Here is a 134225-nt window from a genome sequence, read left to right as displayed (position 1 = left end):
CAGGAGTTCATCCGGAGAAGCGGGCCCCCCGGGCAGCTTCTTGCTCGGGGGCTGCCTCTGGGTGTGGGGTCTCGAGACCTGCCTGGTTCTGGTCCTGACTCAGCCCAACAGCCTGTGTGGCTTGGCCTTCCCGGCCCTCGGGGCTCCGGTTGGCTTCCCCGAGAAGGGAGCCGGTGGACCAGCTGACCTCCAAGACCCTTGCAGCTGGGCGTTTGTAGGATGTAGACAATCAGCTCGTTCTTTGGTGAATGGGCCGGGGAGGCAGCTAGCGAGTATGAAGACATTTCGACTCGGCCGCTCTTGGGAAACCCCACATGGAATTTGGCCTGGAATCTAGAGGGACCCACAGACTGCCTGAGGTCTCCGGGCCTCCCTGCCCTCCTGGCCCTGCGTGCCTGAGCATACACGTGCACGCATGTACACGCTCCCCCCCCCCCCCCCCCCCATTGCCAGATTAAGTGTTGAACAGATGTTGTCCTTGTGCCGGACGGTCCTACCTCTAGACAAGAAAGCCCCCTGTCTGCTCAGGCTGGGGCCCCATTGCACCCCTACCACCACCCGACCTCACCCACCAAGAATGCTGGGGCCCTTGGGAGCCATGATGGATGTTGACATCAGGGCTTGGTGTTCTTGGCCTGACTGAGCTGGGACCACCCGCCTCCAGGTCCCTTGCCCTGTCCCCAACCGCAGGAAGGCACGCAGAAAGGCAGTTTGGTGTCATGAAAAAAAAATGCATACCCAAGGGGCAGGTGCCAGATGCCCTCGGGACCCTGCCCCATGAGCCTCACTTTCCCACTGGGGAGATGTGGGGCAGGGGGTGGGTGGAGTAGCCATTCTCAGATGTCTGTCCCTATGACATTTTAGCAAGATGGGTAGGGTTGCCAGGTTTGGCAAATAAAAATGCGGGACATCTAGTTACATTTGAATTTCAGAGAAGCGACAGATTTTGGCATAAGTATGTTCCAGATATTGCATAGGAATATTTAGTATATTCGTACTAAAGAAATTATTCAGTTTGTCCGAAACTCAAATTTCACTGGGCATCCTGTATTTTGTCTGGCAACCCTAGATCTGTGTCAGGTGGATGCCAGAGAGCCAGAGGGGAGCCATGCCAGCCTCCTGCCCTCCTCCTGCCCCTCCTCAGGGCACTGGTGCCTGCCTGGCCCCTTCACCTAGTCAGTCCTCACAGCCTCTCACGTCTACCCCTCCAAGTCTTCTGTCCCCTTCTCAGCCCTGCCATTCTCCGCCCCCCCCCCAACCCCACCAGGATGCCCTCCTCCCTTAAGCTCACCCATCTTTCTCTCCCCTAAAGGACACGACTCTGTAGGTCTCCAAGCCTGGGCAGAGTGGCAGGGGACCCAGCGAAACACCCTAGGCCAGGTGTGTTGGTGCGACAGGGCAAGGGCAGGGGCAGGAGGGAAGCCCAAGTGAGCAACAACCCCACTAAGGAGGCAGCAGTAGGGGTGCTGCTGGGAGAAGGTTCCAGCACTCCCTGGACTTGTTAGAGGGGCTAGCTGGGGCCAGAGCCAACTGCATGGGTGGGAGAGAAGAGGTGCCCCTGCCCAGGACCTTCTCCAAGTTCAGAATCACCAGGAACTGGAAATAGAGGGCATTTTCTGGGGCCAGACCCTAATTCCACCAGGATCAGGAGACTGGAAGGTTCTGTCCTTAGAGGCAAAAAAGGGCCAAGAGATAATGAGAAACAGAGACAGGGAAGGAGGGACAGAGTCCAGGAGAGTGAGTGAGAAACACAGGGAGACACAGGACCAAATCAGAGACAAAAGAAAGAAACATACACACACAGAGAAACAGACTCCAAAAGAGACAAGCGGTGATTAACAGAGGAGAACAGAGATGGGAAAACAAGCGGAAATGTAGACAAACCGCGTGGAGACAGTGATGGGCAGAAACAAACAGGAGGACAGAGAGAGAGAGAGAGAGAGAGAGAGAGAGGGATGGGGAGCCACAAGGAGAGGTTAAAGACAGAGATGGGAGCCAGAGATAAAGAGAAAGCGGTGAGAGAAAAAGAAAGGACAGTCCGAGGAGGAAGTCTGTCCGTCCCTACTAAGTTGGGGATAGTTTGCAGTGGCAAAGTCCGACTTGAGACCCAGCAGGAGACGCCTAAGCACCCGGGAACCGAGCTTCTCCGGGAGCCCTCCGCGTCTCCCCAGGCCGGGAGCAGCACCCACCCATCATCTCCCCTTCGCCCTCTCCCCAGGGGGCGGGCTCCATCTCTCCGACTCCTGCACGGTGTCCCCAAGTCTCATCCGCCTTTGGGTGTCTGGCTCTCACCCTGCGCCCAACGCCCATCGAGGCGTCCCCGCATGCCGCCCGCTAGCCAGCTCTCTCCCTCGGGGAGACCCGGCCCCAAGTCCCAGCCGCACGCTGTGGGGCTCCGTGGGAATCCCGCGTTGGGCGATGCTGCCACCTGCCGGCCGGAGCCGGGAAGCACAGGACGCCTAGAGGGCCGGGGCGCGGCCGCCGAGGGTCGGAATCCGGCGCTCTCAGCCGGGACAGCCTCCGCGGGGTCTTTCCAAGGAATCCGGATGGGCCTGCTTCGCCGCGCCTCTGCTCGCCTGGCTTCCGCTTGGCCCCAGCGGCTGCGGCTCTTAACCCTGGGCCTTAATTTCCCCCAAGTCAAATGGAGGAAGTGTGTCCCCACATCCTCCCAGGATTGCAGGGGACGCCGGGGGACGCGAGTGTACTAGCGCTGTGCTCCTGAAATCAACCAGGCCGCCTCTCCCTCCTTCTTGGCCAAAAATGAAGGTGACACATCCCCACCCCCCACCCCACCCCATACAATGCCCTCAATCCACTCCCGAGCCGCCTCCTCCCTCTCCCGCAACCACTGCCCCCCGCAAACCCAGGTGGAAAGGGAATTACAGCGGGCGGGTCGCTTCGCCGGCATCCTCCCCCGCCCCGCCGCCAACCCCCCCACCCCCCATCCCGGCCCCGGGCCAGGCGCAGCACTGTCCCTCTCAAGCCGGGGCTCACTTAGGGGTGGAGGAGCGGGGATTGGCAAGGAGTGGCTCTGCAGTCTAGCACTGACCCCACAATTTTTTTTTTTTTTTCCCAGTTAACCTCTTCTACCTCCTAAAACCCAACCCAGATTTCTTCCCCTCCCCCGCCCTGTCCCACGACCGGCCCTTCGCGGGTGCCTAAGCTCCGCCCCTGCCCGAGGCGGGGCCCCATAGGTGGAGAGACGTGGGAGAGGTCGTGGCCCCGCCTCTCCCCTCCTCCCCCTACACACACGGAAGCTCTGTGGCCCCCACGCCAGGATGTCCGACACCTGGGTCCCAGGCCTCGTACCCACCTTGCTGCTCAGCCTGCTGGCTGGCCCCCAACAGGTGAGCGCTTGGGAGGTAAGCTACAGAACTTCCAGGGCCCTGAACTTTGTGGGTCAGGGGCCTACCTCTGGAGCGCCGTCACCACCTTCCTTTGTCAGGATTCCCTGGTGACCGTACACAGTTAGCAACTTCCTTTCTCTTTTTGGCTGGGAGGTGGAGGTGGGGGCAGCGGAGGAAGGCCCTGAGAAAGCCTGGGTTCCTTCGCCTGTGGGGGGACCGTGTAGAGGGCCCTGGACCCCGCCCACCACCATCTGACACCTAGCGCCTGTCTGTGAGTGGGGACTTTGACCCTCATATTAGCCTGGGCTCATCCTTCCCGCTTCCTCCCGCTAGTCCGAAAGCGGGCACTAGCCGGGACTGAGGTCTGGACGCCAGGCCAGCCCGTCTCCCTAACTGTCTTGTTCCTCTAGTGCTGGGTGACCTTGGGAGAAGCTCTGGTCCTCTCTGGGACTGTGTCTCTGCCTGTGCCTTAGGGGAGAGAAGGCTCCTTCCACCCCTTCTAGGAGCCGCGGGTAGGATTCTAGTCTGTGCAGGACTTGAGCTGGTTGCCTGACCCAAGGCTGCGTTGACCTCTGGAATCAGTGATTCTGAGCCTGAGGCAGGGATTAAGCACCCTCTCCTTCCTCCCATTCCTCCGTTGAACTCTGAAAATGATGCAGGAAATCTGTCCATTCCTGGGATGGCAGATTATCGTGGCAACTGACATGGGTCTAAAACAGGGATTTCTCACTTCTGTTTACAAATGCCTGCGACAGGGGTGCCTGCGTGGCTCAGTCGTTGGGCGTCTGACTTCTGCTTGGGGCATGATCCAGCCCCGCCTCCTGGGTTCGAGCCCTGCGTAGGGCTATGTGCTGACAGCTCAGAGCCTGGAGCCGGCTTGGGATTCTGTGTCTCCCTCTTTCTGCCCTTCCCCTGCTGGTGCTCTATCTCTCTCAAAAATAAATAAACATTAAGAAAAAAAAAGAGAGAGAATGCCAGGACATCCCAGGCCCCCTCCCCAGAACAGGGCACGTTCACACAACTGTGCAGACTCTCCTGGCTCTGCCCCCGAAGCCTTCGAGCTCCTTCTCCACCTAGTCTAGGCAAGCCCTTTGTACCAACACTAAGCTGAGCATCCTCTTGATTTCTCCCAGCAGCCCCAGGGGGCAGGTGCTGATAATATCCACGCTGCACATGTACGGAAGCTGAGGTTCTTTACAACCACAGTGACGCTCGAAAAAAACTCAGATTGAGCCACCCCAGACAAGACCTGCCCCAGGTTAAAGGGGGGGGGGGCGGGGAGAGAATCTGGGAGATCTGCCCTCCCCAACAGCAACTCTTGATTGAACCTTTTTGTGTTCTGTCCTTCTTCGTTGGGAGCCAGAAAAGCCCCAGGAAAGTGGGGTCCGGAATCTGAGGGGGAAGAGGGTCCCACTGAGTGCCTGGACCCCCTTGGTCTGTCCCCAGCTCTGCAGTTGCCCCTGTGTGCTGTGAAGATCTCACCCTCTCTGGGCCAGACATTGCGGAGCGAGGGGGGTGGGGGAGTGGGGGTGGGGGAGTATTCATTCATGATTCCAGCTCCAGTACCCAGGGGGCAAGGTTTGGGGTGGGGGGAGGCTTCCGCCTGGCCTGCGGCTGAGCCCAGAAAAGGGGAATCAGCCCAACAGTCATTAGTTGTCACTGGTTTTCTTGGCTTTACTGTTGTTAGCAACTGAGATGTGATTGAATTATTTCGAGTAAAGGTACAAAGACACGGTAGTCTGACCAAAGTTGGCTTCTTATGCTCGTGTTGTGGCTGTTTGTCCCCAGAGGCTAGGGTAGAGTGACAGATAACCTCTCCTCCGCTAAGGAGTTCCCACCCCTGAATCCCCCCTCACCCCCGCCATCTCTCACCAACTCCCCCCCAAGTTGAGGAGCAGCAAGGAGGAAAGGAAACCAGGTCGTCTGAAAAGGCTCTTTTTCGTTCATTCTGCCAATATTGTGGCTGTTGGGTTTTTCAACAGTGATGACAGACAAAAATCCCTGCCCTCTTGGAGTTTACATTCTTCTGACCAGACAATGAACAAGCTAAAAGGAACTGTGTAGTATGTTGGATGTGGGTAAGGACTGTGAGAGAAAACTGAAGTTCGGTGAGGGGAAAGGAGTGCCTTGGGGGAGTGGACGTAATTTTTATTTATTTATTTTTTTATTTTTTTAATGTTTATTCATTTTTTTGAGAGAGAGAGAGAAAGAGAGAGAGAGACAGAGTGTAAGCAGGGAAGGGACAGAGAGAGAGGGAGACACAAAATCCGAAGCAGGCTCCAGGCTCCGAGCTGTCAGCACAGAGCCCGACGCGGGGCTCGAACTCACGAACCATGAGATCTGACCTGAGCCGAAGTCGGGCACTTAACCAACTGAGCCACCCAGGTGCCCCTAATTTTTAAGTAAGAGGGGCAGAAAGGGGGTGCTGGAGCTAGGATACCTGGGGGAAAGAATGCTCCAGGCAGGGCTTATACACATAATTGCTATTAATCCGGTTACATTCTGAAACTGGAGCCTGGATGGGTATAGTTCTGGTGCAGAAGAGAAACGGAGAGAGAGAAACCCGGCCCACAGAGGAGGATCTGGGTGGCTTCAAAGGCCGAGGAAACCACCCCCCTCCTCCTTCCCTCCACCCCCTGCCAGGCAGGGATCCGAAAGATGAATGCAGATCATGAAGGCACGAGGAAGGTGGTCTGCCTTTACACGCAAGTGTCAAACAGCCAGGCGTGTGCAGGGGACTCCCAGTGGTTGCGGATGTGTGGGCAAGGGGGCAAGGGGGCAGCAGCTGATCGCCGGGGGTCCTGGCACAGGGAGCCACTGAAGGGAGCGTCCAGGAAGGTTTTGGGCGATCGGATTTGCTGGAGACGAACCTGCCTGCAGTGTGGGGAGTGATTCGGGGAGGGGGGTGCTGCGGAGGAGAGCTGCTGGTGCCCTGGACCGCCGTGGTCACACGGAAAGGAGATGGAAAGGAGATAGATCGGAGGGGTGGCGGGAAGGCGCCAGCTGACAGACCTGGGCGTGAGTGGAGGTGTTGTGGGGGTGTGGCGAGGAGAGAAAGGAGGGCTGGGGCCGCAGGTGTCAGCTGGGGCTCCAGCCCTAGACCTGGAGTGAGGTGGAGAGCAGGAAGGGGTTGACCCGCTGCGAACCTGCGGCAGCCTCTGCACCTGGGCAGCGGGTGGGTAGAGATGAGCTCCCCAGTTCACGGCCCCTAACCTCTGCCTCTTTTCTTCCGCAGGCTGCAGCCAAATGTGGTCTCTTCTTGTAAGTCTGGGCTTTGGGCTGTAACTTCCTGTCTGAGGAAGAGACACCCCAAATCCTGCCCTGTCTGCCTTCATGGGGGGGGGGGGACAGAAAAGCATCTCATCCATCATCCTCACCCACTGCCCTTCTAGCCTGAACGCATTTCCCACTCCCCCCCACCCCCACCAATGCGTTTCCCATCCCACCCCCGCCCCGCCCTCCTTCTCCAGCCAAGCAGCTTCTGCCTGTGGGCGGGTCTAAAGCCTAATCCCCACCCCTCTCTCTGCTGTCTCTTCTCTGAGGGCTCCCCCCCCCACCCCATCACCCTGGGTGGGGCGGGCAAACCATCTGTGCCAACTTTAATATATAAATGCCAAAAAGCCTGAGCACAATGAGGAGGGGGTGGTCCCTGAGCAGATGAATGTTCCCATCAACTCAACCCTGGGTGTTCCGGGAACACCCTGTCCTTCCCACCTCGTAGTCCATGGGCACCGGCAAGGGCTCCTCGAGTTAGCTCAGGGACAGTCGCCCCTGCTCCCCTCCCCAGCCATCTCCTTAGAGTGCCCTGGCACCCACTGCCACATGCTCCCCCACCCCTGCTCAGTGAGGTTGACAGAACATTCATTACACCCACTTTATGGATGAGGAAAAGTGAGACCCAGAAAGGAGCGGAACTTGGCACAAGTAGTGAGATGAGCCTAGAAGCCAGACCCTGGGTCCCGGCGCCACATGTCCTCCCGCTGGGCCCCGCAGCTAGGGCGTGGCTTGGGCCCCAGGAAATGGGTGAGTTTTGGGGAGGCCGGGATCTTCCTGCCACCTTGGGACCAGCAGCGTCTCTTTGCTCCCCCAGCACCTGCCCCAGAGGATTCAAATGCTGTGGTGACAGCTGCTGCCAGGAGTATGAGCTCTTCTCCAGTCCCCTGAGGTGAGCCCAGGGCCAGCTCCTCGGGCGCAGTCCTCAGGGCAACTGGCCTTCCCGCCCACGGGGGTGGGGGGCTGGGGGGGGGGGTCCGGGACAGCCCAGACACTCAGGGAGATGTTGATGGTTCCTCGCCCTAGGATCTTCGTCATCACCTTCCTCATCATCCTCCCCCTCCTGTGCATCTGCTGTCTCGCTAAGCGGTTCTGTCGCAGCTGCAGAGAACAGGAGCAGGACCCCCCAGCGGATCACCAGGGGCCCCCGGAGCCGCCCTCCATCGCCCCCCCAGAGAGGGTCAGGACGTCCACCTCTGAGCCCCCACCCCCCTACAGCGAGGTAGGTGTCTCTGCCCCACTCCTTGCTCGGTTCCTCAGCTGGCCATACCTCCCTATTGTCCAGGTTACAGGGAGGCCCTCCTTACCCCAGGCCTCTGGACCTAGAGAGGGCCCTGCAGCCACCATTGGGTCCCCCCTCCCCCTGGCGAACACGCACGGCCGGCACTTGGCGGGTGCCGGCCACTGCCAGGCCCTGAGAAGACTCTGTGTTCCCTCTTTCCCCTGCAGATTATTCTGAAGCCCGTCCTGCCCCCCATGGAGCCGCCCCCTCCCTACAGTGCCAGGCCTGAAGAATATTCTGGGATGCCCAGGGGCATCGACAACCCAGCCTTCTGAGCCACCTCCTGCCTGGAGCTACGACATCATCGGCCACCTCCTCCCCAGTGCTTCCTGGATCAAGCCAGAGACTCTTGGGACCCCCGTGATGCCCCCATCCGTCCTGCCATGTCTCTTGCTGTTCTTGGTTTTAACTTATTGCTTTTCCCGCTCCACCACCAGCCGCCTCTGTTGTCCTGAGTGCCGGTCAGAAGTGTCAGCGGCCAGCCCCCCACCCCCATCCCAAGTGAGAGGCTGCCAGGAGGAACATGTCAATGCTTGGAGGTGCCTGACAATAGAATGGGCCACTCTGGGGAGCGGAGAGAACCCCATTTCTGGGGGGTATACAAATCCTGGCTGGGCAGCCAGCTCCGAGATATTATAGAGGGCACTCCTGTTTCGTGCGCGATTGGACTGCGTGGGCTCTGAGCCACCCCCGGGTCTACCTGAATAGGGAAGACCCCATTGCCCCCTACCCCCAAACGTGTACTCACTAAATCTGAGCTGATCGTCACTGAGAGTCTGCCTCTGGCTGTGTGGGGTGGTGACTGGGGAGTGAGCCCAGACACTGCGGGGGTTGGGGGGGGGGATGGTGGGGGGTGGTCCCCACACCCCCAAATCCCACCATTGATGTATTGATGATGAGCCAGGGCGGACAGAACATCTGTGAACCACCCTCTGGTGAAGGATCTTTGGAGATGCTCTGACCCAGCACCCAGGTCTCAGGGTGCTAAGGAGGACAGGAAGTTGGGGACCACGTGGGAGTAACTGTTCTTTTCTTCCCCATCCCGTCCTCCCAGTGCTCTCCTCAGGAGATGTGACACTCAGCTCCCTGCCTTTCTCGCCATGGGGGTGGGGAGGGGGCAAAGGAGAGGGGTGTGGGGCAGGGCCTCTGGAGATCTCCATCTGCCCCACCCTGGAATCTCCTGGAAAGAGGAGACTGAAAGGGTAGGTTCACCCTTCTCTTCCAGCCCGGTGTGGTTCCCAGATGCTCCCACTTGAGCTTGTCTGCAGGGTTAACCCCTAAGAGGAAAGAACCATTCACCACCTCGGCTCAAGAGAAGAGTCTTCGTGGGGCATTAGTCACCATGGGACCTCCGGCAAAGTGTGGAGCTGGGGGACTAGCATTGGGCAAGGCAGAGTGAGAGACACCTTCCATGCCAGTGTCTCGGGGCTCAGGCAGGGCATGGCTCCTCCACCGTGATCCTGCCTTTGCACTGCTCCCCTGCAGCCCATGAATGCTGGCCTTCCTCCCCAGACGTAGGGCACAGCGGCAAGACTGGCCGAAACTCCTGGGAGGATTGGAGGTAGCACCCTGCTGTAAGCCTCCTCCAGGGCTCTCGATAATACCCATCCTTTGGTGGGGGGGGGGGGGGGGTCACGACCCAGGCAGGTGGCAGGGCCAGAAGCAGGGACACAGCACAGCCAGCTCCAAAGACACTAGGGCTGGGGCTGGGGCCAGAGGTCCAAAGGGAGAACAGTAGTTAGGGCCGAGGAGCAGAGTCGGGTTGGCGGTTAGGAGAATGCGCGCGGCCATGAGATGTTTCCCTTCAGTTTCAGGGATTGGTTAGGGGAGCAGAAGGAAGAAGGAAGATCTGTCTGCCTGATGTAAATGAGGCTAGCCCCAGTTAGAGAAGTCTCAGAGCTGTTGCCCTCACTGGGTAAGCACCCACCCGGGTGGGAGGATGGTAAGCGATGAGATTTACAGACCTGGAGGAGGAGGTCACCTTCTGCTACGTTCTTTTCGTCAAAGATGACACGAGAGCCCTTAGATCCTCCCCCAGCAGCAGGAGAGCGGCCTGGAGGGTAGTAGGCCTCCTGAAGCCCAACCTTGCTGGGACCTGGTGGCAGAAACGGCCAGTTCTATGTCTCTGTTGTATTGTTGGTGGGAGGGAAAATAGTGTGACCCTGGAGGGCAATCTAGCAGCATCCTTTGATGGCACAGATAGTTACAAATCTCCTACTATGTGTCCGGCACCTGGTATCCATTAAAATTTTATTTTATTATTTTTTTTAATGTTTATTTGTTTCTGAGAGAGAGCACAAGACAGAGGGCAAGCAGGGGAGGGGCAGAGAGAGACAGGGAGACACAGAATCCGAAGCAGGCTCCGGGCTCTGAGCTGTCAGCACAGAACCTGACACAGGGCCTGAACCCAGGAACAGTGAGATCATGACTTGAGCCGGAGTCGGACGCTTAACCGACTGAACCACCCAGGTGCCTCCCCATTAGAATTTTAAATGCTCATGACCCAGCAAGTCTGCTTCTGAGAATGAGCCTTCAGAAAGGCTCCTACAGGGGCTCCTGGGTGGCTCAGTCAGTTAAGTGTCCAACTCTTGTTCTCAGCTCAGGTCTTGATCTCAGGGTCCTGAGTTCAAGCCCCACACTGGGCTCTGAGATGGGCATGAAGCCTACATAAAAAGGAAGGGAGGGAGGGAGGGAGGAAGGAAGGAAGGAAAGAAGGAACAAAAGAGGGAAGAAATGCTCATACAGAAGAGCTCAGAATGATGTGCATTGCAGGCATCGTAACGGGGGGTAAACAAAAACACCCTCAATATTCACTGACAGGAGCCAGTTAAATATACCAGATCCATCCATATTGTGAGTGCAATGCATCCTTTAGAGGGGATGAAGGAGATCTGAAGCACTGACCTGGCAGAATGTTCCTCATTTCATCATCAGAGAAAAGACAAGTTGCAGAAGAATAGTCAATGATCTCAATTTGTAAATATACACTCAATCGTGCATTTTGTATGTATATATGTGTGTATATATGTATGTGTGTGTGTGTGTGTATACATTTTTTTTCCTTTGCAAATGTACAGAAAAGATCCAGAAGGATACGAACCGTGCCACAGTCACTCCGTCATTCCCCACACTTAACAGTGGTTGGCACCGTGGGATGGAGGGACGGAGGGAGCCAATTATAAGGGAGCTCTCTTACTTTGTATGCTTTGTCACGGGTTGTATTTTTTACAATAAGCAAGCATTGCTCTCAGATTTAAAAAAAAAAAAACCCTCTAATGAAAATATAGGCAGCTTTAGAAGTTTATGAAGACTTGCCTTGTGGACTTTGATCGACAGCAATTCACATATTATCAGCTCTGCTATGAGGAAGAGGCTAGAAGAACAGACATTTGGCACACACATGACATGCTTGCAACCAGGGAATAGATCATCAGTGGACACGGGAAAGCCTGGACGCCTGCCAGACATTTGAGGGACATGTGACGCCCATATGTTAACCCTGTGCAGATCTGCGACTGGCAGGCGCTCGGTATGTGTCGGATGTCTGGCTGGTTGGTTGCGTGGGTGAGCAAATTTCACAGGGACAGAATTCATTCCTTGCACTTGGCTTAACAGCTCAAACCTAATGAATGAATATCGAAAGGTAGAATCACTGAGTGAATGAACAGACGAACGACTGAAATGACTGAGTGGGCATTGGAATGAGCGAACAAATGGGCAGATCTGCCACCGGACGTTTGTAAGGACACGTGTGGCATGGTTAATAAGAAGGCGCTCCTTGTGGCTGTGGGCTTCGGTCTGCAGGAGACGCCCCAGAGGCTGGAGAGTACAGGGAAAGCTGTGGGGCTGGGGCGGGAGGGAGGTGGGGGAGGGGGCGGGGCTGGGGAGGGGCGGGGCTGGGGAGGGGGCGGGGCTGGGGGCGGGGCATGGGGAGACACCAACAAGAATCTCGCCTCACTCTGGGGCTGGGAATCAGAACTTCGGCTTCCGACATTGTAGTTTCTGCAGGTCTCAGTTTCTCTGTTGGTACAGTGAAGAGCTTTACCCCTTCCAGCTCTGGCAGGATGTAGCTCTCAGGCCGCCATGTTGGGAGGGGTTAAGAAGGTAAGAGAATCCAGGGGTCCTCCTGGGACCGCGACCGCCTTGTCTCCACCCCACCTCAGCCACGCACTCCAGTCCTGTCATCCCTGATAACCTCAAGCCTCCTACTCTCTGAACCCCTGAACGCGACCTCCTCTGCTTCCAGGTCAGGCCCTGCATTAGCCCCATCGCAGCAATGCTCTGAGCTCACGGAGGCCCCCAAGCCACTGGCCTGAGCCCCTTGGAAGGGTCACCCGCCACGTCCCCACTGTCCTCCATGTCCAGCCCAGAGGCCTTGATCCAGCCCGATGGGCCCTGCCCTGCCTCCAACCCCTTAACCCCCTTTTCCATGCATCGCGCTCACCGGGCAAAACCCCAAACTCAGGTTGGGTCCAGATTTTGCTCAAGAACAAGCACACCTGTGCGGCTGGACCCGCTTTAGAATCAAAACTGCAGATCTCAGGCAGGTCCTCGACTCCTCCAACGCGCCTTAGAAGCTTCCCATCCTGGGGGCGCCTGGGTGGCTCGGTCAGTCAAGTGTCCGACTCTGGATTTCGGCTCAGGTCATGATCTCCTGGTTTGTGGGTGCGAGCCCCACCTCAGGCTCCGTGATGAGCGCGCAGAGCCTGCTTGAGATTCTCTCCCCCCCCCCCCTTTCTCTGCTTCTCTCCCTCAAAAATAAGTAAGTAAACAAACAAAAAAGCTTCCCTTCCTCATTCTTGAGATGACGTCATTATTGCTTCTGCTCTCTTTGAGTTTCCCACACTCCCAGCCTCAATTTCAGATGGTGGTGACACCACAGACTTCAGAGACAAAAATGGACACGGCGACAGGAGAACCACCTAACACAACCTCACCTCTGGTGACATCCCCTCATACCCTCTCAGGGGTGAGCTCCTGCAGTTATGAAACATCAGCCGTTTCTCCCTCATTAGCGGACCCTTGTCATTATCCCCTGGCCATAAGTATGCCTCATCGCCGACCTTCGAGAAGCCCTGCCCTGATACCCTCATCCCTCTGTGTCTGCTGTTCCATGCCCTTCCCCCACCTCCCCACCCCCTCCCCATCCGCATTCCATCCTGCTCCAGCCAGCCCTTTGTCCCCCTCGTGACAGGCAGTGGCTCTTGTCCATATATCACCAGTAACCTACATCTTTCCGAAGCCAAAAGTCAATTCTCTAGCCTCATTTTCTCAGTCTGTCGGTGGCATTTGACACACTTAGTCACTTCCTCCTTCTGGAAAAGCTTTCTTGTCTGGACTTCTTTGACTCCACTCTCCCGGGTTTTCCTCCTACTCAACCCGCAGCTCCTTCTCAGGCTCCTTTGCTCTCCTCTCCTCCTCCACCATCTCTGAATGATAGTTGACCTGAGGGACCCGAGTCGACTTTGACTCTGTCTTCATCTTCCTTCCCTCCCCCGTAGTGGCTCTCATCCGGGTCTGAGGCTTCAGAGACCATCTACTGTCTGATGGATCTCGAATCTTTGTCTCCGGCCAAGGCCTCTCCCTTGAACTGCAGACTTCTGTCCTTAACAACTATTTAACTACCTACACCTCCACTTAGACCCTGAACGAACACACCACAGCCCAAACTAGGGTCTCACTTCCCTCCACCCCGCCCCAAAGCCAAGTCCTTTCCCAGTTGTCCCATTCTATGTAGATGGCAGCCGGCCAGCTGATCAGGCCAAAAATAACCCAGGGATTGTGATTTCCCTCCGGGTCTTACCCTCTCATCCGGCCTCCAGATTAGATCAGACCATGATGCTACGTTTCACCATTTCACTGTTCAAGCCCTGGACCAAGACGCGGTCAAGTGTAGCCCGTGCCATCCCTAATGACATTCTACCCGGTTTCCTGCCTCTGTTCTTGTGTCCACCTTGGTGCTGCTGTTCATCCGACACGCTAAAGTCAGGGAGAGCTTCCTAAAGCACGAATAAGACACGCCATTGCCCCACTTGGAAGCCTCTGATGGTTGCCTATTGCGGTCACAATGAACGCCAACCCCCTGACTGCAGCCTGCGGGACTTACAGGGCGTGGGGCCTCCCATCCCCTCCAAAATCATCTCTTACCTCTCCCCTCCCTCCTCACTGCCTTCCAGCCACAGTGGCCTTCTCTCTGAGCCTTGACTGTCCCCCGTCAGCCTGGCTCAGGGCCTCTGATGGCCTTTCTGCTTGGAATCGTCCCCTCCCCTCAACTTCTGCCAGAGTCTTCACATGGCTGCCATGTTTTCATCATCCTGGTTCCAGCGCCGAGCTGTCGCCTTCTCCAAGAAGGCTTCCCTGACCACCCTACTCTATTACACGAACCTATTTTATTTTCTTGATAGCGCTCCCCAGTACTGGGAGTCATCTTCTTTATTTACGTGGTCATGTGTTTGCAGTCTCTTTCCCCCGCCTCTGGGCCCAACCTCCTCAGGGACAGTGATTTGCCAAGTTCGCTGTCCCATCCAAAGTCTAGAAAAATGCCTAGCACGTGGTAGGTGTCAGCCAGTCTTTGCGGACTGACTCGTCCTGTGGCCACCTTGAAAGCAAAGCCCCAGAGTTCCTGCAGGAGAAACACCCACGTAAGGGGCTCCTCGGCCATACTTTACTTCACCATATTCCTTCCCATAATCCCCGCGGAACTTCAAGATCCCATCGGCCTATGGACGTTTGAGGGAAATGCTGATGTAGTTCAGCCTCATCTTACTATAGGTGAGATGACCAAAATCCTGATAAGAGAAGTGACTCGTCCAAGGTCGCATAGCTGGGAGGGCCAAGCGCTGGATTTAAAACAGGATCCTCGAGATGATAGAGACGGAGAATGAATCAGCGGGTGCCTGTGGTCAGGGGTGACGTGGGGGGGGGGGCGGGGAACGGAGTGGGTGTAGCTATAAAAGGGTGGCAGAAGGGACATCTTTGCGGTGGTGGGACGGCTCCGTACCTCGACTGCAGCGGGAGTAACAGATCCACACGGCTGATAAAATGACAAACAACACACTCAGTGTCAGTTTCCCGAGTTTGATGCCGTGGATAAGATGGAACCACCGGGAGAAACCGGGCAAAGGGAACCTGGGACCTCTTCGTACTATCTCTGCCACTTCCCGTGACTCTGCAATGATTTCGGAATACAAAGCTTGTAAAAAAAAAAAAAAAATCCGTTTCCTGCCTCCACATGCAAGAGCTTTTTACGTAAAGATCATCAGGGCAAATTTCGGTTCAGTTTATGTGTCCAAAACAAAGCCCCGTTTATTGCTTTTTATAATTTGCGGTTCATTCAAACTGGTGATTTGGGTGTAGAGAGACTCGCGGACTCTCTCTTGCAGTGGCAAATGCCAAGTTCAGGGGATCTTCTCCCTCCTTCACACCTGACCATGACTGTCTTGTAGCCAAGTGTGTATGGTTCCTGCTCACACCGAGACACAGAGGCCAGAGGAAGAAGACCTCAACTTGAGGGAAGTTTCCTGGTCATCTGGGCGCACTTCCGTGGGACACGATTTATGTATCTTATAGATTTGTCCGTATACATCATCTGCTGACTTCTGAACTAAAACGTGATAGAAGTCAGTCTTATTCCTCCATCTCTCACGCCCTACCCGGCTTGCTTGTGCTGTTGGTTGTTTTTGTTGCGGTCTTTCTTCTCCCATTTCACTTCCAGTTTCCTCTATTGTGGCAAAAGATGCAGAACATGAAATTTCCCGTCGCCATTTTCACGTGTACAGGCCAGTGGTATCAGAGGCATTTGTGATGTGGTACGGCCATCGCCACAACCCTGTGGTGACCCCTTCCATCTCCGTAGCTTCTTTCATCCGATAGTAACTCTCCCTTCCCGGACCGCCCCGCCCCTGCCCCTGCCCCGTCCCTGGCAACCACCTCCCTGCCTTCTGCCTCCATGACTTTGACTACCCCCATATGACTAACGTTACCTCGTCTGAGTGGAATCATACCGTATTTGTCTGTTGGGTCTGGCTTGTTTCACTCAGCATAACACACTCGAGGTTCATCCGTGTTGTAGCATGTGTTGGAACCTCCGTCCTTTTTATGGCTGAACAATCCTCCATTGTATGCATATGCCACATTTTGCTTATCCATTCATGTGTTGATGGAACTTGGGTTGCTTCCACACTTTAGCTGTTGTGAATAATGCTGCTATGAAGGTGCGGTACACAGCGCTCTTCAAGAGCCTGCTTTCAATTCTTGTGGGTATCTGCCCACGGATCATCTGGTAATGCTGTGTTGCGTTTTTTGAAGAACCTCTAGATCGTGTTCCACCATTTTACATTCCCTCCCATGGGGCACAAGGCTTTTAATTTCTTTTATATATATTTTTTAATTTCTTTTTTATGTTTTATTTATTTTTGAGAGCAAGAGAGAGAGAGAGAGAGAGAGAGAGAGAGACCATGTGTGGGGGAGGGGCAGAGAGAGAGGGAGACACAGAATGTGAAGCAGGCTCCAGGCTCTGAGCCGTCAGCCCAGAGCCCGATGAGGGGCTCGAACCCACAAACTGTGAGATCATGACCGGAGCCGAAGTTGGACGCTCAACTGACTGAGCCACCCAGGCACCCCTCAAACCCAACTGGTTTAATAAAACCATTTGCCGTTAAAAGGAACCAAAGCATCACACTTAATTTTAGGATGGAACTATAAATGCAAAGTCAATTCTGTGTTTGTGACATCACCACCCCGTGCTTCAGTATAAAGAAAGCCCCAATGTAACAGTGGTTGTTTTTGTACTCTTAATCTGTTTTACCCATTCCCCCCACCCATCTCCACTCTGGCAACACCACTTTGTTCTCTTTCTATATAGGTTTTTGTCTGTCTCTTTTTTTCTTTGTTCATTTGTTTTGTTTCTTAAAGTCATCTACGAGTGAAATCATATGGCATTTGCCTTTCTCTCACTGACTCATTTCCCTTAGCATCATACCTTCTAGATCCATCCATGTGGTTGCAAATGGCAAGGTTTCATTCTTTTTATGGCTGAATAATATTCCACTGTATATATATACCACATCTTCTTTATCCATTCATCTATGGATGGACACTTGGGTTGCCTCCATAATTTGGCTATTGTAAATAGTCCTACAACAAACACAGGGGTACATATATCCTTTTGAATAGTGTTCTTGTATTTTTTGAGTAAATACCCAGTAGCAGAATTATTGGGTCATATGGTAATTTTATTTTTAATTTTTTTTTCGATTTGATCCCTTTTTTTAAAAAAATTTTTTTAACGTTTTTATTTATTTTTGAGACAGAGAGAGACAGAGCATGAATGGGGGAGGGGCAGAGAGAGAGGGAGACACAGAATCGGAGGCAGGCTCCAGGCTCTGAGCCATCAGACCAGAGCCCAACGCGGGGCTCGAACTCACGGACCGCGAGATCGTGACCTGAGCTGAAGTCGGACGCCTAACCGACCTAGCCACCCAGGCGCCCCTATTTTTAATTTTTTAAAGAGCTTCCATACTGTTTTCCACAGTGGCTGCACCAGTTTACATTCCCACCAACAGTGCATGAGGGTTCCTTTTTCTCCGCATCCTTTTTGTTTTTTCTTGTGTTTTTTTATTTTTATTTTATTTTATTTTTTAATTTTTTTTAACATTTATTTATTTTTGAGACAGAGAGAGACAGAGCATGAAGGGGAGGGTCAGAGAGAGAGAGAGGGTCAGAGAGAGAGGGAGACACAGAATCCGAAGCAGGCTCCAGGCTCTGAGCAGCCAGCACAGAGCCCGACGCGGGGCTCGAACTCACGAACCGCGAGATTGTGACCTGAACCGAAGTCGGACGTTTAACCGACTGAGCCACCCAGGCGCCCCTCTTGTGTTTTTTATTTCAGCCATTCTGACAGGTGTGAGGTGATATCTCATTGTGGTTTTGATTTGCATTTCCCTGATGGTTAGTGATGGTAAGCATCATTTTGTGTTTGTTAGCCATCTGTATGTCTTCTTCGGAGAAATGTCTATTCGTGTCCTCTGACCACTTTTTAATTGGATTTTTTGTGGGGTTTTTTTGGTGATGAGTTGTATAAGTTCTTTATACATTTTGGTTACTAATCCCTTACTGGCTATGTCATTTGCAAATATCTTCTTCCATTCAGTAGGTTGTCTTTTTGTTTTGTTGATTGCTTCCTTTGTTGTGCAGAAACTTTTATTTTTTTTAATTAAAAAAAAATTTTTTTAGTCTATTTTTGAGACAGAGAGAGACAGAGCATGAGCAGGGGAGGGGCAGAGAGTGAGGGAGACACAGAATCCTAAGCAGGCTCCAGGCTCTGAGCTGTCAGCCCAGAGCCTGATGAGGGGCTCGAACCCACAAACCGTGAGATCATGCCCTGAGCCGAAATTGGATGCCCAACCGACTGAGCCACCCAGGTACCCCCAGAAACTTTTAATTTTGATGTAATCCCAATAGTTTATTTTTGGTCTTGTTTCCCTTGCCTTAGGAAACGTATCCAGAAAAATGTTGCTCCAGCTGATGTCAGAGAAATTGCTGCCTGTGCTCTCTTCTAGGATATTTATGATGTCGGGTCTCACATTTAGGTCTTTAATCCATTTGGAGTTTATTTTTGTGTATGGTGTAAGAAAGTGGTCCACATTCTTTTGCATGTAGCTTGTCCAGTTTTCCCAGCACCATTTGTCAAAGAGACTGTCTTTTTCCCATTGCATATTCTTACCTCCTTTGTCAAAGATTAATCAACCATACAATCATGGGTTTATTTCTGGGCTTTCTATCCTGTTCCACTGATCTAGGTGTCTCTTTTTCTGCCAACATCATATTGTTTTGATTACTACAGCTTTCTAGTGTATCTTGAAATCTGGGATTGTGACACCACCAGTTTTACTCTTCTTTTTCAAGATTGCTTTGGCTATTTGGGGTCTTTTGTGGTTCCAAACAAATTTCAGGATGATTTGTTCTTGTTCTGTGAATCCCTGTGGGTTTTTAATGTATAGCTTTTATTATGTTGAGGTAGTTTCCTTCTAATCCTAGTTTGTTGAGGGTTTTTATCATGAAATACGGTTGAATTTTGTCAAATTCTTTTTCTGCATCAACAGAGATCATCATGTGTGTTTTTTCCCTTCATTCTGTCAGTGTGGTGTATTACATCAATTGATCTTTATATGTTGAAGCATCCTTGCATTCCAGGAATAAATCCCACTTGGTCACAGTGTGTAATCTTTTTCATATACTTCTCAATTAGGTTTGCTAGTATTTCGTTGAGGATTTTGGCATCAATGTCCAAAAAGGATGTTGGTCTGTAGTTTTCTTGTAGTGTCTCTGTCTGGCTTTGGTATGAGGGCAACGCTGGCTTCCTAGAATGACCTAGGAAGATAATGTCCCCGTCATGATTTTTGGAAATTTTTGAGAAGAATTGGTATTAGTTCTTCTCTAAGTATTGGGTAGAATTCACCAATGAAGCTCTCAGGTCCAGGGCTTTTTTTGGTCTGAAGATTTTTGATTACCGATTGTCTCCTTACCAGTCATTGATCTATTCAAATTTTCTACTTCTTCATGATTTCATCTTGGTGCGTTTTGTGTTACTAAGAGGGGCCCTCCTCTGTGTGCCTCTGAGATCAGAAGCAGCAAACAGCAGTCAGAGCACAGATCCCTGATATTTGTAAGTCAGGGTCCTTTTGGCCGACCTGGGTTCCCACATGTGGTGTGCAAGCTGCTCCAGGAACACATGCACAGCTGTCTGCCACCTGGCTGGGGGTGGGGGGTGGGCAAGTGCTACTGCGCTAAGAGCTGAAATCGACTGAAATTAACTGCAATTTACTGCCCAAGACTTCCCCTGGAACTTGCAAGCCTCTAACAGACTCCAGAGTTCCAAAATAGTTACATCAGACTGCCAGCAATCAGCTGTCTAGGTGAGGAGAGAGATTCTGGTTGCTTCCTGCACCATTATCTTCCCAGAATCCTCTCAGCTGGATTATTTTTTAATTGTGTCCATTTGGGAAAATCAGCTGTGTGAGCTGTGATTTGACCAATAATTTCTTCAAAACTTGCTTTAATTTCCTGCCAACGTTTTCTCAGAACAAAGGATGTTAAGACCTTTGATCAGAGACTCGAGAAGATAATTTTGTGTTTTGACACAGCCACAGCAGAACTTTCATGAACAATCAACCCCCCAAACGTGTTATTTTGCACATTTTCCCGTATGTCCAGTCCCCTAGATTTTCTTGGATCTGTCTCCACCTGCAACCCCCATCCCCATTCACGTAATCACCGTGGGACTGGGGAGCAGCCACTTTTTGCTAAGTGGCTATGCCTCTCTGGCCACAGCTGACTGGTTCAGGGCAGGCACAGATCCAGTCTGGGCCCGTCAGAGCCCTTCCACGATAATTCTGGATTAAGAAGTCAGCACAGTCTGTCTCATCTCCGGATGGTCAGGTCACAAAGCTGTTAGATAGAGCAGCTAAAGCCACTGGACCCATGTTAGCCACTACATGAAGAAGCCTGTAGTGAGAACAAAAGAGGCCAACATTAAAAAAAAAAAAAAAAAAAGAGGTGCCTGAGTGGCTCAGTTGGTTAAGCGTCCGACTTCGGCTCAGGTCGTGATCCCGCGGTTTGCGAGTTCGAGCCCCGCTTCGGGCTCTGTGCTGACAGCTCAGAGCCTGGACCCTGCCTCGGATTCTGTGTCTCCCTCTCTCTCTGCCCCTCCCCCGCTCATGCTCTCTCTCTCTCTCTCTCTCTCTCTCAAAAATAAATAAAACATTAAAAAAATTTTTTTAACAAAAAAAAATAATAAAGTGGGGACAGAAGACAGAGAGGAAGTCCTGACGACCATCAAATGCCTGGCCCCGTTTGTTCCTGAGGTCCTGCTGCCTTCCCACAGCCTGGCCACTCCACTCGTCTTTGGCAACCAACTGCCAATAGTTCCTCATTTTGCTCAAGCTAGTGTGAGTTGGTTTATTGTTATTTGCAACCCCAAGAGCCCAGAGTTACCTCCTGGACCCACTCCCTCACTTTACAGATGCAGAAATGGATTCCCAGAAAGGCTGTGACTTCCCTGAGGCTATGAGGTTACTGAGGGTCTAGGCTGGAACTGGACCTTGAGTTTCCAGACTGTAGCTCCCACGTGTTTCTGCACAGCTTCTGCCACTGCAGTGTGCCATGTGACATTTCTAAAGCCCATTGGAGATTTCCAAAACCCTCAGTTGGAAGGAAATGCATCTGTACCTCCTTCTATCCACGAAACAAAAGGGAAAGGATAAAAATAGGAGACCACCAAAACATAACTGGAGGCCTAGAACCTGGAGGGTCGGCACAGGAAATTGAGAGTGGGAAGAACAAAGCCGGGCGTGTTAGAGGGGGAAACTAAAAGGACATCACACTATTTGTGGCTGAGCTCTCACACAAGGAAGGCGGGATCAAAGGAGATCTTTCCCTCTTTGCAAAACTCTCATGCAGGATTCAGATGAAACCGAGCGGATAAATATCCTCCTCACCAAGGCTAAAAGAGAGATGACTGACAGACTCACTCAAGGGTCGACTGCCCGCGGGTCCCAAGCCTCCCGGCCTTCTGAGGTCTCCCTTATAAAATCAGGTGGCTTGAGGGGGGAGGCCCAGATGCTTCTCTCTGCATAGTTGCGCAGCCTGGCTGGCCCCCGTTTGGTCCTGTAGTTCGTGATCTCCTCCTGTTCCCCCACCCCACCTAAGACAGGCGTCCTTCCTGCCTCCCACCTCCCAAGCGCCACTGACCAGGTCGCACGTATGTGACTTTCCCTGAAGGTTTGGGTTAACAAGGGTGATGGGCCCCAGCGGGTCACATGATATATGCAGGAACAGAGTGGTCACTGCTAAATAGAGGGCCTAACAGCCTGGACTGGAAATGTGTGGCAAGACGATGTGTGTAGACAACCAAGAACTTCAGTTTGATCCCAGCGACCTTGCTAGAAGCAGCTTCTGCAGCACCGCGAGGCAATTATGCAAGGGTTTCAGGAAGAAGCGGCTGGGAGGACAGGTTGTTTGGCGATACCCCACCCCCTGCTCCTAAAGCTACATAGGACACGGCAGGTCTCTACCCAGGACGGGCAGAATCCCTTGGCCAACACTCCAGTAATCCGGGGCGACCCAAGAAGCCACAATCCCTGTCCCCTCTGAGCCTGGTACAAATAGTACTTCAGTGTGTTCCTGGGGCAGACGGCAAGTTTTGGGCAGGCCCGAACCCCACCTTCTGCAGAACCTGTCCAGCGGATTACATTTCAAGCACGTATGTGATGTGTATCAATCATCGCTGACCTCGAGACACCAGCCCTCCTACCTCAGGTATTCCTGGGGTTTCCCCGGGGCCCTGCCTGCAGCTGGGTTTCTCCTTTTCCCCTTGTGATCCCCAAAGAACCCCAAACTGCAGCCGGCAGCCCACTCCGGCATTTTAACTCTTAACTCTTTTAACGTTTATTTATTTTTGAGACAGAGAGAGAGCATGAACGGGGGAGGGGCAGAGAGAGAGGGAGACACAGAATCGGAAGCAGGCTCCAGGCTCTGGGCCATCAGCCCAGAGCCCGATGCGGGGCTTGAACTCATGGACCGTGAGATCGTGACCTGAGCTGAAGTCGGACGCTTAACCGACTGAGCCACCCAGGTGCCCCCATTTTAACTCTTTTTATCGAAGACTTTGCATTACTCCGAGGTCTTGCGTCCCGTGAACAAAAATGTTAGTCGAGGTGCCTTTCCCCATCCCAGGAGTAAAAGTGATTCTCTGTAAAAGTGATTCTGCCTGATCCTGGACCAACAGATACAATACACAGGCCCCAGCAAAGCACACGTCCCCCCATCTCCAAAACATTAACCTGGTCCACGTGTGTGGTTACAGCATTTCCCATACCCAAAAGTGGGACACATATTCTGATGCTGGCCTAGAAATCTGCACCATCAGAATACCCTAGAAAATCCAGGATGTACTGTCTTATCTATTTTGCCATGTATCTACCACTCACACCAGCAATGGAAACAGTATCAATTGTATGACTTAACCTTGGAAATATCGGGACCCCTCAGGGTAGCTTCTCAGTCTCGGACACAGGAGACAGCCTCGGGGAGCCTCTAGAATCCCGATAAGCCGTGGGAATCAGACGGGTTTAATTTCAAGGTGCTTGGCAGTCCCCCGGAACCCCTCAATGCCGGTGACCTTCTGCAGCCAGGTTCCTCGGAGCACCCAGAGCACCTGCCAGGCTGACCACGTTCCTCCTTGGGCTTCCCCCTCTTTTTTTAAGCCCCTACTTGAAGCCAGTTCCTCCAGGCCCTCTGCAGGAGAACCCACAAGGTTCACGGAGGACTCCAGCTCCATCTCCGTGGGGAACCCGTGACAATCCTGGCCACGAGGGGTAGGACACCCCCCCCACCCCCCCGCTGCCACTGGCTTTGGCCTCCTGGGGTGAGCAGTGCCCAGACAGCTCATGAGCAGATGGCATTGCGAGTGTGTTAAAATACCTATACTCAGAACTACTTTAAGATCAAGTTAGTTATTAGACTCACTACTAGATCTCTCTGTTTAGTGTTTTCATAAAGAAGCACGTGCATCATTGTATCACAATGTTTTCAAAATATTTGCATCATTACATTTGAACACAACTGTTTTTTTTTTTTTGTTCCAAAGTATTTTGCTTTATACATCTAAAGTGCATTTACGTATTTTTCTGGAAAGGGGCCCATAGACTTCAGATTGCCAAACAGACCGAGGGCAAAAACAAGATAGAAATTGGGGTGCCTGACTGGTTCAGTCGGAAGAGCGTGTGACTCTTGATCTCGGGGTCATGAGTTCGAGCCTCACATCGGGCATAGAGATTACTTAAATAAAAACTTTATTTCTAAAAAAATTTTTTTTAACGTTTACTTATTTTTTGAGAGAGAGAAAGACAGAGTATGAGTGGGGGAAGGGCAGAGACCCAGAATCTGAAGCAGGCTCCGGGCTCCAAGCCGCCAGCACAGAGCCCGATGCCGAGCTCGAACCCACAAAACCGTGAGATCACCACCCGAGCCGAAGTCCGACGCCCAACCAACTGAGCCACCCAGGCGTCCCACTTAATTAAAAACTTTAAAAAAATAAAACACAATAAAATAAAAATTGTCTGTCTGAACTCTGGGAAGAGGGTCCCGCCATAAGATACTTCGCAGGGGGGACATTCTATGTTTTTAAGAGAAAATAAGAGTTGTTTGTTTGGGAAGGGCATTTGTTTATGCAAGATAATGAAGAAGGCCCAGGAGGTCGGGGCAGTAGCATTATTATGGTCAACATGGTCAGCATATAAATAAATGAATAGGTCTAACACCTGAATCAATAATATAGTATGCTACCAGGTGATGCGTGCTGGGAAAACACAGGGCAGGGTAAGAGAGATCCGGGTTGGGGCGCAGAGCGGATGCAACTGTAAATCGAGAGGTCAGGGTAGGCGCCTTGAAGACTCATTTGGGGCAGAGACTTGAAGGAGGGGTTGACATGAGCCTTGATGTTATCAAGGAACCGTGTTCCAGGAGAAGGACAGCAGGTGCAAAGGCCTGGGGGTAGGAGTATGTTTGGTATGTTGGAGGATGTCAAGGAGGCCAGTGTGGCCAGAGTGGAGGAAATCATTAGGAAACAATAGGACTGAACCAGTTTCGCTCCCGTCTCCAGGAAGTTTGCTCTCTACCCTCCACCCCTGGCGTGGTGTGCCACACACCCACCTGCTCTGGGGCCTGCGCAACTATTGTGGAAACCACGGCCCATTGTGGTCCCGGCTCATTTGGCACACTCTGATGTGTTTAAGCTCAAGGGGTAAAGACAAAAAACCTTCTCTCTGCCAACAGGTGGGTATGGCCGCTGGACCAGAAAATAAAAGTCGTGTTTGTCACCGGAGGGAGACGGAAGGATGCAAGGGGGAGGTCCCAGCTCTGCCACTTAACAAGCTGAGGGGCAGCAGTCACCATGCTCGCTTCGTTGAATCTGTTGCCACGTATGTAAACTGAGGTAACAACCCCTGGGAATGCAAACAGCAGCCGCCGGGTCCCAGCCTGGCTGTAGCTGGCCACGCGGTCACCCCCTCCAATCCTGGCCCGGAAGGCCCCTGTGCTTCTCCTTTGACCTCACCTCCTTTGAAAGTCAACACCAACTTGAGGACCCGAGGGTCGGCTCTGGTGCAAGGTAAGATCTCTGCATGGCCTCTGTTCTATTTTTAATCCTGAAGTCTCCCACGTCATTTAATGCTTGAAGTCTTTTTAGGGGGAAAAGCCTAAATCCTAAATAAATAAAAATGTGAATTAGGTGGGGCGCCTGGGTGGCTCAGTCGGTTAAGCGTCCGACCTCGGCTCAGGTCATGATCTCCAGGTTCGTCGGGTCAAGTGCCGCATTGGGTGTCCGTGCTGACAGCTCAGAGCCTGGAGCCTGTTTCAGTTCTGTGTCTCCCTCTCTCTTTGCGCCTTCCCCTCTTGCACTCTCTGTCTCTCTCTGTGTGTCTGTAAAATAAATAAAACATTTTTTTAAATAATAAATAAATAAATATGTGAATCAGAACTGGCACAGTCTTGTAATCATTTGAAAGACGTTGGCCAGAGATCACCCTCTGGGACTCCTTGTCCTCTGCTGCCATCGTCTGGAAGGAGGTGGGACTGCAGGGACATGGAGGGACAGAGACCCACAGGGCAAGGTGTTGGGGGGGGGGGGGGGGGCGGCGGTGTGGGACCACAGGGACTGAGCCCCCTTCCAACTGACTAGGAGACACAGGCCTTCTCCGGAGAGGACAGCAGTGCACCTCACAGGAAGAGGCAGGAAGCGTGGCTTGAAAAACTGGTTTCTAGGTCCATTTCAGGGCCCCCAAGAGGGCCCAAGGTCAGAGGAGGGAGCTCCAACAAGGACAGGTGCACTCCTCTTTCCTTCTACAAAAGAGGAAACCAAAACCAAGGCAGCTGTGTAGTTTTCTCCATGCTGAACTACACCTTAGGGACAGAGTCAGCATTCGAGCCCGGAGCCCTGAGCTAAATCCGGGGTCGCTTTAGAGCCTGGCTCCTCGGAGCGTAGTCCTTGGACCAGCAGTCCCCGCGTCACATCAGAACTTGTGAGAATAATGCAGGACCTCAGGCCCCACTGGAAACTCACTGAATCCGGCTCAGCATTTTAACACGTCCCCCTGAACGACCGCTACGCGTGTCGCAGTGTGTCAGAGATTTCCCAGGAAGCTGCATTAACATATTCCTATTTCCCCAAGTTCTACACATTCACTGTAGAGAAATTCAGACAATACAGGAAAATTTCAGGCGGAAAGCAATAAACACTGTGGTGTATAAATATCCTTCTGAGTATTTTCCGTGCACGCACACACACGTTTTCATAAAAAGCAGATCGTATCCTCCATACTACCCTGTATCTTTTGCTTTTTACTTAAGATTCTTACGTATGATTTCTGTTCCGAAACAGTGGCTGCTCGAGAAATAGCTGCTAAATGAAAAAATTGCCTTAAACAATAGTCAGGGGTGTGTTTGTTATCTAGTGCTGCGTTCAAAATGACTCCCGAACTTAGCAGTTTAAACCAACAAATATTTATCATCTGACAGTGTTTCCAAGACTCAGGATCTGGTGGGTAACTGGGGCTCAGAGTCTCTCACAACATCGCCGTCAACGTGTTGACCAGGTACAGCCACCTGAAGGCTATGACGCCTGGTCTAAGCCAGCACGGCCACTTGCCTGACCTCATACGGTTGCCATTTTGTCCTTACAGGGTTCCCTGCATCTGCCCCGACACTGCTCTCAACCATCCATTCATTCACCAGCCAGGGTGAGCTTGAAAAAAGGCAAATCCAGCCTTGCTGCCCCCTGCTGAAAATCCACCCAGGGCTTCTCATGGCTCTTAGAATAGAGTATAAAAAATAAAACAGGGGCGCCTGGGTGGCGCAGTCGGTTAAGTGTCCGACTTCAGCCAGGTCACGATCTCGCGGTCCGTGAGTTCGAGCCCCGCGTCAGGCTCTGGGCTGATGGCTCGGAGCCTGGAGCCTGTTTCCGATTCTGTGTCTCCCTCTCTCTCTGCCCCTCCCCCGTTCATGCTCTGTCTCTCTCTGTCCCAAAAATAAAAAATAATAATAATAATAAAAAAATTAAAAAAAAAATAAAACAAAGGTCTACAGGGCCCCGGGGGTCTGGCCCCTGATGAAGGCCCCCTCTGTCCCCTCCTGGCTTTATCCCTTCCATGTGTATGGTCCAGCCCCTCCTGTGTGCCAAACTCCGTCCCATCTGGACTTCCTCCGACCGGGACTCCCTCCACACACCCCCACCACACACACATTTACAGAGGTGCGTGAGCACACACAAGACAACTTCACAACTGTGCTCCGGCCTTAGTTCTGTGTCCCGATGCCCAGCGAGCGGTAGGCGCTCAATAAATATTTGCTGAACACACTATCTTTGTGGCAAATGCTTTCCCCGGGTTGTGGTTTGCCTTTAATGCATTGTTTCCTTAACCTTCCGAAGTTTAACATTTGATGTAGTCAAATCGGTCCGTCTTTCTTTTGGGATTTCTCTGTTGCTTTGTGCACAGAACATTCCAGAGTTTTGTCAGAAGGGCAGATGCCTGAACAAGGGCCCACGTTTGAGGAATTCAGATTAGAAGGAACAGGAAGCTGACCCCCTTGATGGAAACTGACGGAGGGAGCTACGTCGGGTGGGACAGACCAAGTTCATGACCGCACCGGCGGGGTTAAGCATGTCCTGCGCACGGTGTTCTTGGCCCACCGTGTCTTTGTGGTGCTCACCAAGTCCCTCTCTAATGGGCTGGGAAAGTGTTAACACCCCAGGACATGTCCAGGGAAAGCGGATCACAGCCTAGCATTTGCTGGGCATTGACTTGTAAAGTAAGAATAGGAAGGACTGAGGAGTCATCCGTTAGGGACAGGCTCTGAGTGCGTGTGCACGTGTGTGTGCGCATGTGTTCACAGGCAGAAATGTGTCTAGGAGAGGTTTCAGACAGAGAACAGTATCTTTGAAGAGCCCAAGTTGGTTTGTGCTCAGATGGTCTTCATTAGGTCCCCAAAGCGACTGCAGTCACCTGCTGTCTCATCCAAAACCCGCCAATGGGACAGGGAGAGGGTGTTACTGGTCAAGAAGTACGGCCGTGTTCTTCAGGGCCTCGGTTTCCACAGAGGACAGGACCACCCAGCTCCGGCCCCACCCTGCTTCTCCACACCCCTGATGAAAATCATGGGCAAAACCATCAGTGCAACACCGCAATTGTCCGCGGGAAGCCCTTGTCCACAGGCATCCCCGGCTCCTGGCTGGCTGTCTCATCCTTGGCCGTGAGAAGGGGCTGCCTTCCGGTGTCCAGAAAAACACCTGTAAACCGCAGCCATCTGGGGACAAGGGGCAGCATTTAACCTAATGGGGTGGGAATGTCAATAAAGGTGCAGCTCAGGCCTGCCCAGCCCTCAGCCCCAGGCGACATGGGGAGGGGAGTCTCTGGCACTGCCTGCTGGGGACCGGTCAGAATAAAATGGTGACCTTATGACTCACAGTTGTTGGCAGAAGCCAGGGCTTGTACTAAAACCTTAGGGAAGTAGGTGTGACCCTTATCCCTACCTTACAGATAAGAACCGGAGGCTCAAAGAGGTTCTGTGATTTGTCCAAGGTCATTCAGGAAGATCAGGACCCAGGTTGCCTGGTTCTAGAGCCCATGAGGGGAACCCGGGTGCCCTGTGCTCTCCCAGAACCTTGTGGAGGGAAGGTCCCCATGGACTGGGGCTGGGCACACACGAGGGAGGACCAGGACCTCAGTGTCTGGCACCTGGAGTAGGAGCCTGATGCTGGGGGAGGGACTTCGATTCCAAAAGGGAAGAGCTTCTTGGGGACGTAGGGATGCTATTCAGACATTTCTTTGAAGACAAGTACCTCCTCGAGGCGCCTGGGTGACCCGGTCGGTTAAGTTTCGGCACAGGTCATGGTCGCAGAGTCCCTGGGCTCGAGCCCCACGTCGGACGCCACACTGACAGCTCAGAGCCTGGCGTCTGCTTCAGATTCTGTGTCTCCCTCTCTCTCTGCCCCTCCCTCGCTCGCGATCTGTCTCTCTCTCAGTAATAAATAAACATTAAAAATTGTTTTGAGAAAGAAAAGACAGTAGTCCTCTGCCCCGTCGCAGAGCTGGAAGATTATTTTAGTAGAAGCAGAACTGTGTGGGCCCCCAACGGCTGTCAGGGATCAGCTAAGCCAGGTATGGACAGAGCTGGGCAACACTGAAACGGCACTTGTTAGAACATCACGCTACCTGCAAGGAAGGCTGGTGGGGTTTGGGCTGCGCGACAGCTGGAGGCAGGAGGCCACCCCCCCCCAGGGGGACACAGGACAAAGCGCCAATCCGGGCTGTGAGAGGCACAAGGCTGCTGATGGAGAACAGAGAGGGGCTGCCTCCTCTTGGAGCGGGACCCCTGCTGCCTGCCTGGAGGAGGGGGGGCCCTGCAGTGGGGGCTGGCAGCAAGTGGGGAAAACAGAGGGGTGACGCAGCTTGAAGGGAGAGACCTGGGAGGGCGGCCAGCACCCCAGCCCCGCTCTCTGGTGATCCACCCCTCCCCATTCCAGAAAGCCTGTCGAAATGGCCCCTCACTGAGAAGCGCAGAAGAGTGCGACTCCAGAAAGAGTGTGTGCGTCTGTGTGTCTGTGTGTCTGTGTGTCTGTGTGTGTCTATAAACTTCCCCACTTCCAAGCTGGAAACGAGACTTACCCGGCAGAGAACGTCATCTTGGGGAAGGAGAAAGACCTCCCAGAAACAGGTGGAGTCGTTTCTTAGAGCTCCGCAGAGGACTTATTTGTCCAAGGCTCTGGTATCTTTCAAAGATAAATAATGGAATTATTGAAACTGAAAATGTATGCTTGCGCAACCTTTGAGAGGATCAGAGCGTGTGAGTCTGGGGTCTGCGTCAGCTAAAGCTTGTGCCTAGATAGCTGGCTTTAAGCGTGATAAAAACCGGGGCTTACGTCATTTGTTTCTGTCCGTTGAATGGTTTTCTTTGCAGAAAACAGCCATGTGCTGTGAGCGTTCATTGGAAGGGATTAGAGATATGCCCTTGTATTAATAGATTTGTTTTGTTTTCATTGATAGATTTCATTCTTTGAGAACAGTTTTAGGTTTCCAGAAATATTCAACGGCAAGTGTAGACTTCCCACATACCTCCCTTCCCCCCACACCCAGTTTCCCCTATCATTAATATCTCGCATTACTGTGGTATGTTTGTCATAGCTGAGCCGATACTGATGCATTATTATTAACTAAAGTCCACATTTACATTAGAGATCGCTCTGAGTATCGTACGTTCCGTGAGTTTTGGCAAACGCATAGTGACCTCAATCCACCATCACAGTGTCAAACAGAATAATTTTACTGCCCTAAAATTCCCCTGTGCTGCCCCTATTATCAATAGATTGCTTGAAGGAAGATTTTAGATTTAAGTGTCCCCCCCCCACTTTCTTCTAGAAAGTAGAGGTTATATTGTGTCCCTTCCCTCCTCATGTCCACCCCCTCTCCATTCCAGAAAGCTGGACCCAATGGTTGGTGCTGACAACCCCAGAAGAGGTGGCCAGGACATGCGAGTGCAGGGTGGCCATGCATGAGGCCCCTGAGGAATTGAGGGGACGGTCACACGATCGTCTCCCAACATTGTAGTGGGACGTACTTACCCACAGTCCCAGCTCAGAAGCGCCCGGACGGACTCCATTCCCTTCGTCCACCTGCCGGCGGTTGCTTCTGGTTGGTCTGGTCGCTCTGTCTCTCTCTGTCTCAAAAATAAATAAACGTTTAAAAAAAAATTTTTTTTTAATTTTTTTTAATGTTTTTATTTATTTTTGAGACAGAGCATGAGCAGGGGAGGAGCAGAGAGAGAGGGAGATACAGAATCCGAAGCCGGCTCCAGGCTCTGAGCCATCAGCACAGAGCCCGACGCGGGGCTCGAACCCACGGACTGTGAGATCGTGCCCTGAGCCGAAGTCAGACACCCAACCAACTGAGCCACCCAGGCGCCCCCGGTTGTCCTTTCTCCAGCCCCTTCAAGTCACAAATCGTTGTCACGTTAGTCACTAAACATCTAATTCTGCAAAATAGTGGAAATCATCCATCTTCCTTTTGAGGAGATTGCTCTCCAAGCTGGGGCCCAGACGTAGAGAGAGCTGTGACTGGACAAAGGCCGGCCACCAGTTTCTTCTGGCTTCCGGCAGGGACTTCCGGCCCAGTGGCTGGGAGCGCCGTCATTTCTCTCAGCGGCTGCCTCCCCAGCAGCCCGTCCCCACATCCAGTGACTGGCCACAGGCCCACTGGGAGACGTCACAGGTCACCTGGCCCCTCTGTGCACTCCTGCTCCTGCCCTTCCTTTATTCAGGCATCTTTCCCCATAAACTGCCCCGAGAAATGTCCTGCAGGCCAAACTCCCCCACAGCGTCTGCTTCCAGAGAAGCCAGCCTGAGAAGCCCTTCTAGCCTCTCCCTTTCTGCTGGCAGAAGTTTCGGACGGTCCAGGGCCAAGCAAAGTCAAGGAGCAAAGCTGCCGTCATGCTGATCCAGCCTCTGTGCTCTCCGGAACTGGGATGCATCTCAGGACAACCCCCTGGCTGGTACTTAGCATGGGTTTGCAGGGGTGAGGCTCTACCCTCTCCCCATCTAGAAGAATCTCCCGTATTTGCTGATGAGACAAAGCTCAGCTTACTGCTCACTGTGGTTGGTCGTCATAAGCAGGTCACCGCCTTGCAAAGCCCAGTAGTGTCTCACAGAAGGAAAGCTAAGGTCGGGAGGTACCGAGAATAGTAAGCTTGGGACAAATCAGGCCTGGGGGGTGCTAGATTAAGATTGGGTAAGAATCGTGATACAACAGTCCAGGATTGGTGGGGGTGGCCAGGCTAGGATTTTGAGCCACAGAATCTTAGGCCACAAAGGTTGATGCTTCCCATTGGAGAGCTGGTCAGTTTTTCTGGAAGCCCCTCTACCGAATCAACTATTTGCTTGGGCAAGACAATCCCAGGAGAGCAAAGAAACGCAAATGAAGGCAGTGGACAACCATGTCCTGTTAATGGGGATGATGAGGCATGCTTTCCCTTCTTGGCGTCCCTTCCCTCCAAGTGTGGAGGAGAGAGTTTTGGGTTACAATTAGCTCCCTCAACAAGCCAAATGCATCGCAAGCCCCAGCCCTGGGCCTCTGGCTCTACCACTAGCTTCTCTCTGCCAAGATGTGTTTGCCACTCTTGGACTGGACTGCAGTGACCCCTCACGAGCACTTTCATCCGACCCATGGGAAGCACTCACCCTTCCTTTCCCCCAGCAAACCCTAGAAGCATGGGCCCTGCAAGCCGCACCTCTTCTCAGGCCCAACCCTTATGTCCTCCATCCAGGAGTCAGGTGCCCTGGGCTCTGAATGCCAGCGGACACATACTGAGCATTCAAAGCGGTTGGCCTCTAAGCTTAGGGTAAGAGGCAGGGGGTGTGAGGAGAGGGGCACTCGTGGCATACCAAAGCTTTCTCAAACATGCCTTTCTCACCCAGCTTCCAACCCTTCCATATCTACCCTTAGGAATCACGCCGCCATGTTGGTATCTTGGCCGAACACCTAACTCTGAAGCGAAGTATCTATTAACTCCATGCTTCAACCAGAACTCTCTCTCAATATCCTTTTTTTTTTTTAATTTTTTTTTTAACGTTTATTTATTTTGGGGACAGAGAGAGACAGAGCATGAACGGGGGAGGGGCAGAGAGAGAGGGAGACACAGAACCGGAAGCAGGCTCCAGGCTCCGAGCTGTCAGCCCAGAGCCCGACGCGGGGCTCGAACTCACGGACCGTGAGATCGTGACCTGAGCTGAAGTCGGACGCTTAACCGACTGAGCCACCCAGGCGCCCCTCTCAATATCCTTTTAATGGCATCAGGACCTCATGCCTAAATGGCATTAAACTCACACCAACATCGTTACTCTGGGTGTTCTCGAAGGACTCTCAGCCCAACGACGATAACACCTGCTCTCAGCCCTCCGTCACCCAGATGCCCGCCTTCCGAGAACCCCTGGAAGCAGGATCCAGAGGTAGATTCATAACGTCTACAATTCTGGTGGTAATATCTACCATTTAGCAAGACATTATGCTAGTCTTTTTATAAGTGTCATTTCAAATAGTCCTCATAGCAACTCTGTGAGACAGGTGTTCTTATCATTCTCTTTTCACAGGAGAGGAAACAGGAAACCCTGAGAGGTTAAGTGACCTGCCCAAGATCACACAGCCAGTGATTGGGAGGTTAGGATAGGAAGCAGGCCCATGGGACTCTTGTGGACATGCTTCCTAGTATCTATTCCCCTCTTCTTCCAGCCCCAGTGCCTGTGTTCATTTTGGGACCCATCCCCCCTCCCCGGACAGCCCTCATGGTCCTGGTGGGCATCGCCACTGGCCATAGGGGAGGAGCACGAGACCAGCAAGGTGCACTCCCCAGAATTCAATCATTGGTCCAGGAGACAGATAGGTCAGAGGCCAGAGAATCGGCAACGCACAGGATGCAGCTATTTTCAGCGGGACTTGAACTTAACAATATCAGGTCTCACTGCTCCCGGCAGCCACCTGCCTGAGAATGTTGTCAGCACAGGAGACAGAAGCAGAGTGATGAGAAGAGGGGCGCTGGCCCCCACCAAGCTCCTGTGCCCCTGTGTTCAGCTCCCCCACACACACACTGGACAGACACAGCCCACACTCTCCTTCTCCGACTAAACCCAACTGAGCGAAGTTTTCTCCTCTCAGGCACAAATGAGGAATCTTGAGGACCTAACACAGAAGCCCAGGCAAGATCTGAGAAGCTCTCCGGCTACCTCTCTGGAACAAATAAAAGCCCAACAGAAGAGGAAGTCTAACATCCAAAATGCTACTGTGTTACCTCCGTGTTTCTCGATCTCGGCACTACTGACATTTTGGAACAGATAACTCTTTGGGGAGAAGGGGGCGCTGTCCTGTCATTGGAAGAAATTTATTTACCGTGTCCCTAGCACCTGACCACCCCCACTGCCAATCATGACCGCCATAAATGTCTCCAGACATTGCCAGCTGTCCCCTGGGGATGGAACTGCCCCCGGTTAAGAACCCCTGTGTTGGGGCGCCTGGGTGGCTCAGTCGGTTAAGTGTCGGACTCTTGAGGTCAGCTCAGGTCATGATCTTATGGTTCGAAAGTTTGAGCCTTGCATCGGGCTGCGTGCTGACAGCACAGAGCCTGCTTGGGATTCTCTCTCTCTCTCTCTCTCTCTCTGCCCCTTCCCCCCACTCTCTCGCTCTCAAAATAAATAAACTTTTTTTTTAATTTTTTTTAATGTTTATTTATTTTTGAGACAGAGGGAGACAGAGCATGAACGGGGGAGGGTCACAGAAAGGAAGACACAGAATCGGAAGCAGGCTCCAGGCTCTGAGACATCAGCCCAGAGCCTGACGCGGGGCTCGAACTCACGGACCTCGAGATCATGACCTGAGCCGAAGTCGGACGCTTAACCGACTGAGCCACCCAGGCGCCCCATAAATAAACTTTTTTAAAAAAATTATTAAAAAAAGAACCCCCGTGGTAACTGACCACAAAGAAGAAGAACCATCCTAGGTGCTCCAGCCTTAAGAGCAAGGGGAATGCACTGAGATTGGAAAGGCAGGCCACGGGGGGGGCAAGAGGGGAGTGAAGATGTCTATCCCAGAGATACTTGTGGGGGCCGGGAGCTGGCGGGCGATGTAGGGGTCCCCAGCTCATGGAGTGAAGAGAAATAAATGTGGTGAGTACATGCTGAGTCAGGCAGGGTGCGGATCCAACAGGGCAGCCGGGGGGGGACTTCGGTGATGGAATCGTGTACAAGGTACGGGCAGCATCCGGAGATACCAACAAGCGACAGCCAAGCATCATCAGATTGGCATCTGCCGGGAGCTGTCACCTCCCTGGTGCCTGAAGGAGCGACAGCAGGAAGAGGCCTCTGGACATGAGCGGTGGCCTGTTGCCGTGGGTAAAGGAATTCAGCCACTGCTCCCCCAGCCCATCAGACCAAATAAACATCCCGGCCTCATCCCCTGCCTACTGTCTCATCTCCTGATGACGCTTCCTGAAGCCCAAATTCAACTGGCAGCCGGAAGATAAGAGAACCCGATAGCTACAGCTCACAGAGTTTCGCTTCCCAGAGCACTGAGCAAGGTGGAAAGTGGGTCTGGGAGTAAGTGGCAGGTGCCCAGCACACACACAACATGGAGAACTTTGCAGGGTTAGAAGCAATGGGTTGGGGGGGGGGGGGGGGCACCTGGGTGGCCCAGTCATTTAAGCGTCTGACTTCAGCTCAGGTCGTGATCTCACGGTTCGTGAGTTCCAGCCCCGCATCGGGCTCTGTGCTGATGGCTCAGAGCCTGGAGCCTGCTTCAGATTCTGTGTCTCCCTCTCTCTCTGTCCCTCTCCTGCTCACACTCTGTCTCTCTGTCTCTAAAATCACAAAATACAAAATACAAAGCAGGAAGACTCTTTTTACAAGGACACCTACAAAGAAAAGATTCACTTGCGGGAGTATTTGCCTATGGCAGGAGAGGAGCTACAGAATGGCAAAGGGGAATGCGGATAACAGAGAATAAACTATCACAAACAAAAGAGGGGTCTTGCGTGGACTAGAGATAACAGAACCACATGAACTAGGCATGTGATTAACTCAAATTTCTGCACAGAACGCTGAAACGGTATGGGGCGCGGGGACATAAAAGCAAAGGAGGGAGGAAGGAGGACAGGAAGGAAGCAAGCTGATCCAGGAAGGGAGCAGGTGGGTGTGAGCAGCAGCTTCCCAAGGGCGCCCCCCTCCCTGGTCCACAGGGGCCCCAGCCCAGATGGGGAAACGGTTGTTTCAGGGGGCCTCTCGGCACCTTCTCCACGTTTCTCTGAAAATGGAAGACACGTCAAGAGATTGTACAAGGTCCTCATTTCCCAAAATGATTCCAGAATTTTAAGGCCACTAAGCTTGACACCTTTGATTTTGGAATGAATTCAAGTCCGAAGACCCAAATCGAGCCTCGACTTTGCAACCAGCCAGGCGTAAATCAGCCAACAGATGGTGGGTGTGCATTTAGAAATGAGCCTGGTGAGCCCTGGGAGCTAGAGAGGCTCCCAAGACGAGGCCTGCCAAGCTCAGCCTCTTCTGCAAGGGGCTGAGGGCCGTGTGGGTCCCACTCTTTCAGGCTGCTGGGAGTTGTGGCAGTGGGGGCGGGGGTGGGGGTGGCGTCTGTCTCTCAGGGCCTTCCCTAGCATCTCTTTTTGCCTGCTTCTCACCTCCAACCTTCCCAAGGAGAGAGGGTTTCAGTGGATAGCCCGGTCACCATCCAACATGGAGACTCTTGATTGGGAAGCTTCAATTGGCTCGGCCATTGTTAGCTCATCTGGGGCAAACTGGTTCTCTTGAAGCGCAGGGCTATTTTCTCTGCATGGCTGGGTGGCACCGAGGCTTTGCACCTGCCCAGAGACGCGTAATAGAGACCGTGAGTCTCAGTTTCGTAAGCGTCACTGCATTCGTTGTCCTGTGCCACATGCTGGGACACCACATAACTGATGTTGCCCAGGCTGCTCCTCTGGAGGTCCGGTTAGTACAGCTGACCCTTAAACAGCACCCATATGTACTGTGGGGGTTCACTTCCATGTGGATGCTTTTGTAGTCCAGCGCCGGAAATGTGTTTTATCTTCCGTCTGATTTTCTTAAGAGCACTTTCTTCTTTCTAGCTGGCTTTCCTGTTGAGAACACAGTATGCAACCCATATAACAATCAAAATACGTGCTAATCATCTGTTTATGCTATCGGTTAGGCTTGTGGTCAAGAGTAGGCTATTAGCAGCAGTTAAGTTTTGGGGGAGTCAAAAGTTATAGGCAGATTTTTGACTGTATGGGAGGGAGGTGGCACCCCTAACCCCCACATTGTTCAAGGGTCATCTGTACAAGGTAAATGGAAGCCCCTGGCTCCAGGGTTCGTCCCCACCAACATGGCCACGCGCCATCACCTCCTGCCTTTGGCGCCATCCTCGGCGAGGAAGGCTCACAGGTTCCTCCTGGTCCATGCTTGGGGGCAGAGTTTAGTGGCCAGGACCTTCTACTTTGATCCCCTCTAGACTGAACCAGACTGTTCCATCTAATGTTTCTTATTAGTAAAGCTTCAGGCATTATGGATTCCCACCCAGATACCGCCCTCTAAGCCCCCACGGGAAGAATAAGATCCAGACATCAGTGATGGTGACAGTTTTGCCCAACGATGTCCAGAATAACTTGGCCAGCAGTGACCTTCTGACTGGGTCTCTCAGGTGGGTTCAAGCATGGAAACAAAAGGCAGACCTTCCCCAGAGAGGCACGGGGCTCATGAGGCTTTCCAACCCTACCCACTGCGTCGTCCTCTTCAGGGCAAAGAAAAGGACCTCCGGAACCAGATCAAATAATAACAGTGCAAATGTCTCCTTTCGATATGGCCTTGCCCGCGGGTTTTCAACGGATGAGATTTACAAGGTTTAGAAAGGAGCCTTCTGTTCTTATTTTGTGAGTGTTAGAGGTCACTGCAGAGCCATCCGCTGTCCTTGAAAGCAATCTCTGTTGTTCCCCCATGCCAATCTTGCGTGCTCTGGCATGAATCAGCAATGTGGATTTTACTGACTATTTCATGGAGAAAACTGAGCAGGGTGGGGGTTTACAACACTCCCTGGATGGCAAACTCTTCAGATTCCTTGTCGCCCATGTCTTCTTCCCAGTATCTGGTCAGTGGGTCCTTGGGGCTCTTTTCTGACCCTCCCCATGCAGCCCCTGGCATTGTTCAGCACCCCCACCTCCTGCTTCCTGGGCCCTTGCTTGTTTGTTTGTTTATCTAATCTTTATTAAAGCTGGGTCTTCATGTTGATCAGTCTGACCAGGGGCGTGCCAGGGGCCCACCTTGCCCTTGGCCCTTTCTGAGGCTCTTGTCCCACAAGGAGAGAAACTTGGGACAGAGACAGCATCACCCAGCCTTCCTGATGCCTCCCTGGGAGTCCCGCCCTCCTCATCCTTCCACGCTCTCCACCCCCACCCTCCCAATTACCTCGCTGACACTTTTCCTGCCACTCCTGACTCTTCCCATGGACCTCCCCCTTCAGTGCTCTCCTTCCTTTTGTGGAATGGGTTGGCTCCTCTCTGGGCTTCTAACCGCATTCCTACCTACTTCCCTTTCCGTGACCTTGCTCAGGAAACTCCACTTACCAAGAACAGCGTTGAGACCCAGCCCTCAGGCCTTCAGAGGAGAAGCCTCTGATTGGCCAGTATTTGTCACGTGCCCACCTCTTGGCCCAATCACTGTCTCCAGGAAGATGTACGGCTAAGTTAGGGGCAGCCGGAGGCACGAGCCCACCCTGCTTGCAGGAGTGGGAGGGGCCCAGTGATTGACAGCACCCCCACGGTGCCGACAGGGCGTCAGGTGTATTTCCTCCAAAACAAAGGGGATGCTGTTAGCAGGGGAAGGTCGATGTGCACGCAAAACCAATAGTTATCCCGACTTGGGGATCCCCTTGGAAGTGGAAGTAGGCTATGGGAGAGGGGGAGGAGGGATTCCCCTTCTTACTTTGCAACAGAACATTTTGGTTACTTTAATCGCCCCATCACCCTCTCTGCTGGATTTCTACCACTTGCCATCAAAAGAATCTATACTTTCACAGCAGCATTGCAGGGGGGAAAAATACCAGTTTTCGCGCTTCTTTTGAATATCCGCTTGGCGAAAAAGTGCTTTTAAGAACTTTAAACTATTTTAAAGTTTGTTTTGAAATTCCGCAGCTTCCTTCTTGACACGCGTTTAAAGATGGGCTTCTGGTGGTTTATCCTCTCTTATCTCTTCCGCATAAAACTTTTGAATTACTTATGACTAAATACGGCTTAACTTGGTGGTTTCTCAGGAAGTAGACGGAGCGTGACAGCCTGTCAACGGGAAGATGGGCCACCTGAAGAATTCAGGTCCTCGCCTTCCTGACAAACATGTCTCGCCCCAGTTCCCACAAGAACACTTCTTGCTTCAGCTGATGACCTTGCTTCTTTAGTTTTATTTGAGCTTCAAGCACTTGTCGGAGCAAGCCTGTTTTTTTCATGGGTGGCTGCAGACCCTTTATGAAGAGGAACACTAAGCAAGACTTAATGACAGAAAGCACTGTCAAAATCCAAGACGTGAATATAATTAAAATCACATGGTGTTCCCTGTTGGCTGCCGCGGCACACATTAAGAAAGTCTTATCTTCAAGAGTACATTTAGGATGCCCTGTCATAGAAAATTAGTTTAAAATGATAGCTCAGAAAAAGAAATGTAAAAAGCTCTCCTGCCATTTATTATTAATGTGATTTATGTTAAGTCTCTCAGCGGAATGTGAAAATGTGCCAATAAATTCGTTCAAGAAATGGTGTGAAATTAAATATTAATGAAGGGCGCAAACAAGCGCCAATTATACCACAGTGTAAGTTTGTAAACATTTCCATAGGTAATTCACACCCCATGTTAAGGTAACCCAACAGTCAAAAAAACACAAAACAAAACAAAACAAACAAACAAAAAAAGAATCCTCATTAAATTTATACCGAAACCTTTGTGCATTTTCCAATTCACAAATTTAATCTTGGCCTCTGGTTTTGAAAACGGGAATAAAGCGTTGGCGCTCGCACGTGGATCCACCGATCGTGGACGGTCTTTAGGTCGCAAGGGACAGAAAGCCCAACTCACGTGGCCTCAGCGTAAAGGAGAATTTGCATGTTTAACTGAAAAGTACGAAGGAAATATGACTTCAGGCAAGGTTTCACGCAGCAGCTCAAGGATGTCGCCAAGAACCTGGCATCTTCCGGCCTCTCTCACGGGGAGGGTGGGGGGGGGGGGGGGGGGGGGGAAGGCCTGTGCTATCGAGAACCTTTCCTTTCCCTCCACTTCGGGATCAGGGCTCTCAAGCCCACAGCGGTCAGGTGGCTTGACTGTTGATGGCTCACCGCTTGAGGCATTGTTTCATATTAGTGAGCGCTCAGATATTCCCATCCAAATACTCCTCTGCCTCGCCCCAGGTTATGTGGCCTCCTGATCCTGGTACAATGGCAAGTCCTCTTGCCTAAATTTGAGACCGCTGAAGGGCCAACTTAGCCCCAGGGCTCCCTGCGGGACCGGCTAAGGCCTCTGCTACAACCAGTTGGCGGTTCACCTTGTTCCTCTGCTCACTCCTTCCTGGTTTGCCCTCTTATTGTTTCCTGAGACCGCTACGGTTTTTGAGACCACTCCCCAGCTGATTTCTGGCATGTAAATCTGTTTTCAGGGACACAGACCAGACCTGTGATAGTTGAAGCTAGGAAAGACTTTAGGAAGCAGACTTCTTTTTAAAAAATTTTTGTTTTGGGGCGCCTGGGTGGCTCAGTCGGTTAAGCGTCCGACTTTGGCTCAGGTCATGATCTCGCGGTCCGTGGGTTCGAGCCCCGCGTTGGGCTCTGTGCTGACAGCTCAGAGCCTGGAGCCTGTTTCAGATTCTGTGTCTCCCTCTTTCTCTGACCCTCCCTGTTCATGCTCTCTCTCTGTCTCAAAAATAAAGGTTAAAAAAAATTTTTTAATAAAAAAATTAAAAATTAAAAAAATTTTGTTTTAACATTTTATTTATTTTTGAGAGAGAGAGAGAGAGAGAGCGAGCACAAGTGGGGGAGGGGCGGAGAGCAAGGGAGACACAGAATCCGAAGCAGGCTCCAGGCTCTGAGCGGTCAGCACAGAGCCAGACAAAGGGCTCCAACTCACAAACCGGGAGATCATGACCCGAGCCTAAGTCGGACAGGAAGCAGACTTCTAAAACCAGTTTGGAGCTGGAAGGTCAGGAGCAGGAAGGCCCTGGCACTCTGGACCTGGTGCAACTGTTAAAACTTTCACTGGGGATGCCCTGGGTTGGGAAACCTTGGAAGGAAGGCACTGGTGGAGGCCAATCCCCAGGCATTTCAGAAGTTGGAGGGAAATAGGACTGCAAGGACTGTGGGGTCATATGGCTGGAGGCTATCAATGCTTAAAGAAAGGCAATGAAAGGCTGAGGACTTAATCATCAATTTAAGGCAAAGTGTAAAAGTCTCCTTGGCAGCAAGTAGAGAGAGAGACTCTTATCTTCTGCAGCTGGAGGGCAGAAAAAGCTAAGAATCGGGTCTGGGAATTCACTAGAAGAATAATGGCGCAGTCACAGGGGAGATAAGATGGCGGATGGTTACCCTTCTCACCCACCCCTTCAGGACTCGTCGCCTCCCTCAGCGATGCCTGGGCCAAGGAGCCAGTGCTGGCCCCGGGCCTTCACCACAGGGGGTGTCACTATAATTCTGGCCCCCCCCCCCACCAAGTACGCCATCCTGATCCACCAGGCCACACCCTACCACTACCCAGTGCCCCTCTGAAGTGATGGGAACATACCCGACACGCCCAGCCACCCCAGGACCCCCAGGGCCCAAGTTTGGACAGGCTACAGAAACTGTGAGCATCTCTGTCGACAAGGAGGAGGCCTCCTCTGTGGCCCCCAATAGCAGTGTGAAAACCGACCCCAGCGGAGAAAGAGAAGAATGGAGATCCAGAGAAGATCAAATTCTCAACCGAAGACAAGTCTGTCCTGCCAAGGTCATGCCCCAGTAGACAAGGATTAGGACTCAGAGACTTGGCATGGAAGCATCTGGGTCAATGCACTCAAACAGCTCGAGTCTCCGGGTTCCACTGAACCCCCTGCCCCTGAGGAAGTGCTCCACCCACCCTGTTAAGGGCTAAAGCCCCCCTCCCCCTCCCAGCTTATAGATGGTGCGGGGTCCCTGCCAGGCAGCATGGCATGCATGCCCTCGCCCGGCCCCCAGACAAAGAACACGAGTCAAGTCGCAACAAAACCCAGCCTGTGAAGGGGAGGAAGAAGCCCATACCGTACCCTGGAGGCGCTACCGGAATGTCCTGCCAACAAGTCCTGGCAGGAGTCCGGAGAGTGGATCTGAGGCTGGGCCCCAAGAACGAGGGCCCCGGGGGCAGAACATAAGGTCTGATTGGAGAAGATTTTTGTTTTAAGTGTATTTTTTTTATTTATTTATTTTGAGGGAGAGAGAGAGAGAGAGAGAGAGAGAGAAAGAAAATGCAAGTGGGGGAAGGGCAGAGAGAGAAAGGGAGAAAGAGAATCCCAAGCAGGCTCTGCTCTGTCAGCGCAGAGCCCCAATGTGGGGCTCGAACTTCACGAACCATGAGATCATGCCCTGAGCTGGAATCAAGAGTCAGACCCTTAACCGACTGAGCCATCCAGGGACTCCTGCTTAGAGAAGATTTAATAATATGGGAGCACGCTGCCGTGATACAGGATTCCGCCAGGATGGCTTGGGTGGGCCTGGACACAGCAGTGGCACAAAGTAAGTGAAGCAGAAAAGCCAGAACTGTGGTGGCAGGTGGTAGAAGGAAGGATCGAACGGCTTACAGGACAGGGCCTGCTAGGCCGGATTATCCTACAGAAGGCCTGAAGACCCCCCAGCTGGCTCTTCTCCAGAGACCCCACAGGACACGCTGACCTTCTGGAAGAAGTTCGTTGTTGACGGTTTCCTCCACTGGCCGGGGCTGCGGTTGGGAGATGCTGTTCCAGAGCAGACTCCCTGAGAGCAGCAGGGATGAGAAGAACCTATAATGACAGAGACTACGTGGTAGCACTTGACTGCTGCAAAGTGGGCACAATTCTCATGGGAGCAGCAAGGTCACAGAAGCAGCCGGAGGTCCGGACTCCCAGGGGGCCATGGAAATGGTTAAGAGCACATGATATTCCTCGAGGCAAGATACGCAGACAGACAGAAAGAGCATTGCTTGGGGCGGCTGGGTGGCTCGGTTGGTTGGGCCTCTGACTCTTGATTTCGGCTCAGGTCACGTTCCCAGGGTCACAGGAAAGAGCTCCGCGTTGGGCTCTGCGCTGGGCATGAAGCTTGAGATTCTCTCTCCCTCTCTCTGCCCCTCCCCCGCTTGCACGCGCGCTCTCTCTCTTTCTGTCTCTCTAAAAAACAAAAGAAAGAAAAAGAACATTGCTTATTTAAAAACGATCAGCCACCCCAATAAAAAGTCATGATCCCTTGCCAGCTCCCAGCCTAAGGTAAGACCTAGAACCTACTGCATAAAGAAGGCCTTACATCACCTGGCAAACGTATAGGGTGAGGTTTCCCCACGCTTTTCCATAGGAAGAAATTGGGTACTTGAGAATCATACATGGGAAAGGGGACTACACAGACATTTTGGAAACTGTTGGACCCAAAGTCCAAGTGGACATTATTGCCCAGGCACCCGAAATGTCATCGTGGCCCCTTCCCAAAGGGAGAGCATGAAGGTCAGGTAGTAAGCATAGTCCAAGTTCATGACCTGCTTTACAGTGGGTCCCCCAGGTCCACAGAACCACCTAGCAGTCATTTTTCTGGCCTCTCCATATATAATTGGGATAGACGGAGCTGATTTGGATCCTCATCCTATGGGGTAAGGGCCACGAGGATGAGGCAGGAGAAGGGGAAGCTTCTGGAACTGCCTCCCACCCCAGCCAACCAATAATCCTGTCTCTTCGGGGCAATGGCAGAGATGAGTGCTGTCCTTAAAGGACAACCTCGTCATTTCTCCCATTCAGTCCCTCAGTCTGACCCTCTGCCATCCACCGCCATGGGATCCGCACCTCCCGCCTTGGCCGCATCTATAGCCACCTTGGGATGGAGGGATTGGGCTCACAACCAGCTAGCTGGTGGGAGAAGAAAAAGACAACGTTTGGTTCACGGATCAGTTGGCTGGGCATGTGGGGGAAAGCCACAAAGGACTACAGCTGCCCTATAGTCTTCTCAGGGGCGGTCCTGGAACTGTAGGCAGGAGAAAACAGTCCCCCGTGGGCAGAGCTTCAGGTCCTACATCTGGTCATCTGCTTTGTGCACAAAGAGAAATGGCCTGAATTGGGGATGTGCGTGGATTTGCGGGGGAGTGGTAAATAGTTTGGCTGGTCAGTCAGGGACCTAGGAGTAGCATTCGAAGATTAGGAAAAAGGAGGTCTGGAGAAAGGCGTGTGGACAGACTCCTGGGAGGAGGCACAAGGTGTGAACATTTTCTATCACTCGTTAATGTGATCATTGAGCCCCGCATGGGGGCTGGGGTTGAAGCCAATCCCTCTCGGGCCAGAGAGAAGGGATAAAGGGCAGAGGGGGACAGAAACAGTAGATGCCTACTACCATGACAGATTTGTTTGGGGAACAAGTCGCCAAGAAACATGTGCCTAGATTCTTCTAGGACAGAGCGGAGAGATCATCGCGTCCAAGCTCTCACCAAAAAGGTAATTAACCAGCCTCCGCTTGAACACTTTCAGACAGCACGTTCGTTACCTCTCCCGGGAACCTGTTTCTCTTGAGGACGTTTGTGGTTTTGCCTTACGTGGCCAGTTGGGGTTTTCTCTTCCTGTCCGCCAAGGAGGTGCGCCCCCTCCCCCTCTGTAGGTCCCATGCCGAGCAAGGACCTACAAGAAAGTATTTGGGTAAAATGGAGAGAAGTGAAAGATACTTTGTTAGCAGAAAAACTCCACGAAGTCGCCTGCAAGAAGTGACCCATTTTAGCCAGAGAAAGAATTGTTTCACTGGTCAGTGTTTCACTCAGAGGGAACTAAAACCCTCTCCCTCAAACACAAACCACCTCTGCTTCCATGGAGAGAAAACCCAGAAAGAACCATTTGACTAAGGGCCTGGAATGTAGCACATGGGATAAAATGGCCCCAGGACCAGCTGTTTGGGGGGGGGGGGGGGGGGGGGGGGGGGGGAGGGGGCGGAGGAGAGAATAAGGACAAACCGGAGAGGGAGCTTTCAGATGTCTGCTGGTCTGAGCTCAACAAAAAATAGGGTGAAATTTTCTGTACCATTCTTGAGGCTCAGACTCAAGGATTGGTTGTCTAATGATAAGGGTTTACTTTTAAATTTGAAGGGTTATTCTTTCCTTTAGCTTAAACTGGTACTAATTCTTTCTCTCTCTCTCTCTTTTTTAAGTTTATTTTTTTATTTTGAGAGAGAGAGAGAGAGAGTGCAAGCGGGGAAGAGGCAGAGAGAGAGGAGAGAGCGAGAATCCCAAGCAGGTTCCTTACCGTCAGCGCGGGGCCGGATGCGGGGCTCGAACCCACAAACCGTGAGATGGTGACTTGAACCAAAATCAAGAGGACTGGCACTATTTCTGAGTATAACCAATGTCTCTTGATAGGGCCAGTTTAGGAGGAAGGCCAGCATGGCAGCTGCCTGCTGGGAGGAGAACCCTTGACCCTAATCAGGAAAGCGGTCCCAGCTAACTCAGGTTTCCACATGTGACTCTGTACCTTAGAGGCAGGATATAAATGACCCCCACTCTTGCCAGAGGGGGCAATGCCTGTGGTGCAAATTTTAAAATAGTGTTCATCGGCCCCCAAACAGTTTCTGTTGAGTATTTCCTCCGACGTGGAAATCACAAGGTGCAGCCATGGTCATGACAGGGGCCCTAACCCAGCCGGCTCTGAGGAACTTCCCTAAAGACCGCAGCTGCAGTCAGCTGAAATTATGAAACCAAATCACACCAGGGGAAGACTGCTTACCCAGAAGGCGAGATTTATTTTATTGTCTAATATTTAAACAGTTTAATATGCCTCCCAGTACATTGTCTGAATGGTTCAAAAGAGACCCTATAACAAATATATGCAGTAAGTCCCTCATTTTTTTATTAAAAAATTTTTTTTTAACCTTTTAGTTTATTTTTGAGAGACAGAGAGACAGAACATGAGTGGAGAAAGGGCAGAAGAAAGGGAGACACAGAATCCGAAGCAGGCTCTGGGCTCTGAGCCATCAGCACAGAGCCCGACGCGGGGCTCAAACTCACGAACCGAGAGATCATGACCTGAGCCGAAGTCGGTCGCCCAACCAACTGAGCCACCCAGGTGCCCCTATTAAAAAAATTTTTTTAACATATTTATTTATTTTTGAGAGAGAGAGACAAGCATGAGTGGAGGAAGGGCAGAGAGAAAGGGAGATACAGAATCCGAAGCAGGCTCCAGGCTCTGAGCTGTCAGCACAGAGCCCGACATGGGGTTCGAACCCAACAATTGTGAGATCATGACCTGCGCCGAAGTTGGACGCTCAACCAACTGAGCCACCCAGGCGCCCCAATAAGTCCCTCATTTTTAATGTAAAGGAATTTATATACAGGTTTTATTGACAGAGCACCTGTTTCTCCCCATCTAGAACTAATGTGTTTGGGGAATGTCGGTTTCAAGGGGCACCTAGGTCTCTCAGTCCCCCTGGCCCCTGGCCTCAATAGCCTGTGGGTCCAAGTGAGGACAGACACATCATCATTAATGCCCCAAACACAAAAGCTCTTTGCTCTGGCCTGCAGCACCCCAGATGGCCGGCCACCCCCTCCACAGCATGTCCGAATGAGGGACCTCTCTGTGCCCTAGGACAAGCCTCCCTGTCTGAGCCTCTTTCCCAGCCAGCCACTGCCCGCATGTCTCCTCGAAGACGGTTCCAGCTCCGTCTCTGCTCCGGGAGCTTTGCAGCGACCAAGGCCTCTCCTGATGCCTGCTAGTCTTTGCTGGGACACCCAGAGCCCTCCCGCTGGGAAGCTGCTGCCGCCTGCCCGTGGAGACCTGGAAGGGGAAGGGGAGAGGGAGGACGGCCCCTCCGCAGCTCCACACCGCATCCTGTCACCTGGGCTCCAGAGGGACAGGGGCGTGTGCAGTCTCCCCACATCCTTCAGCTTCTGGCCCCCCCGCACCTGTCACCGTGGAGGTTCTAAACCAGTTCTGCAGGCTGGGCCAGGAGGCATGGGCCATTCCATTCCTTCCCTTCTCCACTCTCACTTCCTCCCTCTCCTGGATCTCCTTCCACACGCTGTGCATGTGTGTGTGTGCACACGTGCACACATATGCATACGCACACAGACACACACACACGTGAATGTAAGCTCCATGAGCGCAGGTATTTTTTTTGCCCGTGTTCTTCACCATCGGGTCTTCAGTGCTCGGAACAGTGCTTAGCGCATAACGGATGCTCAAGAAACTCTGTAGATAGAACAAGAAAAAAAAGTGAATCCCTCCTGCCTCCTCCTCAGCACAAGAGCCCATGCCCCCATGTGTATCATTTCAGACAGAAGAGCCCACAGGGCCCCCAGTTCCTCCAATCCTGCAGCTCAGCGAGGCTCAGCGAGGATCCCCAGCCCTCAGGGTTATTGGCAGGCCCTGGCCTCAGCAGCCTGGGCTCCCGCTCCCCTCCCATCAGCTGTGGGACACCAGGCCTTTCCCAGCCTTCTGCCCCTACCATGGCTCTGCTTTCGCCACCCATCCCCTGCCCACTGTGTCACAGCCCATCCCCGGCCCCCGTCAGGGTGACCCTCCTCATCCCCAGGACTGGCCCAGGCGCTCCCGGGAGTTTGACGCGATAGTAGGAGACTGGGTTCTACCTTGTAAAGACCCTGCTGCAAGTGTGAGGGGAGAGGAGGCCAGCAGAAGAGAGACACTTTCTAAATAGTTCTTTTAATGTTTATTTTTGAGAGAGACACAGACAGAGTGCGAGCAGGGGAGGGGCAGAGAGAGAGGGAGACACAGAATCCGAAGCAGGCTCCAGGCTCTGAGCCGTCAGCCCAGAGCCTGACGCGGGGCTCGAACCCACAAACCGTGAGATCATGACCTGAGCCAGAGTCGGACGCTTAACCGACTGGGGCACCCGGTCATCACTTAGGGTTGAAGACCGCTGTCCGAGACACCAGCAGTCTGGTCACAATTAAGTCCTGCCAGATCCAGGCCAGATTCTTTTAAGTCAGAGTCCATCAGGGTCAGGCCTGTGTGAGTTTCCCCAGAGTTTCAGGGCCCCTGATCCATGAGTGTATGAACACCACACACACACACACACACACACACACAGGCGACACAGACCATTGAAATCCGTTCTGAGAAGCTTCTGAGTCTGTAAACCGAGGTCCAGTTCTGCACAAACGCACCGCATTGACATTTGGAAGCAGACCGCTCGCATTGTGCTCGGGGTCCGTGTGGTCAGTGACTCAAGGGTCCTCCCCAGGAGGGACAAGTGGGAACCTGCGGGTCAGCCAGGTAACTCCTGTCTCCCAGTGTTTGGCCCAGAATAAGAACGAGCCTTGGAGCAAGGGGAATTCGAATGTCCTCCACAATTGCTTCTAATTTGCAGACGGCGGTTTTTTTCCCCCAGGCCCAGCCAGCAAGGTTTCGGGAGGCTTCCAGCCTTCCACGCCACCCACCACAGCACCGCCCTCCCTGTCCCTAAAGTGCACCTCACTTGCGTTATCTCCTCTGCGGCACAAATACCCAGGAGGCTTGGTTCACGGGGAATGGCTTTAGCTGTACCAGCCTCTCCCTGAGAACATTTAAAATGTTAAAAGCTCAGAAGATGACTCCTTTAAGTGCTTTTGCAATCAGAAATCAAAGGGGAGGAGGAAACCTTTTGAAATCAGAACAGGCCTGGGGGCGCCTGGGTGGTTCAGTCTGTTAAGCTTCAGACAGCGGCTCAGGTCACGATCTCGAGGGTTGGTGAGTTTGAGCCCCGCATTCGGCTCTCTGCTGACAGCTTGGAGCCTGGAGCCTGCTTTAGATTCTGTCTCTCTCTCTCTCTGCCCCTCCCCTGCTTGCACCCTGCCTCTCTATCTCCCCAAAATAAATAAACACTGAAACATTTTTTTAACTAAATAAAAGATAATAATCAGAATAGGCCAGGAGTGGACCACATGCCCCCCAAAATGCATGAGCGCACACTGATGGGAGGGGATACGTGCACGGGGTTTGGGGTGCGAGGGAACATGTGGCCACTTCTGCTTGGGGAAGGAGGGCCCAGGAAGAGAAGGACAGAAGGAAGACTTTAAACGGCACTTAAGGGGCGCCTGGGTGGCTCTGTCGGTTGAGCGTCCGACTTCGGCTCAGGTCATGATCTCACGGTCCGTGAGTTCAAGCCCTGCCTCAGGCTCTGTGCTGACCGCTCAGAGCCTGGAGCCTGTTTCAGATTCTGTGTCTCCCTCTCTCTGACCCTCCCCCGTTCATGTTCTGTCTCTCTGTCTACAAAATAAATTTAAAAAAAAAGTTTTTAAACGGCACTTAAAGATGACGTGGCGTTCACCAGGTCACAGCCAGCCAGCTGTCCAGGGGCCAACCAGGCCTCTGTCCTCAGTGCCTGTGCTCATGAAAAAATCCCGTCACCGTCAGGGGGAAGGGATCCAAACCCCCGAAGCATCGAATGTTGAGTGAGAAAACATGGAGGTTTCTTGTTTTCAAATGTTCAAACAGATCTAAGAATTGTGAGGAAGTGAGTAAAACTTGGCCGGGAATTCCTGGCAGGAGGGTGGCGTGGACACTGCTCCCTGGATATCGCTCTCAGCCTTCCCTCCTCCCGTCCCGACAGAACACTCCCGAAATGGCCACCAGACAAAGGGGAAGATGTGCGTCGGCCCTGGGAACCAGCCATCCACGCGGAGGAAACCAGAACTTTCTGTCAGGGCCAAATAGAAGGCATCTTGAGAGAAGGCAGGCTGCTACCCCATTGGACAGAGGCCACGTGTCCAGGACAAAGTAGGGGACGCTGGCCACCCAGGAAGTGCCCTCACTCAGCAGGCAGGGTGGCCCGAGAGGTGGGGGGGAGAGGGTCACCCCTAAGCTTCCCTCCTACCTCTGCACGCCTGCAGCTTTCTGACCACCCTGAGTGTACTTTGCGTGCCTGGGCTGGTCGCACCTGGGCACAGCCACGGAGAAGCCCTGAGAAGCTACTGGTAGTTCTCCGAAGCAGAAAAGCCTCCTTTTCTGTTCCTTTTCTTCCTGTTGCCAGGAATTCCCCCAAACCTTTGATGAACTCATTTGCAATGGTTAATGGCTTCTTGAGAATTTAAAAATAATACCAGCCCATTTTTCTCCCCCTTTTCTGAGAATGCATCCATAGAGGTGGCACAAACTCAACCAGAAGTGGCCGCTTACCTCCTTTCTCTCACACCTCCTGGGCTGCACCATGTCCGACATGATCATTCCCCCTCTGTTCTGTCTATTTTCCTCAATTCCTGTGGCATGAACCTGGTGACCCTCTGAGAGAGATTCAGGCAGGAACTCTTACCAACCTCCCACTGAATGTGTCTCGGTTCCTTGACTTGAGTCATTGTTGGATAGGCCAAAAAAAAAAAAAAAAAAAAAGGTATCCCTTTCTTTCCCTCCCCTCATCGGAGACAAAGGTCACAGGAATTAGACAACTGAAGATCAAAACCCCAGGTTTATCACTGACGAAGGGGACTACAGAGTGTGGCTTTGGCTCCTTAGACACATATGCTCCCTAGTCATTGACACTTGACCTGGACGGACTTGGCAGGCAGCCCCTGACACTGCCCCCTGCAGGGCTAAGCCTGCTATTGCAGGCACAGAGCAGCCCAGGAAACACTGAGAAGGAGCTGAGCCGCAGTCACCAATCAGAGAAGACACTCCTCTGAAGAATGGGACAGACGCCTCCCCTTGTCACCACCCCTAATCTCACCCCCACGTGGAAAATGAAACTGGGGAATAAGTATTCTACCCTGACATCCATACCGGGCAGACTTCCCTCTGTGAGGATGAGGCAAATGAAAGCTCATAGGATCTGGGAAGTTTCTGCAACTCAAAAGATAAATATCCCCGGAAGTGTTCTGTAGAAGCTGCCTCCCTGGGGGGAAAATTTTTTACTGCAGCACAGGTTCAAAAATATATATATCTGAAAATGAGAAAAAATAATAAAAAATGAAAAAATATATCTGAATATCTGATTTGAATTTTCAATAAGATTCCAGGGCTGGGCACCTGGGTGGCTCAGTCAGTTAAGTGTCGGACTTCGGCTCAGGTCGTGATCTCCCAGTGGGTGAGTTCAAGCCCTGCATCGGGCTCTGTGCTGACGGCTCAGAGCCTAGAACCTGCTTCAGATTCTGTGTCTCCCTCTCTCTCTGCCCCTCCCCTGCTCGCACTCTTTCTCTCTCTCTCTCTCTTAAGAATAAATAAACATTAAAGAAATAAAAATAAAAAAAGATTACGGGGGCTCTGGAAAAGATCTAGAAACTAGAAAAGGTCATAATAACGAGGCAGAAATCTAAGAGCAGGAAGTAAAGCAGGGAGACAGAAACCACAATAGCTGGGTTAAAACCCGTGATGGAGGCTGTAAATAGATGAGACACTGAAGACAATACAATTAACATGGTCCAGGGTCAGACGACAAAGAGATGAAAAGGAAAGGGGCAAGCAGTCAGGCACAGGGGATACAACCTGGAATAATAGGAATTCTGGAGAGAAAAGAATGCGTACAACAAAAGTAGTGATCAAAGACCTGGCAGGAGAAAACGTTGCTGATATACAGAAAGAACTCAGTTGGAAGCTGAGCATATGTTCGGAGTCCCGAGCAAAGTTGATAAGAAGAAGAAGGCCACATTTAGACACACTATGGTGGCATTCTCAAAGTGAAAAATAAAAGTTAAAATTTCTAGAACACAGGCACACGCACACCGCCCTTGGAATGAAATTAAAGACAGATTTTACTTTTCTTCTGAGAATCCGTTGTTCTGGGGTATGTTGTGTGTGGGGGGGGGGGGGGGGGGGGCGGTTTAAAAAACACCACATGCAGGGATGCCCGGGTGGTTCAGTCAGTTAAGTGTCTGACTTCAGCTCAGATCATGGTCTCGTGGTCTGTGAGTTCGAGCCCCGTGTCAGGCTCTGTGCCGACAGCTCAGAGCCTGGATCCTGCGTCGGATGCTGTGTCTCCCTCTCTCTCTGCCCCTCCCCCACTCTCACTCTGTCTCTCTTTCTTTCTCAAAAATAAAACAAACATTAAAAAAAGCTTAAGAAACACCACATGCATGCATTTCTTTTATATTTTAAAAAATAAGCTTAGATGGGGGGAGGGGCAATAAATTAGGATCTTACAGACAAAAGGGGAGACGAAAAAATAAAAGCCTAAATTACAATGATCTCAAAGTTCTCACGTCATCCAGAGAAGTAAATGTCAATATCTTTTCTTACCTAAACTCATTGCTAGAAATAGTTTTTACTTTTGGGGGGGGCTGGGTAGCTCAGTCGATTAGATGTCCAACTTTGGCTCAGGTCATGACCTCGGGGTTTGTGAGCTCGAGCCCTGCCTGTGTAGGCCTCTGCGCTGACAGCTCAGAGCCTGGAGCCTGCTTCGGATTCTGTGTCTTCCTCTCTCTCTGCCCCTCCCCCACTCATGCTCCTCTCCCCCCCCCCTCTTTCAAAAAAAATATGAAAAAAGAAATACATTGTGCTTTGTAAACCATAGATAAGTATGGACAAAAGATACAAAAATTCTAAATCTACCTCTTACTTAGATCTTCAGACATTCATGATGCAAAAGTTACCTTCAGTGCACTTCAATATTTTCTATTCTTGTCTCTGTCCTTCTATGCTTTTTCAAATGCCATCGCAATGTATTAAGTTGAGTGCGTTGTGACCCGGGTTGGAAATCCACTGATGTAGAAAACCTAAAGGAAAAGCCATGCTGTCATTCATGAATGAAGGCCAACAGAAAGACCTTCTTAGGTGCGGAAGTTGTTTAAAAAATAATCCCTCCCGAGTACTTTCCTTGAATAAATCAAAAACTCCTCTTGAAAATGTCTGGTAGGAAACTACAGGAAAAAATCAGATGCAGGAACTTGTGAATGAGAAAAAAAATCCACCTGGAAGCCCTTGCTTCGAGGTCTAGGGAAAGGACAACTTTCATATGTTCTCAGAAGGATTCAGATACTGCAATCTTCTGGTAATGTCTTTTTCAAAAATTGAAATGTACACACTCATTTCACTCTTGCAAATCTATATACAAAAGTAAAGACAGCAGTATAGGAGGAAAGATGAATTAAGATGGTTCTTAGAGCAATGTGTGTAACGGCAAAGTAATTAGCAATGATCAACATGTCCAATAGCTAGTTCATGGTTTAATAAGTGACGGTATATCCATACTAAAGTAGTATACATCGTGTAGCTGTTTGTAATAAATTAGCTATGTACACATTAACCTGGAAGAGTGTCTGTGATTAAATAAACCTAGAACAGTGTCTGGGATACAATGATGTTAACAAGCAAGGAGTTGAATCATTTCTGCGTGATCCCATTTCTGTAAAACGTAGAGGGGGACCTATTCAGGGCTTACATCTGCATGTATTTACGAGAGCAGAGAGAAAAATGTGGAGGGAAGAAAACAAACTGTCAAAGCTGGTTAATTCTATATTATTCAGCCATAAAAAAAAAAAAAGAAAGAAATCTCGCCGTTTGCAACTACGTGAATGGAGTCAGAGGGTATCATGCTAAGCAAAATAACTCAGAGAAAGACAAATACCATATGATTCTGCTCATATGTGGAATTTAAGAAAGAAAACAAATGAGCAGAGGGGAAAAAAGAGAGAGAAACCAAGAAACAGACTCTTAAGCATTGAGAACAAACTGATGGTTACGAGAGGGGAGGTGGGTGGGGGGGATGGGTGAACCAGGTGACGCGGATTAAGGAAGGCACCTGTCGGGATGAGCACCTGAGCACCAGGTGATGGATGTACATGTTAAATCACTATATTGTACACCTGAAACTAATGTAATACTGCACGTTAACTAACTGAAATTTTAAACAAATAAACAAGGGGTGCCTGGGTGGCTCATTCAATGAAAGCTCTGACTCTTGATTTTGGCTCAGGTCATGATCTCAGGGTTGTAAGATCCAGCCCCGAGGCTGGCTCCTCGCTGGCAGTGCAGAGCCTGCTTGGGATTCCCTCTCCCTCTCTCTCTAAGTTTTTTTAAACTTAAAAAAAAAAAAAAAAGAAAGAAAAGAGGGGCGCCTGGGTAATTTAGTTGGTTGAGCATCCGACTTCAGCTCAGGTCACAAACTCATGGTTCATGAGTTCAAGCCCCGCATCGGGCTGTGTGCTGACAGCTCAGAGCCTGGAGCCTGCTTCAGATTCTGTGTCTCCCTCTCTCTCTGTCCCTCCCCAACTCATACTGTCTCCCCCTCTCAAAAATAAATAAACATTTAAAAAAAAAAAGAAAAGAAAGAAAGAAGAAAAGGTGGGAGTGAATGGGGGCAAACTGATTTTCCACAACAGGGAGTTAAAATCATAGTTCCCTGCAGACTATGATCATTAAATATCACATCCACAACATCTGAAAACCTTCAAGGTAAACGCAAGTAGAATGAACAAAGAACTCTAATTCTTTCCTTCTAAATTATTGAGCATTACAGTAAACAGTCTACACAGCACTAGAAAGGAAATTAACAACAATTGTAAGCGCTGCTTTGGCATGTGGTGAAATGAGGAGGACCTTGAATGGCCTGACCGCCGAGTTCCCCTCCCCACTTTGCTCCTCAAATAAGGTCCCCCAGCCAAAGAACTCTCCTTATCAGGGGTACCAAGAGCAGGTGCGGCTTATTCCTGAGGAACAAGTTTCAGTTCCCTGCTAGCCTGCATAATTATTCAAACAAGCCAGTAATGTTCTCCCATGAAAACCAGGGGTTATCACACCCCTTTGATAGTGTAAAGCCTGCCTTGCACGGCCTGTTGGTACACTCTGTTCCTGAACACAAACCTCCTATGACCCTGCACAGGGTACTGTTTTCCCCTCCCCTGGGCAGTGAGTATATGTGACTAATAAACTGCCCAGAATTGGGCATCATGTGTTCGGCCATCCCAATAACCCTAGGGAAGGAATCCCTCCTTCACCAAAGAGGTGAATAGAAGGCAATTAAAACACAAGAAGATATAAAAACAAACAAACAAACAAACAAAAAGCCCAGAAAGCTCAAATAAGTTGACAAAAACAATATCAATCCTGGTACTGCTAGGAGAGAAAAGGAAAATAGACTTTCTCAGTTCAAAAGAAGGTAGGAAAGGAGGAAAAAAATGTGGAGAAAATGGAAGGTGAGGAGAAAATATAGCATAATAACGGAAGAAAGTTCAAATAAATCACTCACAGCAATACATATGAATGGATTAAACACACTTAGGAAGATATGGCTTATGAGATTGGATAAAAAATAAAATCTCTATTGTATGTTATGAGTTTTTTCTCCAACTCTGGAATAATCTCAGCTATCAAACCTTCAATACTATTTCCCTGCCATTTTCTTCATTCTTTTCCTTTGTAAATCCTATTAGAGGCTCTAGATCTATTCTCCTGTTCTTTGAACTCTTTTCTTTTGAATTTCTCTATTTCTTCTTGCTGAATTCTATGTATATCCTTCCAAACTATCATCCAATTCACTAATTTTATTGTTAGCTATATCCAGTCTAAAATTCATCCCATTTTTTGAGATATTTTTTTTTATTTCATGACTAAATTTTATCTCTGAGTTTTTTTTGTTGTTTTTGTTTATTTTTTATTTTTTAAAATTTACATCCAAATTAGCATATAGTGCAACAATGATTTCAGGAGTAGATTCCTTAGTGCCCCTTACCCATTTAGCCTGTCCCCTCTCCCACAACCCCTCCAGTAACGCTCATGTTTTGTTGTTTAAGAGAGAGAAAGAGCAGGGCGCCTGGGTGGCTCAATCGGTTAGGCGTCTGACTTCAACTCAGGTCACGATCTCGCGGTCTGTGAGTTCGAGCCCTGCGTCGGGCTCTGGGCTGACTGCTCAGAGCCTGGAGCCTGCTTCTGATTCTGTGTCTCCCTCTCTCTCTGCCCCTCCCCCGTTCATGCTCTGTCTCTCTCTGTCTCAAAAATAAATAAACGTTAAAAAAAAATTTCTTTTAAAAAGAGAGAGAAAGAGAGAGTGAAAGCAAGCAGGCAAGAGGGGCAAAGGGAGAGAGAGAATCTAACCATGGGATCATGACCTGAGCCAAAATCAACCAACTGAGCCACCCAGGTGCCCCTATTTCTGAGACTTATAGTTGCTTATATTTCATTTCATTTTTTTTTTTTTTAGGATTTTTTTAGGTAACCTCTACTCAATGTGGGGCTTGAACTTACAACCCCAAGGTCAAGAGTCACGTAGTCTCCCGACTGAGCCAGCCAGGTGCCCCACTTATATTTCATTTCTGTATGTTCAGTTTATTTTCATCTGCATTGTTTCATAATTTCTTGTTTGTCAAATGATGTCCTCATTTATCTCTCTGAGCATCCTTATTTTCAAGTCTTTGCCAGATTAGTCCGAAAATGAATCTCATCTGTGAGTGCATATTTCAGTTGTTGAGTTGGCTGGTTTATTTAGCATTTGATTTCTTCATGTGCTTTGGAATTTTAGTTTATAGGCTCATTATGGCTGGGAGTTTTTGCTTTGACTTTATGCTATGTTTTTCTCTCTCTCTTCTTTCTTGTCTGGTGGTTTTAGTTTTGTGACTGCATCCACAAGATGATTCCAGAACTGGTCTTGTGACGGCAGCTGTGAACTTGTGCTTTTCACCGACTTGGGGGTCTTGCAAACTCAGTCATGGGCTTAGAGGAGGGCTTACCCAATTATTGGCCGTGAAGCTGTCTTTGCTATGCTGCTTCCTCAGGCCCGCAGTTTCGGCCAAAGCCCCTAAGAGCTGGTCAGTTGCCATCCTTTTTTTTTTTTTTTTTTTTTTTATGTGTTTATCTATTTTTGAGACAGAGAGAGACAGAGCGTGAGCAGGAAAGGGGCAGAGAGAGAGGGAGACACAGAATCAGAAGCAGGCTCCAGGCTCCGAACTGTCAGCACAGAGCCCGACGCGGGGCTCGAACCCACGGACTGCGAGATCGTGACCTGAGCCGAAGTCAGACGCTCCACGGACTGAGCCACCCAGGCGCCCCAGTTGCCATCCTTTTTTTTTTTTTTTTTTAAAGAGAGAGAGTGTGCACAAGCCGGGGAGAGGGGGCAGAGGGAGAGAGAGAGACAGACAGAGAGACTTAAATAGGCTCCACGCTCAGTGGGGAGCCTGACTCGGGGTTCTTTCCTATGACCCTAGGGTCATGATCTGAGCTGAAATCAAGATTCAGATGCTCAACCACCCAGGCGCCCCAGTTGCCATACTTTTCAGCTGCTTTTTCACAAATCAGGGGCCTTACTCCAGTCCCTGGCTTTAGCCAGAGAGTCTGGCTTTATCCTCTATTTCATGTGCAACATTTTAGCTTCCATTACTCCGTAGGCCCTTGACTTTGGCTCTACTTGCCATCTTGGTTTCCAGTGAGATGTTTATCCTGGTGTTTTGTTTTGTTTTTGTTGGTTTGTTTGTGTTAGTCTGTTTATCCTTTTTGTCTCTTGCATGCGTTTGGAACATAGAGAGTATGTCAAAGCCTGAACTCTCCAACGTTCCTCCCGTTAACATTTTTGTTTAAGTCACTTGGAGATGGAGTTTCTGCTTCTCACAGTGAAAACGTGCTGGCAGGTAGCGTTTGGGGATTAAAGAGATGGGTGTTGAAACCACAACCATGGAAGTACAAGTAATGGGCTTTCCTGTGGGTTTAGTGGGCTGGGCAGGGCTGTGGGTCAAACTAGGAAAAGCCCTTCTGGGCACCTTTTAATTACTGACCAGCTTCGTACAGCGCCTCCACGTGGCAGCAAAATGATTTGCAGGAGCAGAAGGTTCCAACCAAAGTGCTCTCCTGTTTGGGGGGGAAACCCAGCTGCCCACCCCCCCCCTCCTTTTGTGAACTGCCTGTGCCCAGCACGGGCTTTTTAGACAACTCAGAAGACCAAGAAAAAGCTAATCCTGCATATGGGCCCTCAACTGGTTAAACAGAAAGATAAGCGATCTGACCCTTTCATTTTTGGAACAATTCATACCGTTGACATACACTATAAACAAAATAACTGAGAACGAAAAACAAAAGAGACATAGTGGAGTGTTTAAATCCTTTTCCAGAAAAGAGATTCACGATTTTCAGGACCGGCCCAAAATTTCAGCACAAAATTCTGAACAGACCAATAACCAAGAGGTGGGAAATAAAGAAGTTATCAGAGAATTAGCTCCTTGAGGACTCTTGGTTTACATGGTTTTTTTGGGTGTTTTTTTTTTTTTTCTGACAAGGCTTTTCTAACATTTAAGGAACAGCAGTGTCTATTGTTGTATAAATTATTTCAAACACAGAATAAGGAAAGAATGTTCCTCGATTTGTGTTGTAAACTGATCTAACTCTCAGATTTACCAAAAAATAAAAAGAACAAAGAAAACCATCAACTAGGGTTTTCAAATACAAGTGTCTATAAGCCAGAAAGGAGTATAAATGGGTGAAGTTGCTTAGGTGTGAAATGACAGGGGAAAGTGGGGGGTGCTGGAACTAGAGAGAAATTCAAATCCAGACACCTCAGGGGCACCTGGCTGGCTCAGTCGGAAGAGCGTATGACCCTTCATCTCAGGGTCGTGAGTTCGAGCCCCGCGTTGGGTGTAGAAATGACTTAAATAAATAAACAAACTCAAAAAAGAAATTCAAAGCCCTGGGCTGCTGAAACAAACAAGTCCCATGAGTCACCAGTCTGCAGCCTCTGGTGTAGGTCGGGCTATGTTGTAACCACAGATGCCAAAATTCTAAAATCAAATACTAGCAAATCCAATTCAACCTATACTACAATTAAAAAAATAATCTGATAAGACCAAGTTACATTTACCCTAAGAGATGTAAAAAAATGTTTTAATATGTGGAAATTGTTTTTTGTTTTTTAAATAACCCATTATCTCAACAGGTCGCCTAAGAAAAACCCACAGGATCATTTCAATAGATGTTGGAACTTATTTCCTGACAAGCAGAAGCCCCGGGACCCAGAGCTGCATTGGCCGTGGGTTGGCAGAAGGTGTCCCAAAGGTAGCATCGCGGGATGAAGCCAGCACCGGGCCCAACAGACAGCCCAGTGAAGTGTCCATCCAAGAGAACCAGACGGAGAAGTGGAAACCAGAAGAAGGCCAGAAGACAGAGCTTGGGGAGATTCTGGGAGGCACAGCCTCCGGGCTTCACTGCAGGGCCCTGCACACCCTCTGGTCCTGAGCCAAGTTTGGACGCTAGCTGTTGAAAATACATTTAAAAACATTCAGCATCCAGGTCTTATAAATAGCTCCTAAAACCGAGACTAAGGAGAAAGCCTTCACACAAGAAAGACTATGTCATATAAGCAGTCCACTTAAAATGTAAAAAATGTTTTAAAAAAACAAACGTAAAAAATGTTTTCCTCGGGGCGCCTGGGTGGCTCAGTCGGTTGAGCGTCCGACTTCAGCTCAGGTCACGATCTCACGGTCCGTGAGTCCGTGAGTTCGAGCCCCGCGTCAGGCTCTGGGCTGATGGCTCAGAGCCTGGAGCCTGCTTCTGATTCTGTGTCTCCCTCTCTCTCTGCCCCTCCCCCATTCATGCTCTGTCTCTCTCTGTCTCAAAAAAAAAAAAAAAGTTAAAAAAAAATAAAAAAAATGTTTTCCTGTTCTGAGTTTTAAGGAGCCATTTTGTATTTTCAAGAATTCTCTACAATAAAAGGAAAAATAAAAGGATGGAAGTTATAGGGGAACCGGAAGAAACGAGGAGACCGTGGGGAACAACGAACCTCGCATTTTCTATGGTCAAATCTAAATCAATCTATGCATGTTATAGCTCAGTAGCAAGTGTCTTAGAAAAATTAGTAAAATCTAAACGGGTATTGAGAGAGTAACCGAAAAGAAAAGCTAAATAAAGACTTCTGCACCTCTGCCTCATACCATAACACAAAACAAATTCCAGGTGGGTTAGGACGTAAATGTAAAAATGTAAGATAAAAATCGGAGGAGAAAATGTATGACACCGAATTCCTCATGAAGGACAGGAGACATCTGCTACACCAGAACGGAAAACGAGAAGCCATAAAACAAGAGAAACATACTTGATCCTCCAAAAAGTTAAATATTTTTAGAAAGGTCTGAAGAAGTCCAAGTGCTGTGATAAATTGAGGGACACTTTCAATTTTTAAAATGATGAAAACCCCTTAAAATGGATAAGAAAAAGGTAAATAATGCAATTGCAATAAATAAACTCAGGAAGACGGTGAAGAGGCTGTTTTGGGAGGAGCAAACCCAAACAGTCAAGAAACCAATTAATACGCATCCCCGCAGCAGAGAACCGAAAATTAAAAAAACCAAGGAGGTCACTTCTCAGTTATCAGATTAGCAAAAATTAAAAACAGAGCTCCTGGGTGGCTCAGTCAGTTAAGTGTCTGACTCAGCTCAGGTCATGATCTCACGGTGCCATGAGTTTGAACCTTGCATGGGACTCCCTGCTGTCAGCATGGAGGCTGCTTCAGATCCTCTGTCTCCCTCTCTCTCTGCTCCTCCCCTCCCTCTCAAAAATAAAGAAACATTAAAAAAAAGATAAAAATCTGCCGCTGAAAGAAAATTAACACTCTTGGACAGTGCTGTTGGAAATGTGAATTGTCACAGCATTTGGGGAAAGCAAGTTGGCAATGCTATTAAGATTTTAAATTCTTGGGGTGCCTGGGTGGCTCAGTCGGTTAAGCGTCTGACTTCAGCTCAGGTCACGATCTCGTGGTTTGTGGGTTCGAGCCCCCCATCGGGCTCTGTGCTGAGAGCTTGGAGCCTGGAGCCTGCTTCAGATTCTCTCTCTCTCTCTGCCCCTCCCCTCCTCTCTCTCTCTCTCTTGAAAATGAATAAACATTAAAAAAAAAAAAAGATTTAAAATTCCTTCCCCCCTCCCCCCCCCAAGCCATTTCTGGGAAACTCTACCATAGAAATAAAAGTGTCAGTGCATAGGGATATGCATAGAACCAGGTTTACCAAAGCCTTGTTGGTAGTGGTAAAAGCTATAAACCAAGTGAATGCCCATTCAAGAAGCGATGGAGGTAAGATAAGGGCGCCTGGGTGGCTCAGTCGGTTAAGCATCCGACTTCGACTCAGATCTGATCTCACCATTCATGCGTTCAAGCCCCGCATGGGCTCTGTGCTGACAGCTCAGAGCCTGGAGCCTGCTTCAAATTCTGTGTCTCCCTCTCTCTACCCCTCCCCCATGTGCACTCTGTGTGTCTGTCTCTCTTAAAAATAAACGTTCAAAAATTTTAAAAAAGGGGGAGGGGCGGATGGAGGGGTGCCTTGGTGGCTCAGTTGGTTGAGTGTCTGCCTCTTGGTTTTGGTTCAGATCATGATCTTGCAGTCAGGGCATCGATCCCTGAGCTGGGCTCTGCACTGAACCTGAAGCCTGCTTGGGATTCTCTGTCTCTCTCTGCCCCTCCCTCGCTCACACTCTCTCCATCTCTCTCAAAAATAAATAAACTTAAAAAAAAAAAAAGATGGCCCTTAAAAAAAGAAAAAAAAAGAAGGGATGGGATATTATGTAGTCATTTAAAAAAATAATGGGTTAGGGGCACCTGAATGGCTCAGTCGTTTGAGTCTTGACTTCAGCTCAGGTCATGATCTCGCAATTCGTGAGTTTGAGCCCCACATCGGACTCGCTGCTGTCAGCACAGACCCTGCTTCAGATCCTCTGTCCCCCTCTCCCTGCCCCTCCCCCGCTAGCTCTCTCTCACAAACAAATAAAACGTTTAAAAATAAAAATTAAATAAATAAAAAAAGAATGGTTTACACCTGTCTCATCCGACTTGGGGGACTTTCTACTACTATGTATTTATGGTTAAGGGAAAGAAGCAAAATACAGAGAAGTGAGTGTAATATGATTGAATTTTTTAAATATAATGACACTCCTCCCTCCCCCACCAAAAAAGTCTGTGTGTGTGTGTGTGTGTGTGTGTGTGTGTGTGTGTGTGTTATTAGGAGAAAGATGAAAGGAAGGAAATTAGGAAAGAAAGAAAGAAGCAAGGAAGTAAACCAAGCTGTTAACATGGTGGGAAAGTGAGAAAAACCCTTGAAAATATTTGAAAACCATGTAATATGACCCCATCTGTGCAAAGTTATGTACGCATAAAGAGATGGCAGAAAAGAGGGTCACCAAAATATTAATGATGATTATCTTGAGGGATGGGATTGCAGGTGACTTTTACTTTATTCCTTATATTTTTTCTGTGTTTTAAATGTTATACGATGAGTATATATTATTTAAATAAGCAGTGGAAAATAAAGCTATTTTCACAGTGTGTGTGGGGGGGGGGCAGTATTGGCAGGTAGAAGTCCCTAGGGGACCTGATTTAATGAGCACACAAGATCAATATTTAATTAACATATCAATTGCTGGCGTGTCAACTGATGTTTTCCAAAATCCTTGAGGTATAGGTTCTCTTAAGTAGTCAAACTGTCATCTGAAACATTGTTTACAATTCTCCCACTTAACTAACGCCGAAGAATGGAATGATTACAAATACCAAAGGGGCAGGAGATGATTAAAGTAGGTCTTAAATTTAAGTGCCATCAAATACTGGATCTCCTGTACTCAACACAGCTTAGAATTCCCTCATCAGGTTTATCTCCCGGCCACTTGCAACATTTACATTGCTTTAAAAAATATATATAGGGGCACCTGGGTGGCTCAGTGGGTTGAGCATCGGACTTCGGCTCAGGTCATAATCTCAGGGCTGGTGAGTTCCAGCCCCGCATTGGGCTCTGTGCTGACAGCTCGGAGCCTGGAGCCTGCCTTGGATTCTGTGTCTCCTTCTCTCTGCTTCTTCCCCTCTTGCACTCTGTCTCTGTCTCTCTCTCAAAAATAAATAAACATTCAAATATATATATATATCTATATATATAGATATATAGATATATAGATATATAGATATATATATGAATATATTAACCATTTCTTTTTCCAGACCACTCTGTAGTGGATCTTAAAGTCTTTATTTTCAATCCTCCAATTTGGTTTTGCTCTTTTTATTGCTTCGTCCCCACGGTGTTTGGCATTGGCTGGGCATGCACTTTTCGGTGGGCACCGCTTTCCCTCCTCTTGGCCCTCTCTCTGTGGACATGCCAGGTTCAGGGGAGGGCTGTGGGTGTTTAGACCTTGTCTACACTGTGCTTGAACATGCCAGACTCTCAAAAACTGTTAGGGTCAGCTGGTTAAACAGCAAGTTGGGCTTCGCCTCCTCTTTCTTTTGAAACATTTCTTGAGCACTGCTAGGTGTCCAATGTCAAGCCAAGAATTCAAAGGTGAATGAGGCAGGATCCCAGAGAAATCACGACCCGCTATGTAGTTAGTGCTCAACTGCACAGTGTTGGGGAAGCACTTGGTGGGAGGGATGTCACTGATGGGGAGGCGGAAGGAGGCAGGCAACATCTGCTAGCACTTGGCAAAGAGATCAGATATGCAAAGGTCTAATGGTTCTCCAGGTGTAACCCCAGACTAGCAGCATCGGCATCACCCGGGAACTTGTTGAAAATTCTAAATCTCGGGGCCCCACTCCCGACCTACCAAAGCAGAAATTTTGGGGTGGGAACCTATCATGGTCCTCCAGGAGCATCCGATGAACCCTAGAATTTGAGAACCCCCGACTCCAGTAGAGGCCTTAAGATCCTTAGGATGAAAAGAAGAGGCAAGAGGAAACGAGGCTCTGTGCAAAGCCTCGGGTGCCAGTCAAGGGGGTTAGACTTTGCCCCGTGGGCGCGGCCCTCCAGGGTTTCTAAGCAGGGGCCTGTGGCGTTTATACACTCTCTCAACTCGGCATTTCTGGGAGCTTTAGCATTCTCTGCGCGCCCAGGGCGGAGAGCTGATCAGCAGGGGGCTGAGTTGCCCCACCTCCCGCGACACCAGGCGGCGAGCAAGACAGAGGTCGGGCCGCAGACCTCTCCGCAAGCCGGCTTGCCATCCTGGAGCAGGTGTGCGCCCACGGGGACCGGGCCACGGACGAAGACCGGGGAGGCACCACCAGGGAGGCTGACCCCGCACGGGCCGGGCCCGCGGCTCTGCGACCCCAGGCTCCGCCCCTGGCCTGCGGGGCGCGGCATTTCTGGCCCGTGGACCCCGCCCCCTGCCCCGCCCCGCCCCGGCGCGCGCCAGGCCCGCCTCCTATGGGGGGGGCCCACCGGCTCCGTCCGCGCCCAGGCGCGCGCCCGCGGCCGGGTTGCAGGGCTGGGCGCGCGCCCCGCGTCCCGGGCAGGAAGATGGTGGCGAGCGCGCGGGTGCAGAAGCTGGTGCGGCGCTACAAGCTGGCGATCGCCACGGCGCTGGCCATCCTGCTGCTGCAGGGCCTGGTGGTGTGGAGCTTCAGCGGCCTGGAGGAAGACGAGCCGGGCGAGGTGCTCCGACGGCCGGGCGGGCAGGCGGGCAGGCCGGGCGCGGGGGCGCGCGGGGTCCTGGCGGGGCTGCGGGCGGCCCGGGCCAGGGAAGTGGGGCACCGGCCGCGTGCGTGCTGGCGCGGGCGGCCGCGGGGAGCAGGACATCAGACCCCTGGTGCCCCTTTCCCAGGAGGGCCCCAGGGACTGCGCGCGGAGGCGGTGCGTGACCCGGAGGCCCGGGCCTCGGGCGGGCAGGGGGCCGGGGCGGGAGGAGCGGGTATCGGTGGGGTGGTCTCCGTCCCGGGGAGCTATGAAGGTCAGGCGCGGGGAGCAGGACCGGGAGGCGGGGCCGGGCCCGAGCCTGCTCGGAGGTGGGGAGCCCCAGGCCAAACTTTCTGAAGTTGGGAGGGGGCGGGGGTGTGCGTGTCGTAGGCGGAGGAGCGGGGCCGAGGGACCCCGGGCATCGGCGCCCAGCTGCGCCTGACGGGCTGCCGCCAATGGGGAGGTTGAGCCCTGGGCTGGAACTCAGTACAGCAACTGAGGGAACAGGGAGTGACCCCGAGGAAGAGAACTGGGAGTGTGTCCCCCAGGTGTGGTTTTCTTAGCCTGGGGTCTGAAGAAAAGTCGTGGGTCTTCAGGAGGAGATGGTCGGGAGAAGTGAGCCGGTGAGTGGCCTCAGGACATTAGGGAATGGGGGTGGGGGGAGTCAGGGGGGCCTCTAGCCCTTAGGGAATGGGGACGGCATCAGCTGGTTCAGCAGAGACTCAGGCCCGGGAGCAGGGACAAACCTGTCCAGCTCAGTACCCAGGTCCCTGCCTTGAGGGTGTCACTCACTCGTGGCTGGGTTCAGCTGGAGGCCCATACACATCCCCTCCCAGGGTGTTCAGGAAGGGTCCAGTGGGGTCTGAGGCCATTCTAGAGGGTCCAAACCCTGGTCCTAAGCTGTGGACCAGAGGACAAGGCTTCCCTGCCCCTACCCCCACCCCGTCGGTTCTGGTGCCTCTAGGGCTCTGAGTCAGACACTCTGCTTGGCATCTCCTCTTGGGCCTCTCCACCTGGCAGTCAGAAGGCCAAGAGAGGCTCCATGTTCACTTCCCCTTACGGCATCTCAGTGGTCAGGAAGGCCTGGTATGGAGACTGGGAGAAGGGCTGCCCTTGCCTTTCTGGGGAGAACCAAGAGGCTGGGAGGGTGAAGGAGCTGGAACAGAGTCAGGTGAGACCACAACTCCAAGAGGAGCAGAGGGGGGGGGGTGGGGTGGAGGGGGGGAGGCTGGCTCTGTGACACCCAAAGGGAGTGAGCTTGTTCTGTGTGGACCCATAAGTAGGAGGAAGACGAAGAGTGTTTGGGGGTCAGTGTGAGGAGACTGGGCAGATGAGATGTTCCCAGGCGCCCTAGGCTGCTGAGGCAGTTAGGGAACCCTCTGATCCTGGAGTCTGTGAGTAGACGCCAGTGACCACTGTGGGGAGGGCTGTGGCACAGCATCGGAAGCTTCTCAGAAACAAATGGCCCTGAGCTGCGTGGCTCCGTGAGTCTCCCAATGGGCTAAGAGATTGTCCAGGCCTCAAATCCCGGCTGCCCTGCCCATAGCCTGGGGCGGAGAACTGGGGAGTAGAGCAGTTGGGGTCCCACCACCCCACCTCCTTCTCCCAGGTTCCTGGTAGAAGCTGACAGGGCTGGACTGGACTGGAACAGAAACGATGCCCGATGACCTAAACGTTGGGCGGTCCAGGCAGCCATTGGTGCTTGGACCCCTTCAGCGGCCACCTCGCTAGAGCTCAAGGCTTTCCAGGCAGCCTAGCATAGAGCTTAGGAAGGTGGGTGCTGAAGTTGTACCGCCCCAGCTCCTCCACGTCCTGTGTGTGTTTCCAGCCTTGCTGCTAAGTGGCAGGGAGACCCCGGGCCAATCACCTAACCTCTTTCCGTGTCCTCATCAGTGCTCCCTCTCGGGAGGGGGTAATAATAGCCCCTCTCTCATTGGGTGATTATGAAGACTAAAAATGAAAATGAAAATGATACCTGGGAAGAACTTGCAGGAGTTCCTGGCACAAGCTAAGCCGTCAGGAAGTAACTCTTGCTATTATCTCAGTGCTACACACTGGGAATAGGGATTCATTAGCCAGCCAGCCATTCAGTCAGTCAGTCAACAAACACTTGTTCACTCCTCCTTAGTAGCAGCAGGTGCTGTGCTAATACTGGGGCTACAAAAATAAACAAAGCAGGGGCGCCTGGGTGGCTCAGTCGCTTAAGCATCCGACTTCAGCTCAAGTCATGATCTCACAGTTCGTGAGTTCGAGCCCTGCGTCAGGCTCTGTGCTGACAGCTCAGAGCCTAGAGCCTGCTTCAGATTCTGTTTCTCCCTTTCCCTCTGCCCTTCCCTCTCTCTCTCTCTCTCTCTCTCTCTCTCTCAAAAATAAATAAAACATTAAAAAAATTAAAAAAAAGAAAGAAAGAAAGGAGACAAGGCCTGGGCCCTGAAGGGCAGACAGAGTGCAGGGAGAGACTGACAGCAGAAAGGCAACTCAGTGTCAAAGGGGTTGGTGGAGCTTGGTGAGGGAAGGCTTTGGCAGGAAGTGGTATGTGAGCTCAAGAAGCCAGTCATCCGAGTTTGGGCAGAGGCCCTGAGGAGAATGGGCTTAGCTGGGTGCCTTCGAGGAATGGGAAGAAGGGTGTGGCCTGCTCCCTGGAGGAAGGTTCAAGAGTTAGTCTGGGGCACATCCTAGAGACCCTTAGGGAGGGCTCGGGGTTTTGCTGTAAGTGAAGTGGGAAGGTATCGGAGGGGTTTCAGCGGCGTTGGGGTCAGATGGTGCCTTTCAGACGCACACTCTGTCCATCTGTGGAGGGGCTAGAAGGCAGACCAAGGCTGACCATTACCATCCAAAGAGCCACTTTACGGCTTTAAAGGCTTTCACAAACATGGTCTCACCACTTAACTTTAAACACCGTCTGAGAAGTCTGAAGGTGGTAGGATGTGGGGTAAGCCATTCTGCGTTGTCTGCCTCCCAGGCTCAGAGAAGGATGCCAAGCAGGACTGCAGGGCCAGGAAATGGCAGAGGACTTTGAATGCCTCCTCAGTGGGGAGGAGGCACCTTGGAGGCCAGAATGCATCCAGGTCAGAGGGTGAGTCCCTCCCCCTCAGTAATCAGAGGGGACCCTGACCTCCGGGCTACTGAGGATCGTCCCTTTGGGGGCACAAGTAGGGGCCCCGCTGATGCCCCCATGAACGCTGGTGGGAGGGAGCAGAGGTGGGGGCTGGCTGCCCAGCAGGGGCCCCCTCCCGGTCCTCACTGCTGCCTCTAGGGCCCCCAGCTTCCTCTGGGATTGACCTTCTCAGGGTCAGCCAGCTCCCTGCTGCAGTGCAGGGCACCAGCCCGCCCATCTCCTCCCACATCCCGTCCCCCACCGCAGCCAGCCTGGCCGTGTGCCCCGTGCCCTGCCCTCTTGACCAACTTCCTGCCTCGCTGGTGCTGGCTTCCACCCCGAGAGCCCACAGCTGCTCTGCCGTCTCTGTCCACCTGACTTCTGCCCACCGTGCCGCCAGGCCACCCATCACCGGGTCGACATACACTCAGCGCCACGGAGCTGCTTTCTCCTTTCCTGGGGGCTGCCCAGGCCAGGGCGCCCTCCCCACCCTACCCGTCGCTCTTGTAGCGTCTCCTCAGACGGGGACAGACGCCCGGAGCTCTCATGGGGCACCTCTCAAGAGATCAGAGGGCCGGCTGGGTGGAGGAGTGGGGCGCGGACCCTGCCATGCGAGGTGCCTGCCGTGTTTTGACAGGGGAGGGGAGAAAGGGCCTAGGGAGTGGAGGGGCAGGGAACATTCACTCAACCCAGCGTCCAAAATGTCTGAGCGCCTTTGCGCCTCTCCTGACTTCCTCCAGTGATAGTAACAGCGGTAATAATAAGGATGTCAGGAGCTACTGAATGCTGAGCCTGTCTCAAGAACTTTATATTCATTCATTCCTCCATTCGACAAATATTTTGGGAGTGTCTGCCTTTGCCAGACATGCTTCTGGGCGCTGGAAGGCACTGGTTGAGGAAACAGTGAAAGCCCTGTCCTCGTGGAGGTTGCGTTCCTATGAGCGGAGAGACACGGGAAAACACAATATGGATACATTATAGGATAAGAGGAGGAAGTAAGTGCTGTGGGGAAGGTAAAGTGGAGGCTGAGGGAGAGCTGGAGTTGAAATGCAGCGGTCAGGATGGGCCTTGCTGAGAAGATGCCATCTGAGCAAAGAATTGAAGGGGGCAAGGCATGAGCTATGGAGACATCTGTGGGGGGGGGAGGCATTCCAGGCACAGGGGACAGTGTGTGGCCAGTGGCGTGGAGGGACAGCGGGAAGGCCACTGTGGTTGGAGGAGAGTGGGCGTGAAGAGAGGTTAGTAGGAGATGAGGTCAGAGGGGGAGGGTGGTGGGAGGGACAGCCAGACCGCAGCTCTTGTGGCCTCTGTGGGCTCCTGGAGGGGCTTTGGGGTTTCACGCTTGGTGGGGAGGCCAGGGGTGGTTTGGAGCAGGGGGTTGGCGAGACGGGGCTTGTTTTAACAGGAACACTGGCTACTACTGCGATGGGAACAGACCATCGGGAAACCAGAGTAGGAGCAGGGGGACCAGGGACACTGGCCAGGGAGGCCGTGGAAACCCCGGGAGGGCACCCGGCGGCTGAGTAGGGAGGGTGCTGTGGACCAGCAGGTGATGCTGCTGAAAGGCCAGGCCAGAAAAGGCCTGTGGCCTGTGCGGTACTGCTGGGGGCTGGGGGGACCCACAGAGGGGTCACAAGGGAGCAGCGGAGGGCCGGTGGAGACGGCTCCTTCCAGCACACTCTCTTGTGCTCTATCTCACTTACGCTCACACCTCCCTCCCCCCTTTAGAGCTGAGGGACCTGCTCAGAGGAGGTAGGTGGCCAGGGGGACAGTCACACAGTGCCTCCTGCTCTTCCCACGTCTCAGCCGCCAGACAGCAGCCAGGTGTCCTACTCCACCAGACGCTGGGAGGTGGGGCTGGTGTGACAGTCTCTCACCTGGGAGCTCTGCCTGCGCCCTCGGGGGCAAATGGGGTGTTTGCACGAGGGGGCTTGGAGCTGGATCACGAAGGATGGGTGGGATGGGGTGCAGGGATGGGGGGGTGGAGGAGGGGACAGAGGGAGCTGGGAAGAGAGTGCCCGTCTGAGAAGAGGCAGGGGAGCCAGGAAGCAGGGTGAGGTGGCCGGGACAGATTTCCCTCCGGGAGAGAACCCACCGAGAGGAGCGGTGAGGGGCCGGCCTCCAGCTGCGGGCGCCTTGAGGCTCGGCCTCAGCCCTCCGGCCAGTGACGGCATGGGGCAGTGGTCCACGCCATTCGCATTAGCTGGCCACGGCTCCCTCCGAGCTGCGCCGTTGCCTGAAGCCCTTCCTTCTGCCCCCCTCCTAACACCGGAGTCAGGCCTGCTCGGTGGTCTGACGGCTTTGCCGGCCCAGCTCCGGCTCCCGCCCCCGCATCACCCACGGGTCTTACCCCCCAGGGAAAGTCACACACTCTGACTCCCTCTTGGTCTCTGCCTCCCAGAGAGCCCAACGAATACGGTGTCTCCCCCCCCGCCCCCCACCAGGCACGGTCCATTCACTCGCACGGCCTCCACACTCCCACGTGGAAACGCTGTAGTTGACGGGATGCTTTCTTCCTGTCTCTTCCGAGCCAGGCCTGGGTGCGACCCTGGCGTCCTCGGCCGGGCCCGCCCACCCTTCTTTTGTGACATACGCGGACATCGTATTTGCTGGGAAAGAGGGTGGTATTTGATGCCCAAGCACAGGGGGGACGCACAGGTGCCCTGTGGTCTGGGCATGTGGGGACAGGGGTGCAGTGGTGCCGTGGAGGTAGGATGGCACTTCTTCGGCCAGCTGGTTGGAGAAGCCCCTCGGCGGACATTGTTGCTCGTGCAGAGTCCTCCCGTGAGGAGCACTCACTGGGTGCAGGGTGGCAGGGGCCAGCAGGGAGCTAAGGGAGCAGGAGGAGGGTGACCGTCCCTGTGACCTGTGTTTGCCTGTCTCTTACAGAAAGGAAGGCAGAGAAAGCCGCGGCCGCTGGACCCCAGCGAGGGCTCCAAGGACACAGACAGTTCAGCTGGGCGGCGGGGCAGCGCGGGCAGAAGACATGGGCGCTGGCGGGGTCGCGCTGAGAGCCCCGGCATGCCCGTGGCCAAGGTGGTACGGGCCGTGACCAGCCGGCACAGAGCCAACCGCCGGGTCCCGCCAGCCCCACCCCCGGAGGCCCCAGGCCGCCAGAACCTCAGTGGGGCAGCAGCCGGGGAGGCGCTGGTCGGGGCAGCTGGCTTCCCGCCACACGGAGACACGGGGAGCGTGGAGGGCGCCTCCCAGCCCACGGACAACGGCTTCACCCCCAAGTGTGAGATTGTGGGCAAGGACGCGCTGTCTGCCCTGGCCCGGGCCAGCTCCAAGCAGTGCCAGCAGGAGATCGCCAACGTGGTGTGCCTGCACCAGGCTGGGAGCCTCATGCCCAAGGCTGTGCCCCGGCACTGCCAGCTGGCTGGTAAGAGTACGAGACAGGCACGGGCGCAGGGGTGGCAGGGTCTTCACCTCATTTCTCAGAGGAAGAAGGCTCAGAGGGGCTCACCTCCCTGGCTAAGCCGGTGACAACCTGTGCTGAGTGGCAGAGGCAGCGCTGGGACCAGGGAGCGTCGGGCGGGCGGTCCCTCTTCCCATCTCGCCCCCGCCCCGTGGCCTGGGGAGGGGCCTCACTGATGCCCCTGGTCTCTCCTCTCAGGGAAGATGAGCCCCGGGATCCAGTGGGACGAAGTCCGGGCCCAGCAGCCCGTGGACGGCCCCCCGGTCCGAATCGCCTACATGCTGGTGGTTCACGGCCGTGCCATCCGCCAGCTAAAGCGTCTCCTCAAGGCTGTCTACCATGAGCAGCATTTCTTTTACATCCACGTAGACAAGGTACTGTTGGGGGGGCGGGGGGGGCGGGGGGTAACCACACAGGCATCTGAGCGAGCGGCACCAAGACCCAGAAGGTCACAGATGGACAGGGTCTCTGATCTGCTCAGGTGGCCCGGAGAGAGGCGAGCAGGCCTAGAACATGGGGAATGGCCAGCACAAGGCGACATAGCCAGTTAGGAGCTGAGTCCTGCCCGGTGCTCTCTCCATTCCACGTCACTTGTCCCCAGGGGTGGGGTGGGATGGAGTGGGGGAGGCTGTGATACTGGGGGTCCCCTATGGCTACTGAGTCTCGCCCACCTGCCCCCAGCGTTCCAACTACCTGCACCGCGAGGTGGTAGAGCTGGCCCGGCGGTACGATAATGTGCGGGTGACGCCCTGGCGCATGGTCACCATTTGGGGCGGGGCCAGCCTGCTGAGGATGTATCTGCGCAGCATGCGGGACCTGCTGGAGGTGCCCGGCTGGGCCTGGGACTTCTTCATCAACCTCAGTGCCACCGACTACCCGACCAGGTGCGGGGCAGTGCTCTGAATCCCGCAGAGCAGAGGGCGGCCCTTGGGGGTGCTTGGGGTGGGAGGGGCCTGATAGACTCCTTCCCTTCCCCCCACCCCCCCCACACCCAGCCTCATTCCGGTCCCTGGACCACAGCCATGTGTTCGGAGAGGGGCTGGTGAAAGGTGATGTCAGGACTGAGAGTGACAAGGGACCAGGGAGCAGGCAGAGGCCCGGACCTGGGCGCTAGCTGAGAGGGCAAGGGGCGGAGGGAGGCTGTGGGTGCCCCCACCCCGGAGCATCATCCGGGGGCAGGGCCAGTGGCTAGGATAGCTCTCCATGAGGCAGGCAGGGGTGGGGAGGGAAGGCAGAGGGTGCTGAGGGGGCTGTGCCCCGGGCCTGAGCCAGGCCCCCTACCCACACCACCCACACCCCTTCCCTTCTCTAGGACAAACGAGGAGCTGGTGGCTTTCCTGTCTAAGAACCGGGACAAGAACTTCCTCAAGTCACATGGCCGGGACAACTCCAGGTGAGGGGGCGGGGCGGCAGGGGGGGGGTGCCCGGCCAGGGGGCTCGTCAGAGCCCCTCCCACACACGGCCGGTTTGCAAAGCCTACAAACCAACCACAGACTGAGGCCCACTGGTCCCAAGGTGCCCGAGCGAGCTCGTCTGCCACCCGCAGGTTCATCAAGAAACAGGGCCTAGACCGGCTCTTCCATGAATGTGACTCGCACATGTGGCGCCTGGGCGAGCGGCAGATCCCGGCGGGCATCGTGGTGGATGGCGGCTCTGACTGGTTCGTGCTGACGCGCGGCTTTGTGGAGTACGTGGTGTACACGGACGACCCGCTGGTGGCCCAGTTGCGCCAGTTCTACACCTACACGCTGCTCCCTGCGGAGGTGGGTGGCCCAGGTCCCCGGCGAGGCCAGGGAGGCTGCGTGACGGGGTGCCCGAGGCTCACCCTCCCCCCTGCCCCGCCCCCCCCCCCCCCCCCCACAGTCCTTCTTCCACACGGTGCTGGAGAACAGCCCAGCCTGCGAGAGCCTCGTGGACAACAACCTGCGGGTCACCAACTGGAACCGCAGGCTGGGCTGCAAGTGCCAGTACAAGCACATCGTGGACTGGTGCGGCTGCTCCCCCAACGACTTCAAGCCACAGGACTTCCTCCGGCTGCAGGTGCTTCCCCGTGGCCCCTGCCCCAGCCTCTCTGCGTGCTTCCCAGGGTCGGAAGGGATTCAGGGTGAGCCCACCCGAGCATCTGGGGGGGGCCTCCCCTGGAGCAGCGCCTGGGGCTCCAGGGGGCTTCCCGCGGCAGCAGGAAGGGCCCCAAGAGGCCGGGGAGGGCCCCCACTCCAGCCACGCCATCTGAAGGGGCCTCCGGACCCCTTCACCCTCCTTACCTCTCCCGCTGCAGCAAGTCTCCAGACCCACCTTCTTCGCCCGGAAGTTTGAGTCGACTGTGAACCAGGAGGTACTGGAAATCCTGGACTTCCACCTGTATGGCAGCTACCCCCCCGGGCACGCCGGCCCTCAAGGCCTACTGGGAGAACACGTACGACGCGGCCGACGGCCCCAGTGGGCTCAGCGATGTGATGCTCACCGCTTACAACGCCTTTGTCCGCCTCAGCCTGCGCCATGCTGCCGCCGCTGCACCCCCGCTGGCCACCCCCCTCTGCAGGTGAGGCCTCCTTTTGACATAGCTCAGGTCCTCAGGGTGCCCCGTGGGGAGGTCAGTCAGAAAGCGACAGCCCCTGCCCCAGGGAGCCCCCAGTCTGAGGCAGGGAGAAAGGCAAGAGCCAGGCGTGCAGGTGCTGGGGGCGTGAGATTTGGGGCGAAGGAAGCGCCTGGGGACGGGACTCCTCAGAGCCCCCTCCCTGGGACTCCAGGCCAGTCGGGTGTGCTGATGGCATCTCCCTTTCTCCCTGCTGGAACCTTCTTAGGTTTGAGCCCAGGGGCTTGCCGTCCAGCGTGCACCTGTATTTCTATGACGACCATTTCCAGGGCTACCTGGTGACACAGCCGGTGCAACCCTCAGCCCAGGGGCCGGCAGAGACGCTTGAGATGTGGCTGATGCCCCAGGGGTCGCTGAAGCTGTTGGGGCGCAGTGACCAGGCCAGCCGGCTCCAGAGTTTGGAGGTGGGACAGGTCCTCCCCCTTGCTTTCTCCCGACCCCCAGCAAGACTCAGGGTAGTGGGAAGAGAGGGACAGACCTCAAGGGAGGGAGAAGGACTGGGCTGGGCCTCTCAGGACTGAGTCCATGGGCTCTTTCCCCGTGATGGAACCCTGGTGATGCCCTGCGCTCATGCCTGTGTCTCCCCCGCATGCGCACACTGAGAAGCACCTCCCCACTTGGGGTGCGCCGAGGACGTGCAGTGAGCAGGGAGGGGACCGTAGCTGCTCTACGACACGAGCCCAGGCTTCAGAAACTACAGTGATTTTCTTCTGGAGGGACTTTGATATTCCGTTAGACGTTTGAGTGTCCTCTTGCTCTTAGAGGCCTTGGCTTTGTGTGGAGATGGTCTCTGGGCAGGACCTCAAACTTCATCTCTGCCTTACCGCCCCCACCACTGCAGAGCAAGCCAGTACAGGAGTGTAGAACAAATCCGAGAGCTGAGAAAGATACTGAGGAAATCCTAGTCCAAGCCCTTCGTTTTGCAAATGGGGAAACTGAGGCCCAGAAAGATACAGTGCCTGGCCTGAGGTCACACAGAGAGTTAGAGGCAGCATCAGAGTAGAGAGGACTTTCTCCCCAGGCTCCTGCCCAGCTGCCTCCCTCCCTACAGGTCGGCACCGAGTGGGACCCCAAGGAGCGTCTTTTCCGGAACTTTGGGGGGTTGCTGGGGCCGCTGGACGAGCCTGTGGCCATGCAGCGCTGGGCCCGGGGCCCCAACCTCACGGCCACCGTGGTGTGGATTGACCCCACCTACGTGGTGGCCACATCTTACGACATCGCGGTAGACGCGGACACCGAGGTCACGCAGTACAAGCCCCCACTGAGCCGGCCCCTGCGGCCAGGGGCCTGGACTGTTCGACTGCTTCAATTCTGGGAACCCCTGGGCGAGACCCGCTTCCTCGTGCTGCCCTTGACCTTCAACCGCAAACTACCTCTCAGGAAAGGTAAGGATCTAGGCCCAGAAGCCGGATAGAATAGGATTTGCCTGGCAGGTGACCCCGAAAAGCTGACCATCAGAGCTGACCCTCGAGTAGGGAAAGAGGCAGGGTTGGGGCCCTGATGGTCTGGCCCTCAGTGTCCCCGCACTGAGGTAGGGTAGAGAGGCAAGCTTTGGAGTCAGGCAGACTTGGCTGTGAGGTGTAGCTGACACTTTACTTGGTCCTTTATCCTTGGCGAATTATTTGGCCTCCTGAGCCCCAGTCTTACTACGTGTAAGGTAGGAGTGGTACAACTATTGGAGACCTCCTGGGTGTGTGCAACACAAGTCCCCTCAAACTAGCTCAAGTACAAAGGGAAAATTGTTGGAAGAATGCAGGGTGGTCCCCCAGAACCCAGGAAACGTCTCGGGTTTCACCGGGAACCGGAGGTGCTTTGTCTGTCTCTGTGGGGCCATCTTGTCCCTCATCCTGTCCCGTCTGTGTGGCAGCCTCAGGCTCTGGCTTCTCAGTACATGATACGTGGCCTCTCAGCGCAGCAGAAACTAACCAGGGCCTCTTGGGGCCCCCGCTCCTCATTCTTGGGACGGCAGATCCGATTGGCCCTCAGTCCGTTGTGTGGCTGGGTGGGCAGGGTCACGTGGCCCACCCCCCACTTGGCTGAGGCTAAGCGAGCAGGCTCTGAACACAGGCAGAGACTGCAGGTTCCCTCGAGAGGGGCCTAGTACAGCCACCGCTCGGGAGATGTGAGGGACGAGTATGTGGGTGAAAATAGCCCGTATCCAGTAGGTGAGCAGGTGCTCAATGGGTAGGTAGAGGTTCCCTTCCTCCGGCTACATCTTATCACAGAGAAAGTGGGTCAGAGCAGGGGTAATCTAGAGAAGGAAGGGTGGGGGGCGCTGTGGCAGATCCAGAGCAGACAAGCCGCACCCCTGCTCTCCTGGGACTCCCAGCCTGATGCAGGAGATGGGGACAGATGGAGGCCGCTGTTGGAGCTGAGCCTTGATGGACTGGAATTTCATAGACAGAGAAGGGCTGTCCTAAGCTGAGGTGTCTGGTGCACAAGGGGAACAGAGAGTCGCAGGAGTAGGATGTAAGGAGCGGTGGGAAGGGAGGCTGGACAAGCGAGCTGGGCCCCAGAGCTGAGGGCCTGAGTGGGGGGCCGTTCATGGCTCTGGGAGCCACTGGAGGTGGTTGAGAAGGGGCACAGGGGACACAGACCAGACCACTACAGGAACGTCACCTTATCATCCGTCGTGCCTTGAACCCACCGTTCTACTTAATCCCCAAGTTGGGGATTCAGAGATGACCGCCGTGATTTTTTCAAACTAACAGTTTTACAGGCACAGAAGGTTCGGCAGATGAGCCCGAGGTCATAGGTCACTCAGCCGTACGTGACTCAGTGGTAGAGTTGGGACAGAAGTGGGGGTGCCCAGACCTGAATCTCAAGAGTCTGGCCTTCGTGGCCTCAGTTGGGGGGGGCATGCTTACCCCCTATTCTGTGGCCCCCCCCCCCCCCCCCCCCCGCCACCAGATGACGCCAGCTGGCTGCACGCCGGGCCACCTCACAACGAGTATATGGAGCAGAGTTTCCAGGGCCTCAGCGGCATCCTGAACCTGCCTCAGCCAGAGCCCGCGGAGGAGGCCGCCCGCCGGCACGCGGAGCTCACGGGCCCGGCACTTGAGGCCTGGACAGATGGGGAGCTGAGCGGCTTCTGGTCTGTGGCCGGACTGTGTGCCATGGGCCCCTCCACCTGCCCCTCCCTGGAGCTCTGCAGACTGACCAGCTGGAGTTCTGTTTTCCCCGACCCCAAATCAGAGCTGGGGCCCGTCAAAGCAGACGGGCGACTCAGGTAGCAGGGCCCCAGCCAGCACCTCCGGATGACCCCGGGGGAAATTGCACCTTACAGACAGCGGAGGGATGTCCCCTCCCTACAAGCAAGAACCAGAGGCCCAGGCAGCACACCCACGCCAGCCATCACGAACCCGCGCGGGCGGCAGCGAAGGTGGGCATCATACTTCCTGCTAATGGTTTTGCTGGGGACCAGAGGTTGGCAGGAGTGTGGGGAGAAGGGCTCCAGCTTCCACGCCCCACTCTTCCTCACTTTTCCTTCTAGGTTTCTTGGGTTTTTTTGTGTGTGTTTTTGTTTTTGTTTTTGTTTTTAACGGGTGGTAGGGGGAGGAACTGGAAACGAAATTGTGCAATAGGGCTCAGGGCAGCTCCAGGAAGTGGGCCATGGCTCTGGGGAGCAGGGGCCTGACGAGCCCATCTGTTGTTGTTCTGGAGGAGGCTGGGCCTGCCTCACTCTCCAGGGCGTCGTCTCCCAGCCGAGGCCTGTGGTGCTCGTGGCTGAGGCTCTACAGGGGTGCAAGTGCCATGCCAGGCTCTGAGGCCCGGAGAACAGGTGATTCGGGGGAGCGCTGCAGAGCTGGACTCTAGCGGACAGCCTCTCCTCTTGTAGCCAGGGGACCGTGGAAGAAGGGGTGGGGCTGGTTCCAGGGCTTTGCAGCATGTCCTGCCCCTTGATGGGCAACACAGGGCACCAGGGCCTGCTGAGACCAATGCAAAGTCTCCCAGGTACCCAGAACTGCAAGCAGGGCCTGGGCTCCCGCCCGGGAGGGCGAGCCCTCACAAGCAGTGTGGGAAGAAGGCTCTGTCAGGGCTCTCAGAAGAACCTAGAACAGCATTGTGCCTGACGCTCAGTGTGAAGTCTGAAATATGCAACAGAAGAAATATATCTCTATCTCTCTAAGTCGAGCCTCTGTGTTTTTCCTCCTGGGTGTCGGGAAGCCATCACTGTCGGGCCTTGGAAACGTCTTCGCTGGTATATCTTGGCAGCCGTGAGAAGGTGGAGGTCCCATTTGCCTAGAGTGGGAACGGTTTAAGAATCCAAGAGCCAGAAGGGATACAAGAACCCATCTGAAGCAGCTCCCTCTTTTTCTGGGGGCTAAGCAGGCCCAGAGAGGCTTGGGAGACTTGCACATTGCCACCCAGTAGGGCGGCACAAAAGCCAGTTCAGTTCTCATGGGTCCTGACCCAGCGCTTCCCTGCAGATGCTGGCTTCTTTGCCGTTGGCATAATGAGGGCCCATCCCACAAGCCCTCCTCACTCTCCTGCCCAGCTCTGAGTTATGGAGCATCCTTGAGAATGGAGGCAGCCCCAGCCACGCCTGATCGTTACTGTTGGAGCTTTAGGGGCAAGAGCCACGGCCCTAAGACCTGGGAGGGCCAGGCTGGAAAGGTCTGTCCAGCCTCCCTCCTCTGCCCAAGGCTTTTCTCCCTCCAACTCTCCCTCCGTTGTCAGCAAGGGCTCCGTATCAGCTCCTCACACCTTACTTAATGCAGGCGCGAGGGTTTCTCAGACCTTTAAAACCGTCCTAACATCACGCCTGGGGACAAAGGGCTCAGTTCCTGCCTAGGCGGCCTCACGCCCAGTTTTCCTAGTTGCCAGAAGAGGGCACCCCTGCCTGCCAGGAACAGCCCTGGGGTTGTGCTTGCAGTCCGCGTGCTGACCCTGCAGGTGGCGTCCTGTGGCATCCTCCCAACCTGTGAGGCAGGAACTTTTATTACCAGCATGTAGCATGTAGCACATTAGGAAACTGGAATGACGAGCCCACAGCTATCAGGTGGTGGCAGCAAGCCTCACAGACGCCTGCCTCCTGCCTCCGAACCACTCACTACACCCTGCTGCTGTCCTTAGGGCGGCGAACCAGGAAGGAGCCCATAGTAGGATCTCCCAGGAAATAGTGCTCGGGTTAGGGGCTAGGATGACTTTCTTTCCGGCTGCTTTTTTTGTGAACATCTGAAACTCCCCTCCGATTCTCTAGAATTTTTTTTTTTTTTCTTTTCACATCGACTCTCAGGTCGATAAAAAGAAAAATTGCTAACTGGGCCCAGCCTGTTACGCACAGGCAGTAAGGGTCAGAACATGAGACTCTGCTGGCTGAGGACTTGCCGTCCAGCGGGCAGGTTTCACCCGGGCTGTGCTGCTGTTAGGCTTAGTGCAACAGTTTCCAAAGTCTTGTCTCTTTAACTTGGGGGGGCGTGAGCGCCATCTTGGCCCCTGCCACACTCACCCCATCACACCAGGCCCTCTGTTACTTATTACTCTGGACTGTCCCCGGGTGTGGGCGTTCTGAGTTTGCACTTTTAGCCTAGTGGCCTGGCATCCTGACTGAGGGTTCAGAGTTCATTGGTGTGAGGAGGGAACCCAGGGAAAGTATGGGCTCAAAGCTCCCCCAGGAGATTGTTTATTTTGAGAGAGAGCGCGAGAGACTGTGCCTGTGTGCACAGGCGGGGGAAGGTCAGAGAGGAGGAGAGACAGAATCCCAAGCAGGCTCCACACCTTCAGAGCAGAGACCGATGCAGAGACCAATGCGGGGCTCAAACTCATGAACCCTAAGATCCCGACCTGAGCAGTCGCCCCTCCCCCCAGGAGACTCTAATGTGCAGGCCAGCTCCACCCGCACTGCTCTGGCGGGCCTGCTTTGGCCTCCTGAGCTGGAAGCATTGCAGGACCTGGGCTGGTTCAGAAGGCAGCTCTCCTCTCCTGTCCTCTCTGCTGTGCAAACCACTGAGGCAAGAGTGAGTGCAGCTTCTCCGCCGTGTTCCTCACCCCCATCTGTCTGTAGGGTGAGCTCAACCTGGAGGCTTGGGCTTTTTGAGGCTTCTTTGAAATTCTCTCCTGGTGGGGCCCCTGGGGTCAAGATCAGGATTCAGGGCAGGCAGGATGTGGACGGGGTGGGGGTGGGGGTCTTCTGGGGCAGGCTGGACCCCTAGGCTGCTGGGATAATTCCTTTGGAAGGAGGGGGGAGATCCCTCGCAGAGAGGCTTTTGTATTTTGTGGCCCATGCCCGGTTTCCAGAGCAACCATGGACGCCTCGGTTCCCTTAGAGGCAGGAGCAGAGACCAGAGGACAGCCAGTTGGCATCCGGAGCCCAGTTACCTGGGCCAATGGGAAGTGGCGGGCCAGAGTTCCTGCGAGGCGATCTGGAACGGAGGAGTACAGAGGTCTGGGCCAGTTGGAGCTCCCCTGGCTGGCCATGGGGTGTAGAAGAAGCTGAGCCCATTCCTGCCAAAACCCCTTCTGAAGGTTGTAGAGGGGACTTGGTGGCTGCCAGGTCCACAGAGGGGAGCGCCCTCTGTGGGACAGGAGGTCCTGGCACCGTACTGGCAGGACCGGCAGGGGCAGACCTGCTCACAGATACCCTGCCTCGAATGCAGTTGCTCCTCTGGGCCAGAGTTCCCGGGCTGGGGGTGGCCTGGTGACAGAGCAGTCCTGTGGCCCTGCCGACTGCCTTCAAGGTGGCTCAAGGCCGACGCCCTGTCTTGGCACCCCTCTGCCACTGCTGTTCTGCATGCAGAGACCACCATGGGCACTAGCCTCCTTCCTCGTCCTAGTTGTGGCCACTGGTGAGTACCTACTACTGTCCTGAGTCCCAGGGTTGGATCAGATGTACCCTTGACCCCTCACTGTAGGCCAGAAGCCCAGCCTCTTCATCTATAGGGTCACCTAGGGCAAGCCACTTGGGAAGAATGCTGCGTATGGCTAGTCCCTTCCCTGCCGAGTTCTGAGATGCCACAGTCTGCCATAGTGGAGAAGGGGCTGGGCACTGGGGTCAGAGTTCAGGCTCTGGAGTCCTCCCCTTTCCCTTCAGACTCACAGCTTCTAAGGGTGCCACAAGTTCCTTCTCCTCAAGTTTGTCCCTCTCTAAACTCCTTACACACATCACTTCCCCGAACTGAAGAAAGAGACAGGATAAAGCTACATCGCTCTCCTAAATAAATCTCTGCCCGCAGGGGGTTGATGCGGCAGCAAAAGGGGAGCTGCCCGCACCCCAGTCTCCCCTGCCTGTCAAGCTGATGTCAGACTGGCCAGCTCAACCCTACTAAACTTCTGGAGCGGGATTCCAATGTGAGGAGGTGAGGTGGGCCTGTGCGTGCCAGGTCCAGGCTGGACCCTTGACCTGTGCCCCTGGGGACGGGGGGAGAGGTAGCGTTATGGACTCTGCACTCCCAGCCTGGGTTCCCTTGGGGCCAGAGCATCAGCATGGAAAAGGTTAATAACGTTGTCAGCATCCTGCCTGGTTATTGTTAACTGGGACCCAGTGCTGGGAGCTGCTGGTGAGGACAATGGTCTCATCCCAGCTCTACAAGCAACTGGAGGCCCACCCTCTCCCTAGTTCCCAGGGGAAAGCCCAGAGCGCTGCCTTCACTGGAGAGAGGTGGTGACTACAGTCAGGCCGCTCCCCAGGGACAGGATACCGTATGGGAGCCTAGGTACAGAGAGCAAAAGGAATTGTCTGACCTGCAACCTCCCCAGGGCAGGAGGAGGAGGCTTTCTCTGACTCTCACAGGTCATCAGAGCTGGCTGCCAGACCATGTGAGAATGAGCTAGTGGTCAGAGAGGACTGGGATCTCTACACCGGGTGCATCTCCGAAATGCAGAGGATTGAGCTCTGTGCCTTGGCCTGGAGACAACTAGAGGGGAAAGAGCCATAGGGACAGAAGGGGTTGGGCTCTGCTCTCTTGCTTGCTGACCCCAAATCCTGAATTTACTCAGTCATCCTTCATGCTCCCCAGGACGGCCACCCTCCCTGCTTCCATACCACGGGACACCCTAGCGAAGTCCAGGCAGTGGGAAGCTGCTGAGATTCCCAGGGGACACACGTGAGGGAGGATCCTTGGGGCTGTCACCCGGGAGTCAGCAAGGAGATGTTGCGGGGGGTGGGGGGGGGGGGCAAGGGAGGGAAAGGGAAGGGAGGCTGAAGTCAGGCCAGGGGCTTAGGGTGGCTAGGGATGGGATGATGCCTAGAGACTTCTGGGAGCGTAGGCCGAGTGGTACCCCAATCTCAGACTCACCCTGGGGAAGAAGGTCTGGATGGAAGCTAAAGGGTCATGTGTGCCTGCCTGCCCCCCTTCAGCTTTTCTTGGTCACAGGGCTATTCTGTGCGTGGCTTCCCAGCAGCTACCAGCTGCCCCTGTGGCAGCTGGCTCGCCTGCCCAGCTATGAGAGTATTCGAGAGAAGACCCAGCAGCAGCAGGTTCACCAGCTGATTGCACGGCGCTTCGGGATCTGGGCCTGCAGAGAGGCGAATGTTCGGCATTCCTAACCTTGGGCACCTTGGACAACTGAGCTTTAGTTCATATTACTCTGATACATAGTGCCCAGTTAGAGCCCAGGATGAGGAAGGGGTCACTGGTGGAGAGCCCCAGGCTTTGAGAGGAAGCCCCACTTCACCTCTTCAGGTGGAGGGAAGGATGGCAGAACCCAGCCCAGGCGGGGGGGGGTCTGCCCTGGGATTCAGAACAGGCTCCTGCGGAAGGGATTCTGTGCAGCCAACAGCTCCACGACTCAGCTTGTCTCCAGGAAGGAACATTGCTAGGGGAGAGGAGACACAGAAAGCTGAAGCCAAAAGAAAGGACGTGTGTACAGGCGGGCGGAGAGGCCGGTGTGTCAGGGAATGGCTAAAGCCTTTACTCTCCTATCCCTCAGCTGTCACCAAGCTGAGGAGGCGAGGCTCTCAGGTCACTGCCCGCACCACGACCGAACTGCGGCTCTGCTCATCCACCCCATGAAGCGACACCTGCTCTGCTCAGGGAAACACCACTGTTTCCCTGTGTAGGAGGTGTAGGAGGAACACCCTCTTCCATCCTGCCCCTTTCTGCTTTTCCAGAGGACTGGCAGGGACGGTGCTGAGCCTACAGAGACACCTCCAGCCATCTCCCCCAGCTGGGCCTTGGTACGTGACCCCCACAAGAAGGAAGCCAAAGTGAACCTCAACAAACCCTAGGCCACCTCTGCCAAGGATCTGCAGGAGGTGGAGAATCTGGGGTCATGTCCTGAGAAAATAAGGTGACAAGTTCAAGGCAGACCTTCTTAGGTTGGGAGGCTTCTGTGCCCCGGTCCCTGAAGCTCCTGCCTGCAGGGCTGAGAGTCCTTGGAAGGAAGCCACTGGACTCTACAGGCCCTGCTGGGGCTGCAGCTCAAACTGCCCACCCCCAACAGCCAAGACAGCCCTCTGCCCCAGCTGAGACTCTTCCTGGCCTTGCCACTCGAAGCCAAGCGTCTAAGGTCTTGGGCTGGACTGACAGTGAAGGCCCCAGCCCAGTCCAGGCCCAGATTGAGTTCCTAAAGCCAGATCCTTTGCTGTTTATGGTTTGTGATAGATCAAGAACCAGAAAACGATGTGAGGTGGGCATGTCTTTCCCCAGGAGATGGAAAGCAGCCCATTTGTCACCCATTCTGCCTCATCACTGAAAGGACCTGGGTATTCCAGGGTAGATGGGGACTTTCTACGCTGGACCCACAGAGTCAGACAGGGGTTGGCCATGTGGCCACTCCTGGGGCTGCAGCCCCAGCTCCCTCCAAATATGGCTCCAGGAGAGGACATGACCATGTTGCTTCCTTTACAGCCCCTCCCCCACACCCCCACTCCCCCCAGGATCCGGCCTGGGATGGGTTCCTGGGGGAGAAGGAGCAGTAACACCCTCAAGCACAAGCTCTCCTCCTCCTTCCCCTCGGGGAGGTGGCTCTAAAGCAATCCCTTCTCAAACACACTCCCCTCTTCTCTTTTCCTCACTCTGGCAGGCCGCTTCTCTGCTTTCAGGGTGCTCCGTGGTGCACACTACAGAACGTGGGTAAGGGCCAAAAGACCAGTAAGCAGCGCCATCCAGGTTTATCCCTACACAGCACAGACTCATGACTCCAGCACACTTTATTTCTGGCCCCAGGTCAGGTCTCCCAAAAGCCAGTCACTTCAGAGTCTTCTGCAATCACCACCAAACAGACGTCCTCAGTAGACCTTGTCGTGCCAACCCTTGACTTCTGCCGCTGCCATCCTCTCCTGTCACCTGGGCTCCAGTCTCTGTCCGGCGGCCTCGACCAGGAGTTCAAAGCATAGCCACCAGTTTGAAGGTGCCCTCAGGCTTGGTAGGAACCACATGGACAAAAGTCTTATAGAGCACAGCACCCTTGGGCAGCCTGGTGACCAGGTCCACAGCCTCCGCGTTGCTGGGACTGGGCACATAGACCTCCTTAGTGTAGCGGACTATCCCCTCCTCCAGGGCATAGAGGTACTTCTTCTTCCCCAGCCCCACCTGCAACACAAAGACCCAGTCAGCTGGACCGACGGCCAGGTGGTCCATCCCAGGGCTTCAGAACAAACTTCTCGTAAGGATTCAGGCCCTGGGCCCAAACGGGAGATCAGAAAGCTCTATCCTGGGTTCCCTTTCCTACTGCTTGGCACTTCCTTGACTTCTACTTCTTTACCGACCCTGGGACAGAAGGGGGAAAACAAAAACTCTGACAGCCAATCCACGGGGTTGCTCCGTCCCCGAAGGCTGGTATCTGGACCCGTGTCTGTGCAGCTGGCCAGAAGCCACACCAGACAAATCCCCGAACCCCAGGCCCGGGGAAACTGCCCCTAATCACTGCCCCTGGGAGCTTGCCTCGCTTAAAATGAAAAAGCACTGGAGTTGTCAGAGTAAACACACGTTTGCCATATTTTCATCCAAACAGTGATCTCTAAAGTTCAGGCTTTACGGGAAGGACGGAGCAAGGCCATATCTATGGCAACACGTACACTAACAAAACAGCAGTACCAATGGTATCCGCTGATATGTGCATCAACTCGGTTAACCCTCACCTGCCGGGGCAGCTGTTTATTTCTAGCTGTTCTTTGGGCGAAGACTATGAGCAGAGAATAAACTAAATAAACTACGAGTTGCATACACGGTTTGTAAACTGTATGTATTTCGGCATTTTTCTTTAAGAGCTTGAGATTGGCAACACGGTACTCAGTATTTCTCTGATTAAAGGAATGAGCCCTGGAGCGAGAGTGCCTGGTTCAAATCCCAGCACGACTACCTACTATCGTGTGACCCAGACGAGCTGTGTTACTTCACTGTGTCTGGGTTTTCTCATCTGCAAAACGGGGGTGATGTTAACTGCTTTATGGGGTCAACTCGAGGAATTAAATGAGTTCATCATTAAGAGCTCAGAATACTGCCTAGCTCAAAACACGTTAGCTATTGTTATTGTCGCTGTTATTACTTTGGCAAGTCCCAAGAGTTAACACAGCCACACAGCCAATGTCTCAAGTTCTAAAAGACAAAGCTACTGCAAGGACAATCAATTCACATACAAATTAGCATTTCTGACGTAAGTATTGGCTACTATCAGTCTTTCGGCGCCTCCTAAAATTGCCAAAAAAGGGGCAGTAGGGGAAACGGATTCCAAAGGAAACCAAACCAACATTTAAGATAACGTGAAGAGTCTCATACCGATCTGCGTTGACAAAGATCTTTCCTACGTCAGAAAGTAATCCCAGCTTGCTGAAGCTGAAATCCCTTCCTGCTGTAGACCTGATTTCTTGCATGTCCGCTGTATTTATTAAATCCAAACTATCTTTTCCAGCCATCTATTAACTTCGTGCAAAAGAGCGGTTAGAAAGAAAGAAAAAGGAATACACTGGAATTAGCTTCCCCAGATTCAAAAAATATCTCAAATCACTAAGCGTCTCCTCCTCTAACAGGTGGGGGTTAGAAAGGAGACCCGAGAGAACCAGGCTGCTGCTACACAAGGCAAGGCACAGTGACCGGGAGTCAGGCATCCCTGGCATGAACCTCAGCTCTGTCACGTGGACCCCTCCACTCTCTAAGTCTCTGGCATCTTACCTGGACAATGGAGGTGCCATCTACCGCATCACAGGGATGGGCTAAGGGTGAAACGAGATAATGCAGGCCCAGCAAGCAAAATGATGATTGGCATTTGATAAGTACCCAATAAACGCAACTGTCTTGTTATTTACTATCATGCTTAGGAGCACAGAGAGGTGGTCCTGGGAAAGAAAAAAGGGGAAAGGGCCACGGAGCAACTCACATGGGCGCCCGGGTGCCAACGGAAGTGGCGCTGAGTCGCAAGGATGTTGCCAGCATGAACGTAGTGATCTAAAAGAGAAGTCCACAAGCACACTGACTCTGGGCCCCAGTGCTGGGGCAGCACAGCTAACTGCTGGGAAAACACACCGGCCCTCGCTTTCCTGGACCAAGTGCCGCACGCTGACCTCTAAGCCTGACCCTGGACAAAGTCAATTTCTTCATGCAGCAGCAGCCCCGGGTCTCCCTCTGCCAGTTTTCTCTCTCCAGTCACGTGGCCCAGGTTCACAGCTATCTGCTCTTCCTCAGGACCCCCTCCCCGCCCCAGGTCTTCTCTGCATCTGGAATCTGGGATCAAGTGCTCTGGCGAGCTAAGTGCAGAGCAGAGGACCAGGAGTGTGCGTGGTTTTCCTGTTCTGCAAAGGAATGCTGGGGACAGCACGGGAGGGGGCAGGTGGGAAGTGGAAGCCAAGGCACACCCTCACCCTCCATTTTCTTGAGGCCAAAGCGTTTGCCTGGTGACTTTCCACCCAGGTTTTTGGAGCTGCCGCCTGTCTTCTTGGATGCATGTCTGATGGCAAGAGACGCAGTCTGAGGGGGGCCCAGCAGGGTTGTAACTGCAGACAGAACATAAAGTTGTTCAGAGAGGCTCCCAATCACTCCTCCTCTGCCTCAATGGGCCATCTGCTAAGCTGAGAGGTGACAGGGGGGCAGTGGCAGGGGAGGGGAGGAAGATATGTGAGCAGAAATGCCACTTGACTGTGTTGGTTTTCAGGGAGTGTCTGCAAGTCCTTGGCCTTCTCCCACGGCAGGGGACAAGTCGTTCCTTGTATTGTCCAGGGTGTATGCACTCATGCGAAGAGTGTGTGTGGCCAGGGGAGGTGGTGGGTAGTGAAATATTCACGGAAGATAAATAAACACCATGTGCCCTGGGTCCTGACACATTCAGTCCTGTTGAGGAGAGACAAACACCACAGAAAGGTAAGCCATCAAGAGGACACCACAGAGCTGCTGGCTTCAGCCTCACTCACCACATGTCGTCAAAGCTCCAGGCACTGTGGAGGGGCCAGACCACAGGGCCCAGCAACAGGACACCCAGACAGAGGGTCCTGCTGTGGCCTCACCCACCACTTTCTCAGCCATCCACCCATCTACTGCACACCAGATACGTGTAAACAAAAAAGGGCAGCTTCTCTGAGGGTGGCTCCCACAGGCTCCCAGCCATTTCAGAAGGCTAGATTCTCTTGGGCAAGCCTATCCAGCACAGGTCCTAGCCAAGACTGACACCCTGCCCTTGACAACCTGACCTCCCCATACGCATTCCGAAATGCTCAACGGCATTTACTTTTGCAAAAGGAAGTGAACTAAAATTCACACTAACCAAGCTAGAAGCCCCTTGCTATATGACAAGCACAGGGCTGGCAGTCCTTGCTCTCAGGTCTCCGGACACAGCCAGGGCTATGCCAGAGTCTTTAGAGAAGTCTTGTGAGTCCCTGGAGCCTTCAAGTTCAGTGTTCCTGAAACCAGGTTTCTGAAGTTTTAACGAGCACAGAGAGTAGCTGGGGCAAAGGACCAGATATAAATACTCAGAAAGACATGTTAAATACCCAGCACCGGGATCTATCTACCTTTAAACCTATTTGTTTATTCATCCTCTTATTAAGCTGAAGAATGGGGCTTTTGTTTTACCTACATTTTCTCTTTCCTAAATCTTTGCCTTTCAGCCTACTCCCCATCCTTCACCTCAAAGTAAATGATGCGACTACCTATGCAGTTGCTCAGGAAGAAATCAAGACCTTGCAGATCGCTTCCCTTGGCTCATCTCACATATCCAGCTCACCAGCAAACTCTGGGCTCTATCTCCCAAACAGATCTTAAAAACCACCCACCATTTCCCTCCAAGTTCACTGACACTAGCATCTTGGGGAAATCCTCTCTCATCAAGGCTCCCATTTCAGCTTCCCATCTGGTTTCCTCATTTCCACTCTTAACCCTCTTTAAATTCACGTAAGAGCAGCTGTTTGCTTCTCAAAATGTAACACTGGCGTGAGTCACTCTCCTGCCCCTCATTCTCTGCCAGGGCTAGGCCTCCTATCGTGCTTTGGGTCTTAACTTAGATGTCACCTCATGAAAGGCCTTCCCTAATCACCAACCCCCGCGCCCAGAAAAGACACCCCCCCACACACGTATTTTTGCTTTCCTTAACAGCACGTGTCACAATTTAAAACCATTTTGTGTACGTGCTTATTATGTATTGGCTTCTCCACTAGAAAGAACCGGTCCGGGGGACAGAGACTGTCTTCATCTTCTCTGCTGAGATCCCCAACACCGAACCACAGTCTAGCACAGAGACCGAGCGGGTTATTTGGGGGGGGGGGGGGGGGGACCAATGAACAGTATTTATAGATGAAGGGATCCAAATACACCAGGGAGTGGAAGCGAGGTGCCCAAGTCACCAAGCGCCAGGGAAGCTGTACTGGCGCGCCCGGCAAAGGAAGAACACGTGCTCCCCCAACCCATCCACCACCCACTGCCGGCCGCCCGAGACGTGTCACGTGACCGGTGACAGCCGCCCCTCGAAGCTCGTGGGCCCTCCCACACGCCCGACTCCGCGCCCAGTGTCCTCCGCACAGAACGGCCTCCACCCCCAGGCTCCCTGCAGGGTCCCCGCTCCGCCGGCACCCCTCGCCCCGCAACAGCCGCGGCGTCCCGTTACCGGCCGCCCGCGTCCTCAGCGCCAGCGCCGCCGACGCCATATTTGCCGTACATTCGCTTCCGGTCTCAGAGACCTGCTTCCGCTACCGGGCGATCTACTTCCGGGGTCTTCGCGGCCGTTGAAAAAGTGGCGCGGGGAGTGGCGGGGGAGCGTCGCTGTGCTGGCGCGGCGGGCGGCGAGTGGGGGCCTGCCTCCTGAGCACCGCTCTGCAGGGCCTGGGTGACCAGGGCATCGGGGGCTGTGCCGCGCCGTGCGGACGAGCCGGGCGCGTCTGGCAGGCAGCCTCGTTTTGCCGGACGAATGCGAGACCCAGGGAGGGGACCGGGAGGAGGTCCCTCTGGAGGCATTCAGCGTGTTTACTGAGTGCTTAGCGTGTGTGCCTCGTGCTGTACCGAACGCTGTAGACGCACGATTTTACTCCTCAACAATGTTACCACGTAGGTATTGTTATCATTACATTGGAAAGCGAGGCTGGGGAAGGTTAGGTGGCTCATTCGGGGGTCACACCTACAGCGTTAGTGAGTGTTTATTCAAAGATACGGATTCTTGTACCCGACCCAACAGTTGCACTCCTAGGTGTATGTGCAAGAGGGTTGAAAACACGCCCCCACGAAAACGTGGAGATGGATGTTCGCGGCAGCATTGTTCATAATGGGCAAAACCCAGAAGCGAACCAAATATCCAAGAAAGGATGCCTTGATAACCTGCATGTCAAACGCAGAGATCAACCAGGGGTGGTGTTGAGTCTTGGCGTTAAAATTTTCTCATGGTAGGGGCGCCTGGGTGGCTCAGTCGGTTAAGCGTCCGACTTCAGCTCGGGTCATGATCTTGCGGTTCGTGAGTTCAAGCCCCGCGTCAGGCTCTGTGCTGACAGCTCAGAGCCTGGAGCCTGTTTCAGATTCTGTGTCTCCCTTTCTCTCTCTGACCCTCCCCCGTTCATGTTCTGTCTCTCTCTGTCTCAAAAGTAAATAAAAAAAGCGTTGAAAAAAAAAAATTAAAAAAAATTTTTTTTTTCTCATGGTAATCTCCACTTTGTTTATAGGTCGCCTTGACCTAGAAGGGATTTGAGGCGTCCCGTTCGGCTACAGACAGCTGAGTTCCAGGTTGAATGTGTTGGGACCGCATCCTGTCTTTTCTGTTTCTCTAGATCCCGTGCGTATTTCCGTAAAGTTGGGCCACAGAACGTGTCCAATGGACTGAATTCGGTGCTAGTCTGTGTCTCATCTCTTTTTTTCCTTTTAGGGAATTAATTTGATAGCACCTATCGATGGCTCTAATGAAGTCATCACTGTCGCTGGAGTCCAGTGAGAGTGACTCTGAAGAGTTGCCAACGTTTGCCTTTCTCAAGCAGGAAGCGTCTTCAGCGAAGAGGGGGCAGCCTCAGAGGGAGAAGATTGTTATGGTTGATACCTCGGATTCTGAGGCCTCCCGTCCTCCATCACCAAAGTTGAAAGATACACCACCTGTCCCAGACATAGCGGAACCTGTCCCACAAACGGAGCCAGTCAGGGTGCTAAGCAGTGGAAGTGAGGATGAGGAAGAATTAATCCCCCTGGCCCAGAGGCTTACATGTAAGTTTCTGACCCGCAAGCAGTTGAGCCCTGAGGACGCTAGCTCCCCGATTCAAACTGTGTGGGGTCATCGGAGTACTGAAGGAGCATCATGCGGCTGGAAAAAACAGTCCTTTCCAAAGGTCCCTGGTGCCTCCTTCCGTGACACCTCAGAGAGACGTTCATCAAGTAACAGGGACCCTGTGGGAGACCGTCTGTGCCATCAGCTTCCAGCCTTCCAAGCCACCTGCCCTGTGCGGAGCGACAGCTTGACAGCGACCAAAACAAATGCTGAAGCCCCCCCACTTCAGAAGAGAACCAAGCATGGTCAGAAGGTCCGGAGGAGAGGCTCACGGGGATGCCAGCCGCGGGGACAAGCAAGCCAGAAGGAGAGCACCCTGAGACAACCGGAAAGGCAGAAGAACGCGGCCCCGGTGAACAGGCTGAAAGCTCAGAGGCCCGAGGAATGCTTAAGGCACATCATTGTGGGGCTGGATCCAGGTGCTCCTGGCAACTGTCTTCATCCTGTGCTGGGCCCTTCCTGCTCCTGGGCCACCCACTGATAGCGCCTTTCCTGTCGTCTGTTGCAGTGCTCTTACAGATGGAAGGCGGAGGCCAGCTCCTCGGGGCGCTGCAGTCCATGGAGTGCCGCTGTGTGATTGAGGCACAGGCCGTGCCTTGCAGCATCACCTGGAGGAGAAGGGCCGGGCTAGCTGAGGTAGCAGCTTTCTGGCTGACGTCTCTCCTCCCCTCTTCGAGCCACCCGATACTTGTGCTTTTATTGTTAAGAATATTAGGCAAGGTCCCAGCAGGAAAACAGAAGGCACACTCAACTTAGGGTAATTTGAGGAGGATTTAATAATAAAGGATCTGTTTTTTAAAGCGTGGGCAGGCTACAAGGAAATGACAAGGGACGACACAGTACCTCAAGGTAATAATAACACCGTTAACTCAGGATTTCTCCACCTCAGGTACGGTCGGCATTTCAGGTCGGATAATTCTCTGTTGTGGGGGCTGTCCTGTGCACTGTAGAACGTTGAACGGCATCCCTGGCCTCTATCCACCAGATGCCAGTTAGCATACTCCCGGGCATGACAATCAAAAACGTCTCTAGATGGTGCCAAACATCCCTTGTGGGAAAAACTCACCCCTGGTTGAGAACCACTGACATGTTTCTTACCATACCTCGGCCTGAATGGATGAAGGGGGGAAGTGGTTATCAGAATCCAGGAGAGAGAAATGTAGACAGCACCCACCTTGAGAGAGGCTTGACCTCCAGTAGAGGAAGGTAGCAAACCTAAGTGACCCCATCTCGAGGGAGCCAGGGAAATATCTCGACTTCACTCCTCCCTCCCTCCCTCCCTCCAATCTCCTCCTGGGTTCCCCGCCAACCTTTGTACCAGACAGCCTGGTGATGCGGCCTCCTGCAGGGAGCAGAGTGGGGAAGGAGGGAGAGGGGATCCGTGGGGGGCAGAGAGAAGGTAATTCTCACAGGATTTCTACTTCTCTCTAGCTGGGCTTTGGGAATGGGTGGGCTTGTGCTTGAATCTCAGCCCCAGGCCTTTATGGCTATGAGCCTAGGCAAATTATTTCATCTTCTTGTGCCTCATGTGTAAAACGAGGACACCGTTACATCCTTTTGGGTGCCCCGTGTCGTGGGGACTAAGATAACCAAGCACCGGCCCGTAGCAGGCACACAGCAAATGTTCCTTCCTTGTGTTCCTTCCTTGGCCCGGGCTCCCAGGTTACTACAGCTGCTGTGCCTTCCACTCATCTGGTCTGTGAATCCACAATACTCCACCCCTCATTTAAGAGTTTCTAGATGAAAACGTTAAGATTTTTTCCTCTTGGGGCACCTGGCTGGCTCAGTCAGTAGAGCACTTGACTCTTGATCTTGGGGTCATGAGTTCAAGCCCCACTTAGGGTGTGGAGCCTGCTTAAAAATATTTTTCCTCGCATTTGGCTCTCATTTGCTCAATAATTTAGGGCAATTGCATACTTTTTTTTTCTTAATTGATTTTATTTCTTTTGAGAGAGAGAGAGCACACACAGGAGGGGCAGAGAGAAAGAGAGAATCCCAAGCAGGCTCCACACTGTCCGTACAGAGGCTGACCCAGGACTCGAACTCACGAACCGTGAGATTGTGACTTGAGCTGAAATCAAGGTTCAGACGCTTAACCGACTGAGCCACCCAGGCACCCCTAATTGCACACTTTTTAATTTGGGTTGTTAGCAAATCTTTATATCCATGTCGCAGCTTAACCTTTCAAGGCACTTCCACATTCTCCCTCGTGTGTCAGTCGCGGTCACCCCAGTCACCCCGCACAGAGGGAGTTCTTACCCCCACATCACAGGCGGGGGGAGGCAGGTCAGAGGAGCACAGCTGAGCGGGAACTAGAACCCACAGCTCCTCCCACTGCACTTTGCTCTGTTCTAGGCCTTGGCTTTTGTTTCCAGGGACCCAGTCAGAAAACTGCACTGGCCCCGCTCCCGGTCACTGTGTGACACTGGATTGTTGGCCCTGGTGAAGAGAAGGTGCTCTCCCAGGCGGAAGTTCCCCTGTGGCTCTTACCTCTGTCACACAAAACCTGTGTGTGTGTGTAAGGGCCACTCAGCTCCCAGTCAGCATCTACCCTCAAGGGCCAAGTTACTTATTTGTACCAACCCCTCTGGAAGAGTTTCCTTCCCCTCCACCCCCGCTATCCAAAGCGCCCAGAAACATTGGCAGTTCTCAGCATTTCCACACCTTTTACTCACCGCCTCTGAGATGCAGTATGCCAAGGTCGAGCAGGGGAGGACTGGGAGGGACAGGATCACGGGTTACCATTTCTGGCCACCACGGCTTCATTCCAGAAGAATACTGCACAAGTGGGCTCGGCTGATGGGAATAAGTTCATCACCCAGAAGGCCTGGGTCTCTCTCACGGGTGCTGAGCACCTGCTGAGCTGCCCTTCTCTGCTGGGTCCCGGGTCCTTTGGCAGGATGGAGAGGAAGGCTGGGTGGAGGAACCGATGGTCCTGGTGCTGCTCCTGGCAGAGACGTTTGTGTCCATGGTCTACAAGTTCAAGCAGGTGGGCAGAGACGAGTGTCCCGCGAGGCACGGGACGGAGGGCCGACTCTAGGGAACAGACGTTAACACAGCGTCTGCCTTCGCGCAGGGAAGCCTGGGTGACTCTGAGAAAGGGAAGGAAACACTCCGGAGCTTCGTAACTGACACCGCAGCGAGGACAGCTGGGAAGGCTCTGTCCCTGGTGATTGTGGACCAGGAGAAATGCTTCAGGTTTGAATTTGTCCTCGAGACAGCCTGAAAAGGGGCAGCTCTTGGGCCATCGGGGTGCACTTACTCATCCCAGATCTGGGTCCTCCCTGGCAAGCCCTGTGGGACCCTCTGGTCTGGTCTTTTCACCCCTTTCCTGCCTGAGCTTAGCCTGGAGCTGCTGCTCTTTGACCTCCCCCCCCCCCATTCCAGCGCTCCCCATCTTCCGAGAAGAAGGAAACCGGGAGTGGCAAACAGAGAACAGGCCAAGGAGAAGAAGCGGAGACAACCAGAGGCCAGCGCAGGGCAAATGGTGTCCAGGGTAGACGTGTCCAGGGTAGACGTGGAAGAGGTAAGAACTCGGTGTTGCCCGAGTCGGGCTGGGCTCTCACTCTCCCCTAACCCAGTTTGCTGTGGATAAGGAACAAAGTGCCTGCTGGACACGACTCTCTGCCTTGGCACCGAGTAGGAGAGAAGGGGCTAAAACAGGGAGCCAAGGCGCTGGGGTGCAGCTTCGGCGGGTGTGAGAGGGCAACTTCGACGAGGCCGAGTCCCTCTGCCCTTCCAGCCCGTCCCGCTTTTGGGTGTCTAGGCATTGGTGGATCTGCAGCTATACACCGAAGCCCAGACCCGAATCGTGCAGAGCTGGAAAGAGCTGGCCGACTTCGCCTGCGCATTTACAAAGGCTGTGGCCGAGGCGCCCTTCAAGTGAGTGCCCCCAGCAAGTCTCCGCCCCACCGCCGGGCCTGGTTCTGTGCGGATGTCCTCTTCCCCCGGGGTCTGCTGCCGGCTCATTGTCGGTCAAGCTGGCGGTGGAAGGAGCAGACCTCGTGCTGGGGATTCTCATGAGGAGCCCTCAAGCCTAGCGCCTGTAAAATGTTCTGCTTTAACTCATGTGTAAGTTCGTGGCCTGCAGGCTGCCCTGGGTCACCAGTAAGCCAAGTTGCCAGGTTTCATTACATGGCAGGTCACAGTGTAATAAGCCCTCATGAAACAAACTTTTAGCCTACTTAGTTCTAGGAGTGTTCATGGTCGGAATTTAGAGTTAGTAAAAGACCTCAGAGACAATTCAGGCCAAGTCCCTCCTCATTCTATACCTGAGGGAAGTGAGGCCTTAAGAGAGTGCCTTGTCTAAGCTCCTAGCAAGTTAGAACTGGACCAGGTTCCCCGATTGCCTGACACCCGGTCCCTTGTGTCTGTCTGTCCTTGTGGACACTGCTATCTGGTCAACACAACCCAATTTCAGCATGTGAAACAATCTGGTACTTTCCTGGTGCTTTCTCTCTTAATGGAAAGGACTAGGTGTTGTTTTTAAGGGAACCAGCAACTAGCGGTGTTTGGGAACAAAGCACTCAAATAGGCCAGATACGACATTGTGCCTGCCTCTTGGGGGGGGGTCAGTGGAAGGAGGGAGGGTTTTTAAGTTCCCAGCCGAGGGGACAGGTGGAGTGACTGACTCATGACTCTTCAACTGCTATTCACAGGAAGCTTCGAGATCAAACCAGTTTCTCTTTCTGCCTGGAGAGTGACTGGGCGGGAGGGGCAAAGGTTGACCGAGCTGGCAGGGGGCTCGCGCTGGTCTGGAGGAGACAGATTCAGCAGCTGAACAGAGTCAGCCTGGACATGGCCAGTGCCATTGTGGACACCTATCCCTCCCCGCAGCGTCTGGTCCAGGTATGCTGCTGCAGGGGTCACCCCCCACCTGGCACCCCGTGGCCTCGGTGGACTCCCAGGCGGCTTCCTTGGGGCACACCGGTGGTCCACAGTGTGGGCCTGCTAAAAGCAGTTAACACTGACCCGGGGAGGACAGGTTCTCCTCCCCAACACCCTAGCTTACTGCCCCCTTATGGATGCACAAGGGTGACTGGATGGTACAGTATTGAGAGGTCACTTGCCACTTGCAGGCTTACAGGCGGTGTTTTTCGGAGCAAGAGCGCCAGAATTTGCTTGCGGACATACAGGTTCGCCGTGGGGAAGGTGTGACCTCCACCTCCCGCCGTGTTGGACCAGAGCTCTCCAGGCGGATCTACCTTCAGATGACCACTCTGCAGCCAGCTCTCTCTTTAGACAGTGCAGACTGACGCCAGCCCTCGGGGACAAGGTTGACAAAGAAAGTTTGCATCTCCTCCGCCTTTGGCCACAGGAAGAGACCGGACACGCCTCCTTGAAGCACAAGCCTGGGTCCGACCACAGGCTGTTCCCTGGGCGCCCTTATCTGCAGAAGTCTCCCTGTCAGCTTGGGACAGATGGCTGAGATACTTGTGTTTCCCTTCACAAGCCTTTAATTTTCCTCTCCTAGCAAAAACCCAGCTGCCGTGCACAAATCACCCCTCCCCCCTCCCCCAGCCAGCCCTCAACCCTCAAAACACAAAGAAACAAAGACAGACCACTCAGACACATATTTAATAATTGTAGAAATCCAGAAGAACCTCAGCATCAAATCTCGAGATCATGAGTGAACTTCCCTCAGCGGGTTGACTTGACTAGGGCCGGGTGTGCCCTGCCTTCCTACACCCACTGAAGCCGCCTCAACCAGCCCCTGTGTGGGGACTTCCATATCCTCTTAATCTCATGTCACGTACTGTTTAGTTTCAATAAAGCATTTGTACCAATGGCTCTGGAGCTTGGAGGAAGACTAAGGAATGTGTAGTGATTCTGAGTAAGGTATGGGCTTTTGCAGCAGAGCTATCTGGGGAGGGAGAAAGGAACAAGTCACTTCTTCCAATAGGACGGTCATAAGTGGCCATCCTATCCAAATGAGCCACTAAGGCTAAAAACCCTGGACCTCACTCTGTCTCTGAACCATGACAGGTTCTTGTTCCCCTGAGGGAGAGACAAGAAGCTGGTAACTGGGACCTTTCAGTGAATGAGCACCATGATGACCATTTCTTTTTCCTTCATCCGGCTTTTGTGAAAAAGAGAGGCCAAGGAGGCCACAGAGCAAGCAGAGGCATAATCTGGGAGACAAGAGGATGGACAGTCCTGCCCGTCTGTGCCGGTCATTAGGAAGTGCACCACTTTTAAACTCCGTGGTGCCACTCGCTTCCCTTCATTGCGGAGGTGGTTCTAGGTCTCGACCCAAACAATTCTAGACGTCCATCTCCATGAAACTTTGGAATTTTCAGGTTGACTTTGACTTACTTTGTCGCACCAACTACCAACAGCTGCCCGAGACAATATGGCTTTGCAATGGTCCACCTCGTTGTTTACTGGCAATCAGGGAGTTAATGCTCTAAAATTGAGGCAAGGAGCCTGGGCCGTCCCCATTTTGCGAAAGCCACATGAGCCGGGGGGCAGGGCTCTACAGGAGCTGCCAGGACCCTCATGGCTATGAGATTTCTATTTGTGGGACATGAAGCTTGCCTACCGTCAAAGATTTTACACTCCAGCTGAGAGACACTCAGTTCTGGTGTGACTTCTGTTCTCTCCTGACATTATTATGGAAGCAAAATGACAAGAGAGAGAGGATACTGGAGCAGGAGTTCAGTTCTGCCTCAACTAGCTGGGAGACCATAGGCAAGTCACCGAAGGCCTCAGTTTCCCTGTCTGCAAGTGTTCTATTGGACTGGGTGGTCCTGAAGTCCCTTTCACAGCCTGAGGTTTTATATGGTCATTAAAAATGTCTGAGGTCCTTAAGAAAATAGGTATCCCCCCCCCCCCCTCCCAATTTAGGCTAGATTTGCCGAGTATGGTGTTCCCGTAGTCCCCAATCACACTGCCTCCTGATCTGCCCTGGCTGCCCAGGGAGGAATGAAAGAAAGGGTTTGTGACATACAAAAGTATAAATGTAGTGACAGCTGACCTGACCGTTTAGTAGAAACGAGCCTTGCCTTTACACAGCTTTGTAGAACAACTAGAAAAGGCCGTTTTTCCCTCTCCCCACCCCAAGCCTATTCCTTTAGGCATGCAGGTAACTGTCCCCACGTCTCACTTCTTATTCCGCCAGGGGACCCTGACCAAGGAACGGAGAAGTCCTACAAAGAGGGGATCTCAAGTACCAATCGGCAGCCATTTGATGATGGCAGGTAGGTCGGACGCTAAAAAGAGGTTGTGTCCAGCAGAACCCAATTCCATAGGAATCCAAGCTCCAAGGCTGGGAGGCAGCAGGTGTGGAGGACAGGCTCACTGCTGAGAATCGGCCTGCAGCACCCACTGCAGGATGTCGTGGCTGCGCAGACCCCGGACCGCGTTGTCGTAGATGGTGTTCACGCTGGTGCACAGGGGCTGCCGCTGCAGCTCTGTCACCCGACAGGCGACCAGCCCGCCGGCCACACACAGGAGCAGCAGCAGCAGCAGCTTCAGCACGGCCCAGGACCTGGTGTGTTTCCGGGGGTGCGGCTTGCGGGGGCGAGAGCCGGACTTCGATTCTGGAGGGACAGAGTCACAGCGGACAAGAACGTTCAGTCAGTGGGAGACGACCCGTACTCTACCCATTGAGGCAGATCCGCCAGAACCCCCTCCTCAAAGGCAAACTCCCAGGCCCTGACGAGAGGACTTTTTAAGGCCATCTGAGTTCTTGAAACCCTCTGCTTGTGCAGAGCCCAAAACAGAAGTCCTCCTCCAGTGGATCTCAAGAGGATACACTCAGAACGAGGAGTCATTCCGGGCGCCTCGCGGAGCTCAGTCCCCAGGGTCCCTCAGGATCAGGGGAGGGGCTTTTCAGGGGGCAACAAGCACAGTTAGAATGCTGCTTCAATGCTAGAGTGAGTATATATATTACATTTCTAATTTTTTTTAAAAAATTGGTTTTGAGGGGTGCTTGAGGAGCTCAGTCGGGTGAGTGTCTGACTTCGGCTCAGGTCATGATCTCATGGTTTGTGAGTTCAAGCCCCACATCGGGGTCTGAGCTGACAGCTCGGAGCCTGGAGCCTGCTTCGGATTCTGTGTCTTGCTCTCTCTCTGCCCCTCCCCCATTCATGCTCTGTCTCTGTTTCTCTCAAAAATAAACATTTTTTTTTTAAATTTTTTTTAACGTTTATTTATTTTTGAGACAGAGAGAGACAGAGCATGAACGGGGGAGGAGCAGAGAGAGAGGGAGACACAGAATCGGAAGCAGGCTCCAGGCTCTGGGCCATCAGCCCAGGCCCGACGTGGGGCTCGAACTCACGGACCGTGAGATCGTGACCTGAGCTGAAGTCGGACACTCAACCGACTGAGCCACCCAGGCGCCCCTCAAAAATAAACATTTTAAAAAATAATAAAATTTTTGAAACGCTTTAAAAAAATAAATACAATAAAATAAAAACCGGTTTTGAGATTAAAAAAAAATTTTTTTAGTGTTTATCTTTGAAAAAGAGAGACAACACGCACACGCGCGGGGGAGGGGCAGGGAGAGAGACAGAATCCGAAGTAGGCTCCAGGCTCTGAGCTGTCAGCACAGAGCCCGGTGTGGCGCTTGAACTCACGAGGTGAGACCGTGACCTGAGCCGAAGTCGGCCACTTAATCGACTGAGCCACTCAGGCGCCCCTGGTTTTGAGATTTTTAGCCAAAACTTTTAAAAACTTGACTGAGCACCCACATGCCAAGAACTGCATGATCCCGTCACATAGGTTTTCTTGCTTAATGCTGTCGCTACCCTGTGAGGAGGTGGAATCCTCGTTTTACACAAGGAAACAGAACGGGGGCCAGGCAACCTGCTCCAGGCCAGCGAGGGAGAGCCGCAGCCGGGCCCCACGCCTTCACCCTCCCTACAGAATTCCTTCCCCGGCTCAGGGGTCTCTCCCTCACAGGCCCCATTGGCCCAGAAGGTGTACAATCCTCCCCTATATATGGAGCCATGTCCCTACACAAATCCAACTGGAAGTATTCAGGCAAAACACTGTTTTTTATATAGCATGGCTCCCTGAAGGCAGCAAAACGATTCCTCTGGTGTTCAAGCAAAAAGAGGGCGCTCTGTTCCGACTTGGAGAGAAAACCAGAGGTAGTGCTGGCATCTCTGAGACAGTACCTGCACTCAGAATGCCCAAGTGCACTTCACAGATGATGCGAGGGACTTTTAAGGGCAGTGTGACCACACGCAATCTTCGCTTTATGGCGATTTTGCCATCCAACCCTTACAAGAAGGAAGGGCAGCTCCCTATTCTGGGAACGCTCTAAGCCATGGCTCACCAAACACCTGCACGTAAGCACCTGCTCCCCAGGACAGCCCCCCCACCCCCCGTAGGCAAACCCTCCACGTGACTCCCAGGACTGAGAGCATGCTGGATCTGACCAGGTCTGCAGCCTCGCTCACTGCCCCCTCAGTGCCCCCGCGGCACCCCCGCCGGAACCCTGCAACTGCGAAAACATACTCGGAGCCTGATTTGCTTCCTTCTTCGGCTTCTTCTCCTGCTCCCGCTTGGCTGCTTTGAGGGCGTCGTACTCCTTTCTCCGGCGCTCCTTCTCTTCCGCCTTCTCCCGCTTCCGCAGCTCCCGCTCCTGCGCCTCCTTAGCTCGCTGCTTGGCCTCCCGCTTCTTCTCGGCCTCTGCAGGAAAATCCACCCCAAGATGACTTCTCACCCACAAACCTGCAAGAGTGCTTTCCTGAGTGACTAAAAGCACGGGCTTGGCCTTTCCCTTATGCCACAGGTCACTGAAGCAGTCTTAAGGAGACAGCCGTCTTCCTGCTCTCCAGGAAGTAAGCCCTCCCTCAAACACAGTAAACTGCTCTCAGGGTTTGCTGGATGGATTATTGAAAGGTTCCCAGCCCCGTGCCGTGGAGAGATTAGGGGAATGTAACAAGGGTACATGAGGAAGGCACGGGTGACGAGCCTGGTGATTCAGAAAGCACAGAGGGACACCCTTATTATACAACTTGGCTGTCAAGAGAAGAAACCATGATTCTATGGGATTCCCGTCTTCCCAAGCTTCAGAAGGGAACGTAGCATGGGAAGGGCAAGTAAGAAGACAAAGTGAGCACTCAAGTTCACAGTTAGACACGATGGAAATGTTTTCCTGAGAAAGCAAGACTAATCATTTGTCAGAGGGAACCTCTAGGCTCCCACTCAGGAATCTGTGACACATTCTGATTTACTTCACGGTTCAAGTACGTTTATATCCAATGCCCAGCTTACAAATTACTGGGTTCTAAAAATGCACTTCCAGATTAGTTATTTGGAAGCCTGAAGTACATTTTTCCAAAGCCAGAATGCCACAAATTAGGGAGTTAAACGTCTTTCTGGGCTTAAAAGCCCATCTGACCCATAATGTAGCTGAATTGTAGTGTGCGAAGTACTGGAGCTTTCCACTGCTTTTCTGTGTACAAACAAGCTCCAAGTTCCAGCTGGGCAACGACAATGCCAAGAGCACATTCTACCCCACCCGGAGAGAACATGTGGAGGCAGGAAGTCAAGCAGCAGTGGTCCAAGGAAATACAGCATCACAGCAGCCACGCATGTGAGAAGGCCCGGTGTCACTCAGGCTCTTTCAGGATCTGCCCATGACCAGTACTAAGCACGTCCTCCCCCCCTCCAACCACGGAATCCTCCAGTAAGGGGGCTCAGACATCTGCCAGTCAGCGGAGCGCCCGCTGTGCGCCAAACCTTGTGCTAAGTGCTTGAGATACAGCAGTGAAGACAAATCGGGTTCCTGCACCTAAGACCTTCTACAGACGGAGACAAACGAGTGAACAAACAGAAAAAAGACAACGACATGCGCCTCAAAGAGAGTAACAGAGACTGTGATGGAGTGACGGGAGGGATGCTGCCCAAGTCTGGGTGGTTCGGAAGGGGTTACGGTAAAGCTACGGCAACATCTGAGCAGACAAGGACATGAACCCAGCCGCGTAAAGACCCGAAGAAGAAACCAGGCACAGCCCCTGCAGTAAGACTGGACTTAGCGTGTTCGAGCAACAGCAGAGGCTTGTGTGGCTGAAGTTAACAGCGTTCTCTCCCCTGGGTGCCGGACACAGCTGGAGAAGCAAGCAGGCCTGGGGCCATGGCGGGCCCGGTCGTCTGTGGAGCTAAGTTTGAATTTCATCCTAAATTCAATCAGGAGCCATTAGAGTGTCTTAAGCAAATAGCAGCATCACCGACTTATGTCGTAAACGGATCCCTGTGGCTGCCGTGAGGAAGGGGCACCAGCGTGGAGACAGGCCACAGAGCTGGGAGGGGTCTACAGCGCGGAGGCTGAATTACAGTACGGCCAGGGCGTGGAGGAACCATCACACACGGGCCTTGCTGACACACTGGATGCTGGGGAACTGAAGACAGACGTCCGGACATCTTTCCAGTTTCAGGCTTGAATAACTACAGGAAGGTGACAGTCTAGTCCAGGGGACCCCCGGGAGGGCTCGCAGGGGACTGACCGTCTCGGCCACGCTTAAGTTGAGCTGCCTCTTAACCCTCCCAGCCGGCTGCCGGACTCTCGAGCTCAGCGGAGAAGCCAGGACTGGACACAGATGACACCATACACCACCATGCTACTCCTCACGATGCTTCCACGGACCCCGGCTCCTGACCCGTGGGAGCCAGTGGCAGGGCGAGGACGGGAAGATGGCTGGCGGAGGGACGGCACCTACCTCGTTCTACTTCCAGCCGCCGCTGCCTCTCTCGCTCCTGGTCAGCCTGCACGGCCTTCATGTGCTGTAACACCTGCAAAGGGGGAGCGGAGATCTGAACTAGCCCAAGCCGGGGGCTCCACGGCACACACGTCTGCTCAGGAGGCTGAAAAGCACGACGGCTCCTTTTAGGTGAGCACAGCCCCGCGGCAGCGCGGAGCTAACGGAGGCCATCCTGTCTTCGTCTCCTACCTTACTAAGCCGGCCTTAGCTGGAGAAGGGCCAGCTGAGCCCAGGCCACGAAAGCTGTGAGCAAACACGTTTGTGAAACCCACTGCCGACTGGAGCGTGGAAGGAGTCCTGCTCTTTACAGTCCCTGTCACACGCACGATCTCACGTGTGCACCAGGCAACTCTTGGTGGTGGGCAGGACGGCACTTCCACCGAGACTTTCTGACTTCCTGACCTCCCTCCCTCGGCCACCTTACAAAGTTCCGCTCTTCCCAGTCCTCGGGAGGCCTCTTACCTACGTCAGGCGTAACGCTAGTTTCCCTAAGGGTGGCGACTACCGTCCCATCTGCGGGCGAGACACTCAGTATGTGTTTGATGAACGACTGACTGGATCCCCACCTCAAAAGGAAGAAAGCCAAGGCTGACGGGGGGTGATCTGTCCACCTCGCGTGGCTGGAAGGTAGCACAGCTCAGAGGACTGGTCTTCTGAGCTCCTGGGCCAGAGCTTGTCCCACTCAGGGCAGCACACAAACTAAGGAAGCCTCTAGGAGGAAGCCAAGAGCCATTGGGCCCATACACCGCTCAAAGCCGTGGCTCCCAGAGCCCCTCAAATCCTCGTCCAGTCAGTGGTGGACAGCCCCTGACAAAAACAGCCCCAGAGATTCTCACTACGGGCATGGTTAGGGGAGGAGGTAAAAGACTTTATTTTTTCAGGCTGTGTTTTTAGAAGCTATCCCTTGTTTGTAGAAGAGAGTGAAAGCTTAGAGCCCGGCACAATCCTAACGCTACCACTTACGGACCCTGTGACCTTAGCAAGTGACTCAACCTCTCAGGCTCCCTGCAAGAGCCTGCTTTGAAGCCACAAGGAACCCTGTCCTGAGCAACCCAGGCCTTGAACCTGCTGCAACCTCTCAGAAGGGAGTCAGTCTTACTAAAAAAAAATGGCCACTCAACAAGGAGTGCAGGATCTGCAGGAAGGTCAAGCCTGATGGTGAGAGGCAGCCCAAGTTCAAAGTCCCTGTCTCACTCTGAATTCCAAATACTAAGTAAGCACCAACCATTCAGGGGGTTTTAAGGGGTGTACAGGTCGCTAAATAAAGAGCTGAGAGGTTTAAGAGACCTCCCTTTTTCCCCGGGCCCTAATACATCAGGAGTTAGCTGAAAACAGCCAGTTCAGAAAAAGGAGCGACTCCTCTGGTGCAGACCGTGAGCCCCGAGGGTGGATTTTGTCCACCGGTCCCAGTCCACGTTTTCTGATAAGCACTTGATGAATGCTTTCCAGCTAACAAATTATTTTTAAAAGGTGCTGTACTACGCACCAGGCTTATCGGTGACTACAGCTGACCCATGCAGCCACAAGGTCAGGGCTGGTGAGATCTACGCTATCTCCCGGGGACAACTGACCTCGTTCTGGCTGGCCCAAGCCACGCTACTACGACGCCTAAAGGTGTGCCAGAGACTGCTCTGGGCAGCAGTGCCGGGGAGCGTGGCTCTAGTTACCACATCCACAACGCAATGTGCTACCTGGAGCTCCGTCTGGAAGGTATGTGCTAACACTAAAGACCTCTGTGCTCAACAGAAGTTATCCTTGTAGAGTACGAGCAATTTCACGAGGTTTCACATATTACTAGTTGAATGAATAAAGGGAGAAATGAAACGTGTGCGTACTGGGCATTTCTCGGGTCAGAGAAATGGAAGTCATATCTACTTCCCAGGGTTATGAGGAGCATGAGGTGAAATACAAAGCATGCAGGACAAAGGGAGAGTCATCCCTTACAGCTATCGTTCTTCCTCAGAACACACATCACTCCTAAAGCGCCGGGAGTTCACCGATCACTTGTACTGTTCTCAGCTAAGGGCAAGCTGTTGCCGTGGCTACCTGGCTGCACTGACCTTGTACTTGGATCTCCTGTGCCAGTGGATGACAGAGATGATGAGACTCTCTCAGAAGCCCTGAGCTAATGACAAGACAAGGCCATTATTCTTGACCCTCACCTAAAGACCCGCACCCCCCACCCCCCCACCGTGCCCACATCTCACTGACATCAATTCTAGGATTTAAATCTAAAGCGTTTAAAGTCTATTCTGTTCATCAAGCCTCCTCAACATGCCCAAGTAAGTCATCTGGTGCTCAGCTGAAGCAGCAGCAATCTGTTCTAAAGCTGGAGGGAAGAGGGACTGTGGCTGGAGTGTGAGAGATGTGTGGTGTCGTTCTTAAGCAGCACAAGGCCCCCTCAGGGTTGCTGGCTGTGTCTGCTTCCGTGCCGCCTTTGGTTCCTCGCTCCTCTATCAGATGACTTGACTGAAATAAATCAGATCTGCCCAGGACGTGTCTGCCTATCGGTACAGCACCCAAATGTTGACACCGTTATCAATATTCCTATAACCACCGCGACTTAGAAAGGCCACAGCCCCTACCCTTCTTGTCCCATTTGAACAACTGTCAATAGTGTAATGTGGGATCGGGCAAGGTCCTGGTTTCTTAAATGTTTATTTATTTTGAGAGAGACAGAGAGAGAGAGACAGAAAGAGAACACACGAGAGAGCAAGTGCGTGAGCGAGTGGGGGAGGAGCAGAGAGGGAGTGAGAGAATCCCAAGCAGGCGCTGCGCTGACACATGGGGCTCGATCTCACAAACCAAGAAATCATAACCTGAGCCAAAATCAAGAGTCGGATGCTTAACTGACTGAGCCACCCAGGCGCCCCAAGGTCCTGGTTTCTTAAGAACGGAAGTTTTGCAGCAGAGAAGACAATCTTGTTCTGCTACTTGTAACGTCAACATAGAAACAAAGGTCCCTCTGCCTGACAGGCTCATAGCAGACGTATTTCACTGGGACCTCAGTGCTCAAATCAACACACGGCTACAGGTGCCCTGGGAGGGGAAAACAAGAGGAGGCAGAGGCTAGTCCCCGGGGAATGGCAGAGGGGACCCGGGGGAGCTTCGTGCTTACCTTGTTGGCACACTGCTTACACTGCTTCTCATCCAAGCAATCCCCTGCCACTTTGGCCAGGACAGGATCCAGGGGGTTATCCTTCAGGTCCAGCCACTTCAGGCTCTGAAGGGATAGAACAGAGAGGCTGGCTAAGCCCAAGTTCACAAGAGAGTCCCTCAAGGTGAGCAAAATGAGCAGGAAGAAAGCCCCTGTGTGTTCCAGCTGCAGGGAAAGCCGTGCGAGGCAGCACCAACAAGGTGGCATTTCCGCCAGCCTTGCTCACAGCCATGCTCCGTCGGCCCCCGAGCCCCGTGCCTCACCCGGCGGTGGAACGCTGCTTCGTGAACCGTTACCTTGAGCTGGGCAAAGCTGACGGGCAGGGTCACCAGCTTGTTGTTGAGGAGATCCAGGTGCTGGAGGTTGACCAGACGGCCAAAGTCTGCCGGCAGCTGCTGCAGTCTGTTCTTACTCAGGTCCAGCTTCACCAGGTGTGTGAGGCCACAGAAATCCGACTAGGACCCGAAGAGACAGCGCCTAAGCCTCGGGCGCACACTCTGGTGTAGCCACTGCAGAAGCCCGCGAGCCAGAGGCACCGACGTGTAAACCCTGACCCCACCTGCCACCGGCTCTTCCACCCTGGATGAAGTGCGGCTAACACTCAGCCCCTCTGGTGCCAAGCAGTGAGAAGTACGTGGAAAAGGACGTAGCACAAAGTGGGCACAAAATAAGTGTGTTCCCTCATGCTCTGTTCTCGCTGCGACTGGAGCCATGAGGGGGGGGTCCCTCCTGTGCCCTCACAGCACCCTGTGTTCTCCTTTCACAGGAGCTGTCGAAACACAACGGAACCATCCGCCTTCCTGGAAAGATGATGCGCCCCTTAAACACTCAGTGTCACTCTTTGTTCTTCACGGCACCTAGCACAGTACCCACCTGAAATCAAGCTCCGGCCTCGGCTAAGAGACACTACTCATGCTCTCCGGGGACCTGAAACCGCCAGTGATTCTGCACTGCCAAGGAAGGCACAAACAACTGAGTTCAGACCGAAAAGAGCACCAGGGGCTGCTGGAGTGACTCCCGGCAAAGTGTGCAGCAGCATCAGGCTGCACGGAACTGCCACCATCCTGTCATTAGACATGGAATACTTCCTAGGGGCAGCGGGACCTCAGCTGCTTTTTCAGTGTGAAAAAACGGTTCCCGATGAGCCGCAGGAAGACGCTGCGGATAATGAGCGAGGCCCGGGAGAATACTGAGAGGGGAACAGACTAATGATCCGATGAATAACCTGCCAACTTCTGAGACTCGGTCCCTGAGCCGGAGCCCAGTGGAGTGCGTCAGGGAGTGACACGGCCAGAGTGATGGATGGAAAAGGCAACGAGGAAGGAGCACCGCTCTGGAGGAGAATGGCTATCACCCCGGAGAGGCTGAAGGGCTGAACCACTCCAGGGCCTAGACGGGGATAAAGGATGGTGAACTGAAGAAATCTCGAAGCATATGAAAGAGGAGAACTGGGAGAAGTTGTGCAAGAAAAATCAAAAGGATCTGACCACAGACTGGCTGTGTTGAACAAAAAAAGTGTCTCAAGTAATTCAAGGGTTGGGAAAATAATATGGTAGTCCCCCAAAACCACACTTTTTTCCTGTTCCCCAGCAAAAGGAGGCTGTTCATAAACAGCTTTCTCCCTGCGCTGCACAGCAACTTCCGGAATGGCTTCTAATCTCCTCTACCAAATAGAGAGGTAAACTGTTCTTCAAAGGAATAAAATAAGGCAGAAAAAAAGATGAGCCCAATAAGTGATTCAGCCAGCACTCTGCTGCCTTTAGTGTTTCGTGGCCCGACTTTCCCACTGTTCTGAAGAATGAAGCCTTGCTTCCCTTCTTGCTGAGACAATCCACCCCACCTCACCCACCCCCCAGCATGCTCCGATTCAGTCACAGCCTGTCTGCAGGGCCTGTCCTGAAATTGCGCCTTATGACCTAACTCCTCTAAACAAGAAGGAGAGGGGTGCCTGGGTGGCTCAGTCAGTTGAGCATCTGACTTCGGCTCAGGTCACGATCTCACGGTTCACGAGTTTGAGCCCCGCGTCAGGCTCTGTGCTGACAGCTCAGAGCCTGGAGCCTGCTTCAGATTCTGTGTCTCCCTCTCTCTCTGCCCCTCCCCCACTTGCACTGTCTCTCTCCCTCTCTCTCTCTCAAAAATAAATAAACATTAAAGAAATGAAAAAAAAAAACAAACAAACAAGGAGAAGCGGCATCAGGGATCTAGAAGGAACTGTGCTTGCTTGCCGATCTTACCGGTAGACTAGTCAGTTTATTGCAGGACAGATCCAGTATGGTGGCCTTTGGCAGGGCAACCTAGGAAAAGGAACAAGAACAAAATGTCAGACCAGCACATGGAATGATTCAGTGACATCTGCTAATGAGGCAATTTCCAGAGAAAATTCCCACAACTGGGAAAGGCCTTTAAAAATCGGCACTGAAATATAACGTAGTAAGAGCAACAGCTGCGTGCATCAGCACTTGCTACCTGGTGAGTATTTTACATTACAGTCTTAATCCTCATAACCCTAGAAGATGGGAACTATTATCACCATTTGATAAATGAGGAGGTCTAGGCATAAAGATTAACTAGCTTGCCAAGGGCACTCAAGAGATTAAGCAATGAAACTGGAAATCTGTTCTAACTTCCGCACTACAGAGCCAAGTGCAATTCGTTAAAGGCAGTGGGGAAAACGTAGGTCATCCCAAGTAATGCTAGGGTGGGGGGTGCAGGTAGGAAACCCGGCGGGAAAAGCGGGGACTAAGATCTAACTCTACCCTGGCAACAATCCAGCCGTGTAACCTTCTGGGACCTCAGGCCTCAGTTTCCGGAGTGGGAGCCTGGGAGGAGCGGGGTGGTGGGGTGGGCGGCAGCGCCCGGATTCCAGCCAGTTTAAGCTGGAATTTGGGAAGAGCCCTCGCCGACCCCGCAGTGACACTTCGCAGAGTTCAAGGAAGGACGGACGCCTCAGGGCTGGGACAGCCGGCTGGGACGGCCGGCTTCCTAGAAATGCACGGTTCTGGACCACACCCAGGTCTACCCAAAGGCCTACTTCTCCGCCGAGTCATTCATTCATTTGTTCATTCATTCTCCCAAAGCAGCCAGCCACCACACCGTGGGCGCCTACTTTGAGTCAAGCACGGAGCTGAGCGCTGCGAAAGCCCCCAGACGAGGGGAGATTCACTCCCGACCCGTAAAAAGCTCAGGGCCGAACAAGCAGCTCCTTCTCATCTTCTGGAACTGCGCCAAAGTGACACGTGTACATCCAAGGAAGAAAACTGGGGGCAGAGGTGGGCGCCCGAGGACCGAGTCCCACTCCTCCCACCTGGTTTTAAGACCTGGAAACTGAGGCGTGGGAAAGGAGGCGGCCCGCGCAGGGGCCAGCGCCAGTCTCGGGTGGGCACCTGTGCCCCGCGGGACTGTACTGACCAGCTCCTTGATGGGGACCTCATTCAGGTCGCTGAGGCTCAGGTCCAGCTCGTTGCCGTCCAGCTTGTCGCGGAGGTTCCCGCCCTTGCTGCCGGCCTTGGTCATGGTGACGCCGGCTGAGCGGTGCCGGCTCCGGGGCTCCGACGGGCAGGAGAGGCGCTGAGAAGCCGCTCGTCGGTTCAGCGGACTCGCACCCAACCGACAACGCCTGCGTCCGCCGCCGCCGCAGGTGCGAGACGCCGCCGTCCGCCCGACCGCCCGCTGCACTCTGAGCCCCGCGCCCCGCTCCCACCGGTGCCGCCGCGACGACGACCACTTCCGTGTCCACGTCACCTTCCGCGGCCACTGAGACGGGCGGGGCCAGAGCGGCCCGAGTGTGCGCGAGACCGCCCTCTGGCGCTTAGGAGAGCGCACTGCAGTCGCCTCCACGTCCGGAAGGGTGGGGTTCAAAGCCTGGAGTTCTGCTGCCCGGCGAAGCCGCCGCCCCCCCCCCCCCCCCATCCCGGGGCCCTTGGTAGGCCACTGTCGCTGGCAACGCCGGGAGGCGAAAGGGCACGGGCCTGGGTGCCAGAAGACCTGGGTTGCATCCCAAACTGACCTCACCAAGTCACCCCCGTTCCCCTGGATTAGGAGCTGAAACCTCATGTCCTTCAAAATTGCTCCCTGCCCTCTTTAACTTAATCCCCAAATCGTTATCACTCGGAAAATTCGAGCCTCGGAATCTCTCTTCTCTCCTCTTCCCTGCCCCAGTCCTTGTCTAGGCCGCCGTTAGCTCGTGCCTGGATTTCTCTTGAGTCTCTCTCCCCTCCACCTCTACCCAGCTGCCCAGATCTTGCTAAAAATCTAGCCAAGTCTTTCCTATGCCTAAAACCCTTCCAACCTTGGCTACCTCTAGGATATGGACCCTCTCTTTTCTAAACCGGTCCTTGCCTGCTTCTGCAGTCTCCTCGCAAACCCCAGTCCCTTCCTGCCCGGGGTGCTGTGTAGACAGCCATTAGGTGGCCTCCACACCTTTCCCTCTCCTGGGATGGCCTTGCTTCCCAACGCCCCTCTGCCTGGCTAATTTCTAGACCTCCGGGAAGCCTCCCTGTCCACCATGAACCGCAGACTGAGTTAGGGGTCCCTCCTTGGGACTCTGGCAATGTCCTGTGTGCTGCCTTATTATCAGGAGTGGCAGAGTTTGGCTACAGTGGGGCCTCTGGCTCTGCCAGTTGCTGTTCATGAAACCTTAAGCGATAGCTGTGCCTTATTTATGGATAGATGAGAAATGTGCATAATAATGATACCCACTGGTAGCGGCGGGGAGGACTGAATGAGCGAAACACACCAAGAGCTTGCCGCAGTGACTGGCACTCAGTGAGTACCTGATAAATATTTGCCTTAATTCATAATCTGCCTTGTGTTACCTTTAGGTGTCTGTCCTCCACTCTGGACCGTGAGCGAGGGATATGGTCTTTGTATCCCCAGTGTCTGGGTGTCAGATGCACCACAGTTGCTCATTCAAAGGTGGCTGAATGAATGAATGAACGAGTGAAGCGCTTCACCCGCTTCACACCTCCGTTTGCTCATCTTGGAAGTGGGGATACTGAAGCTTATCTCAGAGGACAACTGTGACGACCAGGTGAAGTCCGCGTGCAAATCCTTGCGCACACGCCTCCTACCCCCAACAAGGCGCCGTGCTGGGCTTCTGGGAGCCAGGCAGGACAATTGGATAAGAATACATTAGCATTTGGCAATCTCTAAAGCCGCTGAGCATCCATTATCTCATTCTGATCAAGTACACGAAGAGATGATAGGGCACGTTTTGTTGTTCTCTCTCTCTTCTTAAGGAAGAAACTCGGGGAGAAGCAACTGGTCCTCGGTCACTTAGGGGCAGACCCGAATCTTTTGATTCCAAATCCTGTTTCTTTTCACTCCACCCTATCATCCCTATCCCCAAGGAGCCTACAGTCTACGCAAATAATTATTCTAGAAGGTAGAAAGGATAAGGGCCCTAATACATACGGATAAAATCTGTGGAGAGGTGCAGAGCTGTGCGGGTATGTGTTAGAGCGTGATAACGTCAGACTAAAGTATTTGAGGGCATTCTGTGTGACTATGACCATGATTTTCATACATTATCTCTTTTAACTCACAACGGCAGATACTCTTTCGGTTTTCCAAAGACAGTAATTGAAGCTCAGACAAGTCAGCTACTTAGCTATCGAAGGATAGTCACAGCAAGTCAGTGAATGTATTCGGGGGAAGGTGGGTCATGCCCAGCACAGAGGGGGACAGGAGCCTGGAGGAAGGGAAGACAGCAGAAAAGGCACCACAGGGGAGGTGGCTTGGAAGAATGGGTCAGGTTCAAACAGGCAAAGCAGGGCGGAAGAGCGAGCACTTTGACAGCAGCTTGTCCCCACAAAGTTTCTTCTTTGAAAAAAAGAGACTCAAATAGCCCTTGAGGATGGGAGCCCCCAAAGTACTTTTTAATGCAAGTGATCTCTCTCTATGGTTTATTTCTTTACATAGACTTGCTTTAAACACTTCCGCAAATAGAGAGGTACGCCATGTTCACTGTAGATCAAATTCATCTGGAGGGATGGACGTACAAGAATTGCCAAGAACACTTCGTGGAATTAAAAAAAAAAAAAATAGCCACAAGGATCCTGCCAACCAGACGGTAGACCTCGTAGTAAAGCTCAAAAGAGTATAACATGGTCATGGGCAGGTACCAGTGGAACAGCATAGAGAATCTGGAAACAAATACAAATGCATATAGGTCCTTAATATATAACTGAGATCACATTTAAAGTCAAAGCCATCAAGGGGCGCCTGGGTGGCTCAGTCGGTTGAGCGTCCGACTTCAGCTCAGGTCACGATCTCGCGGTCCGGGAGTTCGAGCCCCACGTCGGGCTCTGGGCTGATGGCTCAGAGCCTGGAGCCTGTTTCCGATTCTGTGTCTCCCTCTCTCTCTGCCCCTCCCCCGTTCATGCTCTGTCTCTCTCTGTCCCCAAAATAAATAAACGTTAAAAAAAAAATTAAAAAAAATAAAGTCAAAGCCATCAAAAGGGGAGTGGTTGAATACAGCAGAGTGCATTTATGCAATGGAACATTACTGCACAACATTCTGCAGCATGAAAGAGAATGAGTAGAACTATATGTGTTGACCTGCAAAAAAATATTGTATATGGTCAAGTAAAAAGATGCAAGTCACTGAGTAAGATAGATGCAAGGCACGATCTCATTAAAAAAAATTTTTTTAGGGGCACCTGGGTAGCTCAGTCAGTTAAGCATCCAAAACTTGACTTCAGCTCAGGTCATGATCTCAGGGTCATGAGATTGAGCCCGTGTCAGGCTTTGCTCTAGGCTTGGAGCCTGCTTGAGATTCCCTCTCTCCTTCTCCCTCTGCCTCTTTCTCTCCCCTCAAAAAAAAAAAAAAAAATTGACTTTGACATTATTTCAGACTTCCAGAAAAGTTGCAAGGATAGAAGAAAGAATTCTTGGATACCTTCTACCCAGATTTGCCAACTGTCAACATTTTGCTACAGAAACAGATGTATATTTCTAATCTATTTAAGAGTATGCTGGAGGGGCGCCTGGGTGGCTCCGTTGGTTAAGCATCTGACTCTCAATTTCAGCTCAGGTCATGATCTCATGGTTCACGAGATCAAGCCCCACATCGGGCTCTGTGCTTGGCGTGGAACCTGCTTTAGATTCTCTCTCTCCCTCTGCCCCCTCTCCCCCGACTCGTACTCTCTCTCAAAAAATAAAAAAAATAAAGTAAAATTGCAAAATAGAAGTATGCTGCAGACATGATGCCTCTTTATTTGTAAACACATCAGTGTGTTGTCTCCCAAGCATGAGGAAATCTCTTATATAACTACAGGACAATTATAAAAGTCAACGAATTAACACAGTTCAATACTACTATATAATCCATGGACTTAATTCACATTTCATCAAATGTCCAACATGGTCTCATTTTTTGGAAAAATATATATATAAAGGGAGGTCATTGGAGAAACACTTATATATATGTCTACATGTTTGTATGAGCTTAGGAAAGGTTTGAAAGAATATCTATCCTTTTAATGTGGGTTGAGTATTTGCCACAAGGCGCAGGTATTACTTTTGTAATATATTAACGTAGAAACTGGGGCGCCTGGGTGGCTCAGTCGGTTAAGCGTCCGAACTCTGCTCAGGTCATGATCTCACGGTCCGTGAGTTCGAGCCCCGCGTCAGGCTCTGGGCTGATGGCTCAGAGCCTGGAGCCTGCTTCCAATTCTGTGTCTCCCTCTCTCTTTGCCCCTCCCTCGTTCATGCTCTGTCTCTCTCTGTCTCAAAAATAAATAAACGTTAAAAAAAATTAAAAAAAATAAACATTAAAAAATGTTTTAAAAATGATTCCTTTAATCTGCTGAAATATCTCGTGTGTTCCCACCTTCTCCTCTGTGCCATGCCATTCTGTTTGGAATGCCCTTTCCTGGAAGGGTCACCATCCTTTCATCCTTCAAGGCCCAATCTAGATGCCACCTCCTCCAGAAACACTCCCCTGATTACCAAAAGTGAGCCGTTTCTGCAGATGTTCAATGGCTACCCTGTGCCCACAGTACTGTGGCTTGCTTTGCACTGGCGTTGTTCATAGGAATAACAATGATGGCAATGGAACCCCAGGGGAGCGTGGTGGGTGGCCCTAGGGAGAGGCCTTCCTTGCTCATCAAAGGCTGCCATGCCTATTTGCTGGTTCTTTCTTGTGTGATGCTTGGAACTGCCATCTTGAAACCGTAAGGGAAGACACTACCTGCACACCGAAAATAGCAAAGTGGCAAGAAGGGTTAGCTCAGGTCATTGTACCAGCTCTGGAAGCATCCTGACACAACGACGAAGGCCTGAAAGGCCTCACTTCTTGATCATAGGGTTTGAATCCCACCAAAGGGGATCCTTTTTATTTGATTTGATTTTTTTTAACGTTTATTTATTTTTGAGACAGAGAGACAGAGCATGAACAGGGGAGGGGCAGAGAGAGAGGGAGACACAGAATCTGAAACGGGCTCCAGGCTCTGAGCTGTCAGCACAGAGCCCAACGGGGGGCTCGAACTCACGGACCGCGAGATCATGACCTGAGCCGAAGACAGACGCTTAACCGACCAAGCCACCCAGGCGCCCCTATTTTATTTTTTTTAAGTAAGCCCAATGTGGGGCTTGAACTCCCAACCAGCCTTGAGATCAAGTGTCACATGCTCTCCTGGCTGCACCAGCCAGGTATCCCTGGAGATCCTTTGTATATTTCCAACTCCAACAAATGTACAGGAGGCATTCTATGAATATTATTTGTCTGAGTCATTCATTTGACCCAAATCAGCAGAAGTATATTGAATACCTATCACATGCCACACTCTAGCTACGGGCTCCCTGGGAATAAAATCCACAATCATTGTAATATATGCCCTGACTGTCTCTCCCATAAGACTTTACCTTATCTCCCACTCCTCCCAAAAAAGCGCTCTTTGCTCCCCTAACAAAACCACTAGCAACTTCCAAAGTGCACATGCTTTCTGTCTTCACATACATTTCCTCCATATTCCCTTCATATGTATTCCCCCTAGAACATCCCATTGGCTGCCCACAGTTTCTCCTCCCAACCTGCCTGTGGTGGCTGCATGATGGTCCGCGGTGATGTCCACATCCTAATCCCCAGAACCTGGGAATCTGTTACTTTCCATGGCAAGAGGGACTTTTCAAATGTGATCAAGTTAAGGATCTTCAGATGGAGAGATTATCTGGAATCATCCGGGTGGGCCCTCGATGTAATCACAAGGGTCCTTATAAGAGAGGCAGAGAGGGATTGGACATACAGGAGGAGGGGGCAGATATGAGACTGACATGGCCACAAGCAAGGATGGCCTGGAGCCACCAGAAGCTGGAAGAGACAAGGAACAATTCTCCCCTGGAGCCTCTAGCAAGAACCGTTGCAGGACTTTTTTACCTCAATACCCAGAATTTGTTCTCTCGCCTCTTCGAAGAATGAAAAGGCAGACACAAAATGACCAGCATTATACTCTATAATCTTAGAGTAGAAGATTAGAAAGGAAGAATAGTATGAAAGCTCTCTTTACAGAGAGGGGACCTGCAGAAGTGAATGTCCCCGTCTCCAGGCACGAGCCTTTGCTTTGTAAGGTTCTGATCGTCACCCTCCCTTCCCTTCCCCCTCGTTCCTTCTCAGGTTCTGCCCTTACTGGCTTGATAGCTCTGGGTGCTGGGTTGTCCATTCCTGATTGGCTCGATTCCATTGTATGAGGGGTGATCTATGGCCATATCATTTCTTGTGGGTCATGTGTTTTATGGTCAGTCTACTACCATATCGTTAGGTCTTCTTTCAAATTCCTGAGGAAAATCTGAGGGGAGTAGGTGGTGTCTGTTACATTCTTTTTTTTTTTTTTATGTTTATTTATTTTTGAGAGAAAGAGACAGAATGTGAGGGGGAGAGGGAGACACAGAATCCAAAGCAGGCTCCAGGCTCCGAGCTGTCAGCACAGAGCCCGTCGTGGGGCTCGAACTCACAAACTGCGAGATCATGACCTGAGCTGAAGTCGGATGCTTAACTGACTGAGCCACCCAAGCGCCCCAAGTGTTACGTTCTTAAGAGGAACCTTATGCCCGAGGGGGGTTTGCTGTGGTCAGACACTCCCGGCATTGTTCCAAAATATGTGTTTTTCCCCAGCCCAGGTGATGGGGTTTCGGGGTGATGGTGGGGTTTGGAGCCGATAGCCAAGAAAGAATTCTAGGAAAGGTCTTGGCGCCAATAGGTGATTTTATTAAAGCACAGGGACCTCTCAACAATAGCCAAATTATGGAAAGAGCCTAAATGTCCATCAACTGATGAATGGATAAAGAAATTGTGGTTTATATACACAATGGAATACTACGTGGCAAGGAGAAAAAATGAAATATGGCCTTTTGTAGCAACATGGATGGAACTGGAGAGTGTGATGCTAAGTGAAATAAGCCATACAGAGAAAGACAGATACCATATAGTTTCACTCTTATGTGGATCCTGAGAAACTTAACAGAAACCCATGGGGGAGGGGAAGGAAAAAAAAAAAAAAGAGGTTAGAGTGGGAGAGAGCCAAAGCATAAGAGACTCTTAAAAACTGAGGGTTGATGGGGGGTGGGAGGGAGGGGAGGGTGGGTGATGGGTATTGAGGAGGGCACCTTTTGGGATGAGCACTGGGTGTTGTATGGAAACCAATTTGACAATAAATTTCATATATTAAAAAAAATAAATAAAGAAAAAATAAAGAAAAAAAAAAAAGCACAGGGACAGGGCCTGTGGACAGATAGAGTTGCACTGGGGTTGTGACGGGTAACTGATTATATACCCTCAGATTGGGAGGGGTTCAGGGCCAGCTCAAGTCTCTAAGGAATTTTGGAAGCAAGGTTTCCAGGACCTTGAGGGGCTAGCTGTGTTAGGAAAATGCCATTTATTACTGAGGTTAGCCTGTACTTTGCCTTCAGCTTGTCCCTAGGCTCCCTCAACACAGGGACCTCAGGTCCTAACCTTTCCCCTTTCCCTCTCTGCCTCCTGAATCCTATCTTTTCCTATCATGGAACCAGTCCCCCAATTACCTTGATTTTAGTCCCATAAGACTCACCTCAGACTTCTGGCCTCCAGAAATATAAGAGAATATGGTTCTGTTGTTCTGAAGCCACTACATTTGTGTAATTAATTCCAGCCCTAATAGGAAACAAGCACACACTCGTTTTCCAAGGACTCAGCTCAGATATCTAGGAGACCTTCTGCGATATGCCCAGGGTAGGTGCCTGTCCCCTGTGCCCTCTCTCCCACAGCACTGGCCACATCGCATGCCAGCGTCTGTCTCAGGGTGAGTGTTCTTTGCTAGACAGTGAGTTCTCTGAAGGCAGATGTCCTGCCTCATTCATATCTCCAGCTTGAGGACCCAAGGCTGTGCCTGGGACCCAAAAAGGACTCAATGAATGTCTGCAGAGCCAATGAGTGAGTAAAGGAAGATAACTTTGATTTGATCTAATAACACTGGGTCTTTACCCAAGACTTCCCAGCTGACCTTCCTCCTGACTTTGACCCAGGAAAAGTTAACAATTACATCATCCAGAAAAGATTTTCGCCCTAAAAACTCTTTACGAAAGCAAGGCTTTCACAACCTTTGGCAGCTGCGAGGATCGCGGCTTGTTTGGTTTTCCCAATTTTGAGCTGTGGGCAAGAAAACAGGGAATGTTTTAAGGTCATATCTGCCTGTGTCTGCTATTAACTATTAGTTGTGACCAAAATAAGTTTACTCTTCAGAGCAGTTTGGAACAAGTTCCCAAATTTCACTTTCAGTCTGAATGTCAGACACAGCCATTCCTAGAACTATTGTTATCAGCCTTGTTCTTTTATCTTCGGTGCTGGCTACCAGGTCTGATCGGCAGAGTGTGGGCATTATGGTGTCCCAGGGGACCGTCGCCTCGTCTTTAATGAGCGCTCTTCCTCACCCTTCTCTCCCTTTTTCTCCACCGGCGTTGCCAGCCTCTCGACTTCCCACCTCTCCTTCATGAGCACTGCATTCCTAACCAGACATGCCGCGAAGAAGATTCTTTAAAGGGGACGTCTTTCATATACTCCTTGGAAGCAGGCGATTACAACAGAGAGCGATGAAAAATTACCCCAGAGGAAAGAAATTTTGTCCAAGGTCATTGAGAAAAAAGGCAGTAGAGCTGGATTTCTTCCCAGATCTGACTCTGAGGCTGACGACGAGCCAGAGCAACCCCTTTGCACTCATTGGCGTCTAGTGAAAAACCTCACCAGACATGCTAGTCCCTGTACACGATCAACGGCACTCATCAAGAAGTCTTCCTTGGCCTGGCTGGCTCAGTTGGTAGAGCATGTTGATCGCGGGGTTGTAAGTTCGAGCCCCACGTTGGGTGTAGAGATTACTTGAAAATAAAACCTAGAAAGATGTTTTAGGAAAATAAAATGAGAACAAGGCTTGTTTTTTTTTTTTTTTTTTAATTTTTTTTTCAACGTTTTTTATTTATTTTTGGGACAGAGAGAGACAGAGCATGAACGGGGGAGGGGCAGAGAGAGAGGGAGACACAGAATCGGAAACAGGCTCCAGGCTCCGAGCCATCAGCCCAGAGCCTGACGCGGGGCTCGAACTCACGGACCGCGAGATCGTGACCTGGCTGAAGTCAGACGCTTAACCGACTGCGCCACCCAGGCGCCCCGAGAACAAGGCTTGTTAACAAATAAGCATCGACTCTCTGTCCCACCCCTCCTTCTAGTCCCATGCTCCAAAGAGAACTTTGTTTTCTTAGTAGCAAAATCGACATAAATAAAATACACCAGTGTACCATTTTGAAGTGGACGGTCCAGTGGCATTAGGTACAGTCACGCTGTCTGTCGTGCAGCCCTCCCCACCATCCATCTCCAGAACGTTTCCATCTTCCCGAACTAAAACTCTATACCCATTGAACGCTAATTCCTCACTCCCCCAATCCCCTGCCCCTGGCAACTACCGTTCTAGTTCCTGAGGAATTTGACCACCTTAGGTACCTCAGGTCAGCGTCTGTTCTTCTGCGTTTGGCTTCTTTTACTCAGCACAATGTCCTCAAGGCAGCGCGGGTGAGAGTTTCCCTCCTTCAGAAGCCTGAATAATAATCCGTTGTATGGACATACCACAACGTTGTTTATCCACTCAACCACCGGCCAATGGGCATTTGGGTTGTTTGTGCCTTTTGACGATTGTGAAGAATGCTGCTATGAACCTGTGTGTACAAATGTCTGTCCAGGTTCCTACCTGCACTTCTTTTGGGCACAAACCCGGAAGTGGCGTTACTAGATCATGGTTGCTTTCAACATGCAAAGCATGGTGATTGCTTTCAACTCTTTGAGGAGCTGCCATGCTGTTTTCCACAATGGCTTCCCCATTTTACATTCCCAGCGCAGCACACGTGGCTTCCAATTTCTCCGCCTCCTCACCAACACTTAGCGTTTTCTGTTTTATTTTATTTCTTTTTTGTCATAGCCACCCTCACGGGTGTGAGGTGGTAGCGTGTGGTTTTGATTTGCGTTTCCCCAATGACTACTGATGTTGACCACCTTTATGCCTGTATTTTTGTACCGAGTATCGTTTTCATGTGCTTATTGGCCATTGTATGTCTTCTTTGGAGAGGGGCGTCTGGGTGGCTCAGCCAGTTAAGCGGCCAACTTCGGCTCAGGTCATAATCTCGCGGGCTGAGTTCGAGCCCCGCGTCAGGCTCTGGGCTGACAGCTCGGAGCCTGGAGTCTGCTTCGGATTTTGTGTCTCCCTCTCTCTCTGCCCCTCCCCAGCTCACACTGTCTCTCTGTCTCTCAAAAATAAACATGAAAAAAAATTTTTTTAAATAAATAAATAAAAGAAATGTCTGTTCAGATCTGAACTATTTTAACCACGTGTGTTTTATCTTCTGTTATTTGCCTCGAAATATTATACTTATACAGCCATTTCTTGATCTTCTGTTTGACAGGGGAGGATTTGTACTCACTGCCGTGTCTCCTCCCCAAATCCTCCTAATACAGTTGTATTGTTATTTTCGAACACAGACTGGTTGCCTGTGCCACTTTATTTATTTTTTTTATGTTTATTTTTTGAGAGAGAGACAGAGACAGAGAGACAGAGCACAAGACAGAGGGGCAGAGAGAGAAGGAGACACAGAATCCGAAGCAGGCTCCAGGCTCCGAGCTGTCGGCACAGAGCCCCCATGTGGGGCTTGAACTCAAGAACCGCAAGATCATGACCTGAGCTGAAATCAAGAGTCGGACGCTCAGCCGTCTGAGCCACCCAGGCGCCCCAGTGACGTTTACATTTTGAGCCCATTTTTGAAGCACAAAGGGAAGGATTTTGGCAAAGGGGACGGACTAAGGGCTTTCTCAGGGTCGCCAGGGGCCTGAGCAAAACCAAGGCACCATAAACCATCCAAGTCAGGTGCAGCACTCAGCAGGCATGCTGGGCTCGGGCAGAAAGCCCCTTGGGAAGCCGTGAGGAACTGAGTTGGTTGCAGGGACTGGATGGCAATATGCCCTGCTCACCACTCCCTCAAAGAGACCCAAGAATTCTGGTCAACAGACTCAGGGGCTCCCTCCCTCATTAGGCACTAGCATTTTCTTTCCTCCCAACCGTTCTCCCCTTTTACAGAACCAGTGCCTACCACATCTTTCAAGGCTTTGCAGAGATGAAAAACAATTCCTCCTGCTAAAAAAAGGTTTGCAACACTGAACACAGAGGAAAGTCTCAGAGTGTAGACAACAGGAAGAAGGAGAGGATAGAGAAAGAAAGTAACAATCACTGAAAAAGGGTCAAGTGCTAGTTCTCTGCCACCACACCCAATCCTTACCCCAACCCTCTGCATGAGGCTGGTGTTATCTCCAGGTTTTTTTGAATCACTCGTGAATCACTGAGCTGAAGTCGGACGCTTAACCGACTAAGCCACTCAAGTGCCCCGTCCCCATTTTATTATATTATTTATGTTGAAAGAGAGCACATGCACAAGAGTGCAAGCAGGGGAGGGCCAGAGAGAGAGGGAGAGAGAGAGAATCCCAAGCAGGCCGTGCACTGTCAGCGTGGAGCCAGAGCCGGATGCACGACTCAACTGGGAGCCCAACTTGGGGCTCAACGCAGAGCTCAACCTCACCACCCTGGGATCATGACCTGAGCCGAAATCAAGAGTCAGACGTTTAACTGACTGAGCCACCCAGGTGCCCCTATTATCTCAATTTTAAACATAACGACTTGAGGCCCGGAGAAGCCCTGTGACTTGTCCAAAGCCACCGAGTGAGTACAGGCTGAGCCTTGGCCTGCACTCACTGTGCTCATCTTGACCTTGGGCAAGTAGCGGAACCTCCCTGGGGCTCGGTTTCTTTTTCTTTCTTCTATTTTTGCAAAGATTTTATTTGTAAGCAATCTCTGCTCCCAGCGTGGGGCTCGAACTTACAACCCCAAGATCAAGAGTCACGTGCGTTAGTAACTGAGCCAGCCAGGCGTCGTTCAGTTTCTTCATCCATAACACCAGAGACATATTCCAAGGCATGTCTGTTCCTTGCGGGGTGATCGTGAAGGGAGATAATGTCTCTTGAGAGTATGGCTTGAGGAAGCTATCCTGAAATCGGTGACTATTATTCCACGGCACTCGTGTCCGGGAAGTCAGGAAAGCCTGCGGATGGAGAGCTGAGGCTGGAGAAAAAGTTCGAGGAGGAACCCATCCTTCTCTTGCCCCGGGGCTACCCTCAAACTAGCAAGGTAACTACCAGGACCACACAGCCAGTTACTGGCAGAGCTGATACCCTGGACTTGGGCTATGCGCTGGGGCACTCCGTCCCTGGGCCAGGCTGCCAGAGTCGGAGAGTTAGCGTCATTAGAAAGGTGTGTCCTTGCCAGCTCAACTGGTCGTAATTTCTCTGCTCCCCTGTCTTCCTGCCCCATCCCCACACGCTCTGAAGTGTGGAGACCGTGCCCCCAGGAGCCAGGGTTTCTGGAGGATCTGAGGCCACTCCCGTCATGAGGACGGATGCAGCAGAGACTGCTCAGGACCTCAGTTGGAGGCCAAGTCCCCAGATAAGGGCAAAGGTCTTCTCAGGCCAGGCCCCACCCCTAACTAACCTTTCTGCTTGGCCCAGATTTTCACTGCTTCCTCTGGGGCAGGAGCGGGGAGGTCACCCTGCCAGGGCCTTTCCCCCATTGCTGTCCTCCTCCTCTGGAGAAAGGGTCGAGACAGTGTGGACCTGGCACTTGTGCCACTCAGGTGCCCGGTGCCGCCTTTCCCAGCCAGGACCAGAGATGGAACAGGTGCGGTGGGCTGAAACTCTGTCCACTGCTGCTTTCCATTCACGCCTCGGACAGGGCACGGAATGGGGCCCTGGGCCCGAGCTGGGGTTGGCAGATGGCGGTGAGAAGCCCAGGTTTCAATCTCTGATGCCACCTTACACGGCGCACTGCGAGCCGGGGCGGGGGGAGTCGAGGCAGAGGCCCAGGGTGGGAGGCTGCCTGTGGGAGAAGGGGGTACCAACTGGTGTCCGTTCTGAAGCTGACTTCTGGCTTCCACCTGGAGTCGACCGAGAGGGGGATCGCCCACGGCACCCTTTGTCCGGGCCACTTCCCTCCCCCCACCCCCCCAGCAACCCACCCCCGCGAGCCCTCTGCTCCAGCTGGCACGCCTCGGGGCGCTTCTCGGAGGCGCCTCTGGCTCGCACCCCGGAGGGGAGCTGGCAGCCTATGACCCGCTCTCTAAACCGAGCTGGGGCGGGGTGGGGGCACGGACGCGTCTGGGCCTCGCCGCCCGGCCCACACTCGCGCCCCGCGGGCTCCCCCTCTACAAAATCAACAAGCTCTTGAGCCCCCAAACTTAGGCCCCCGGTGGTCGGCAGGGGAGCCTGGCCTCGGGCTGTGGCCGGGGCCTTGGGATCCGCAGGGAAACCCGGGCACGTCTTCGAGGTGGGCGGGGAGGGCCGCGGGTCCGAGGGGAAGGTGGCCCCGCGCGCCGCAGCTTCCTCCACGCCTCGCCCCGCCCCCCCGCCCCGGCGGGACCGAGTCCTCCGCGCCCCATAGGCAGAGGCGACCCTCCCCGCCTCCCCGCCCGCTCCGCGCTCGCCCCGCCTCGGCTCACTTTAAAAGTTTCCTGGGGCCGGGACGCGGGCGCAGAGAGCCATGGCCATCTACCCCTTGGGGCTGCGCCTCGGGAGGCTGTGCGCCGGGAGCCCGGGGGTGCCGGGGACCCGGGCCGTCCTCGCCCGGGCATGGCAGGAAGCGAGACTGCAGGGCGCCCGCCCCCTCAGGTACTCGGCCCCTGGGGGGAGGGGGGGAAGGGGGGCTGGGGGAGAAGGGGGCGGCACGGGCCCCCGGGAAGGAGGGAGATTGGGGGTTCCTGCAGAGCTTTTCTGGGGGGCCGAGCCCACCCCGGCTGGCAGGCCCGCGGCTGGGCTGCCGCACCTCTGGATGGCACCCGCTGGGGAGCAGGTAGCCCGTGCTCAGCGCCTAGGCAACAGGAAATGCTGGCCTGGCCCGCGCAGACCCGGGCTGCGGCTGGTGGCTGCCAGCGACCCTGCACTGACTCTGAGTTCTGGTCCAGGACTCTAGGTTGTTTCCGTTCGTGAGCACAGAGGGCCAGGCGTGTGGGCCTTTGGCGATCTAGCCTGAGAAGGAGGGGCAGGGGCAGGGCTCTGTCTTCAGAACGCTGTCTCCGAGCTGGACCCCCTTCAGGGATAAACTTGGGGAGGGGGTGGGGGGCTTTGGCTTGTCTTTGCCGGACCGCTATGCTCAGCCGCGTCCCCACTCCTCCTGCGGTGCTGACAAACACCGGTGTTGCACCTTACCGCCTCCTGGGCCTGTCTGCTCATGTCCTCCGTGCAAAGGTGGGATGGGGGCTGGCAGGTTCCCACTCCTAGTGGCTCCGCTGCCTCCAAAGCCGTGTAGGAATTCGTGCCATTTTCCGGTAAGATCGAAGTTTGAGCGCGCATTGGCTGCTTAAGCAGAGCTGGGCTCCAACTGATGTTATCGGTGGTGGTTGTCTTCAGCACCCAGAAGCGGGAGGCCTGGGCGCCACCGAGCCTGCCCTGCCTCCCAGAAGGGCCAAGAACTAAGTTTGGGGAAGAAGAGGGAAGAGAAGAGTGGGACTTCTCCTCTGAGAGAACTGTTTGCTTCACAAAAATCGGATGGGGGCGGAGGGGATTGGAAGGAGAGGCAAATTCCTCTTTGGGCTGAAACTTCAAGATCAAAACCTCTCGCACTTGCTGGTTCCGACAACTAGAAAGCACGCCATGGTCTAAGATGGCTATGCCTAGTTTTCCGGGAAAACCCGGTGGCTCAAGGCTGCTCGGTAGATGGGATTGTGAGGAAAACAGCTGGGTTTTCTCACCGTGCCTCCCTAGGCAAATTCTGTCATCGACACCCCTAGCCTCCAAGCCCCACCTCTGGACTCCTGGACACCTCTTAGGATGTGAGGACCCTATGGAAAGTTACCCCCCAAAGTGTACATGTTTCATGATGCTAAATCAGGCCACTTCGGCTCACATGGCAACATTGCTGACCTTTGATGTTTTTATGTGTAAACAAAGCAGGACCCTTACCTGGTCCAGGCCTACCGTCTCAGGGTAGGGGCACCAGGCCTCAGAGAAATTCTGACCCTGCACCTGGAGGAGATCCTTCTGTCCAGAGAGAGAAGGTTTCCTGAGCATTTGGTCTAATTCCTTCCCATCCCTTCCCCCCTCGTTTTCTGTTGACTATGATGATTTGGCCTAAGTTCACTCTCACTTTCCCCTAAAGAAACCCTCAGGAGTCTCAAGCATTCAATAGATATTGCCGAGTACATACGTCATGTCATGTCAAGCACCTGGTGGGCGCTGTGGATATAGAAGCGAAAAAAAACCCAGACTCCCAGGAATGTGCAGTTTAGTGGAGAAAAAGCTAAGTCAGGTGATCACTGCTCAGTGTTCCGGTGTAATGATATGTGGAAAGCTCCTGGAGTTCTATTCTCTGCTCTTCCTAGTTACACATAAAACCTGCTTTTCTGCTGTCCAACCACCACCCACCCAGGCCTATTACTTATCAGATCCCCAGCTTTGCCTGTCAGGAAAGAGCAAGAACTTTGAAGCCAGACTGCCTTGGGTTACAGTCCTGGCTCCTTCACCTACTCACTGCGTGACCTTGAGTGCATTACCTAACCTCTGAGCCTGGTGAGTTTGTCGTTAATGCTACCGGTCTGGTCCCTGAGACCATCAAATGATGTCTGGGTAGGAATTCCAACTGACTTAAAAGTGGCAGGGTGGGGGGGATCGGTGACCTCTTTCTTGCACCTGGTTCTTCCTTCTGCCAGTTGCCAAGATGGTAGTCTCTGCCCAGCCACAAGTCCAGCCCTTGGATCTGCCAGATGCTCCCTGTCCATCAAAATCAGGGTTGTTCAGAGCCTTTTTCCCCAGAAGGAAAGAGGAAGCAGTCCATTGCTCTCCAGATCTCCTGAACCACCAGCTCCTTCCCCTTGTCCACACATCCCCTTCCCCCAAGGAAAATGGATGGGCTAGTCTGGGGCTTCAGGGAGCCTTGGAGGGAAGGTTCCTTGATGAACCTGAGATGAGCAGGTTTCCTCCAGATAGACCTCGAGAGCTGGCCTGGGGTTGCCTGTGGGGCAGTTGCATCTGGGGCACTCGGAGCTGAGAAAAGCAGAAAGAACATTGACTTACGCCTTTCAGAATTGGGAACGATGTTCAGTGACTTGATGCTGGTAGTAGGGCAGAGGGGTACATGAGCTTCATGGACTACCCTCTAGGGGGATGGCTGTTATCAGGTGGGACCAGTAACAGCAACTATAAAATGCCATCCCTATATGAGGCGGTTGTATTAAGTCAGGAAGTGTTTTGGTTGGAAGCCATAACGGTTGAAAAAATTAGACTCTTCCCATAGTTCCCCAAAGATGATTAACAAGTGATCTAGTAATGATTTCCCTACACATTCCACTGGGGATCCTCCATTCTAAATGTAACAATAGAAAATAAACTATGAACTTGGACGTTGTAACCAGTGAGTGGTACACATCAGCTTTGGTTACCCTTTTGGGCCTGGCATGCAGTAGAGAGAGGTGCTATCTACTGTGGAAGGTGCAGAGAGAGTATAGAGATGAACTTGTTTTCACTGAGTTCTTTTTGCCTAAAAGGGATCTACAGGGGAAGACCATAGACCCCCCCTGATTCAAGGCAGAAAGGGTGCTGTTCCTTGGAAGATGCCGATCAAAGCAGGAAACAATCTGATTGGTGGGAACGGGACTGAGGAAGCCTTGCTGGCGAGGCTGCAGTTTGAAATTGATCCCTCCGGCGATAGGGCTGTAGTTCGAAGCATGAAGCCTATATACTCATGTGAAATCTTGCCCGTGCTTGAACTCTTTTGAATCCTGGGTATGAAGCTCTCCTAACACCCCCCACATTTCTATAGGCAGAAACTTTGAAGCCAAGCATATCTGGGTTCAAATGAACCATTTTAGCTGGTTGCTTTGGGACTAAGTTGAACTTGATCTTTCTCATGTGTAAATAATGTTGTCTGAGAGTTAAAGAAGGTCACGGGAAGAAAATTCTTGGGGCACCTGGGTGGCTCAGTTGGCTGAGCGTCCAACTCTTGATTTCGGCTCAGGTCATGATCTTGAGGTCCATGGGTTTGAGTCCCGAGTTGAGCTCTGTGCTGAGTGTGAGAAGCCTGCTTGGGATTCTCTCTCTCCCTCTGCCCCCGCCCCCTCCCTCTCTTTCTCTTTCTCTCAAAATAAATTTAAAAACTTAAAAAAAAAAAAAAAAGAGAAGAGAAAATTCTTAACTCACAGCCTGATGCTAAAGACATCTTCAACCCATTGCACTGATGAGCTATTATACAAGTAGTGTGCTTGGTAACAGTGGGTTAGTGCATTCTTATAATGATCTCAAGGCCCACAGTTCCACAGTTTAGTAACTGTCTGAAGAGTTAAGAGGGAGACAGTTCTGGTAGGGCAACTGCCTAAACCAAGCTGGGCTGCTCGGGGTATATAACAGGCCCATGCTCACACTTTGTGTGTGTGTGTGTGTGTGTGTGTGTGTGTGTGCGCGCGCGCGCGCGCGCGCGCGCGCGAGAGAGGGGGAGGGGGAGGGGCAGGGGAGGTGTCATATATTGAGCAAACCAAAGTACAGTACAGGATGTAATTTCATGTCTTGAGTAGGCCTTGCTAGGGGAGTGTCCTAATAAATGACAAGTACCAATATTTCTGCCAGGTGCCTCTCCCTACATAAATAAACGAGTTGTGTCTCCAGCTCACAAATCGTGTTTTGTGGACCTTGTTGGCGTGTGTGTGTTTCTCAGTTTGGGGGTTCGATGACAGGAAAGCAGGTCCCAGCCCTGTCACTTCCAACTCAGTATCGCGTTGGACAAGCCACTCCATCTCCCTGCACCTTGTTTGTAAAATAGGCCACTTGGACAAGAAGCACTCTGCATTTCCGGAGACATTCTGTGATTCCTAGGGAGGCTCGGCTTTGAGCCCAGTCCCCTAATTCAAGAGGGCTGTGGGTGAAGTGGGAACCCTAGTGAATTCCTCCTAACCTCCTGACACTCTGTGACTCTCTCTGGTCCTCCAAGTGAACAGAAAACATTGAGGGTTTTGTTAGATATCTAAGGTCGTAAGCTCACCTCGTCTGTACCTCGGCGACCCCATCAAGGAGCAAGTGTTCTGAATCAGCCCCCACTCTGTACCAGTGACCCAGGGGAAGACTTACAGTATGAATGCCTCACATACAGTACGTAAGCTTCACAGACTTACAGCATGAAGCCGAGAATTTCAGGCTTTCAGAAACATCTTCTTGGGTTTGCTAGAGTCAAATAATAACTTCCTGCTTGTTTCTATATACGTGTAAACACACAGGTGCCAGTGGTTTTAGTCAAGACGCTAAAAATGGAAGCTTCCACCAATACAGGGTATCTTGCTCACATCTTTTTTTTTTAACGTTTATTTATTTTTGAGACAGAGAGAGACAGAGCATGAACGGGGGAGGGTCAGAGAGAGGGAGACACAGAATCTGAAACAGGCTCCAGGCTCTGAGCTGTCAGCACAGAGCCCGACACGGGGCTCGAACTCATGAGCCGCGAGATCATGACCTGAGCCAAAGTCAGATGCTCAACCGACTGAGCCACCCAGGCGCCCCTCTTGCTCACATCTTTATTGTAGCTCACACCACTCTGGAGTTCTTTTTTTTTTTCTTTTTTAATTTTTTTTTAACGTTTCTTCATTTTTTGAGAGACAGAGCATGAGCAGGAAAGGGGCAGAGAGAGGGAGACACAGAATCCGAAGCAGGCTCCAGGCTCTGAGCTGTCAGCACAGAGCCCGACGCAGGGCTCGAACTCCCGAGCTGTGAGATTGTGACCTGAGCCGAAGTTGGACGTTCAGCCGACTGAGCCACCCAGGCACCCCTGCCACTCTGGAGTTCTTTGTAGTCTGTGTCCTTTGTAAGCTGTAGACCCCTTCGGGAAGGTTATATTGGGTGGCGGAAAAATCAGGAAGCTTTGTGGTATAATTACAATGCACAAACTTTGTACAGTTTGACGCACTTTAACAAATGTGTGTATATACTCAACCCCCCAAGATACAGGACTTGCCTATCACTGTAAAACAGTGCTCTTCAATCAATATATGAGCCCCGTGTGGACTTTTAAATTTTCTAGTAGCCATATCAACAAGATAATGAGAAATATGTGACATTAATTTTAATGGTGTATTTTCTGTAACTTAGTATAGCCAAAATGTCATTTCAGCAGGTAACCAACCTTTTAAAACTTTCTCATAAAATGTTTTACCTTTTTTTAAAAAGAAAGTCTTTCAAATCTGTTGTATATTAAACATTTTTTTTAATGTTTATTTATTTTTTGAGAGACAGAGCACGGGCAGGGGAGCGGCAGAGAGAGAGAGGGGACACAGAGTCTGAAGCAGGCTCTAGGCTCTGAGCTGTCAGCACAGAGCCCGACGCGGGGCTCGAACCCATGAACTGTGAGGTCACGACCTGAGCCACCAGACGCTTAGCCCACTGAGCCACTCAGGTGCCCCTCAATCTGATGTATACTTAACACTTACAGAACACCTTCATTCAGACTAGCCACATTTTAAGTGTTCCACAGCCACATGTGACTAGCAGTTACCGTATAGACGGCATAGCTCTAGAACTTTCTCTCTGCTCATTTCCAGTCAATCTTCTTCCCTCACCAGAGGCTACCACTGTTCTGATTTCTAATCTCCATAGGTTAATTTGGCCTATTCTTGAATCTTAGAGTATATGCTCCTGTGTCTGTCTTCTTTTGCTCAAAAACCAAGGGGTGCTTTTGGGAGGAGGGACCTGTTAACCTTGACAAAAAATCTCGAAAATGTGTGTATTATGCATTAAACAGCTTAAATAGTTAGCTTTCCTTGATAACCCTAGGGAAACAGACATGATCTCATCTGCCCTATATTTTACCTCTTGGGTGTGACAACAGAAAGGCAAACTGAGAAATGGGGCCTCAGATGTGTCAAGGGGCCGTCCCAGCAGAGAGTGGGGGGGGACACTGTGGCTTCTGGACCCACTGAGCTGGGTAGCCTGGTTATGCCTTGTGGTCCCCAATACTTTGTAATCTAAGTTAACCTTTTTATTTTGAGATAATTATACATTCACGTGCAGTTGTAAGAAATAGTGCAAATGGGGGCACCGGGGTGGCTCAGTCGGTTAAGTGTCTGACTTTGGCTCAGGTCATGATCTCGCAGTCTGTGAGTTCCAGCCCCGCGTCGGGCTCTGTGCTGACAGCTTAGAGCCTGGAGCCTGCTTCGGAGGCTGTGTCTCCCTCTCTCTCTGCCCCTCCCCTGTTCATGCTCTGTCTCTCTGTCTCAAAAATAAACATTAAAAAAAGGGGGGGGGGGCGCCTGGGTGGCTCAACTGGTTAAGCATCCAACTTCGGCTCAGGTCATGATCTCACGGTTCGTAGGTTTGAGTCCCACACTGGGCTCTGTGCTGACAGCTCAGAGCCTGGAGCCTGCTTCGGATTCTGTGTCTCCCTCTCTCTCTGCCCTTCCCATGCTCATGCTCTGTCTCCATCTCTGTCTGTCAATAATAAATAAACATTAAAAAACAAAAAGAAAAAGGAAATAGTGCAAACAGATCCCATATACCCTTTAGTCAGTTTCCCCTAATTGTAACCTTTTGCAAAGCTAGTACAATATCACAGCCAGGATACTGACATTGATATAGTCAAGATACAGAACATTTCCATCTGCACAAGGATCTTTTCATAGCCACACCCAATTCTCTTCCACTTCCAGCCCCTGCTTAATCTCTAGCAATCTGGTATTGGTTCTCAATTTACGTGATTGTGTAATTTCAAGGTATTATGTAGATAGAATCATACCATATGCTACCTTTTGATATTGATTTTTTCACTCCACATAATTGTCTGGAGATTCATCCAGGTTTCTTTGCGTACCGATAGTTCCTTTCTTTGTAGTGCTAAAGAGTAGTCCTTAAGGGGCGCCCGGTTGGCTCAGTGGGTTGAGCATCTGACTTTGGCTCAGATCGTGATTGCACAGGTTCGTGAGTTTGAGCCCCACATCGGGCTCTCTGCTCTCAGCCCGGAGCCCGCTTGAGATCCTCTGTCCCTCTCTCTCTTTGCACCGCCCCCCACTTGCACGCCCGCATGGTCGCTCTCTCTCTCTTTCAAAAATCAATAAAACATTAAAAAAGAAGAACATTCCTTGATATGAATGTTACAGTTGGCTTACCCACTCACCACTGAAAGACATTTGGATTGTTTCCAGTTTTTTCAAATAAGGCTGCTATAAGCATTTGTGTACAGATTTTTGGGTGAACATAAACCTTTGTTTCTCTGGGAGTAGAATTCTTTATCTGGGATAATTGCCCCTAATGTGTAATTGCTGGCTCATATGGTAGTTGCATGTTTGGTTTTAAAGAAACTGTCTGTTTTCCAGGATGACCATTACCATTTAATGATGCCACCAACCATGTGTGAATGATCAGCATCCTCGCCAGCATTTGCTATGGTCACTATTGTTTATTTTTGCCATTCTGATAGGTATGTCATGATATGGCAGCTCTAATATGAATTTCCCTGACGGCCAATGATGTCGAATATCTTTCCATGTGCTTTATTTGCCATTTGTATGTCCTCTTTGGCAAAATGTCTCTCTGTGTCTTTTGCCCATTTTGTAGTTGGATTATTTTTAACCATTGAGTTTTCAGTATGCCTTATGTATTCTAGATACTTGTTCTTTGTCGAGATATGTGTTTCGTGAATATTTTCTCCCACTCTGGAGCTCATCTTTTTATCTTTTTTTTTTTTTACATTTATTTATTTTTGAGAAACAGAGTGAGACAGAGCGTGAGCGGGGGAGGGGCAACGAGAGAAGGAGACACAGAATCTGAAGCAGGCTCCAGGCTCTGAGCAAGCCGTCAACACAGAGCCTGATGCGGGGCTCGAACCCACGAACTGTGAGATCATGACCTGAGCCGAAGTCGGACGCTCAACCGACTGAGCCGCCCAGGCGCCCCTCATCTTTTTATCTTCTTTTTTTTATGTTTATTTATTAATTTTGAGAGAGAGAGAATGAGAGGGTGCATGAGAGGGGCAGAGAGAGGGAGAGAGAGAGTATCCCAAGCAGGCTCCGCACTGTCAGCGGAGAGCCAAACATGGGGCTCGATCACACAAACCATGAGATCATGACCTGAGCCAAAATCAAGAGTCGGATGCTTGAGCCACCCAGGCGCCCCCTCATTATTCCATCTTCTTAACCAAAATTGAATTTTGATGGGGCCCAGTTATCAATTTGATGGATCATGCTTGTGGTATCGAGCCTATAAACTTTTTGCCTAGCCCTAGATCCTGAAGATTTTCTTCCATGTTTTTTAAGTTTTATGTTTTACATGTAAGACTGATTTAGTCTGAGGTTTGTTTTTTTTTTCCTAGGAGACTTAAGTAAAAATTCCTTTTTTTTTCTTTCTTGCCGAGACCCTTTTTTAACATCAGTCATTCTGTGCTGTCAATTAAGAAAACGACCATTCAGTCGTGCTCTTGTTTGGATTTTGTCACAGCAGCACTGTCCTTTTCTTGAACAAAGCTGTATGTTGTCGCTGTCGTAAATGTGTCGCCCATCTATGCAGATACATGACAACTAGAACTTTATTTCAGGGTAAAACAGCTATTACAGCCTCCACGTTGTCCCCTCCTGCCCAGGCATCTGCTGTCTCTACTCCCATATCGAGTGCCACTCCCAGGTCAACCAGCAGCCTGGTGTCTTTGTACAACTTAGGGGGAGGACGGGACACAGCCCCATGGTGGGATCAGTGTGTAGTCCAGGGGCATGAATCTTCGGGTCATATCCAAGCGGGATAGGAGAAGAGGAGAATCTGCCTCTTCTCTGCCACGAACTAGGAGGCAATGGGCACTTTTAGCTACAACTGTGCCTCCCACAAGAGTGAGTGTGTTGACTGAGGACTGAGGCTTGCCCGTGAGTACGGCACGTGAACTTCATGGACAGACTGGGGCTCTTTCTCTTTCATTAACGTTGGTCTTGCCCTGGCCCTTCACATGACAGGGCCGGTGCGTCTCACGCCTTCCACGCCAGGAAGTTGCTCCGTCTTTTGAACGTTTTAGGTGCCCCTTCTGGGGAGTTTATCAACCTCTGGTATTCTCCTTCTTAAATATTTCATATAGAAAAAAAAATTAACCACGATCACAAGCTAAAATAACAAACACCTGGGTACCTACCACTCCAAATGAACATAGAGCTATGCTTGGTAAAGAAATTTATAAATAAAAGAAATAAAACATTATGGATCAAGTTCAAGTCCCTGTCGTAGCTGTCCTCCAACCCATCCATCACTGAGAGCTATAGTTTGAATGCATGTCGTGTCGGAGTGAGTTTTTTGCTTTTAATATGTCTCTGAATCCATAAACAGTATATTGTATCCCGTGGAAAGCATTTTGAATCATATCAAGCCGGTAATCAGTGCTTTCAGCTTTCCTATTTTTTGTTTTCATAAACAGTGCTTAGGCTTTTATAATTTCAGCACAAGCTGTACCAGAGTGCCATTCTTTTTTTTCTCTCAACAGTAGGTTTCTAAGATCTATTTACACAGACACTATAGATCTGGATTATTCTTTTTCCATTTTTATGACTATGCCTCTAGCAGTGCAATTGCTGTATTAAAGGGTGGACATTTCCAGCTTTTCTGGAAATAGCCCTGGAGAGGCTTTGCTGCTGTGACCACCAGAAGAAACCCCGAGTCCCGTGTGCACACATTCTTGCAAATGCTTTGTATTGCCTAATGAACATTGAAATGTTTGCCCCTCCAGAAAGGGCCCAAGCATATCTCACTGTGGTCTGAATGGACATTTCCCTGATTAGCAGGGAGATTGGGCTCTTTTGAAATGTCTTCTGTGAAGCTCTATTCATAATCTTTGCCCATTTCTTACGTTGGGTTCCTTGTCCTTTTTGATGTGTGAGTTTGTTTTAAATACAAGTGAAATACGAATCCTTGGTCTCTTACGTGTAGAATGAAATTTGTAAACCCAGGCAGTTGCTTGTCTTTTAGCTTTGTTGATGATTTATGTTTTTCTTAGGGCCCGGGGACCAACCAGCCTGGGATCAAATGCCTGTGGCGGGGGAAGGGCAGAGGCCAGTCCATGACTTGGAACCAAAACAGTCTATTGCTTTCAATTTCGTTTCTAAAGCCTTCTTGCTGGTGGCTGGCATGGCACCTTGCCCAGGGGAGCAGTGGCCTGCCTCAGCATGGGGTGTATTCCTGCAGTTCCCGGGGGGCCCTCGCATCCAGCCACCTTCCCTGCCTGGTGGCTTCTGAAAGGATTAAGAGCTTTGTCCTAAGTAATTTCAACCCCCAGCAAGGGCAGGATCCACCTGCAAGCCTCTGGCCCCTGTCCCGAGCGCCTCCTCCCAGCAGGTAATGTGTAGCAAGAGTCAAAGGAGTTTCTAATCCAAGCAGACAGTACAGACCTGTTTTCTCAGGTGTCATGACGGTCCCTGCCTCCCTTGACTCCTTCCAGGCTCAGTTCTGCCCCTGTCAGGACTGTGGGATGCTTCGAGCCCATGGTGGCCTCCAGCCCTGACTTTAGCCGCCAGCCCTGGAATGTCCAGAATGCCACAGGACCTCCCCAAACCAGCCAGCCCCCTCTTTTCAGTCTAGGTCCTGCTGGAAGGCCAGGCCGGACTGGGCAGGGCCAGCACTGGGGCACAAGGCTTACCATCTTGGTGTAATGGGGGGACTGGCTATGCAGTTATGGGGCAAAGCCACTGTGGTTGGTGCTAGGAGAGGTGAGCCGGAACATGAGAACGGGACAATGAGATCAGAGGCAGTGAAGGTAAATCAGTTTCCACAAGTAAATCCCAGGAAAAGACCAGTGTGTGCTGGAGGTCTGGGAGGTAGGGGCCGAGTGGAGATATTTCTCAATGGGCTGGTGGCATTCCTAGGGCCCCATCAGCCTCAGGTTTGCTGCTCCAGACCCCACAGGGGCCCCCAGAGGAGGCTGTGGACAGGCTGCAGTTTAAAGAGCAATACACATAGAAAGGGATCCAAAGTTGCCACCCACCGGATTTGGAACCCTAAGAAAATCAACCTCTTTCTTCTTCATTAATAAAACAGAATAATCCTTGTTATAGATGGCGCAAGACTGATGTTCATGTAACACACATGCGGAAGCGCACTTTTAGCCATAAATTCACTTTGTATTGTATGGAGGCCTTGAAAGTCCTGGGTTTGAATCCCAGCCTGGTTACTCATTGGCAGTTCTTTGGGCTTCATTCCCATGTGAAAGTAGGTATGAATCTTGCCTCCGGGAGCAGTTAAGAAGATTATAAGAGATCCAACATAATGGAGTATTTAGAAGAGAACCAGCATGAGGACACATCAGTAAATGTCTGTTCACATTATTCTGAAATGTGCTTTTTCACCTCAAATGTATTAGACATTTTCCATATCATTAAATATAGAGTGTCTTCATTTTTTTTTAATGGCATAGGTTTCCATTATACAGATGCCCCATGATGTGCTGATCTAATCCCTTACTTATAGAAATAAAGTATTTTTCTCAATTCTTTGCTAAGCAGCAATTAATCATACTTTCAGGCATTTGCTAGTTTGTTGTTGTTGTTGTTGTTGTTGCTTGTTTTTTAGGATATATTCCTAAAAGTAGAATGGCTGGCCGAAGGGCATGCGTATTCAAATGTTAACAGATAGTACTAAATCAGAAGGGGTTCAGATTTGGGGGTCCCGAAGTTTATACAATTTTGGATGCGTCTTTATAAAAACCAAATTGAATGCAAATTGACTATTAACATAACAAAAGAATTTGCTACATAGGAATTGCTGGGGTCTTGAATATTCAGGTCCTTGTGAGATTTCTTATGCTGTTTGCCAGAAATGCTGACATATAAATGCTTCTTTTTTTCTTAAGTTTATTTATTTATTGGGGGGTGGGCGGGGTTAGGGGCAGAGGGAGAGGGAGACAGAATCCCAAGCAGGCTCCGAGCTGTCAGCACAGAGCCCATCATGGGGCTCGATCTCACCAACCATGGGATCATGACCTGAACCAAAATCAGGAGTCAGACATTTAACCAACCGAGCCACCCAAGCACGCCAACATATAAATGTTTCTTAATTTGCAATCAGCCTCCCTCTTGAGTTTCCAGGAAGTTCCGGCTCTGGGAGGTGGGA

General features: G+C 52.3%; 6 protein-coding genes, 1 non-coding gene and 1 pseudogene across 7 annotated transcripts in view; 6 read left to right on the top strand and 2 right to left on the bottom strand.

The window, feature by feature from the left end:
- Window positions 1-3090: 3090 nt before the first annotated feature.
- Window positions 3091-8656, top strand: TMEM92 (transmembrane protein 92). Its single transcript, XM_049635852.1, has 5 exons — window positions 3091-3362; window positions 6583-6608; window positions 7438-7512; window positions 7647-7842; window positions 8070-8656. Exons 1-5 carry the CDS (start codon window positions 3279-3281, stop codon window positions 8175-8177), a joined length of 489 nt encoding a protein of 162 aa, XP_049491809.1. The 5' UTR covers window positions 3091-3278; the 3' UTR covers window positions 8178-8656.
- A 23807-nt stretch (window positions 8657-32463) lies between these two features.
- LOC125927653 (NADH dehydrogenase [ubiquinone] 1 alpha subcomplex subunit 3-like) lies at window positions 32464-41369 on the top strand (annotated as a pseudogene).
- A 22401-nt stretch (window positions 41370-63770) lies between these two features.
- On the top strand, window positions 63771-79152 carry XYLT2 (xylosyltransferase 2). The gene is given in 12 exon segments (XM_049635851.1): window positions 63771-63976; window positions 69984-70476; window positions 70711-70886; window positions 71194-71396; window positions 71825-71905; window positions 72059-72275; window positions 72376-72552; window positions 72791-72886; window positions 72888-73054; window positions 73317-73512; window positions 74160-74493; window positions 76019-79152. Coding segments are annotated over 12 exon segments (2598 nt in total). The 5' UTR covers window positions 63771-63841; the 3' UTR covers window positions 76342-79152.
- Window positions 79153-83183: 4031 nt separating this feature from the next.
- On the bottom strand, window positions 83184-88164 carry MRPL27 (mitochondrial ribosomal protein L27). The gene is made up of 4 exons (XM_049635850.1): window positions 88079-88164; window positions 85848-85979; window positions 85367-85434; window positions 83184-83583 (listed from the first exon to the last, which is right to left on the bottom strand). The coding sequence occupies exons 1-4, from the start codon at window positions 88116-88118 to the stop codon at window positions 83377-83379; spliced, it is 447 nt and encodes a 148-aa protein (XP_049491807.1). The 5' UTR covers window positions 88119-88164; the 3' UTR covers window positions 83184-83376.
- A 39-nt stretch (window positions 88165-88203) lies between these two features.
- On the top strand, window positions 88204-95275 carry EME1 (essential meiotic structure-specific endonuclease 1). Its single transcript, XM_049635848.1, has 10 exons — window positions 88204-88515; window positions 89121-89230; window positions 89321-90129; window positions 90219-90346; window positions 92610-92699; window positions 92787-92908; window positions 93098-93221; window positions 93477-93592; window positions 94369-94558; window positions 94789-95275. Exons 3-10 carry the CDS (start codon window positions 89346-89348, stop codon window positions 94963-94965), a joined length of 1731 nt encoding a protein of 576 aa, XP_049491805.1. The 5' UTR covers window positions 88204-88515; window positions 89121-89230; window positions 89321-89345; the 3' UTR covers window positions 94966-95275.
- On the bottom strand, window positions 95269-108322 carry LRRC59 (leucine rich repeat containing 59). Its single transcript, XM_049635849.1, has 7 exons — window positions 107990-108322; window positions 106816-106875; window positions 104878-105036; window positions 104543-104647; window positions 101383-101455; window positions 99176-99349; window positions 95269-97251 (listed from the first exon to the last, which is right to left on the bottom strand). Exons 1-7 carry the CDS (start codon window positions 108092-108094, stop codon window positions 97007-97009), a joined length of 921 nt encoding a protein of 306 aa, XP_049491806.1. The 5' UTR covers window positions 108095-108322; the 3' UTR covers window positions 95269-97006.
- Window positions 108323-121626: 13304 nt separating this feature from the next.
- Window positions 121627-134225, top strand: part of ACSF2 (acyl-CoA synthetase family member 2) — a 34542-nt gene continuing 21943 nt past the window's right edge. Inside the window, exon 1 of the mRNA XM_049635843.1 lies at window positions 121627-121796. Coding sequence (XP_049491800.1) covers window positions 121669-121796 — 128 coding nt within the window. The 5' untranslated portion in view covers window positions 121627-121668. The remainder of the gene's footprint in view (window positions 121797-134225) is intronic.
- TRNAQ-UUG (transfer RNA glutamine (anticodon UUG)) lies at window positions 129011-129096 on the top strand. The gene has a single exon. It is a non-coding gene; the product is annotated as a tRNA-Gln (tRNA).

The sequence above is a fragment of the Panthera uncia genome, chromosome E1 (assembly GCF_023721935.1).
Source record: "Panthera uncia isolate 11264 chromosome E1, Puncia_PCG_1.0, whole genome shotgun sequence".
NCBI classification, from domain to species: Eukaryota; Metazoa; Chordata; class Mammalia; order Carnivora; family Felidae; genus Panthera; species Panthera uncia.
This window is presented reverse-complemented; position numbering and strand designations above follow the sequence as displayed.

Coding starts and splice junctions, on each gene's coding strand:
- EME1 (XM_049635848.1), top strand. CDS start 89,346: ATGGCTCTAATGAAGTCATCACTGTCGCTGGAGTCCAGTGAGAGTGAC. Junction 90,130..90,218: donor CATTGTGGGGCTGGATCCAG/GTGCTCCTGGCA, acceptor CGTCTGTTGCAG/TGCTCTTACAGATGGAAGGC. Junction 94,559..94,788: donor CCCCGCAGCGTCTGGTCCAG/GTATGCTGCTGC, acceptor TGCCACTTGCAG/GCTTACAGGCGGTGTTTTTC.
- LRRC59 (XM_049635849.1), bottom strand. CDS start 108,094: ATGACCAAGGCCGGCAGCAAGGGCGGGAACCTCCGCGACAAGCTGGAC. Junction 105,037..106,815: donor ATAAACTGACTAGTCTACCG/GTAAGATCGGCA, acceptor TTCGGGTCCTAG/TCGGATTTCTGTGGCCTCAC. Junction 104,648..104,877: donor TCAGCTTTGCCCAGCTCAAG/GTAACGGTTCAC, acceptor CTATCCCTTCAG/AGCCTGAAGTGGCTGGACCT.
- MRPL27 (XM_049635850.1), bottom strand. CDS start 88,118: ATGGCGTCGGCGGCGCTGGCGCTGAGGACGCGGGCGGCCG. Junction 85,435..85,847: donor TGGCCTCAAGAAAATGGAGG/GTGAGGGTGTGC, acceptor CTTCTCTTTTAG/ATCACTACGTTCATGCTGGC. Junction 83,584..85,366: donor GTTGGCACCCGGGCGCCCAT/GTGAGTTGCTCC, acceptor TTTGTGTTGCAG/GTGGGGCTGGGGAAGAAGAA.
- TMEM92 (XM_049635852.1), top strand. CDS start 3,279: ATGTCCGACACCTGGGTCCCAGGCCTCGTACCCACCTTGCTGCTCAGC. Junction 6,609..7,437: donor GCCAAATGTGGTCTCTTCTT/GTAAGTCTGGGC, acceptor TTGCTCCCCCAG/CACCTGCCCCAGAGGATTCA. Junction 7,513..7,646: donor CTCTTCTCCAGTCCCCTGAG/GTGAGCCCAGGG, acceptor TCCTCGCCCTAG/GATCTTCGTCATCACCTTCC.